Here is a 135,129-nt window from a genome sequence, read left to right as displayed (position 1 = left end):
TAGACCCATTATGCTCTCGCGGCCTTAAGCACTGGGCGGCCCTGTGTCCCGGGAGGAAGTGTAAAACAAGTTTGCATTCCTTTCGATTCACGCATTGCTAGTGCCTCTTCACTTCTCGTAACAGACTTGCGGAAGCCCAAGCCCAACATAAATTGTTTTACTGCGCACTTTCATCTCCCGCCCTGGCCAGTCAAATGCATCTGCTCCCATTTCTGCAGAGGCCCATGTCCAAAGTTCAACAGGAATTTGTTGTAGCTTAGATTGAAGACTGTAAAATTCAGCAGGATAAGTGTAACTTACAAAACACAGCAATAAAGTGCACCCCTATTAGTTCCAACATCCTCTTATGTTCGTATTGTTTTCAATTTATAAACGATCAAACTATCTAATACGATCCATAAATTATTTATTACAGGTACATTAAATAAAATGCATTTCTTTAAAAAATGGCCTATTGAATACGTACGTAAAACTTCGATTGATCCAGCCAACTTAAAGTCGGCGGGGCGCCTATTTTTATGTTGTTCTTACGCCGATGTTTCAGGAGAAATTCGACAACATTTACTGCCGATTGCCGATTCTGTGGCCGATTTCTGGTCTCTCGCCACCACGAGGATCGATCAAATTGACCAATTTTCCTCTTGGTTCCTAGCCACAACATACCATGTCGAATACAGCTGACTGGGACTCCTTTTTCTCCAGTTCCAATTGGATCACGGGCTGCACCGGGCTGGCCATGAAATATTTAACCACCCCAAACTCAATCCCAAACGCTCGGGAGCGACTGACGACGACTGATAACCCGTCCCGTCGTAAACCCTGCGCTCGTGCCTCTGCAGCACTCAAGTTAAACGATCTCGGTCACCAATTGCCGCAGGGTTTATTTACCCTCTGCCTCTGGACCCGTCTCGCCGCCAGCCCAGCCATTTGTATTAACTTTCTCCAAGATTTCGGAGGACTTCGGGAAGACAAAAATTGGCACCCAGCGTACACTTCCTTCCTTCGGGCCTCAGCCAAGATCCGCGACCGCGGAAGCGCTTCCGGTAAATGTTTTACTACTCTATCAAACCGAACTTGACGACCGGGGCCCCGGGGCCGATTGTAGATCAGCAAAGTGGCAGCTCGTGGCTCGACGACAGCGGGAAGTACGTAACGGAAGGGTTCCTAGATGGTCCTCCGCACCCTGCGGAACCGCGCGTTTTATCGAGTCGATTGAAGGAACCCCACCCGGGACCGGTTCCCGGTGGCTATGATTTATGATTTCAAGCGCAAGACTCGCCGCCATCCTGCGTTCGTCGGTGGGCTCGCTTTGCAAAATGGCGAGGTCCTAGAAAGCGGTAATGTGGTCGACCGAACCGGACGCGGTTCCAAAGTGTGCGCGGACAATTTTATCTCTCTCCGGCGCCTTTTCGTGCCAAATCCGGCCCCGTCTCGACCCGAACCCGGATTTCCATGAATAATAAATGCTGGAAAATTGCTTCGACTCCGATCGGTCGTGCCGAGCTCTGAGGTGGCGAGGGCGTCCCGGACAGGACGTGCCGCACGTGACGAATAGTTTGATGGAAATTATTCCAAGTGCACCATTGCTGAGACTGAGCACTAGCCAGAGCGGGGCAATAAGTTAATAGAAACAAGTATCGGCTCTTCGGTTATAAAAAAATCAAAACACTGGCTCTCGGTCCTCGTTCCGGATAGTGTTTGAAATGGGCAAGCATTCCTCAGGTGGCCTCAAGCATCACAACATCTAATTAGAATTGCCAACAACCACCTCGTGTCGGGGCAATGTAAATTTCCCCCCGAAGTGGGTCACATCCTGGCGGGGATGCCACATAATTTGGCCCAGTTTACGATTCAATTCAGCAACACAAGAGATTGCTTCCTGTCGTCCACTGATTTGATAATCATTACCTTACCACAGGCATTACCTGTACGCATCCGAGGTGAGCGCATACGGTGAGAAAATTATTGCCCGAATTTGTTACTGTGACACATTCGCCCAGCTATTGGGTGGGCCTCACTAAACAAATTTAACTTACGGTCACAGGACCCCAACGGAGCCGGGCCCGTTTTCTTCCCCATAATTTATACGCTTTAAGGCAAGCGCCACATAATTCCTAAAGCCCGGGTAGCGCCTTCGTAGGCATCCTTCGGAAAACAATGCTCGGATTTAGACGGAAGCGCTCTGGGAGTTGCCCCAACCAGCCGGAAACCGGAAGAAAGGCCCCGGGCAAGAAGGCAACCCCAACATCGATTGGGCTGCCAAATTATGGCGGTACCAGCAGGGCGTTAGAAAGCTCCCCTTCGCCTTGCGGTCTGGCCAGCTTGACACGAGACGCAATCTACGGCATCCAACCAACAAGAAGCTGTCGATGAAATATGACGCGAGCTGCTACGTCCGCAATTTGCTTCCTGACCATCGATAAAGGCTGGCCTGGCCACCGGCCGGGCAGTGAATGTGTTTTCACCGACACCCGGCAGAAACATTGCTGTAACACGGGCCCGGCCCCTGCATAATGGGGCGATCGAACCAGATGGCCCGATGGGGCCCCCCGAAAGCCTGTCAGCCCAAAATGAAACATTCGAAGGCATATTTCTAGCTCCTTCGGTTTGGCTAGGCGAACCTACCCGCTGTTATCCTGCTGGGAAAATGTGTGTGTGGATGCGTTAGGAAAATTGGAAAATACAACCATCCGGGACGAGCACACACACACGGGGGGCCGGATGGGTTGCCGGTTGGCTTCCTTACTCCGTGCCGTCGGCAACAATTCGGGAACAAATCGAATGCGGTGCGGTGTGAGACGCCCATGGCACAGCTTCGGATCCGGAACGGAGGGCCAGGAAAGGATGATTGGAATATTTGATGAACCGTTTCCACTTTAGGATCCGGTATCTTTCCCCGCTCCAAACGATACCCAGGTGTGGGCCTTAAGATGAAATGCTTCTTATGGAGCGGTCTCGAATGGGAGAAAGATCTACTGCCGCCCGGGGAGGGCGCCGAAGAAGAAGGCAGGCCCGGGCCAGTGGCATATATCACGTTTCCATCACGCGTGCTTCCGGGGCCCCTTCGGCACCCTACGTCGGCTGCTGACACTCCCTGATAATCCCCCGAAGAATTTCCACTCCGAGGCGGGGGAGTTGTAAATATGCGGGAGGCCGACCGAAAATGGAGGCGCCTGGTCGTTCACACAAACACGAGGACACACACGGTGGCGCGTCAACGTATCGCAAACTATGTTACCCTCGATATACGATTATCGTGCGTGGTCTGCTCCCTGACACACTGTTGATCGGTTGTCGAAAAGTAGACAAATATGCACGGAACGCGAACAATGACGGGTCCTTCTCAAAAGAGCATGAATCGCAAAGAGAGAAACGAGGTTTTCGTTTACTCAAACTTTAAATTTAAAGAGCCCTGTGTAACGTTGCAAAAACACAATCCGAATCCGGAAGCGATGCAATGTATCTTTTGAACTTTCTTCCTTTCAGAACTTCAAAACTAACGGCCCAAGTTGGCATGTAAAATAGGGGTTTGTTCGCAAAACAACAACCGGCTTAAGATGTTGGTGCCACGTTGAAAGTGAAATCATAAACACTTCAATCGCAGACTTAGTTTTCCGGTTTAGCGGGCCAAGACAACCCACCGGAGCGTACTGCTTAAGATGTCTGGAACCTCCATTCTTACGGTCTGCCGCTATGCTTAATGTTCATTGCAGGCCCCACGAGCCCTTTCTTTGCGATCCATTTAGCAAGCTCACAAGCACTAACTACATGCGGAACTTTCGACTGCTTTTTATGCATCTGACTTTTGCCATAAAACACAGCCAGCCAGGCAGCTACGGTCACACTCGTCGACGTTACGGTCTGCTACGGTATGCGGCAGTTCATCGCAAACAACATTTCCACTTTACGACACAACTTACTGGCCCTGCCTTGGCCTGGTGGCTGCCCGGAATGAATTTTGCATGAGAAAAGCCAAATTATTTATTAGCGACTTTTACTTCGCCAGCGACTCCGTCTGGTGCCATTCGTCATCGAGCTATTTTATGGTTTGTTGTTCATTTCAGCGACCGTATAGTTTTGTATAATTAACCAGAACTTTGCAATGTTCTTTCGTCGAATGATTTCGTCTTATGACCCAGACCCATTGCCGGGCAGAAGCGGATCCCGCTCGGTCTGGAAAAAAATTGATCTACAAAATCGAATAGCCCCCCCAAAACGGATCTGCATAACTTCTGACGAGTCTGCAATAAATTATCATCCCCAATTGATTGCGATTGCGCCATTCGAACGGACCCAACGATGGCACGAGGGTTTGCATAAATTTCTGCTGCCCTTTCCTCATCGCAGATTGGCAATTACTTGAACGCATCCCAAATCCGAATGCTAAAGGCGAGTGAAGAAGGCAAGCAATTGGCAGAAATATTCAATAACATGCTTCGACCTCGAATTAATGTCTGTTTGATGTTCAAAATTCGATCCGAAGCCACTCGGCCGAAGCAGGGGGCTCGGGCTGCTTTAAGATGGGATCGAATCTCATCCACCTCTCGCCTCGAGGTGTCCGAATTTTCCACCATATTCTTCCCTAACGAACCGTGCTGAATGGGCAAATAAACAAATTTCGAATCCATCTTTCGCACGAGCGCGATGTGCAAATCACGATGAAATTCGCTTAAATCGTTTTTCGGCGTAAAGCAAACACAATCCATGGGAGCCGGCTCGAGGAGCTCCCAGCGAACGACGGTTTCTAGGTTAAAAAGGGTATCAGTTTTGTTGCAAATTATCATGAAATTGATTTCATGATTGCACGCTGGTGGCATCGATTTTTATCGAAGTGTGGAACCGATTATTCAAATACGGTATCGTACATCGCACGCCACCATGACCTTACAGGATGTAAAACTCCAGCTCCCATAGCGCTTCAAAAATCCCCTTAGCAAAATCGGGAGGCAACATTTTAATTGATAGAAAATTTATTCATTCCTCCTGTGGGGAAGTTGAACACGAAATGATCCACCGCGGGCCAAGAGAGCCCGAGTCAGAGCAGTAAAGAAAATGGAACATGACAGCAATTTGTATCGGCACCGGGAGCAGTACCTCAGCAGGTCGATCGAGACACATCTATTACATCGAATGGAATGGAAGCTAATAAAAAATAATTGTCCGAGATCCACGTGGGACAACCGCAAGTTGATATAAATTTCAAATGAATACTTCTCACATCCCGTAACGTGAGTGATGAATGCATATTGAACGAGGTGACTTTTGAAAGCGAAATGCTGCAACCACGGTGAGTGCAATTTGGAGAAATGTGATAAATTATTCATGAACAGGATGGAGTCTAGCAAGGAATCAGTTTGATACGAGGTGCAAAGATGTCACACCTTGCTACGGTGCACCCATCTCGATGACATCTCACTTTGTCGGTGGGTTTATGGGGAATTCGACTTGGTGTCAGTTACGGTCAATACGACAAGTTAGTGTTTCATGTGCCCTTGGAAGCATCCATGGGTCAACATAGAATTTTCAACAGTAACCGCACAGCAGAAAGTTTGAACAGCGACCGAATAGAGCGCTTTTGATGTTTCTTAGTTTTTTGATTAATAAATACAAACGCCCATATAAACGTATCGTAAAGGGAGGCTCCCGTAGAAAATCTGGGTAATTTTCGGCAAAACTCGGATAGTTCTCAAGCAATTTGAGCCAAATTCAGCAGCAATTATTTTATTTTAGTCATTGAACACAGGTAATGCTAAGAGTAAAAATCGTTACGCTCACCACAACCATGCAATAAACAGTAAAATAATTGAATTATTTATGAGAAAACATCATAAATATCATGCCTATGAATGGACCCGCACACAGATCGATCGTCATACATGGGCCCCTATCTACTGAGGGTCACGTAGTCATCGTCAGCTGACCTCTTGTTCCTTTAAGCCGTCCCGTGTTGTAGCACAATGATTGAACTTGATAATAAAATTTGCTGACGTGTCCGCAACAGCCACCACTTTATCAACGCAGTCACAAACCGGGGTGGTGGATGAAAAAGGATGAACGCCGGCGCCATAAGAAAGCTGCCGAAGGTACGATAACATGGAAAATGTGGAGCGTATTTTTACGTGTAGGTCATGTGAGCGATGAAGGCGAACATAAAACGAAGAAAATCGTCAGCCCGGGTCGCCGACAACGGTTGAGATCATGGTCCAACCAAAGAAAGATAACGCGCGATTCAAAGGATGTTCGAACGGAATAGGAAAATGTTAGAGAAAAGGACACCCAAGTGTCAGTCACATGCCACACAGCGGATGGACATACCGCCCCCATTGTGGCTGAATAATTTTTTTACGTTTGCACTTTATCGTGATGCCCCGGTTCGGTACGTCGAGAGTCGTGTATTTTTCTTGACCTCATGTTTTTATGTCCCCGATTTACTACGGAACGGAACAAATTTCTATTCAACTCCACCGTTGGGGACAATTTTGTTAAAAATTTTATACATGTTTGTGAAGCGTTTGAAGTGCACTTGTCTAAGGACGACCTCATGTAGACTACAAACCCGATTCTTGTTTCCGTTCCTGAACTACTCTAACGCAAATATGCATCAAAACGAAACGAGCCTCACGAGCGCCGTTGGCAAACCCAATATTTATCAAGGTGGTAGTCTCTTTATAAAGTTTAGGAACAGCGAGAGCTCCATAGAGCTGCCGGGCACGAATCAGGAGCACCGTAAACAACGTGCCGTATGTGAATTGCGGCCCGTGGTCGTATGATCAACAGCTGCAAAAAGGGCTCTTGTGGAAGCGAACGTATGCTGCCACCGTGTAGGTGGCACAGCAAACAAGTAGTCGCATTATTTTTTCAATTTTTCAACATGGTTTTCGCGAGAACTCGGCGCTCTTGTCCCGGAGACATCCAATCTAATGTTCTTTTTGAAACAATTTTCTCCCCTGTCGCGCTCACTAACGAGATGAGCGGTTGCCTGCCTCGAGGCAAAATCACACGAGAAAATGAACACTCCGAGAAAAATAGCTATTTCGGGAACGGCCCCGACGGCTTCCGTCCACACGGCGCGAACATTATGTTTGGCGCAGCTTCCGGGCAGCTTTCGCTCGAAACCTGAGCGAAAGATCCGAGACGTACGTGCCGCCGGCAGCGAGGCACGTAGCAAGGGAACGTTCTTCGTCACTGAAGCCTGATCTACAGGTTAAATTGCCTCCCACTGGAAAATCGGGCAGTGGGAAAAGTTCTCATCTAATCTTGGTTCTAGCGGTTACATCTTGCCAAGTGGAGAAACACTTTCGGAGGATTTTTTTGCCTTGGAAGCGCCCCACCATGGGGCGGCGCTGCGACGGCCAGCCGTCGGGCAAAGTATCCGACTTCGATCGAAACGGTACAGCCCAAAAGAAATACGACGTATCACTTGACATGCAAAACGATTTTAAAGAACTCTTAACTTTCTCCGCTCAGCTTTCAGCCAGGCAGAAGGACCGATTATGGCTCAAAAACAAGATGTGTGGAGCCCCAACGGTCCCAAACCGGATTTCTTTCCCCATGAAAATGGGCATATTTTACCGAAGGACACTTCAGCTGGACCCATAAAGCTGCTCTCGGTCTATCCACGTTAACAGTCCTTCATTAAAGATAGGCTTTTGCGAAAGGCGGTCCCGAGCCCAAAGCGGCAATCAATCATCCTCTCAATCAAATACAACCGCAAACCAGATTTAAAAGCTACGATTTACGTAAACCGAAAGAAAAGCAGAACACCGTTTGTTGTTTCCTGTTCAACGACCACACTCACTCGTCACTAGAGATGAAAAACGGGCAGACCGGTTCCGGTTCATTCGCATTCGACTTGCCGAACCTACGTGGAAGGTACAGCAAGGTTTAAAGCTCGGAAGGAGCCAACGGAAATTGCACCGCTTCGTTCCGATTCGGTCCCAGGCAGACGATATCGAGTGCCTGCCGGTGGTTTTCCTCTCGATAAACTTCTTCAAAAGAAACTGTACCGATACCCCGATGGGTCTGTACGGTGGAGTGGAAAATCGTGAAGTCCGAAACGGCATCGACCGTAGGGCAAGTGCAATCGCAATCGTACCGAGCCCGGAGTCTCGATTTGGTCTGCGTTTAAACTCCGAAACGATCTTGCGGCTCGATTAAGTAACTGCAGCCGGTCGGTGTGGCATCGATCAGACCCACAACTTGCAGTCCCTTTCGTACAGTGTATAGGCAACTTCCTGGCTGTTCTTCCTGTACTGCACCAATCTGGCTGCTGCTGGCTAGCAATTTCCGGTCAGCTGGCAGAGTGTATCGATTCGATTAAAATTGAAACACAGCATACCGCACGGGTGCGCTTTAGAAGTAGCTATGGGCCGGGAAGTTGCTTTTGCTTTTTACTACCAGCCACAGGGACCTCGTGCCATCGATAGGGTCGTGCCGGTCCGGACGAGAATCCCGATTTCCGATGGACGACGGAGACCGTCTTTTCCAACGTTCTATCGCTACTTTTGCAAACCAGTTCTGTAGGACGGACTACAAGGATGGATCCATATTTTAAGATAACACAATATGTACCCAGCTCTCGGAAGCGCCTCGGCGAGAGGCAGAATGATTCGTTTGGCAAACTCGAAACTTTGGCTCGATAACAGAACCGGGTGACTTTTGCGACAGCCGCAAAAGTCGTGATTTCTCGTTAGTTTAGCATGTCCTTGGGCCTTATTGAAATTCAATTCTCTGGGCCCTAAAATGAATGAAACAATGTGTGAAACGTGCGACGCACACAAATCAGGAAGTCGGAGAAGGCGAATCAAATTTTCGCTGCCTCGAATTCTGACCATCGAGGCTTTAAGTTTACCCTTACTGTAGATTTTCCACATACGCGCTACGTGCTACGACGAATGGAACTACAAAAGCGACACTGACACAAATGGTGGTTGCGATTAGGTGTTGAAAAGGGGAAGCAAAGGATGTCTGGGCCATACACTCAAGAGCCGCTCGGGGGCCAACATTAACGGCAGACATCCGTGGCACTGGACTGGACCAGCCAGCCGCCAGTATAGCGAGTAATAAAATCCCCACAAAGTACGATGCATAAATCTTTATTTGCTTTGGCGAAGATGGCGCCAGAGGCCGAGCTGCACGAGCCCCGCGCGAAACCCCCGGCCGAGAGACGAGGGCGCTCGGCCGCAGATCACTCTTTCTGGTTGACCCCTAAGTGGTCGTAAGCGTCGGACCGGGCCTCCGCGGCATAAAGGAAGGAGTCTTTCTCGGGACCGCAGGGGGCTTCTGCAAGCAACATGTCCCCGCACTCACATTGCTCACGCATTGCCCGTGCATGCTCCATGGACAGCCGACATCCAAAAACAAAACACCATGAATTTGTAATGGTCCGAGCTCCATAAATTTCCATTACATTAGCGTGTGATGCGAGCGGCAAACATATGACAAAAGCGTAATCATGCTCACCGCCCCACCGGGGGACCACCGGAGGGGGGGGAACCATCTTCGTTCGGTCCAGCCCGGCACGGGATGCCGCAGAAATCGCGTTCACAGGTTCTCGCTGGCATTTTATTGCTTCCGAAGCCCGGTTCGGAGAAGAAGCGATACATAAATAACGATATGCGCCTAACCACCAACCTGTGGGCCGAGGATCGTAAGAACTGAAAGAACAAGAAGGAGCACACTCGCACCCACGAAACGATCTGCGAACGCGTGTAGGGCATCATATCTTTGGCCGGTAAATTCTAGTTTAAAGTATTTGCCCAAAACGCTAGCACAAAATATGCAAACAACAGCCCATCATGCTCCGTTATCATCAAATTCACGTGACTCGCTCAGTCCGTCCGTCTTTCACGCACGGCCACAGGAAATTGTATCATAGAAAAAGGAAAAGAAGCGAAAACAACACGAGCATACTCACGAACACGGAGCGGAACTTAATTTGACTCACCTCCAAGAAGCACCCAAAGGGTAATCCAATTTTCAGACTCACACGTTCATCCCTTTTTACGGCTTCACGTCTGGCTCGGATCGGGCTGCTCCTTTCGGGCTGCCGGCTAGACAGAGCGGATGCTGTGTCCTTGTGTACCGTGGATTATCGTCCGTTTTTGCCCGCTTCCACAAAACCCTATCGATTTTCAACGCCAGCAACGCCGGGGCTTGAAACAATATCATCGTCGGGATGTCGGGATGTTGTGCCCTTCGAAGGTCACGGAGCCGGCAAAATGTGTGTTCGATTCCAGCTCCTGAAGAGTGCTTTCCTTTTCCAATAACTTCAAAAGCCGGAGCCGTGCTGCTCAAATATCAGCCCGGGTCGTGAATCTTGCCAGCACACACTTTCCAGGTTCTCAGTTTTGCAACGAAAATGTGGGCAACAATAAAATACACTTTCGCACCACTTGCCACTGGCCACTGTTTTCTATTTACTTTACGATAAGTGTCTAGCGTTGGGACATTTTCTGCAACTGTGCGATGTTCGATGTCGGGCAATATTCGTTCGAACGCTCGCCGCGGTCTGTTGTGATGGAGTTTTATGCTAAACTTTTTCAAACTCTTTTCGACACTTCCAAGGATAGTTTGATTATTTTGGTAGTGTTTGTTGTCTCACTCACATTCCATAAGGAATTATTCTTTTCAAGTCGCTTTATCTTACTTTTGAACTCTTCAATGGGAAATTTTCTTTTACTCATCAAATTTGTTTTGATCGTCGTATTCTATGTTCTTAAACCCCAACATAGTAGGCGAAGAGCATTACCGTCGATCTCACGACACTAAAAAGCTCTCATCAGACGACAGTTCTCTCATCGCTTTCGCTCTCACGAGTGAGTCCTTCAGTCGCTTCTAGGAACTTGTTTATTTGACGATTCTCATTTATGCTTGGCTATCGGAAGAGCCTGAGGGAATGGCGGTTCCGGTTTTCCACTGTCTGTCACGAAGCAACATAAAACAGGACGTGCAAAAATAGTGCTCCAATTTCTCCCGCACTCTCGTTCTCACTCGCGCTCGTTGCGGACGGCAATGTTTCGGGACGTTGTTTCTCTTCGTTCTCGTTGATGAGCACAGTGTCGGTTCCAGGACAGTGCTGTTTTTCCCTTTTCAGGCACGCACCGCAAGCAAGGTTGAATTGTCCCTTTCAAGTTCACACCTTCACAAACTTTTGCGCGTTCAATGTGCGTAAACGGAGCGCACTGTGGTGTCTCAAGTTCACTTTAATGTTCAACATGCGACCCCGTCAGTCGGTCGGCCATTTCCGCATTACGAAAGGATCGGTGGGCCGCCGGTGAAAAGCACACGGAAAAGCCTTCGATGCCGCAACGTTTCGATGCAACGTTCCGAACGCAACTGACAGCAACCCCGAACCCGGAAAATCCCGGAGCTCGATCGAATCGTTAAACGTGTCGCACCACGAATGCTGTCAGTTGCGCATGGCACGCGACGAGGCGGTTTTCGCACGTTGCATGTCGCTTCGAAAAACAGCCGCCGTGAGAAATCGTGAGGTTCGCTAGCCCCAATCTGTAGGTGAGTCGCTTCTCACGGAAGAGAAAAAGAATCCTTTTCGGGCACGGTTCTCGCGAAGGAGCGTTCCGTTTGCATTGCCTTCTATCGGTCACTAGGTCAGTAGAATGTTTATTGTGGAAGCCTTCGCGTGCGAACAGACGCTGACGTGAGACTTGTTTCTCAGCAAACAAACTTCGGAAACGGTGAGGAAAATTCTCATCTCATCGCTTTCCACGGAACGCTGTTTGGTAAGCCTTTCTCGCACAAAACGCTTGACCTAACCTATTAAGTTTAAGGTAAACCGTTCTGCCACAGGAGCCGAAGGTCAAAAGGGCGTGAAGCTCAAGTGGTGCGTTTATGTTGACCAAGCAAACGAAACCTATATGCTTGTCCCCCGAAAAAAAAACACACACCTGCCGGGTAGCGATTCCGCGCCCATGCTCGGGTTGCCACATCTTCGCCGGAAAATGCCCCATGCCTATGAAGAATTCGTTCCACTTAGGGAAATCACATGTTTCCCTTATCGCTTCTTTCATGCGCTGCGTGGGTCGCTGAAGATGTTTGATGTCCGAAGATGTTTGGGGCCGGCCGGTGAGCTACCCGAAATTCCGAAACTCGCCGAAGGCACCGACCGTAAATGCCGGCCCAACAATGGCGGGTCTCGTCCGCCGAAGGTCAACAAGGTACGCGTGCAGCCTTATACCCTTATGTCGATATTTATGTTGCCGGTTACACCACGGCAACCCGCCCTGCGGTCGGACTAGACTAGAGAATAACAAGAAAATTGAATCACCAGAAATGAACCAACGGTCCAGAAAGGAAGCGCTTGGTGGCGGCAGGGAGAAAAAGGGCAACATGGGCAAACATAGAGAGAGAGAAAAACTCCACCACCATCGCCGGCCATGGTGGCGCACTTTATGGTTGAGGAGCGAAATTTATTGGATTGCTTCGGGTATTGAACATTAGCCACCAAATTGATTACGTTTTCGGGAAGGAGATTCCCCGCTTCATGTTGCCGATTAATCTGATCGCTTTCCGGTTGGCCAGCCTTTTTGGTTGATCCGAACCAATGTTCGTCCCAACAATTTAATTGGTTTTCGAAAGGACACTTGCCCCTGTTTATGTAACACGTTATTTTGAGGCTTCTGAAAACATTGGATGAAATAAAGCGACTGTCAGTCGTCAAGTTCTTCGAACGGAGCTTACATGTACCTGAATATTTATATTCAAATCAACCACAAACCATCATTATCCATCATACGTACGGTCCGCGTCATCATGATCATCATCGCGCCGCAGCACCGTTTGCCGCTTTATGGCGAAAAAGTTTTATGACCAGAACCTGCAATTGGCGGCTAACAGGCACCTGCTGAGTGCCTGTTAGCTCCTACGAAGAAGACGAAGAGAAACGGACGGGTGGAGGCGGGTACGCGGACAAGTACCTGGACAAGGGTCTTGACATGAGCGGCCCATCAAAACGGGAATTGATGGTTTTCCATCAATCAAATTAGAATTAATGTGAGCAATGGATGAAAGCGACCGCCCCCCTGGCGGATGTCTTTCGATCGGCTGGATTGCAACATAAATCGTGAATGCTTTCGGTCGAATTAGAGCCGATTAGAGAGCCCGGCCGGCGGTCTCCCGCTGATCGATTTAAATTGACAGGACTTACCGCTTACGGACTGCGAAATAATTTAATGGTTGATTTCATCGGCACAGAAGGCGAAGAAGTGCGCCACGAACGAAGGGAACTGTGTTCGCCCGCCCAACGAATGCAAATCGAGTTCTGGGCGGCCAGACGGCCAAGAATGGCGCGCGGCGAGTGCAGTCTGGTATTTCGGGGTAATTGAATTAGGCCCGTAATTGACAGCGATACGTAAACAGGATGTTTAGCCGCACGTTCAACCAGTCCCACTCGACTATTACCGACCAACGGCACCGGCGTACCGTGATGGTACAAAATGGTGGCCCCTCGGAAGCAACTAGTTTTAAAAAGGACCCACTTTTTCGGGCCCAGATCCCACTACTCTAATTGGGGTATCCCGGTGGGACCGCTTTCCGTGTGTGTCTCTCTGAAGTGGGCACGCCAATGGACTCGCCAAAGGAGCACGTACTTCTTATCGTTGCCCCGGCGGCAGCGGCGGCGGCGACGGCGTATCCTTTTTCTCGACTTACACAACGACGACTTACCTCACGAATCGCACCACAATTCCGCCGACCGACCGACCGACCGACCGACCGACCGAGCGAAAGGCCTGGGAACGGGGACACTCTCCGGTATGCGGACGACGTGTGAAACACCAGGGGTAGCCGGGGCGAACTTAATGGAATTAAAAACTTAATTTCCCTGGCCCCGACAATAATTTCCATAATCTTTCCATAAATTTAACAGCAGGCAGTCCCGAAGTCCACCGAGCACCGCCACCGCTCTGATTCTGCTGTGCTGTGGAATCTGTTACTTTGGCCACCTCCAGCCCGAGGCTAGACTTCTTGGTGTGTAGTTCTTCCGAGGTGCCGAGCAAATCCTCCCGGCCAGGTGTGTTCCAATTGCGGAAACCTGCAACTGTCACACCGTGGCACCGGTCTCTTCGGGGGAGTTTATGCTAAGAGTTTTGCCTTTTCTTTTGTGTGCCACCCGGAGGCATCAGAGTTGCAGCCATTCTTCTGCCGGCTCGGTTTCTGCCCGAGCCGAACAATGGTTCTGCTGAACGCTTTTAGCATATGAAAGGATATTTTTAATCTACTCTCGCACCCCCGGGATGCACCGGAGGCTACGCTTTAACGGGCCTCTGGATGGGACAATGTCTAGGTGCATCCTTGAGAAGCGCATCGCCCTGAGTAAGGAAGTGGCTAAGGCGTAGACTTTTTGCAGCATTGATTGAGCCACTTTGAGGCTTAAGCTGTGTGCCGTAGGGGCCTGGAACTGGAGGACCCTGGGAAATTGTGTCAATTTCTCCGGCTATGGGAGTGTCGAAGACGTGCACCTAATGTTTCCTCTTGACAGGAACAGGGGACACATAAAGTCCCAAGTGTCAACGGATTTGTTCTTGTCTGCTCCGGAAGGTGCAAGCATTGCGACATGGAAAACAAGATTTAATTTGCCTTTCTAAAGTGAAACTCTTTCAGGTTTCGTGGTTCTCTTCATATCCGCTCGTTGCAACAATTTTAAAACCACAAGAAGGTCGACCAAATTTAAAGCAAGAACGCACTCATAATTTATAAAAAAAGGTGCGTGCAAAGCGTTTATTATGCCAACCGAGAAATAAATTTAAAAATATTAAATTAATTTTTTACCCTTTCAATGTTGCAACGGTTCATCCCATCAGAATGTCAGCATGTTCCGATCGGAGTATTGTCATAACTCTTGATAATCTTAATTAAATCGGTAAATCGTGCAAAAAGTTCGCGATAAATATTCCTCTCTAAAGGCATCGTTAATGGCCATGTTGCATGCCCGCGAGCTTCAGGTGTTACACTCGCCCTTCAGATCAATGCATCACACACGTCCGTTGAAGGCTTCGTGTGTGTTTGTGTGTGTTTGCGGACTTCCGGTCGACCACAAGACGTGGCCAGTGGCCTTCTCGGTGTGTGTGTTTGGGTATTAAACTCAAATTAGAAATTTGCCAGGCTAACGAACAGTCGGGGAACGCGAGCCAAAATCATAAATTAATTTAAAGTGAAGGAGCATTAACATGAATGATGGCATAACAACCGGTACGCCACAGTGCGCCCGCTCTCGATTGGTCACTTGACGATGCGCGACACGCGAACGGGCGACCAACCAACGGGAACCGGTTCGTTGGCCGGAAGTGAGGTTCCTTCTCAGTAATTACATGACCGCACATCGTCGGCGGCGCGCGAGAACATTACACGACTGCAATGAATTCTAATGATACCTTCCTCGACCGTTTGCTGTCACTTTTTTCGATCAACTCGCAGAACGTGACATCCCCGACCGAAAGACTTGCCCCGTTGAAGGTGAGAATAATGTGCGTTTGTGCTAATTACCTCTAAGAGGTCACCGCTAATCGACTTCTGTACTCATAAATCAACCATCGAATAAAGATCGATTTTTCGTTACATTAAAAAGTATGCAAAAAGGTTCTTAATGCTTCGTCGCTGCTGACATTATGTGCCCATAAATAATGCGCGCTTCCTGCCCGGCATTAGACGCTCCACCAATGTGTTGCCACGCTCGGTTTGCCACCATTTGCTCGCCATGTTTGCGGCACGCGAATCGTGACTCACGCACGAAACAACCCGAGCCACCGAAATGTGTTTGCGGAAATGCCAGACATTATGGGTTTCAAATCGCCACACTTTGTAACACTCGCGGTGGGCCGGAGCTCTACCGGGGGGGGTCTGGCCCCGAATTCGGGCAAAAGCAGACACCCGGGGCCGCGGCAAAAGATGCAACCATCTGCTCGGTTGAATGTTAATTCGAAAAAATCATCATGTTCTGTGGGGAGTCCGCCGGCAAACAACGACCACTCGGCGTCTTCACCAGCATATTGCACGATAACGAATCCCAAAGGCACGGACCCCCGGACAGTCGCTAGTTCGGTACAAACACTAATGAACGTTGTATGCTCTCTGCGTCCTCCCCTTTTCACACACGTGCACGTTATGCGCCGATGAGCATTCGCTTTTTAACGCTCGACAGACTCGAATTCCGCCGTTCGGTTCTGGGTCCGATTCGATTTCCCTACGAGCTCACCGGGTGATAGTTGTCGCCGGGGCACAATGATCGCCAGCGCCGAACGGATGATAGAAATGGAGACAAAAACCAACATCATAAAGCCAGAAAGTAGACGAAATGATTAAAATGCACAGCCCGTGGCAAGAACCGTGGATGCAGGCGGTGCGTAAAATTGACCGCGCCTTCCTGTTTCCTGCTTCCGGTTTTGCGGCGCACCCTCAATAGCCGGGTTCGAAAATAGTCAAATCTCACTAGTAACACAACAATCACGAGCATTTTTGTTTATTCCAAGTAAACTATAAATATTCAACCAAACGAGGTGAAAACCATGCTCTTGGCCGTTTCCGGGATGCGCGTGCTCCCTCTTGTCTTCGCGTCGAATTACTTAAGCAACTCAGCGAGGTAAGGCAAACAATTAGCCCTTAAAAGTTCGACAGAAAGGTGACACCTTCTTTGATTTTCTACGACCTACCACCAGGCGGGTCGCCCACTGCCCAGCTCGAACCTTCGACAGCTTCCCGGGGCGTCGTCTGTGCCGGCGCCGGCAAAACCCTGACCTCGGGGACTCGCGCGTTCTCGCGTTCGCTTCCCGCGCTTGGTTGATGTTTTATGAAAAGTTTTAACACTTCATGTATAATTTATAACTCGTTAATGCTCTTCTCGCTGCCCCGGGACCCGGGTCGTGTGGTTGCGGTGCTTCTCAGCGGTGGGTTCCCCTTTCTGGAATATTCTATACTTTTGGGGAAACTCCAGCCTGGACCACCGCCGGAAAACGGATCGCAGCCGCGTCGCAGCGTACCACCCAGAGGATGCTTCTGCCGTGCCGCGTGGCAGAAGAAAACTTCTTCCACCACCTTCCAGCTCACGAGCTTGCTTACGATGGTTCTGTTTTTCCACCTACAACGCGGAGTGTGTTTTGCCGTTCGCGCCCCGGAACCGGCTTTAATTTTCAGCACCACTATTGACGCTGTGTAGAGAGTTTTTCAATTGACGGCTTCGTGTTGCTTTAAAATGTTCTTAAAGTTTATGAGTGAAAGTAAAATACCAGTCAGTCTTCTGCAAAGCGGGTCTTTTTTCACGAATTTTCTCCCTCAGCTGGTCTAAAAGGTTATAATAATAATTGGAATTTACTGTTTTACAAGTATGCAAATAATCCACAAACGAATTTCCTTTCGCATCCCAAAAAGCTGATAGTAATACCTTCTTGGCCGATTTTCTGGACAATACTTGCCGTCAAAATATTACTTATACTACCCATTGCGATGCCTAGGGCTTCTACTAAATCTGTTCCAGTCACTCGGCGATTTTCCAATACGATATCCTGTATTTTTTCTACGATTTCAGATGTTGTTGCTGTTTTTAGACGTCCTTCAAATAGATCGTCTTCCACGCTTGTACGACCATTTTTTAATTCAGCAATCCATCTTTTTACCGTATTAATTAAAAGCGAAGAGTCCTTGTTCATAATTCTCATTCAAGTCCTCTCTAATTGAAGCGCAAAACTTATTGAACAACCAAGCAATGGAGTAAAAATAATGTTCTATCATGAAGACTACGATAGGTTAGGTTTTGCTTTTTTTTTCCGGTACACGAAACACCAAATAGAGCCCACTATTCCGATGCTTACAACCCGTCCACCACTGTGCTACATTCCACTTTAACCCACGTTCCGCAACTGTCTCGTCGGCCCGGCGCATAAACGGCTCGCGACGCGTGTATGGTTTTGACGTTACAGGTGAAGCATAAAACACCCATCAAAAAGCGCATCGCACCGGAACACACAGCCCCAGCCCAGAAACCTGTTCCGGCGTGAAAAAAGGCGCGCTGCCACGCGCAACCCATCACGGAATCCGGAATCGAGTGAATCCGAGCGGAGAGAAAAAACGTAGGCACGAGCACCGGCACGGACCGACCTGTTTAATGAGAAAAGTTTAACCCTCAACATGACGAACCCTCCCTCCGATGGACCGCAGGAATGGTTCCACCCGGATGTCCGGATGATCTGCTTATGAATCGTTTGCTTGCGGCCATGCATCCCGCGGGACTCCAATCCATTCTTTTTTCTCGAGCAATTCCAGACACACCAGAATGTCGTCCGGTCCCAGGCCCGGTCAGCATTAGCTTGGCCAACATCAATCAGTCATACTTAGGGGCTTCCTCGCACGGACGCGCGCGGTTACACTTTCGTGTCGGTCGCCCTGTGGTCCGCCAAACTTTTTTCGCGCCGATTTTGGCGCGGGCTTTTTTACGGGCTACGGAACGCGCCACGCTGGGGAATACTTTTGATGAAAAACAAACATCGGTCGGTTCGCTCCATGGTGAACGATCGGTCCTATGGTGAAGAATGTTCTGCCGACCCCGAAAATGGTTGGGCTGGGCCGTGAGCCACTGTGGCACGGATTGCGTGCAGCGCGTTGGGAGTTAAAAATTTGTCACCGACCACGACCCGTTTACATGGCCCGATTTTATACGCTAATTTTTCAACCGCTCAAAACAGATGTAGCAAAAGTAGATTGATCTCCGTCATTCGCGAGAGATCCTACGAGGAAAGGAACATTCCTCCAGCATCGGCGGGGACTTAAAGTGCTTCCTATTGTTCCAAGCGTCACATCTCTCTTAATTCCGCCAACGCCAATTGAATTATTTTCCTTTCAATTTAGGCGTCGGGACCGATTCGAACGTGGAAAGAAAAATTACTACCTTAAACGCAACCTAATCAAATAAACCCACGAGAAATGTATCAGAAGGACCTTCACGCACCGTCGGTCCGCGGACGAAAAATGAGCCAACGAAACCGGATGGGCGATCCTTTCTTTGTGTTGTTTTGGTTTGTAAGTTGAGCAGCCATCAAGTGCCGCACCCGACTCGCAGTAAGCCGCAAATAAATCTTACTCCCGTAGTGTGGCACTGCGCCAGGGTTCTCGAGCCGGTGATGTCCTCGTGGCTTAGTTCAGCGATTTTTCATTAGCTAAAACCGAGCGCCGGAAGATTACCCTTAAATGAAGCGCTCGTCGTCGTCCTCGGAGTGGATTACTGCGCGGCTCGCGGCTCGCGGCGCCCTTCGACGTTCGTCGAAGCATCCGCTAAACTAGTGAAAGACGACAAAATAACAAAAAAAGCTGCCACGAACTTTACAGGCCACCGTGAGTAAAAAAGAAAACCGAACAGAAGGTAATGGATGGGTGGCCATTTTTCACAACACATCGCGTCGAACGCGTTCCCGGAACTTTCCCCGGAACGGCCACTCTTTTCCGCCTTTGCGCGATGCAATCGGCGACAGCTTGCGCAGAGAGAGACAGAGCGGGCGAGCGAGTTGCTAGGCAACGGGGAATCCTTCCAACGCATGACAAAATAAACACGGCCGTCGCCTGCGAGACGCATTTTGACCGAGTTGCTGTGATGGCCGACCGTAGCGGCGAGTATCATAAATTTTCGTCAATCAAAAATTAAACAACGGAAAATGACAGTGAAAAGTTGCACTTTTCCATCAACCTGACGTCGGGCGGCCGTCGATGTCACTCGAATGCCGCTCACACACACACACACGGCAAACCGGGAAACATTTTGTTTTATTCGATTGCTTGCCAATGTTGGCATTTTTGAGTGGGTTAGAAATGGGGCTATTCATAAAGCGACACGATGTAATTATTCATTCGCTAATGGGACAGAACGAGGTTTCGAGTAACATTTTCCACGGGAAATTAAAAACATTTTTAAGTAAATTATTTTCTTACAAAACCTAGCTGCTTTAAACCTTATTAAACAAGGCCAATAACATTGTTCGTCCTTTATTAATGCACTTAGGTTTGCAGTACTGTCATGCGACAACCATATGAGCAAGAACAAACTGCTCGGCATCCTCGACAAATTCCTGAAGGCAAAGTTCGGGTGCCTTTATCTTCCTTTGCTATTTGCTCCGATAGACCAACTCGGACCACACGCTGGACACACGGCGTGTGCCCCCATGGAAAAGTCAAGCGACAAGCAATTTCGTATCCACAAGCAATGGAAACCGCAAAAAGAACCGCTTCTTCGTGGGCTCCCCCTCAGAACGGTCAGACGAAGTTGTCAGGGCCCGTTGGCGTGTTAAGATTTTAACTCCGACACAAAAGTTGTCTAACTACCGGGCTTGGTTTCTTCCGCCCATGACGGTCCGTTCCTGTTGCGTAATGGCCAAGTCGGATCCGGAGCGCCGATTGCGAGCAAACTTCTTGGCCAAACGCTTCGAAGCAGCTATGCAAACAGTGTGCCCACGGTGTGGGCCGTTAAAGATTACAAGATTTATTCCACACGACACACCGGGAACGGCCAGGCGTCGGCCCCCGCCTAATGCAGGGGGCCAGCTGTTTAGAGAAGTTGGTGAATGAAGTTCTCCGGTAAAGGTTAAATACAGCTCCCGCCACGAGTGATCTTATCGTGGGGAGAAGTTTTGCCCACGATCCTGATAGAATGCCACTTGAACTTTAATGTGTGGAACTTGCGACTCAGAAGCAGAAGTTACTTCACCAACGGTAATTACTACCATTACTTACGCCTCGAGCTAATCGCCCTTTCCACGTACACACAGCACAGCAGATGTGTCTACGGTATCTGGAAAAATGGCGTTCGAATTTCCAGCGTTTCGAAATCCTTTTTCTAACCGTAAACACTCTCGATAAGCTAACAAGCCCTCTCCGCCGCCAGCTAAGCTTCACCTCCTGATGGTTAATTCCGAACATCAACACATCATTTAACACCAAGAAATGGAAGGCCAAATGCACGGCAGTCGGGAGAAGAAAAATCCCTCGTTTATATCCCACTCCGGTCCCGGTGCTCTCTCCTCTGCCCGATGGTTCCGATGAAAGTTTAACGAGGTGTTAAGCAAATAAAATGATACCGATGATAAGGCGTGCCAGAACCCGCGAGAAAAGCACTGCAAACCGCCAGACCACCGTGGCACCGTGGCCTGGCGGTGGATCGTGGCCAAAAATCAAGACGGTGGTCGGAAATGAAATAAAGCATTATTCCATTCCACGAAACACTGAATTATGGCGCTGTATCCAACCCGCGGTACCGCACAATCCCCTCCCGGGAGAACGGCAGCGCTGACAAAAAGGAACGAAGCTGCGATTCGTGGGAGTTGCGTTCGCCTTTTTATGCGAAGGATTTTCGCGTTGGTCATCCACGGTCATGCCAGCGCTTGGTTGAGCATTGCGGGCAAACGGTGAACTGGCGAACGGTGACCCAATCGGCCTCGCTAGGACCTTTAAAACAATATTTATTGCTTTTATTTGCGCCGGCCAAAAATAAACGGTCGAGCGTTCTGAGCTCAGCAGGAATAGGACAATTTGAATTTGACCCATTTCCCGGGTCCCGGGAATAGGAGGAGACACTCGAATCTCGATCAACATAAATTATTGGTACAAACAGTAGAAGCAATTTTTAAGGGATACACATTGCGACACGAGGTTTTGGAGCATCGGCCAAACATTCTTATTAAATAGGTCAACCACTGATGAGACCTGAGCTGTTTCTTCTGCGGCGCTTATTTGGTATCAGTTTATTTATGATAAAAACATCAACGAAATTTTAAAAAATAGTCAAATAACAATGTTGGGTTCCTCGAAGACCCCAACCGATATTAAAGGCACCTCTTATCAAAACCTTAAAACACCAATTCTTGCTACGAAGTGCTTACGTTGGCCAACTGGCTCAGGCTCGTCACCGCCGCGGACGAAAACAAAACTCTTTCTCCTAATGCACTCGCGCTTAAAAGCATTCCCCGGTCCGGGCGGTCAAGAGGTCGGTGTTGACGGGTTTAAACTGTACCGTCAGAAGCATTCCCATCCGTTGACATCCGTTCGCCCGAACCCTGGCACACATCTGGCAGCATGTATGTGAGCATAGCATAGCCCCGAATGAAACATTATCTCAAAATGGATCTCGTGCTGGCGGCAGCTTCCATTACGGCGCCAGCACGGAGGGCTCAATCCAATCGTTAGTGTCCATCGTTCGCCCGACGCTAAAACCGGCTAAACAATCCGATTTGTGCAAAGATGGCAAAACAACTCCCGTTTGCCCGGCCCGCCCAGCGCCCGCCCCACTTCCATTACAGAGCCCTGAAAGCTTTCGCTATAGCGCAGCGAATATGCTTTAGAAAATTGCATACGCCCTTCCGATGATGAAACCCCCGGCCATCCGGCATCGAAGACACCCTTCGGAACATAAAAATTCTACAATTTCTTTCTCCGTGCACTGTGCGCTCCGATGGCATTGCTGGATCAGCATTTGAATTTGTGACACTTTCCCTTCGCGTACACTTTCCCTAGCGATCGATTGAAGTGGAAAAAAATGCGCATTTGTTGCGAAACATGTGTCAAAACTCGAAACCATACGCCCTTCGCCGGCGCCAGGACCCGGGGGCACTTACGCCGGCATCGGATGAAAAGCGAAACATCACTTCCCGTGCCACTCAGCGCTGGACGAAATAAAAAAAAAGGAAACGACCGCTTCGCTGCTGCTGCTGCTGCTACGGGGAAAATAGTTTTCCACCATTGCGTAGAGTACCATTGGAGCAAAAAGTGGCTTACGGCATTGGAGGGTTTTCAAATTCAAATCGTGTAAGGACGGCGCCCAGATGTGTCCCGGCCATCCGTCAGACCGTGCGTAGGACTGTGACGAGCGAAGGGGCGACGTGCCAGCAAAGTGCCCGAAAGCGATCGTAAAACATACAGCCGCTAAGTGGCCGACGACGAGCCGAGCGGTGCTTTCTGTGCGGCCCCCGAGGACACTTGCGCTGTGTAGCGGAAATCATTAGCGTGCGAAAGTTTCTCCGAAGCCGGTCTCGAAGATGTTAAGCTTTTCTTCCGGCCTCGTAACCTATGGTGACGGCCAAAACTTTCATCCTCAGCACCTTCGTTACGCTCAACGCTCAACTTTCCTAATTAACGACGGCGGTGTGTGTGTGTGTGCATGGTCTACTTCGGGATTGTGCCCAGCTGTCGCTTGCTTCGCCGTTGGATCACTGCGAAACAAATCTGGTTATTAATTCGTAATTATAAAATATGTTGCCTTCGTTTTAAACACTTTGGGGCAAACAGACAAAGAAGGATAAGGAATGGCCGAAGGAATGTATTATAGAACTAACCTGATACTGATTAAGCTGTGCAGTGCACAAGAACTATGAATTGGGTTACAATGAACAAGTCATAGTAGTCAAGCTATGGTTTTTCCTTTGTGTGGACCAAAGCAGCATTAATTTGTGCCTTCAAAAGCTCTGGGTTTTCCTTCTGTAGAAATTGAGCCCAATGGTATTCGGACTTTGCGGGTTTACAATAAGTCTCATTGAATGTCACAATTTTATTTTGGTTCTTGTACCGAATGGAAAAGTGGATTTATTACGAGAATTCTAAACGCAAAAAGGCCTGGCTACAGTCTGATAAACCAGGTCCGTCGCAACCAAAGCGAAACATTCACTGTGCACAGATTCTACGATATGAAAGGTGTGTTGTACTATGAGCTTTTATAACCTAATTATATTATTGATGGACAACGCTATCGACGACCGTTAATGCGTTTGAAGCAAGCTTTGGTCAAGGCCTTCATTTAGTGTAACTAAAGCAATATTAAACACAAAGCGCTGCATGGCTCAATATTTCTAATCTTTGCAAGACTTACTGTAACCGTTCTATAAAACCATGGTAGCGTATACAAAATAGCAATCATGAAAGCAATACTGTCCCTCTAACGTATGAAACAGTAATTAACTTTCATCACACACACACACACGGTTGTGTGCCTTGCATTTGATATCGCTCACTGTCCACCTCACCGTTCGGGGCTTGGGAATAGCCCGCCTTCAGTGACTGAAATGCAACTTTTCCACACAAAGTGAACGTGATAAATGTCAATTTCCACTTTTGCTGACCCGGCCGCCCAGTGACCCCACATACACACACACAAATGCGTCCCTCGACAAACTTCCGGCCGGCCCGGGCTCTGTTCTGCTCTGCGAGTGCAACGATGGTTAGACTTCAATTTAAATTTTAACGCTATCAGCATTTTAATTATATTTCATCACACCGCACCCGCGGCACACCGCGACCCGGGGTTGCCAGGACCCCTCGATCCCCGGTAGGCCCGCATCGGAATCGAGCACTTTTATGCAAAATACTGGTACATATTTAAATTTCCTCTGGGAAAAGAAACTGCACGGTACACGCCCTGGGCGGCTTCCAAGGAGGATGGTTCAAAGGACTGCTCCCGGAGGCTCCCGGAACCGTGGTCAACTGCCCGTCGGGAGTCGTTGCGGCCATGAATAAAAAAGATTACATCAGATTGAGTGCATTTATTGCTGGCTGCAGACTGCTGAAGCTTTGCTTTGCTGTGTACTCTCCGGGTTGGAGTTGCAACGAGGCCGACCCATGCCTGCGGGGCTCCTGAGAAGATTTGATTCGGAGTTAAGCACTCATCTGTGAGGGAGATTTGATCAATATCAGTGTAGGGACAAGTGCTTCTCGGCTGTGCGGGTTGGACCCTTTTAAAGGTGATGGTTCTTAACAGATTTCTTCATGTTGCGTAGATCTTAAAGCGTGGATCGATTCAAAGAAAACGAATTCCTTCAAAAATACCGTTCCATTCAAACCATAATAGGATTACCGTACCCCGGCGCCTAGTGCCGGGTGTTAGAAACACCCGAGGCTTTTCCTGTTCACCTGTGTCTGTGAGGGCTGTAGTTTAAAAAGGGTTCCATTATGCCGACGCCCAGCCAACGCCTTCCATCTGATTGCCTCTCATTAGCCAAATGGCATAAAAATGGGGAACCATAAGTCAAGGTGGGTGGCGGTCTGCCTAAGCCGTCGGCCCAAATCGAGGGTGAAAGAATGAACGTGGCGTCGGTAAATTAAATAAAACTCACTGCAGTAACAAAACCCGGGACCCGCTGGGGCCGCGTTACTGGGGAAGTGTTTTCCAAATATTGTTTACAACTAAATCAACAAAGTTTATTCCGACCCACCCTACTCCGGGCTGCGGTCGACTTTGCGCCGGAAGTCGGTCTCTTCGTTGTTCCCGCCAGGGGCCAGGGTGTTTTTGGGGGAACTGAAACTTTTTTGAGCCCGCGTCGTACGGGCGAGTGTACGGGCCGAAGCGGGGCCCGATACGGATGACTTCCGAACTTGACTGCTTTTTTCCCGGCCCCAGAACACATCTGCAAAGGAAATTACGTTTCGCAAACACAATTTGTTATTTAATGTATTTACACACACACACACAGACAGCGGCCGGAAACCACATTTCTCGCGCTTTGGTTTCGGGCGCGGTAGCCGAATGATCTTGAGCGTGACAGGCAGCCAGCCACCCCGGATGTTGACTCCAGAGCAGAGCGGTGTTTCCGGTAAGTATACTGTCAATTGGTTCAAGGACAGTTCGTTCGTTCTTTGCGGAGCGCACATTTTAACACTAGGATCTTTTACTAAGACTTCACATTCAGACCCCCTGGCCTTAACACTTTCTTATAAGAGCTCCCAAAACTTCCCGATTCAGGCGACAGGAAAAAACTGTGTAATGTGTACTGCCCACCCCAAGCCCGAGTGCGAGTTCCACGAAGTTTTATCAGATCTTACGAATGTGAATGTTTCGCCATACGCAGCACATTTTTCGTAGCAACAGCGCCACCCTTTCTTCCGACACGATTGATATGCATGGTTCGTCACGGTGACAATTTCCAATTTGCATAACTTTCGATGTTCGCGATGGGCTACACATCCATCTTCATCTGGGCGAGATCGGCGACGAGGTTCACAAAGTATCTGTTTCCCGGGTTGGCCTTATACTTCTATTTCAGTTCTATGATTGGAACAGCTTGGTTTCAAGTAATATTCCTTCGAAGACTTGAAGCCTAAACCTTGAAGACTATTTTGCAACTATTTATTTTTCTTTTGCAATTTGGGTCATGAAGTTACCAACCCGTAAGTCGACGAACGGCGAATTGAAGGCGATTGAAGAAACTAGAATGGGAAGCGATTTCTAAAGCGACTCTCGGCTATGTTTTGATGAAATACATTCCTGGACCGGCAGCGAAACCTACGAAAAATCGGTGGGTAAAAGGGTTGATTGAAAGTATATGAAGCACGATCATTTCGCGATTACAATCAGTCAATTTTCTTCAGCCAATTGGTTCTCGAGACTCGGCTAGAAAGTCAACACCGTTCAGACAAGGCTTCGTCGGAAACGGCCAAAAACGCCGAAAGCATTCGAACTGAACGTTGAACGATTCGTCGAATTGGTTAGCATTTATGTCTAGACCGGTTTTTTAAGGTTCTAACACTGTTGCCCTACTGTTGCCACTTCTTTGGAATTTTTCAACAAACGGGCACAGAAAGCCCGAACAGAATGCAGAATTTTCTTTCGTGGCAAAAACATTCCCTAATAATATTTACTGTATACTTTGTATCGACGAAAAATTGCTATTGACGTAATCTCCTCTGAGCGCATTAATGCTGACACAACTTTGTGTCTGTTCAATCGATCACAATAAACTGAGGGCCATGCTCCGTAGCTGCATGATCCTTCCGGCACAATGGTACGATAATTGTGTGCGTCACATGTGGCCCCATACAAGCTTACACGATGTCTAATTGAATGGAAAAAAGGGACAACCCAGAATTTGCATCCCACGACGAACGTGACACAGTATTGAAATGATGTCCAGCATCCGGGGACAATCGACCATGCGTGCACTGGGATTGTGGCCAGGACGCTTCGCAGATGGTGACCACGTTTTCAAATTCCACCGACAGCACCGGCATGGGCATGATTGGCGCAAGACTCAGAGCGCAACCGTCCCGCCACGGAATTGAATTGTCAAATGCATCCTTCCGAAGTGGTCGGAAAGAAAAAGGAACTGGGCCGGGCGGCGGCGGCACAGCGGCGTGCCCAGTTCGTTAGCGGCAAGTGCATTTATGAATAAATAACAGCCGCGTAGGACACGAAGAGGCAACAAATTCAGCTCCCGCTGAATATTCAGCGCAATCTGTTTGGTCTGGCAACAGATGAAGTGCACTCACCCAGCGCAAGGGCGATGAGCGCAACAAATAGTGATAAACCGAGCACCACCGCGTAGCCTATCTCTAAGTGATGCATAATTCTATCGGGAAACCAACCACCGACGGACAAACCAACGGTCTGACGAACCATCGCCGTTCGACTGTGAACCGGAAATGATTGGCATCCCGTCCGGGGCCGGAGTGCATTACCGTGGCGACCGTGATTAAGGATGGAAAAGGCATGAACAATGAACTGCTTTTTGAATTAATTCAGCATTAGCATAGCATTATGGACTGCAGGCACACCAGTATTAATAAGTGACACGCGAAATTGACAAGTGTATTTTTGGATTAAATTGGACAATTGCTACTTCCACTTGCTGCTGCTGATAAGTGTCAGTATACTTCAATTAAGTAGCGCATAAAGAGTGACGTCTCGTCGGCTGCAAACTGCTGCCTGTGGGAAATAGTTGTACCGGAATTCGTCAGACATTGTCCTATCAGAGACTCCGAGCAAAACTGGGTTACGAAAACTACTGACCGTTGACTTCATTATCTGAGCTGAGTTCCACTCATAAACTCCTAGTCCTGTCACTCGTGTGGGTCGTCCCAAAAACCAAACCGTAGATCCATTCTCATCCGGCCCAAACATCAAAACCATGGCCAGAATCGTGCCATTGTTTTCTCGTACCACACACGTACTGGGTCCCACAGGACCCTAGTTCCGGTTGTAAATCTGGTCACGTTCGATTGCAGGATAATATTTTCATTCCAACTTCCAACTTATTTTTTTGCCACTCCTAGAGAAGAAGTTTTGGCTCATTGCGCCCGGAAAAACCACCCAAAGCTACAGATCATCAACTTCGGCGAGCAAACAAACTGGCTGCTGCCCTCCGGAAGGTTTTTGCGTCAGGGTCCCTTGCCCTGACGAAACTCGTCCATCTTACGGGTCGCAGTTTCAGCTTCAGCAGTGCCTTTCGCCAGAGGGCGGAGCGGACCTACGCTGCCAATACGCGGCGGAGCGTCGCTCCAAAACATATAAATTACTCACATCTTCTTCTGCACCGACGGGCACACACATGCTTTCAACCGGTCCGGAAAAGCGGCGAATCGTTCCCGCGTTGCCCGCCGAACCCGGCCCGGTCCCGGTTACATAAATTTTCATCAATTTACCAATCAGGTTGGCGCCTCAATTATTTATACCGCACCCGGTGCTACCCGGTTGTGGTGGACCCGGGCCCGGGCAAAAGCTTAAGATCTGGCGTACTGGCGCCGGCCAAAGTTTCCCATCAACGCCCCTAGAGCCGGCTTCGTCATTCAAATCATTCAATGCCCTTGGGAGGGTCGCACCGATGCTCTTCATCAACCGCAGCTGCTTCCCAACGGGACCAAACTTCCGGTGGCCTCCGGAGAGCTCGAAAACCCCTTTTGGGAGCAGCTAGAAAACCCCAGCCAAGCGGCGGCCGTATCGAAAGCGCCTAAAGTTATGCTATGATCCCGAAAAAAGCACAAGCAGCGGGCGCAGGAAATTGGAAGCCGTCAACAGACGGCTCGCTGACGCTCGTGCCTCTGTTGGGCAGGATATTGATTCTTCTTTCCTCGAAACCACTGACAAAAAAGCCGGAACCCAACAACGAACACTGTCCACGTTGGAGGACAAAAAATAGAAACACTTCCGCGAAGAAGCGTCGACCACCATCTTTGGCCCGGCCCGTATCGTATCGGTCTAGGTCACGGGGCTTCCCGGAAGCCCCCGGAAGTCGATTGGAAAATAAGGAAAATATAGTGCCCTTCGGTCATCATTTCTCTTTCTCGAATGCCGCGCCTTCGTGGAGAGTTTAGTAACGCCCCGGGATCTTTGGATGCTTTCCGGCAGCCAGATACAAGCCAGCCGCTATCCGAAATGCAGGAAAACAAGCATAAATTCTTTCGGCGGTCTCGCTGAGTGCCGCGTTACGGTCGGTTTGGTGTTGACCCGTGCGGCTAGGGGCAAAGAATTTTTGAGCCTGCCTCAAGAAGACACTAAACCGCATCGGGGAAGACACCGGGATCAGGATTTCGGTCCGCTGCAGTGCACTTTTACGATCCGGGAAAGGCGGGGTTTTCGCCAGCCATCAACCAACTAACTGACCGTGTCGAAAGTGATTTCGTTTCCTCGAACAGCTCGCCAAAGTCTAAGACTGCTTCATGGCCCGGTCTGTGGTGGTCTTTGGTCAGTTTCGCTCCCGGCTCGGGGCTGACGTGCACCAGCGACTACGTAATAGGGGAAAATAAATTTCATTGCCATGATTTTATTGCACACCGAAAAGCTGGCCCGGTGTAATCCATTTGTGGCCCCGATGGGTGGTGCCAAACTAGCCACGATTTCGGCACATCGAATCGTATCACTCCACAGAGGTCATTTATTTTATCACCTTTTGGTTCGAATATTCAGCATGGGATATCATTACAAACTAGTGATTGAAGTTTACCTCTGTTTGATAATAGTTTGTGGATTGGCACCGATTGCACAGCCACATAACTAAATTGCCACCGGAGCACGCATCCTGTTCCCATGGCATCTCTAATGGAGACCCGAAACCGCATCCTAGTTGCAGAAAAATCAAAACCAACCGCAGCCCAATATTTAATCGCCATGGACACATTTTAATTATCACTTCCAACACTAACCGCGGTCTGGTGTCGAACGCAGTGGGCATCAAACCGGAAGCCAACATAAAAACTGCGGAACCAACTCCGGCGTAACCACAAAGCTGCGTTACGGAAACTACACAACCTTTCTGCCGGGCATTGGACAGAGGTTAGAGATGCATTTTATTGGCGCATAACACAGTCATCATCAACGTGCGATAATTACATTTATGATCGCACCCGGCTGCTAGGCTGCTCCAGCTAATTTTGCGATACCGATGATTAACTGTAAAGCCTAGTAACGAAATATCGTATCAATTGAAGCGATAAAAACCAATACCTACCAATGAACGGTACAAAGGTGGTGCCCGCTGTATGAAACAACAATTTCAAAGCATATCCGTTTGAATGTGGGGCTTAAAAATTGATAATTATTTTGAAACAACTTAATTAACATAACCCCAAACTCACTTTTGCTTTGATATAACGCTGAATAGATGGCCAACAGTGTCTACCAGTGATTTCAGATCATTTTGTGGAAAGCCAAATTCAAACAGTCCGACCTTTGGCCCCTTTAGAACGAAGACCTTTTTTCATTCATCTCCACAATTTCGTATCATATTGAGAGCTTCCGTCCGAAATGAAACCATTAGATTAGATACACAATCAGTACAGCTGATTGTTTTCGTATGAAGAACCAGTTTGATCTTCGTGTCTATAACGATCTCCTGTCCGGTGTCATGGTCGAAAGCATGCTCAATCACGCTTCTGACCAAAAAAGAGGATGCGGTTCATGTGGCTAACCAACTGCAGCAACAATCGGATGCTTCCGGAAATGAAACATCGGCACGTTCGGCATTTCCAAACTCCGGGCAGCCCACAAATCATCGACTTTGTTCTGTTTTGCTTCAACCCACATCCGATGTCGAAAATTGAAACGTGCCCTTATCAAGTCTAGGTCGTACCAAATTCAGTTGCTGTGTTTTCAATGAATATGGGCCACGTCCATCGTCTAACTCCATGTTGTTTCGAAATATATTTTGCACCGCCCGGAAAATGGCAGAACCGCCCCGTAGTATTCGCATCACGATGCTTACAATCCTCATTTGGAGTTGCTTAAATAAATATTTCCAATGCAATTTCCATCACAAAAAAGCCAACGCTAGAGGCACAATATGGCAAAGGAAAAATGTCCCCAAAACGTCACCCGTTTGCGAAACGCCCGCTCCGAATCGACGGATGTGTTTCCACATCGAAACCTTGGTGGGCTTGGTCCCTTCGGGGCATCATTTCCAAAACAAACGCCTCCGATATGCTGGCTTGCCAGCCTGGGATACGTTCATCAATATGTTTGCCTGTAACTCGAGTTTGAGTGTCTCCGACACGTAGCCGTCGCCGGATTAATCTAAAACCGGATTTTAATTTTGTTTTTTAATCATTTCCGTGCAACAAGGACGTGGCACGAATTTCCGAGCAGCAGCCGGATTCCCCGGGAGTGGCGCATTTTTGCTGCCTCCGGCAACCCAGCCGGAGCCTTTAAACACGCCCAAATGGACGAATCCGTCTTTGGTGCAGGCCCGATGAATTTTTATTCCAACCGGTTCTCTGGAAATATGTTTTGGAGTTTTGAATATAAAGGCTTCTCCAGCAAACTCCGATTTATTTTTATAAAATTTACTTGTTTGCGGCAATCCCGAAAATGTAAGACGCACTCCTACAAGAACTACCTCCTCAGCAAGAACTCAAAACAATAGACAAACAACGACACGCGGCATTGCGACAAACTTATTATCAACAACTCAATCTACTTTTGGCCCCTGTACGAGAACTCCGAAGACGTGCAAACACCAGGCACGCGGAAGTCTCTTCCTACGTTCCGGAAGCATTAGCGTCAAGCGCCATTTTCGTTTCCTTCGACTTTGCGACGCGATATATTCAAGGGGTCCTCTGACTGAATTGCAAGACGCCCGGGTATTAAAACTTTCCACTAGTTTCCACCCCAAAAACCCTTCCGAGGTCGTGTGCGGTTTGGGTCCTCGGTTAGTGCGTGTGTGTGTGTGTGTTCGACATCACCAATCTTGAGCACTCTTCACGCGAAGCGAAAGGCACAAGTTTCGCGGAAAATTGGCACAATGTTGGGAAACTGTTAAACCCGTCACAATGAGAGCTGCCGAGAGTAAGGGTCGAAGAGCCTCCAGCGACCGAGCGCATGTGTATGTGTGTGTGGCGAAGGAAATTATTTTAAATTAAACATAAACAAACATAAATCAATGCCGGGAGCCGGGGGTCCGGATGCGTGGGATACGCGGAACGGCACGCCCGAAACTACTTTGCAAAACTCATTCCCACCCGAACCCGAATGTCGCGGGTTGTAATTTGAATTGTTTTAATTCAAATAACGGAAACTTTCGGAAGCCACTTCGGGGCACGCCAGAGGGCACGGTGGCTAAATGATGGAACATCTTCATGCAACTTTTGCGACAATTCAAATCCTGCTTTATGGAGGTTTACACCCAACCAAACCAAAGCAGTCATCAGAGCTGTCCCGTCTCGTTTAAGGCGCAAAGTAATGTTATCGGCACGAAAAACCGGCCGCTGGTTCTCTTGTCTCAATCAACTCCTGTCAAACCGAAATCACCCTGCAGAACTTATTATCACCCACAGGAAGGCCCATGAGCCATAATGGTCAGCGGTAATCATCAGAAGAGCTCTGCTCTCGATTGATTTCTGATTAATTCACCGAAAGAAGATAAGGGCACGTCCTTAATTTTGATAGGAAAACCTATAGTCCCAAGATGTCCAATTCTCCACACCATAAATGGGTCAACAAATCCAGTTTTTCTTCTCTGATCGAGACGGATAAGTCTCTGATTGAGCGCGATCGTAAGTAGACGTGTCTCTTCTGGTGCAGATTGGTCTGTTGCCAGCTTGGCATCTTATCGTTCTCTCGCGACACATTGAATTGAACGGACGCGCTTTCTCATTCGGTCTCTGCAGCTGTTTTGCATCTCGGTGTTACTGCCTCACTCACTCAGTGCCTCAACGCTGCAATCGCGTATAGCGGTGATTCACACGTCGAAGACGGCAGCTAGACTTTTCACGTCAATTCACACGAACGTGGCATTTTCGCCGTGAGCCTGTTCCGCGATCCTGTTTGAACTTATTCTTGATGGCGTCTTGCACCGCTTGCCTGGCGCCAACTGGTGATGATGTAGTGGTGTGCAGTGGTTTCTGCGACGCGGCATATCACTCCCGCTGTGCCGGTTTGTCGCGGGAAGTGTCGCGTGAAATGCGCCGGAACACTAGTGTCGTGTGGATGTGCAAGGAGTGCATCGAGTTCCGGAAGGCTTCCCGTCACGGCCTCGTTGGGGAGTTATCGGTGCTGCTGTCGAGGCATCACGATGACCTGCTGGCGCGTTCGGAGAAGGTCATTGCCCAGGTGCGAGATGAGCTTCTCACCGCCTGGTCATCAGCTGTTCGGGAGATGACTTGGCAGCGATCCCCGCGCACTAGCACCACCGTCACGCCTGCACCCAACACTCCGCAAACTCACACCACCATCTCTCCGCTGGATGAACCTGCTCCCGCTACGGCGCTCTCGGCCCGCCCGAACCGTGATCTCTCTCAGGATCGCTCGGGCGCCCCGCCGTTACGCAGCTCCCGCAAGCGTCGGCCCGCCGTTCAGCTGGCCCCGGTCCCTGAACACACTCCTCGGAGCGAGTGCACATCAGCATCAGCTACGGCTGGTGCCTCGTAAATTATAAATGTAAATTATATTTTAAACCGAAAAGCGAATGAGTTAAAGGTTGCGAAAGTGGCCGGAAATGGCGCACTTGCTTTACGTATTTATCAAATCAACTTCCTCGCTGTAATTGGTAATAGGTTTTCGGCGATGTTTGGGGAACCTTCGAGAAATGTGAAACTTCACCTGACAGGCCAATGGTATCAAGAAATAAAAGGAATGTCAAGCGACTTCCGGCCACCGTTTGGATGGAAAACCCGTAACCTACCGTAAGCAGGCATTTCAATCGGTGTTGGAACTGCGTGGGCGAAATTACGGAAGATGAAATTAAACGTGCAAAATACCGTGGTACTTGAGCCAAGAATCGCCGACACTGGACTGGACGCAGATTTTCCAATTACTGACTGTCGCGCCCCGTCCACCTTCCCGGCCGAAGAACTCGGCACTCCGACCTGGCGCTGCGACTGCGAAACTTTCAACACCAATTCCCCGGCTACGAAAAGTGTCTGCAACGAACAGCTTCGGCGATGACGAAAGTTACTTCGGACTGTAGAAATTGCTTCAAAATAGTACGCCTTCTATCGGCGCGTTCTTTTCTGTGGCGTCCGGTATGCCGAGGTTGTGCCACAGAAAAGGCAAAACGGATGCCGACGGAAGTTGTGACGTTCGGGCCACCCTACTTGCTGCGGTTCCCGCGTAAAGCTCCTGTCGGGTGCGGACCGGACCGTGGAAAGTGGATACACTCCCGGGATGATTTACGGAGCACTTTATTAAAATTGTTTTCCAATTTCTGCACTTACGGAAAACCACTGTCATCCGCGTCGTTCCCTCGCGGAGAGCCAGTGAGCGAGCAAGAGAGACAGATCATCCAGGGGTCCGGGCGAAGAAATCGTCCATTTTCTGTCCCCCGCCACCGCTAGTTGATAACCGTTTCCGGTTTATTTCCGTCCCCAAACTCGCAATACGCACGACCGGGAATGTCGGGACGAATGCCTCGGGACGAATCCAGACGGCTTGCCCTGCCCGTCCCAGCCTGCCCAAACGAAATAACTTCCGGTCGCTGCCGTCGTCGTCGTCGCCGCCTGCGTTCTTCACGGTCTGCTGCCACGGAGACGGCGACTAGGACGACGATTCGCCATTTTGTCAACTTTTATATTCCAGTTCCTTATTGCTTTCGGATTTCTTGACTTTTGCGCCCGGCTCCCGGCATCGGCGCCGGCCATCATGGCGGCCGGGCCAGCCTATAATGATATGAATCCGGAGAATGTGGTGTGGTTTGGTCGCCCCGATAGTGTGCATATCCCTGCCCCGGGGGGGAACGCACCATTTGTCCGACGGACATTTTTCCGGCTCAAACTTTTCTGCCGATCCGTGTTTTTCGTCTTTCCACATCTGCTTCGTCCACCATGTTGCATCGCGATGGTATTTTTCTGGCCAAAGTAATACTCTCTCTAATTGAAATGTAATGAGTGTTCATATTGTCCTTGGGGCCGGCTGGCTGCCTGGCTGGCTGGTCTCGGTCCTCTCGAAAAGCTCGCCTTTTTCTCCAGCTTTTACCCAGCTGCCATTAAATTATAATTTATCTACATTCCGGTTCCGGTGTAATGAAATTTTGGTGCCAGATGCAACGGAAATAAAGGCCAGGCCACGAAAAGAATGACGAGAACTCGATCCGTGTCCCGTGGCGGCCAGCGTAGATAGGAAAACAATGCAGCCCCAAGCAAAACAACACTGGGGCTGGTTCTAGGAAGCGAACCAGGTACCAGGATGTTCAATAAATTTTGCGGTTCGATAGGAAAAAACACATTTTTATGGTTTGAAATACACTTTATGATGAGGGAGCCTTTCGGGACTAAATCTGGTGAGTACGGTGGACGCCCCAACAATTTGTACTTCATTTCATGGTTTTTGCCTCTTGTGACTTGTGGCTCCGGCTGCTACTAAATCTCTTTCAGTCACTCGACAATTTTCCTTTACGATATCCTGTATTTTGCCTACTATTTCTTGTGTGGTTGCTGTTTTTGGACGTCCTTGACGTCAATACTGTGACACGTCGATACTAAATGACTTGTAGACATCGTCACAACATTTTGAAATGAAACTTCACATACGTTCATATGAAGAGTGTATCAATATAACAAAATAAAGTTTGGCTAGTAGCAGCGCCCTCTATTCGTGAATCGCTAAACTTATTAAACAACCCAGTAAAACTACCTTTTTTACAACAGCAAGAAGTTGGCCAAGATCCCTGTCCCTTTGCTGGAAGGAAAAACTCTCGACAAGAAATATAACTTGATTTACTCGTACCTGATTCCTTGCCCCGGTCCATAAAGGCCCCTTCTTCAAACTGTATGCCGCTCATTGCTTTCAACCCATCGTCTCTATTAACCTGCCTGTCATCCGCACAGTACTTCAAGGTACTACCCTCTGGTTCCCCACCCCCTCACGTACTTACCACCGCACCCGATCATTGTTGTTGTTCATTACCGTGGCTCATCGTTATCCTGTGGTGCTTGTGTGTGTGTGTGTGTGCGTTTGTGGCCGCTGATATCGGTTATGAGAGGTTAGTGCTGGGCGCCAGAGCTCCGCGCCGCGGGGCGTATTGTTTTAATGGACCAAAACGGCTCCACATCGCCTTTCTCCACCACCGGGAAGGGCGCCCCGTCGATCTAATGGAAAAAGCATAACCACATAAAATAGCACCGGCGGCCATCGCCACGGTGATCCTGCGGTCCGTAGCCACGGAGCCGGCAACGCCGGCGTACGATGACGAGGCCGACGCTAAACGATGACAGAGGCTTGACGACGATGGCTCCGGGCTCTGGGCTGGGCCCACTCAAGCGTTGGCAATGAAATTAAGCGAAACGAGAAACAATAGAACGAATGTGACACATTTCGGTTTTATGATCATTCCAAAGACGCCAACGACAAGGAAACCGAGCCACCAACAAGAGTCTTGGGCTTGGGCCGGGCCTGGCAACTGACAGCCTTCGGGGTGTAGTGTTCTTTCCCGCAGCTCCCCACACTAATTAACGTCGAGAGTTTGGCGTGAGGAGATTGATGAACAAAAGAAACACCGCAGCGGAGCTTTCGGGAACTTCGTCGTTATCCTCTTCTCCCAGGGTGGGCGCCGTTATGGAGACGGCACCCGAAAAGAGCACGCACGTCCGCGCGCGCGTTCATCAGTCACCCGAGAGATTCGGGAGAAGCTTTTCATAAAATATTCGCAAGGATATAAAACAGTTATAAGCTTTATAAATTGAATATCCTCGCCGCGCCTTTGTCATAATGTCGTGAAGACAGAGCGAGAGAGCGAACGTGGGCATGCTTCCTTCTCCCTTGCTGAAGGCCAATATTGACAACGATAATTGTCTTCGTAAACTATCGTCGTCAGCGCCACTGTCCGGACCTGGGTCGTCATAGTTGGGCGAGAGCGGCTCCTTCCTGTAAAGTGCACCGGCATGAGAGGCATAACCATGGTTGCCTAAGCGCCCCCGTTCCGTTATTTAAAGTAAAGCTTAAGCATAGCCTTACCCATCTATCTGCGAGCCAGCTCAAATAGCCGGCCATAGGGAACGGAACAACCGGCGTTCCTGGTTGGTTGGCCCGCACAATAAACTATAATTACGAAGATACCGGGCGACTTTAATTGGATTTTAGTTTTATTCCTGGCACCCAGCCTGACGACGGGCACCCAGTCTGCTAGTCGGAGACCCATTCGGATCGTCAGGCCCCGTCGGTGCTCCCACCCTCCGGTTGGTCGTTTGACTTAATATCCTTGACACGAACCGGCTATGGCAACCGTCGCCATCATCGTCGTCGTCTACTGTCCCTGGGCTATATCCTTGCTGCCCGGCAACGCCCCGGGGGCCACCCCGGAGTTATGTGTTGCTCGCCCGCTCAACAACAGATACAAGCGATGCATGTGATTTTATTTAATTTTAAATATGCTGGTCAACACAACGGCCGGGCGCAACCCGATCCGACAATGTCCGATCCGGTTCCGGTTTAAGCTTTGATGGCGGGCTGTGCGAATGGCGCTCAAGGGCGACTGCTTCATAATTGCACGGTCGTCGGAAGTTATGATTATTTCCGTGACGATTGCATACGAGTGTACGGGCGGTCTGTCCGTGTGCGGCGATGTTGCGGATCTGGCATCCTGTGGGTTAACCTTTTAAGCGTGACCAAAACAGGTGGCCTAACACGGATTGTGTAGTTTTGCGTGCGTTTGATTAAGACATTTCGGGATGTGGGAATCAACAATAAACATAAATTTAAAAACGGAGTGAAAAAAAAGAGGCAACCATACAGCACCACAAACCTGATGCCGAATCCCGTCCTGGTTGCCGGTGATGAACCCTACGTTAATTATCCTGCCGGTTGGGTGCCAGCATTTCGCAGGCGGACTGTGCAATTAAACTGATTTCCTGCGGCCGGTTAGTGGACGAAATAAATTCCTTTTCCGCAGAGATGCACCCATAAAAACTGTCGCCCCAATATGAGGGTCCCTTTCGCAGGCCTCGAACTCAGCGATAAATTTTACCGTTTGAAGTCAATTAACATACTTTGTCAACAATGCGGATCCTGCTTTATCAATATTACGGAGATAATTATGGAGAGAAAAGGAAAATTAAATAATGAGCATAATTTTGATGACAAAAAGTGATCAACAAATGAGAGGTCCAGGGCCTGGCGCACAGAACAGTATCATCATGCTGTGCTGTTCCGCAAACCAATTCCGAGAAAACGGAACGGATATTGGATGGGAAATGGTTTAAAACTCCATATTTGCTCAGGGCACTTCCTGCAATCGAGAGATTTATGTGGTGGCGCCCCCACCGTTCAACGCAAACGAGGGCCATCCGTCACCGACGCCGGTGCACTAATTAGCCCTATAACGTCATTCCGCCGCCATCGAAACCAATATTCTCTGGCGTAGCGTAGCACCGAGAGCTGACACATTAATTTATTCCCCGGGGAGCTGGCAGTTGCGCAGCCAAATTGCTTTCGAAAAGATAGCCGAGGATCGGTCAATCAGCGGTCATCAACTGTTTTCCGACAGGAATTCGATTTACTTTGGGCCTCTTACTTGGCCCAACGGCCACCGACCGTGCAGGAAATTAAAAATGGCAACAATTCTGGCGGATATTTATGAAAAGTAAATGGATGGCGTGAAGGCCAACACAAAAAGGGTATTCAATCAGGATCAATCACGGGGTGCGTGATCCATTACGATGCTGCAACGAACCTAAATATTTACCTGTCTGATCGAAATGAATTACTTTATCCAAAGGACCAAGTGGATGGTGCACCAAAACAACGCTTACACAGTACGCACACTGGGCATCTTCTATTGTTGGAACTCAAAGAATCCATTAAAAAGGGCACATTTGACGGCTGTCGCTGCAGAGGGACCCTCAAGGATTTCCGCCCAACTTCAGACGAATCAGCAAACCTAATCACACAGCCCGATATTTGCCATTACTCAGACTTTACCCCGTCGTCGCCCATACCTGCATCTACCGTGCGTTCTGTCGTTTGTCTGTCGCGGTCGATTTTTCTCTCCCCCCGCAGCCCACGCGGATGCTTTACAAGTCAATTGCCACCGTCGGGCATTGGATCACAGACAAATCCATCAAACCGTTCAGGACGTTCGTTCCGTTCGCTGGGCCACGCACGGTGCATCCTACGGTGACTCGGCTCAAAATCCGTCCCGGAAAAGGGAGCTCACCGGTCGGGTTCGTCCTCGCGTTTGATCCGACTCCCCGACCAGACTCGAGTGCTGCCGCGCGACCCGAAACGAGCCGGGCCTCCAGAAGAGGTCAAAGACAAATACCTAAAGGCTGAAATATTTCCTTTTATGCAAATATTTGTGTACACTCTTTCGGCTGCCTCCCGGCGAGGGCCCGAATTTTCCCCGGAAACCGAACCCGGAGTGGGTGCCGAATTCGCAAATGTATCCGCCGTCGAGCGCCGTTACCGTCAGGTCGGGTTTGGGTTTGATTTTGATTGCGGCGGAGCAACCGTTCCCTTGGCAACCTCTCGCGGTGCGGCTGCAGAAACAATGCACCAGCGGTGCTCTAATCGGAAGGTCCTGCTTCGGTAGCGGTAACGTAACGGGGCCGGGGCAGCAAGTGCACCTCCGACTGTTCCGTCTGAAGTTAGTGCAAAGAACGTGGCCTCTGTTTGATGCTCGCGCTCACGCTTCCGCTTGGTTTGATTGTAATTTTCCAGATGGTGAGAAGCGAGTTCCTTCGCCAAAAAAGGTTGGCCGCATCGGATTTGAACTCCAAAAAATGCAGGGGGCGTTAATAGATGGCGACCACAGCCAAGGATGCATCCGGATGGCCGCACAGAAACCGTTGGGTATTCCTTTTGATGAAACCATCAAACGGCCGCTCAGAATGCCCGTCTTCCTTGTCGCTCATCTTCCCTGTTGCCATCACTGTTTCACTTGTCCAAAAGGACTCCGAAGGACCACGAGCTTTCAGGGCAACGGACTAAACGGAATATGAATATGCCAGCCTGGCGTGCCTCTCCAAAAGGACCTTCCTTCAGCGGCCACACCACAAAACCCTCCCATTCGGGTCGGCTGCTTAATTCGGTTTTGATTGCCGTTACTGTTATTGTTATTGTTGTGCCTGCCGCCGCAAAAGGCCGCTTCCACTATATCTCATTTATATGCTAATTTCGTCAATCATAAAATAATCATCAAATTATCATATTCACGATTAAAGTGCACACACGCCAATGCCCGCCGCATGCATGGATTGTGCCAAAGACTCCAGACTCCGTTACTTTGTCGTTACGTTGGCAAGAACTACGTTTTAAGCGACACTTCAAGAAAAACTCTCGATTCTCGACCATTTTGCTAAACTAGTGCACGGAACCGTTTTCGCAGCGCAAGCCCCACTGCTAGTAGTTTGCGCTAACGCATAAAGATAAAATTTAATTTCTAGCCTTGCGCCCGAGCGCAAGCCTGAAAACAATAGCATCCATAATCATTAGCGAACAATCGTCCAGCCATAGACAGAGAGAGAGAGAGAGAGAGTGGCTAGCTAAACGGACCCCAGGACGAACGCAAAGACCCGGTTCTATTTCCGCCTGATGACAAACCATCAGCAGCCAGCAACCGACGCGCCGACCAAGCGTACGAACGATGGGGCCTTCCTTGTTTCCCAGTGCCAGGGTCTGGACCGGCTCCGGTAAGCTCCGTGAGTCCGCCCACGGCACTTGGGCCATAATTTACGGAACGCCTAGCACGGTGATAAATATTTATTTTTATTGCCACTCACCGGGTCTGATGCGAAGCGGACTGGCCGCCCGGTGGCCGCCTGGTTCGAAGGAAGGCTTACCAAGTAGCCAACTGTGTGCTGCAGCAGCAGCAGCAGCAGTGCAGTCCCGGTTGTTTGACCAAATTAGCGGAAATGTCAGGGTCATAGAGTGGGTCCATTGGATGATCCATTCGAAGCAACGTCGGCGACGGGTCGGGCTGAGTGCTAAATGTTTATGAGTTGTTGCGCAAAACGTTCGAGTCAGAAGCCCATCAGCCCCGGGATGGGCCTTAAGTTTAAAACGATATGAAACATTAGATTTTGCTTGCCCGTGATTGTTTGCCACTTTGTTGAAATTGATGGCAAAAAGTATAGAAACAAGTTATGTCTCCGATTGCTTTTCCGTAGAGAGCTAGAGAATGGCTATAAATTGAATTGCAAACTAAAATTGGTTTGTTCAGGGAAAAAGATGGTTCGTCCGTCTGTACGTGGCCATTTCAACCTGTTGTGTAGGTTTGTATTCCTATATAAACACTTAATAATATTTAAGTAAAGGAAAGAAATGGAAACACTTTACTCCTGACAACACCCAGCTTCTTAACTATTTAAAAATAGAGCTATCTCCATGTAACCAAACTCAAACATCCATTTTGACGTGCTACCGAACGTCATAAAGGTTCAAGAGATCATTAAACCGGTTGGAATGCAGGACGGTGTGGATGGAACCCGGGATCGCCAAAAAGTTTATCTACGTTCAACATGTACACTTACGGAAGGATCCAGCCACAACATTCCAAAGTTCATCATCAAATTAAACCGGAATGATCGATGAAAAAAGTTGCTCCTTGCTGGCTTTAATGGATGCCGCTGGCGAGCTCAGCCGACTGCCGCATCCCAAAGGACAAGTTTACACTACTGTTCAAGTTTCTGGAACAAATAAAAAATGATAATAAAACGAAATGGGCAAACTAACTACTAAAACACAGCACACAAATTCATTACACACCAGCCATTAACATACCCCGTGTCATTGACGCGGGACAATCTTGACCAATCAGACGTGGCTTACTCCAAAGAGGCTGCCTGCTGTCACCACATCTGTGGTAATCAAATCACGCCTTCAACGCCCGCGGATGGTACCGGAAATCGACGGCGCAAATCCGCCGTCAAACCCACAGCTTGCCATTCCACTTCCGGCACGGCACGACATGGAAACACCTCGCCCGGTGCACGGTGGTGCACGTACCGGATGTCGGCGACAGCGATGATCAGATCAGTTTGCTGGTTGGATGATTCCTATCGGCAGGATGCATGCACGGCAGGTGGTTCGCAATCGTCTGCGCGACACCATCTGCTGCTCTGGCAAACCGGAACGTGCGCCGTTTACCAATTTCTTCGCGCCCCTTCGCGAAGGACTCGCGTTTCCGGCGTTTCCTAGCGCGGGCGCAGTTCCTACTGCAGTTTCCTGCAGGTAATTGCATTAGGCTGAATTTTCCATCGACGCTCCAGGCGTATCGAGGAGCGTAATGGTTAAACAAAAATCCCGGGGAAATGAGCTGGAAAACAACATCCAAATCAATTTTCTGCTTCCAGCACTCCATTCTCCTCCGGCGCTTCCGACGCAAGAATTTCCCGAGTATCCTGTCCTGAGTATTCTCGTCGGCGAAATACGACAAACTTTTCAATTTCCCGTAATGCCACCCAGCCGTGATGCAGCCTTATGTCAACCGGTGATGGCGTTTGTCGATAAGATTATCAACCGCCGATAGCACCAACTCGCAGTCTCGTGGCACTTTTTTTTTTTTTTTTCATTCCACTCGGAGTTGAAGAACTCAAACTCAACTCAAACAAAACGACGAGAAGGAAAATTACTCCACCAAGCAGGCCAGGCAGTGACGAAAAACGTGGCAGCACCCCCGGGCACCGCTATAAATCGTCTGCCGCCGCAATGAGAAATGGATGCATCCTTTTTTGTCGTCCGGAAAGCTGCACTCGAAAGTGGATGGCGGAAAAGCATAAACTCGAAATCAATTTATTTGCAATCCGCGCGCAAACCCGGGAAGCCGACCCGGCCCGGTTGCCCTTTTTTCCCACTCGTCACTTGTTGACTTTTCTGAAGAGAGTAACATTAGCGGAGACGACAAAAAAGCGCATCCGTCTTCGGAAGTGTAAGTAGCAGTTGGCTCTGACTAGCGGACCGGGAGTGCAGCGAGCGGTAATGTTACTTGAAATGTTGATGAGTTGTTCTTTCTCGTTTCTGGCACGTTTGCTAACTTTTCCTTGTCGGATACGGTTCACACCAATTTCGGTCGCTCAACGGAGGAGCAAGCCGTGGAAAAAATAGCAATTCAGTTGGTGTACTTAGTTTGATATGGAGAACCAGATTTCCGATTTGTTTGAGGAACAGTTTTTGTCGGATATCCACCAATTTGAATAAGTTTCTATCGACTACGATGAAACCTGTGTTTACCGTGTCTTAAAGAAGCATGAGTTGATTGACTTTTCAAGTACTGCAACGGCTAACTTGTTTTTGACGGTTGACTAACGGTTGACGCAGCCTGCTCCGTTTGGCTCGAAAATTAAACATGTTCAACGGAAGCATTAACATGGGGTTGTTGCAATGGCAATTTTGAACAAAATAAACGTCGTTAATTAACGTTCTCGAATAACGCCCCTGGTACGGAATGCAACGTAATTTAAAATTGCGGTGATAAATGGCACAGAATCACACACAAAACCTGAAGAAAGACCGAGACAAACACTGCTGGCCGAACAGCCGCAATGCAATGAGAGATTTTTCTTTCCTGACCTCCGGGGCTTATCCAGTTTTGCTTTATTTTTATCCATTTATATCAGCATCCGTGTACGTCCTGGTACGGCCCTGAAGGTACTACTCCCCAGGCAACCCTTCTACTCCGACACAAGCGTAGCAGTTTGAAAAATAGTAAATTAAATATTAAATCAGAAAAGTTTAATTTAGGTTCTGTTGATATTTATGACCGGCGGCAACTTTCCGCACCGCGCCTGCAGCCACTCCCGAGTACGGCAAACAGGAAATCCCACAAATGTCGGGGCAAATGTCAGCCAGCCGAGTGAAGTGTCCGTTCCGACGTCAACTGGAGACGGACAGTGGAAATTAATGATAAAAATCGTGCCACAATCCACCACCGTGCGCCGTAAGAGCTGACTGGACTGACCAAACCGAACGTATGAGCCAACTTTTGCGGTCTCTACGGAACGAGGTGCCAGATAAATAAAAACTCATTCACACGTCGTCAACCGTCCAGCGCCGTCCAGCCGGCCGGCAACGGCCATGCTGACGAGAATTAGTTTTAATTCTACGTTTTTCCATAATTGAAAAGGCCCGGCCTGGACGATAGATTGCGCTGGAATGCCGGATAAACAACCGGCGTTTGCACTTGGGATTGGACTTTGGACTTTGTTTGCTTGGAGTTTTCAAAGACCGGCGAGCGACATCGAATGTTGGATTTTGACATGTGACCATCGGGGAGTGCCTGTGTTATTAGGAAAGTTTTAATTGAAACGAGTTTTAATTGATAAAGTAACCACAATATGCAGAATGCATATTGCAGGATCAGGATGCAAGATTTGATGTTGCATATAACAAGCCTCTCCACTATTTGGATTATTATTTGACCTTAACATGCAACGTACAACGCTGCAGACGTTGCATGTTATCAATCAGACCATTATGAGATTGATTTCCAGCTATAATGTCTATCAACTATCAATAATATGTCAATATTGATAGTAGGAAATGTAAGTAATGTTCTAGCTTTTGGCCCCCCATTTCATGTGCTTAAAATAAAAACGCTGCAACGGAATTTGGGGACTGTCGTAGCAAATGTTGGAATGGTCGTTAAACAAAAGATGTGTTTTAATGCCCCGATATTAATCAGGACCGGAGCTGCAACCCATCCCAATGGGTCCAACCTTTTACCCATGGCAGCCCCCATCGTTAGCCCACAGATCAATCGTTAATTTATCGTGTTTTGCTAGCGACGGTAGCGAATGCCGTGCCCTGTTCTCTTCCCACTCTGGCCATCCAGCAACAATAAAAAACATTTATTTTATTACTGGCACATCACACGCAATACCCCTTATTTATTAACAAATCGCTCCGAGTTTCCCTATTATCCTCCTAATCGTGACAGCCCGCGCGCCCAGGGGCCAGCCCAGGGCAAAATATATTGACACGAGAGCGGTGCTCCGAGATGGTGCGCCCAATCGACCGAGAACGCAAGGAAATCCCCGGAAGAAGGTTCCTCCCTGAAATGGCTTCCGGGGCTAATTTTTCACCCCACATCTACATCCCATCAACCCGGGGCACCCGTTACAAGGGAAATCACTTTCCCCTCCCACACACACACACACACAACTCCCACGGGGGTGGTGTAGAAAGGCTTGGAAAAACGCCCGCCATCATTTATTCGCTCTTTCGGCCCCCTTTTTACTGGGCCAGACGACAACGCTGGGCGCCCGGACCGGCGGCATATGTCAACTCCCGGTTTCGGTTCGACTGGGGCCGCACTCAATTCGTCACTATTAGTCGGCGTTTCCTGGCCGGCTCCTCCGAGCTTCCGAAATTAATGGCACCATAAATTGCTTCATTTATCTGATCATTTCGAGCACCGCCGCCGAAAAGAAAAACTGTCCACCTTTTCCGTTACGATTCCGGGTGAAACAAAAACGCGCAGATTTGCCTCGCGGGGCGCGGTCGACACTTTAAAGCCCGTTTTTCAGTTATTCCCGAACGCCCGGAACGGCAAAAAATCGCATCATCGATCAGTCCGCCGACGGTCGGCCCAAAATGGGTGATCAAAATGAACGATAAATGCTAATTGAATGGGATGCAATATTTAAGGATTAAACACACAGCTCGCTCGCGGACTGGAGAGGCTTAGCGATGATTTTCCGCGCCGACCGACGGTTTTTCTGGCTTCGAACCGCTGTGTGCCGCTCATTTATCGAGGGCCGAGCCGCCGGGCCGTCGAGTCGAAGGCACGATTTGCATTTGGCCCGCCGTGGCCGTTAATGTGGCGTTCGTTTTCCGGTTCGGTTGACTGCAATAAACTAATGGACGTGATTAGTTTTCTCGCTAACGATGGACTGCGTACTGCCCGAGGCTACGGAACGGAACGCTGGCTCGCGATGATTCATTCGCGCTCCGCAACAATATAAAATTGGAATAAATTGAAAACGGAGCCAAACCATACCGAACCCACCACCACCAGCTTTTGGCTTCCTTCCGGTCCATTTTGCGCTACGAATAGATAAACAACATTATGTTGTTATCCGGGAAAGGCCAAAAGGGCCTGAATCAGCCATGAAAGACTTGTATAGGTTGGCTGGGTTTTGTACTAAAATACTTAAATAAATACCAAAATTATGAAAAAACATTAACAACGGAACATAACAAATGGTAACTTTAAATGAACAACACCCTAGATAAAGAAATCGAGACAGCTTTACACCGTTGTGATGATAAAAAGCTTCGCATAGTTTCTGGTAATTAGACCAGCACCACGGTTGATAAAGTTCAGGACGAGCAGCGCCGGAGCGGCCCCGGACGCAGCAGGAACATAATAAATTATGTTCATCGTCCACCAGGCGCCTCCATCGGTTTGCGGGTCGTTTATCAGTGTACCGCCCGCGTACCGTACTCTGGCCACGCACCGGTCCGGCCCGGCCCATCATAACCAGGAGGGACCAGGAACAGCAGGCGGGTGGAAATGCACAAACAACCATCGTACCAATCGTCTGCGCAGCGTTCGCAGAAGATCGTTCCGCATTTTCTCAGCTCGCAGCGAACCATCGGTCAGCGCACGGATGCATCGGGAGACGGGTTGCCGGACCGTGCCATGAAGAAAAAACATAAACATGCTTATCTGCAAACGCTGAACGGGCGCACGGCGAAGGAAAACAATAATATTTACATTCTTCCACCCAATAAATCATTGCGGGCCACACAGCATCGCCTGCGCGCGCCCGTCTGGGGCAGTAAACATTTCAATAAATATTACGCTCCATTATTGCGACAAGCGGTACTAAACTACATCAAATACCACCGATAACTTATGCAGAAATGAAAATTTCAGATAAAGGTAATATTGATCACCAATTGCGCCGAGGATCTGTTTACAGATGAATACATCACACAATCCTCGTACAATTATGTCACTGAAATTGAAGGAAGAAAGCTTGGGCCGAGTTGCATCTCCTTTAACCGACACTGTGAAGCTGGTGGGCAGCATGGACAGCTTCCCGGCACATCACTCGTGTTAGGAGCCTTAATTTATCACCCCCATCGTAACTCTCCGATGGCACGGCACCGCGGTGGATGCCCGGGCCCTATCTCCAGCGACACTGGGCCCTGATATTTGACGATGATAAATAACTGCCCTCTCAAACGGCCAACGGCCCGCGTGCCGGCCGGCCGTCCTTTGGTGGTAAAACGAAGCGAATACTTAATTAGAGCTGTTCGCGATGCGACATCAAATCACGAAGAACGCACACCTCATTATCAGCTGGCGAACAGCAAACGCTGGGGCTGGAACCTAATTTGGCAGGCCACCCCATAATTGACCAAATTATCCGAGGCATAGTTTTTGGGCTCGAGCTCGCAAATTATGCGCCCTCCAAATAGTGTTGCGCACGTAACAGGACACCATTCGGCCGGTCGGATTTTGCTGCTCGCATCGTCCAATTCCAAGTAATCATTATCGAAACAGTAACCCCCACCCCCGCAAATGGAAGGGCACCCGCTCCGCTCACTTGTTGCAGTGCACGACGGTTAAGGGTCTCCGATGGCAACGAGGCCAATCAGGCCGAGACGGCCACGTGGTGCTCGTAAACTGCGTAACGTGATGGGAAGCGTCCACACATTGGACGATTCGCAATACGATCCCGATAGGGGGAAGAGAAACTCTTGGCCAACTCTTTAACAACTTTTCCAGACATTCCAGGCCGGACCAGCGAACGAACTTTCACTAACGAGAAAATGAGAACGATCGAACAGAGTGTGACAAGTTTTCGATTCCGCTCGAGAATTAGCTCGGCGTTGGGTGCGTCCCGACAGGAATGAGTTAGAAACTAAACGTACAGCAATAAAGACTATTACGAGCGGTAATCGTCAACTGTGGCGCATTCATCAACCGCATCCAGTTCCAACGAGACCACATTTTCCACAGCTCCAACGGTAATGTTGCACATTAAAACGCTACTGCAAATATTGACATTCATCTAATTACACTTCGCGCGCGCGATAACCGACCGGAAAGCACCGGACCTTAACCTGCGCTCCCGTTGACAGGGCTCGGACCGACAAAAATGGAACCGAAACCACAAAATAAACCACGCCAGTGCCAGATCAGCATCGAGGCGTTTTCCCACGGTCATCGTTATTTTCCGGTTCGATGAAACCGATCAATTTAGGCGCCAGCGTTCGCTGAGCCACATCAGCACATCCACGACGGGTGGTGCAAATGGTGAAGTAATTAAATCCGGACACTTGCACTAATTATTTCCGGCGGTTGCAGCGAGCTAACGGTGCGGCAACAACAGCGAGAAAAAACCTAGAGCTCCGTTTCTGGTTCTGTGGTCTCCGCGGCTAAATCGGTGGAAAATTGGATCGACCGTTCTGACAGAATCATCTATAACATTCAGAGCGAGAGAGAGAGGTCCCTAGGTTATGTATAGACCTCACAGGATTCATATTTTTAAATTCCAATTATCCGTCACACACACCGAGGCTGCCACGATCCGCAGCAATTTACTGATGGCGAAGGCCAATTAAGTAATAGCCAAGGAATGGGGCCCGTTAATGGGCGTCACCGTGTTTTACGGCTCGTCATTAGCTTCATTCAATTGATTCAAAGTGACGCGCAAATAGAGTGCTAAAAATTATATGGAAATCGCACCGTTTACTTACCCACCTGGCCGTGGCCATGTTCCGCCACCCGCCTGTTGTTTGAATAACAATAAACCCGTACCCGGTCAGGGTCAGGGCAACATTACGTGCGTAATTTGGTTGCTCATAAAACGGACACACGGCGAGCGCTGGGCGCGGAAAGAATATTCAAACCCCACGAATAGGGTGTAATAAAAATATGAACAGGGCGCCCGCCGATGATCGACAGGGACGCCGAGACTACCGAGCCTAGAGGTCGTCGCACACACCCGTAAAGCTTTCACGAGCCCATAAATAAGGTTGTTAAGGAAATGATTTACTGCCGATGCCATTCTTACCAAAAATCGAGCAAACATTCCACAGGCCGCGGTTTTTTCCCGGGAGGGTGGGAAAACTTTCCCTCTCGGAACTATTTGAAAGGCCGCCCATAATGGGCCCATCGGGCGAAGGCGCAGGCGATTCACAATTGCCACGTCATCGGTGGCAGCTATTAATTAACGATCATAAAAGGTGTCAATTGGATTAATTGGCCAACGAGGACGATGTAAATGCCGTGGATGCCGTGGTCCTCGTGAACTCACCACGAACAAAAGCATTCCTCACCACCACCACCGCAAATAAAGGTGCTCCGAAAGACAACATTAAACATAAGTGCGCGACACGTTGCAGCAATCAATTACGGGCTCCCCAACCGCGTGCCCATAGAAATGATTTACCGGATGTGATCCGGACGACTCTTGAACGCCATTGTGTGTCCCTGATTTTAAAATAGACGCACACACACACACACAGACAGTGACAGAGCCAGTGACGGAAAGCCCTTTGCGGCCTCACTGATGGCGGAGCGTGGCAGCTAATCAACTTCAGCTGCAATTTTCAGGCAAAACATTCTCGAGTTGGAAAAACTCCGGTGAAAAATGTGTCAATTGTTGGAGAGGGAAAACAGTCATCCTCGCAAGTCAAAAGACACCGCCACCGTCAGCAACTAAAACGCTAGTCGCGCAATCAGTGCCAGCTTTGTCGTGCAGAAAAGATAAACGTCAAACGGTCGCGTAGCTAACCGAGCGATGAGTGACTTAAACTAATTGCAGTGCCCCGTTGTGAAGGAGGCCAGCACGGCCATCCACTCGGGATCACCACTATGGGACCGTGCAGATACTATTTTAATCTTGAACGCTTACTTCTTTACAACTATCAATAGTTTCAGGGTACAAAAATTTACCAAAACACAGCGCCAACCGGTCCTTTAAATTAAACAAAAAAAAAGGAATTATTTCAAATCTTGCGAGATCACCATCGGCCCAGTGTCTTGAACGAACAAAGCCCAGCTGACGAACCTCAAGAACGACAATCGAAACCCGAAAATTCGTCAACGTCGGCACCGAGACGCCATTAGCGCAGAGCAAACCGTCAAAACAATGCTTCATCATCACACCAACGTCACCATGGTGATTGCAGCTGTTACTTGTGGCATTGCGCTCGAGAAGAAATGTTGCTCACCGAGCTCGCGCGGAGCTTAAAATGCGCTTCGGAAATGGCCTTGTGCCCAAAAGTTGATTAAACTATTTCGACTGACGACGCGCCCCCTGGCCAGCAATCAGTGTGCCTTTTACAAGTGTCCTGATGAAACGGGGATTGTTTCAAAGTTAGGTTGGTTTATTAACAAACATTCAGAAAAGTAGGCATCCGATCCAATCCGAGCACCGCGCATGTTTCGTTTGTCCAGCTTCAAGTGAAACATTTTAGCACCTCCATCTGGGAGGGTTTCGTGCGAATCACTCAAGCGTAGTCCGCCACCGTCCTTAAAAACCAACATCGTGATTTGCTTGCCAAAAAACTGCTGCCAGCCAACTTTTCACATCTGGCATCTCGCATTACCGCGGTTTTGCCGTTTGCTACCGTCGTCGTCGTTCATCGTCGTGGCTCGTGAAAACAGGATGGTCCCGCCAAACGCGTGGCGTTCCGTGGCATTGCTGCGGTACCCATTCCTTGTTTGCTCATTTGCGTTTGCCGCATGCACATTTCTCAGCATTAGCACGGCCGGCCCGGCGGGCTGGTGCAAATTATGCGCCGCTGCCGGAACCGAGCACCAGCACCGTCGTTTGAATTATTTATTTAAATCTTTTTACACCTCTCTCGGTTGCAGCGCGCGCGCGGTGCAACCGAGACGCAGGATGGCGCTCACCTGCGTATCCGGCACAGGGTTTTCCCGGAGCCAAGCTTCCGTCGAGCGTCAAGGGAGCGTGTGTGTTCAATGTAATAATTGCTTGATTTGCATTTTCTCAAAAAGACCACACACACACACACACACCCGGAGGGCCGAAGTCCACACGTGTGTGCTACAAATTAATTTCCATTCACGTTCGCAAATACACATTCCGGGGGAAAAGTGTTCCCACGGAGCGGGCGGCGCGTTCGCCATGTTCGCCAGTTCGCCTGATGGAAACTTTAAATGTTGAGTGAAATAACTTTCCACTAGCGGTTGGAATTTACGGCTGCAAGGATGTAATGTATACGCCGGGCCCGTGTGGTGCTGCTGCGAACACACTTGCTGCTCGTGGATGGAAAAGAAGGAACAAGAAAAGTTTACCCCAAATTGCATTTGCTGCTGGCCAAAGCGCATTGTTCACTTTGAAGCGATTTGTTCTCATTCACCGCACGCGTCTCAAAAGTGTAGCGTTTTGTTTACACCTCTAGCATAAGGGGCCTCCAAACACATAAATGAATAGTGTTAATCATAGAAAAACTCATTAAAAACACTAAAGTGTGGAGCTAAAATCTAAAAAAAAAATGGTAAATGTGACGAAGGTTGATGAAACGATTTGCATGCGATTTTTAACAGCATCGGCACCACATTGAAGCCGGTGGCTTCTGGTGATGAAAAGGATGCATCCGTCCCGTCAGGGATAATGCAAGAAAAGAAAAAGGGGCCAACAAGACGGCAAACGTTCTCCGTTAACGACCAGAGACTGAAGTGCCGAGCACAGGAAAGTCCTCGAGAGCGGCTGACGTGGCGACAGTCTTCGCAAACGGACTGCCAATCTTTGGAGCTTTTTTTTCTCGACCGACTCACTCTCGTGTTTCAATAGGGGTTTTGCAGTTGAAAGACGCTTTATTTTCTTCACACCACGCATTCTTCTTCCCGCCCTCTCGAAAGCAAACTTTATTTATTTTTCTCCCCTCGAAGATGCACCGAAGTGGAACTCGGAACTCGTGGTGAACTCGTGTTAGCACAAAAAAGAAGCCAAATAACTCGACTAAAAATCGATCTTTGAAGTGCGATACAATCACGAAGTTAGATGGGGCGCCCGGTGAAAGACACCGAGCGCCGGAGACATGACACTCTGCCGCACTTCAATGGCGCAGCTCCTGACACGGGCGGGGGGGCCTGTCTCGGGCCGCCGCATTGGCGTTGATTGAGGTTTCATGTCGTTGGTCTGTTGGCGCGGCGGGAAAGGGTGCCAGGCGCACCCTTAGTGTTAACCAAACACACTCCTACCGTTCTGCCAGAGACTTAATTCACGAACAACCGTCCGTCTCAGACTGGTCGCTCGGTGATTGAAAAGAAAAGCGCCCTTCACCTGCAGAGCAATCTATGCGATGGCCAGTGTCCTGAAGTCCTGTCTCTTCTACCGGGTATCGATATCCCGTCGCTATTTCCAATATTTAGTTGATTTTTTGCTCACATTCTTGGGGATGACGGAATTTTCATTTCTATTTACCGACTTCGACTTCCTTTAATCGACGAAACTTAAAGTCGTCAAACTGTCTTCGAACACTTAAAGTGTGGTGATCCGAAAATGGGCTGATGAAAACTAGCAAACGGCCGTTTTCTGTAGTCAGGTGTAGAGTCCCTTCCAGTTTCTTTGCCGTGACTTCCGGTGCCGACAGTAAACTCTATCGTTTCTTCGGGGAAGGCAACATTATGCAAATGATAGATGAGCCTGTTGATGGCGATGAAGAGGCTGATGATGAGCACGATCCGTACGAAACCGAACCGAAGCGGTGGACCACGCAAACGTCGACCGATCGAGACCCGGGCTTAATGGCATCATTATCCTTCCTCCGTTCCCAGCGGAACAGCCAAAGTTTGTTGAACGCCTCCCCCGGGGCATTGAAGAAGTTGCTACATCGGAATGAACACCGAATGGATCGAAGGCAATGGCGCGGCCGAACTACGCCAGAAAAAGAAGCCAATTTGGCGAACGTTTCCATTCAACTAAGAATCAAAGAAATCAATCCTTAAAACAGAGCAGAGAGGTGGGTTAAGATAAAAAGCGTTTTATCAGCGCAGTGACATGGCAATAGTGAATGATTTCAAAAGTGCCAATGCGGACTCAGGCTGACTTAAATAAAATGTAGATCCCTTTTTTGATAATGAAGAAATATCCCCAATATTTGGATCACTAAATCATGAAAGGAAAACGCGGCTCACCTAAAAAGCCATCACTCAGCCGGCCATCGGATACTCCAATTAATGTTATTCATTAGCCTAGAAATCAAGCGAGTGCAGCAAAAAAGGACTTTTGACAAAGAGCTTCATTTACCAAAAAAAATACCGACCCCCTGCGGGACAGTGTTTTACGCGGCAACTCTTTGTTCTCGTACGGTTTTTTATCAACGCTACGCTTTTAAAACACGGCATCGTAAAAAACTACAACGACATTTGAAAAAATGGAATCTGGAAAAAATGGAATTGGCCAGTGGCGGCTGCAGTGTCCAGGAGCAACCTTCACCGGTTGATTGATTGATGGTGATTGGGTGCGCGCACTCGCACCGCGGCAATGGCATGAAATTATTGCGAAACTGTGTTTGCTGTGCACTCCATAAAACTTCAAATCGGTCCAACAATCTGTACAAAATAAACCTGGAAAACCCCCGGTCGAACGAATATGCTCCCGGAAAGCTGCATTCTTTTCACCGTGCTGTGATTCCTGCGGCACATGATGTTCGAAAACTTTTACTAAGCCCCTTCAGCCTTTTAAACTGCTTTTTAACACTTCTGTCCAATGGCACAACCACATCAAAAACCTCCGGGATCGGGGTCAAAAATGGAACCACTTCTTCCGAAACCCTTCCGACGACGTTCGGCTCCTATCGATTGACACGCATAAGCGGCGCGCACCGCTGGGGGGTGGGGACAAAAACCATCATTGGATTACATGCAAAAACGGGGGTGTCACCACTCGGGGACACACGGGGACCACACCACAAAGAAGCAGCCCACCGCCCACATGCCATAAGCTTCCAATAAGCTCGGGTCCCAAAATGGCGCGGGCTGGCAAGAACTTTTGACAAACTAAATATTGTTCAGCTAGCAGCCTTGCGAGCGACGATCGTTAGCCGCAAAAGTTTCCTAGCGGCACCGCCGCCGCCGAAACGAGAATATCATTCGGGAAGTTCATCAGTGGCATCAGTGGCATTCCCGGTACCGGCCCGGTCCGGGGTTGGAAAAAATCTTATTATAAATTCTCCGTACCCAACGTTACACGGCGACCGAGGCGCGCAGTCGAACTAGTTTGACGCAGAGCTTCGGGCAGCTCCGGGCAGGTCGGCAGATATGAAGTCACGAAAACTAATAACACACATAAATCATCTTCGCTTGTCGAGAGTCGAGTGGCGCCCGGCATTCTTCGGGAAAGCCAGTCCCGAGATGCACCATGTCACCACTAACGATGAAGACGGTCGGGCGCCCTGATTTGAAGGGCGCGCATCGCAGAAAGTAACCTTTCACACGAGCTCACACGAGAGGGTGTCGTGGGGACCGATTCTTTTTTTCTGTGTGCTCTAAAATTTATGGCCATACCTATGCAGACCCATGGGGTTGGCCGAATGAAGTTGTTTGCGTATGCAATGATCATGCCAGCGGCACGTGTGTAATGTGCTCTACCAAAGGACATTTGGCCGTCGGAACAGCGATCCTTCTTCTGTGCGAACACAAAGTTGCCCCCGGGCCCCGGGCCGACGGCAAGATGAAATTAACGAGAGCTGCATCATATGCTTGAAGAATGTCCCCGGGGAAAGTTATGAAAGAAATATGTTTTGAAAAGTTTGCCAGATTAAATCAAGCAGCGCCTGGTTTGTTCCGCGCACAGTGCATCTTCACTTAGTCTTTGGCAAGAATAAAATCGCGATAAAACGCAGCTTTGACTCGTGTTTTGAAGCCATCGGTGTAATCAAATACAACTCTCTAATCTAACTACTACTCGCCGTACAGAGTCGAGTTCGAGCGCCATTAGTGTGGCCGGAAAAGCGGACTTTTTGATCGCGCGCGCGAATTGCGCGAAGATTGGCGCGCAAATAAATTGGAATCAAAGTTCGTCCATAAATCTCGACACAAGCTCTCGACCGTAACGATAGGATTTGAGCGGACTTCAGGGAGTTACTTTTTTTTTTGCAGTCTGGTCCGCCACCTGAACCCGTGTCGGTTTCCATTTCGCTAGATTGCGCCGCTGCATAGGAAAGCACCCGCAGCCATTGCAAATCCATTAACTCTGACTTGAACGGTCAGAACCCGGGTGGCGAAGAAGCGGGGTGGCGGGCGCAGCATGCCACCAGCCCATACTTACCTTCTTTTCGCGGGTTTAGTGCTGTTAGGGCTTAAGGCAGTTTTATGAACCGTGTGTCTTGCATATAACATCTCGATTACGAATCGTGGTCGAAATCGTTCCGCCGGTGAACCGTGTTATTGAAGCGGAAGTCCTTTCACGGTTTGTCCGGAATAATCTGTGTGTCTGTCAACTGACTTTATTGTAATGAACCTTTTTTCCTGATTTAAAATAAGCTGTAATAATAGAGTTCTCATCTGGTAGTTTCTGGCCACCGCTTAGCCTTGTCCTTCCACAATCAATACAAAAACTAACGCCCAAAACGAGGAGAGCAAAAGTCCGAATTTATTATTCCAACATCGATTGCACTAAACCATCAGCTGTGCTGTGCTGCCATCCACCATTTTGTCTCTAGAATTTTGGCATAAAAACCCAAACCGAATGTCGCACACACGATGCTGAACTTCCGTCTCCACACGTAACGAACTCAACGGAAACCTTCCCCGATCCGTCGCAGTCGTCGTCGCCCAGGGAAGGATCCTATCCTCTTTGCAATCATCCTACCATTAATCAAGCCACGCCACTTCATTACTTACGTTTGACTGTATCATCGACAATCGGCATATGAGGGCGACACCGCAGAAGCCAGCCCTCTCGGCTCTCTTGGGACCGGTTCAGGTTCCGGGACTTTTTTCCTTTTCCATGTTTACATTACCCTGTTGTGACTTCGTGACTTGACTTGTGACTTCTGGCTCTCGGAGCAGGTGTGGCCGGAGTCCTTTTTTTCCGGCCGAGAGATGATGCAAAAGCTGATTGTTGATTTTCCATCGCCGTGCACTTCCTCAAGCGGCGTCATTTCTTAACAGACGATGCGGGCGGGTTCAAGAAATCGCACTCGAACTCGTACAGACAGCGAAACACACGGTCCCAGAGCCGATAGAAAGGGCTCTCCGCATCGGCTACCGGCAGAAGCTGCATCCGGCGATCGATGCGAAGGTAGTGCCCGCCCGAAGACGGATCGTTGTAGGGATGCCACCGGAGCGTTCGGGCGTTCCGGGCCACCGCCGGCGTTGGGTTACTGAAACGGGAGTCCGCGTAAGCGTGGCGTAAAAAATGGTTCCTGCTGACATATGCCAGATCCCGGCGAGAGCGAGAGGATGTAACACAACACAGACCGAGGACGAAGAAATGGACAATAAAATCGAGTAACGAATGTCAAACGAAAGTGGCACCACCTAACTAACGAACGAGCGGAGCAAATAACAAGTAGTGTAATTTTTCCCGTAACAGCCTGCAAAAAGAAGAAAAGGATCAGGACTTCAGAAAGCCAACAGAGCCCAAACGAGGCACCCCAGATAAGGAATACGGATCGAACGGAGCGCAGCCGGGACAACACAAAAAATGGATGACAAATTCGTGTATCGGTTCGTGAGCGGAAGCGGACTCCGAGGGTCCCCTGTCGGGGGCCTCCTTTTTCGGGCGGCTCGTACGATCCGCTTTCGCTTTCTCGGTTTTCCACCACCAATTCGGATAGCGCTCCGCGAACGGCAATCGGCGAAAGAAATCGATTCCCGAGAATGTTCAGCTTCGATTTGAATATTCATGAAATTTATCAATTGTGGAAATTTGCTGCCTTTGGTTGCCGCACTCTGCCGACCTCGAGACGTTCGGCCTCGTTCGTGTGTGTGTGTGTGTGTGTGTGGGGCCAAGAAACCGGACTCGGACCGGGCGAATCGTGTGTTGGGCGGAAGGAACAGATAAATTGGGCAATTTTCAGTGATTTTCGAAACCGAAGGGCCCCAAATCGGTGACCCATTAGGCCGTATGCTTCGAATCGCCCTACGGTTGGTATGGTTTTTGTTACATTTTTACACATTCCACAATGTCAGTTAAAGCATAAAATTATGATGCAACAATTATGGAATGATTGGCCAGTTTTAATATTCTTGCCATTTCCCGTTTGCTCATAATCAGTTATGAAAGGCCGCCGACTCCCCGATTCAATGTAATCCTTCCGTTCCGGGCAGCTCAAGTGACCTCGGCCAAATGGCAGTCCTTCAATGTGAAACCTAATTCCCGTCATATTTGATTAAATCGCGTACGCCGCGGCTCACATTTCATCTGCTCGAAAAGCCCACCGCGGCCACCCCCAGGAGGCGTGAGAGCCGCAATGATTGATTACCCTTGCTTCGAGATGGCCCGCAGCGCAGCCCCGAAAACGTACGCATCTACGGTGCGTCCAACGCCGAGAGAAGGTCGTTAGATCGCCCCACTGGCAGCCCGGCCTGGTATTTGCATTTGAAATGCGCAAATAAATGACGGTATGAATAACGCAAATATGATACCACCGCAGAGTGACTCCCATGGGACCGGCTTAGAAGCCTCCCGAATGCCGAGTCCTGGTACCACGACCGCCCGAAGTTGTGCCTACCACCTACGATAATGACACCAGCGAGTGAAGTCACCGATCACCGATGCGCTCTATTCGGCAAACACGGCCCGAAAGTGTCCTGGTCGGTGGAGTGTCTATTAAATTAAATATCTGTTGCCCGGAGTCCCGGAATAGATCCCGAGGCCTGTTCGCCTCCGCCGTTCCGGGATGATTGATGAATTTTGCATCCACCGGCCACTGAACCTACCCGTGCTTGATAAAGTTGGACCACAGCCGCACCATCCGGCGCTGGACTCGACGTTCCGCCCGATAACGTGTTGCTCGCGGGGCGTCCGCCGGGTCGCCCGGTGCCTGGACCGCCTGCCAGTACTTCCGCCGGTAGAGATACGGCGTGAAGAGGTACCCCAGGTCATCGCCGTGCATCGGGCCCGGCCGGCGCACTATCTGGTTCCGGTAGTACCAGTTCTTGGCGTACCCGAACGCACCATCGTACGCAAACAGATACCGGAACACGGGCGAGCGCATCCTTGGCCCTGCCTGCCGAATGAAGTACTGGATGCCGTAGATAATGTCCGCCACTGAGGCGAGCTGCCGATAAAAGTCCGGACCAAACGACGACCTGTTGCGAGCCTGCGGTGGCGTGCGATCCACGGCGCACCGCTGCAGATACGCGTCCAGCAGCGGCACCAAAGTCCGGTTGAAGTTGGGGAAATTGTTGGATGTTTGACCAAAGTCGCGCTCCAGGAAGAGGTTGCCGTGCTCGAGCGTGGTGTACCCGGCGAGCAGCGGAACATCGCTGACGGGTGGCCCGGTGCGTACCGTTTCGAACGGATCACGTCCGACGAAGCGCAGCGCCTGGTCTGGCCGGGAGGTGTCGTCGGTCGGCAGGAAGCAGTAGTAGAAGAGCGAGAAGAAATCGATGTGAAACTCGCGCCCAAACGTCATCAGCCGGTCGAGGGGTCGGTCCTGGAGCTGCTCCCTGGTCGTCGCATCGTTCGCCTTCAGGAACTCGCGCCCACACCGGTCGGGGTCGTAGTCATAGGCCCACGATTGCGTCATGCTGCCACTCATGGCGATGGCGCGCTGAAACAGGCCTTTGGCCGCCGGCGAGTACAGGTGGTAGGTTACTGCGGCCGCTCCCGCACTCCAGCCGCACAGCGTGACCCGGTGTGGATCACCGCCAAACTGCCGGATGTTGCGGGCAACCCAGCGAAGGGCTTCCAGTTGATCCAGCAGACCCAGGTTCGCGTTGATGCCGAGATCGGGCACCGATAGGAAGCCGAGTGCGGCGAGCCGATAGTTGAACGTCACCACGATGATGCCCTGTGGGTTGCAGCGTGTAGACGTTAATGTCAAAGTTTTTACAAAATGTTTACTACTTCCAGAATGACGTTTGACGTTGACGAAGACAAGTAATCGGTAGTTTGTAATCCACAAGATAGACCACCTCACTAATTGCTTGTAGAATCTTGTACAGCCAGCACGGCTACTTACCTGGTCCACCAGAAACTCCGGTCCAAAGATGTCCGTTTCGGAGGACCCCACAACGAACGATCCACCGTGAATCCAGAGCAGCACCGGCCACAACGAGCCACCGTCAGCAACTTTCTCCGCCACGGTTCCTGTGTAGACGTTCAAATACAGACAGTCCTCACTCGTGGCCAGCGGGTCCAAGTGGGCCGCATAGGCTTGTGGGCAGGCCAGCGAAACGTTCCCCAAAACCCGAGACCCCCGGAAGCGGACCGGCTGCGGATCCTGTAGTTCAAGAGAAGCAGAACGACGATCACGGCACGGCACGGCGCTCAGTTCGTTACCGTGACGTGCTTACCTCAAATCGCAACCTGCCAATCGGTGGCTCCACGTACGGAATGCCCTCGTAGGCGCAGTAGGCCCGCGCTGTAAAAGTTTGCCTTCGGCTTCCGATCACCAGCCCATCATCAAAAGCGACGATGCACTCGGGCGATGCAATTTCAACCGGCTCGGAGTGAAGCCCGGAGTTCGCAGATGGTGACGTAAGCGTAACGACGAGCGTCACCAGCACGGCGAGCACGAGGAACGCCATCACCAGCAACGAAAGCGAGCATTTGGAAGTCAAACGATCGCTTGCCATTTGATGGACGTCATGCAGACCACCAGACACACCTTCGATCGCAACTATCTCTGGACGATGCTACTTCTTGCCAATCTATTGCTTCACTTTCCTACGACGCTTCAATGAGTTAGAAATGTTTGGACACCGATCGAACGCACCTTTGGGACTCGAAACTACACACAACACACGCCGATGCACCACGCTGAGTGTGGTTGAACTTCTTGGTGGAGCGAAGAAGCCCCTTGCGACCGAGAACTGGTTGCACTTTGCACCGTTTGCACCATCGCCAGCACTCATACACCGGCGCTTCGGAATGCGCTTCCAATGCTGCTCGGAACTACTACCTCTCCAGGTCCCCAAAAGAAGGCAGGTCTCGAGTAGAACACAAACGGCGCCGAAGGTGTTCGTCGCACCGACTTTGCGTTTATTCAATTACCCCCGCAGTTTGTTGGGCGCTTGGTACGGCCTTTATGTGCATTTGCATTTCCATGTCCGCCGGGGATCGATCTCAGACACCTAGCAGCGACAGGATTCTTCGACACGCCGATAGTGGCAACTTCGTAACCACACCTTCCGGGCATCAATTAGACGGAGGGCGGATCACTTCCACCGGCGGACAACACCGGAAAACCACAGCCACCAGTAACCCCGACCGAACTCGACTGACGACGCTGGGCGGATCGGAAAAATCGTCCTCACAGCCGAGCAGGGAAGCGACCCTTTATAGATGGTCGACAGCGGAAGGATTGACTCTTCTGACTCGGTGCGGATCGGTTTGCAGTGTTTTATGCATCCCCCGGGAGGGTCGAGGTTTCTCATTACCATCCCGCCTCGGCCGCTCGGTCGCGGTTTGTGGCAGTTCCCGATCCGATTCCCGGGACCGGTTTGTGCCGGTTGCCGATGTGCCCGGGCGGAGTTTCACCGAATTGACCTTCATGAATTGAAACCGAGCTCCAGAGATTTATGACGGCTCGGCTCGGATTGGAAGTTGGAAGTCATATTTTCTGCTGGCCACGCCACGAAATTGGCAGTAATGAGAAAACTTGTTAACTCTTTCACCGCGACCATTGCTCGGTCACTACACTTCATCATCTGCACCTTCCTTGGTAGCAAGTTTGTTACAAGTTAATCAAATAAAAATAATGCGTTAAACTATGTCCAATTTCTAATCATCTTTGGCCATTCGCTAAACTAAAGAGGCCGCTCCGTGGCCAACGTTTAGACCCGATGGTGTAGATAATAGGCGAAACGAAGAATTTGGTGAAGGCTGTACCATTAAAGGACCTTTCGGACCATATCGAACACATAGATGTATTGCATAGAATTATGATCACCATACATTCAGGATAATAAAGAAAAACTTTACGATTTAGAAATAAATTCCCAATAGTTGCCTACAAAACCAAACCGGTCCGTACGAAACCCACAATACACAATAGTAATAAAGCCACATACATACGAGGCCGCCACCAGTGATTGATAGATTCACCACACGAAGTGAGTCATCATGGCGAATTATTGAAATATCTCTAAATAACTCTTCACACCCATCCCTACACGTAGGGTGGGGGCTCGTTATGCCCTACGGACAGATGCGTTGAATCACACCCTTTTCGAACGAATCCCCCGGACCCGGAGTGGCTCCCTGCTCCGCTGTGTGTCCCGGTCCCGGTCATGAGCATGATGTGAAATTTAAATTCAGCTTCAGACCCCGGGCGTTTGCATTGTTGCATTATTTTTAGTACGCCCCGTGCATATCTATTACTCATATTTCGCTTCAGTTTCCCGGACCGGAATGTCGGCTATGCAAAGTGTCCCCGGGGAGCATCGCGCGCCAGCAGCCAATTAATGCAGCACCGGGTGGAATCAATAATGAATCAATTTGCCAATTGGACTGCAAACTGATCACACTGATTGCTGCCGGAATGCAACACACGGGGTTTCCGTATCCCGGGGAAACATTGCAAAATAACTACGCAACACGTTTTGGGGCAACCATTAGGTAATTGATGCTCTAAGGACGGCCCCCAGCTAGCTTTAATCTGGATCAGCATAATAAAAACAAGGAATCATCAAACATGTTTGGATTCTCAATCATTCATAAATAAATTTACCGAATGAAGAAAATCGCCCAAAAGCAATGACCAAAGAGGATCGGAATATTCTATAAATACAATTATCCGAAGCACGGGCAAAGTCGCTAAGCCGCGGCTGATTTCTAATGATTATTTATGAAGTACGCATCCGTACTCTCGGTCTACAGGGCTGCTTGCGATTCTGGGGCATCCTGGCAAACAGGTATCGTTTGCTCTCCTACTCAAACGGTGATTCGTAACGCCAATCATCAAGGCACTTGAGGGGCCTTTTTTCTCGCCCTCTACGCTTCGTTCGCAAATATTTGCCCGCAAATAGAGCTCCTGAAGATTACCTCTGTTAGTAGTACGCAACCGCGAGGTGTGCTGTCAATTGTTTTGATGGAACAGCATCGATAATTCCTAGAGTGTGTGCCATCGAAGTAGGCATTTCTAATAAATATGCAAACGAAAGTATCCAATTTCTTGCCACGTTCTTTTAAGAAGATAAGGAATGTTGAGCAGTTTAACCTATTTTTAAAATTCAATACTTACCGGCCATGTTTTACAAATAATTAAGGTGTTATTTTATTTCTTTACTAACTTAAACAAAAGAAAGCCAATCATTGATTTTAAGTCTGGTGAGGTGTAACAAGAAAATGGAGCACCAAAACAGGAAAGAAAACAAACGACAAAATGATAAAGAAATGGAAACGGAAAAATTGTGAAATCCACAAGGCAAGTAATATTTAAACCATTAGATAGAACCTGATGCGATGCGCACTGGACGCGAATTACTTTTCCTTGTTTATTCAATGACATCCCCGCGGGCTGAGAGATGTCTTAGCCGGGCAACCATGTCCGATACAAACCGGATGCTGGATACTTGGCGCAGCAGCAGATACGTCGGCTGGATACTCGTAATTGGAGCGGAGCAATGTCATCGGATTCACTGAAAAGAAGTACACCTTGTGCACCTGGTTGGGGAGGGAAGAAAACTTTTCCCAGACCCGTCCACCGTGGTATAATTTTCTCGAATTTCATTTTCTCTAATTGTCCGTCACTCTTCCGGGCGCTCTCTGCTGGCTTGTCCGTGGCCACTCGAGAGAAACCCGGAGGAATCTTCCAGGCCAAACGAGATCCTTTTGGATGCATTCTCCAGTCTCCAGTGGCGTCGGCATCGTCCCGGCACCAGCCCGGTCACGGACGGAACCGGAAAGAGACATGTAATTTGCTAATGGTAGACGACGGCAAAACCCTTCCCTCGTACTGCTGCAAATGCCTGCAGAGCTGAAATTAGATAACGCCAGCCAGCCGGTGGAATGTGTTAAAAAATAATCGCACACTCGTCCTCCCCGAAGGAGCGACCATATAAAAAGCCGACACGCAACGGTGCGGTGCGGACCGGAGGGGTGTGAAAGAATGATTCTCCGTGCCAACCGGGTGAAGTTCCTGCGAATGGCTTAAGTCTACAATTACCCATCCCGATTGACGGGGCTAGGACGGGCTAGGAAATGTTGTAGAATCCTGCTCCGACTCCGACGCGTGTTCTGCTGATACGACCCGAATCCTGCCACCTTCGAACCGACCCGAGAACCAGCCGGAACCCGTATCCTGCCCGTGCGCGGTATCTAATTACTTGGAAAAGCTTGGTAAAATTACAAATTGACCTTTCGAGTGTTCCGAGAGGAATGTGGTGCAATTTAGGTTCCGGGCTATAAGGTGTGCACCAGCCAGTGGCCGGACCGGTGACATCCGAAGGATACCCACGGCAATTAATGAGTTCTGCTTCCCGATCCCGGTCGCACCATCGACAAATGGTGTCGAATTCCAGGACACGGCAGGAAGAGAATCGGAATTAAAACATATTGGAACCTATCGGTTCGTTTGATACGGGTCACAAAGCACGCGGATTGTATTTGATGTTGCCAACGGCGGCTTTACACTACTTTTTATATGTTTTACAATTGAGCATCTCATTAGTCACCATGCACCGTTGCATTTTACACTAACGACCTCAACCCTCAATCCTACGTCTGTTACATCACTCTGTGGGATCAAGGATTTCAGGAGAGTCACCTTTACTTCGTCACCGCCAGAACCTTGATCGCATCCGGAATGACCAAACGGAGCGAGTTATGTCATCAACTTGCACCTTCGTTCATTGCTTTCATTCCATCGTGTCGATTCACTGGTTTGATAAAAGCTTCTTTATTCAACTTTTCATTTATATCCATTTTATGGGACGATCAGAAACAGCATACTTCACTATTAACAAACAGCACGGGGGTCGATGTTCGTTAACGCGTCCTGATTAATTTGACTGTTTGGTTTGGCTTTATTGATAACTTTGGTAGCACTCTCTTGAGAGATTGAAGAGCTGAGTGTGTGTTTCTACGTGTACATTTTACATTTCACTCGCACTAAATGGCGAGTAACAGTTCATGCGACAAACTTATTCACTACCTTACACTATCCTAAAACAAGTTGAGCATCACAGCGCAGAGAAGATTGTTTCGTAAAAAAGCTAAAACAACAAACTGCCATCTTCAAAACGTGGGGTTAATGAGCTGCACCATCCGGATACCGGTTTCCTTCAGCGCTGGCATCGGCTCCTTTCGCTCGATGAACCGGATGTAGGCGAAGAACACCAGGAATATCACCAACACGCACATCATCAGCTTGGCCACCATGCGTGCCATGCAACCGTAACAACTGTGTGGAACGAAACAAACGAACAAAATTACTCCAACGGTTTCACTTTAACTTTCAGATTGAGAAACGAGAACACAAGAGGACACTATCACATCCCGCCAAGTCGACGAGTCGAAAAATCACAACACTTCAGCAACACCGACTACTGACCTACAGAGGATCGTCTCCATGCACCGGCCACAGCATCCCATTCCGCTGTTCTTTTCATCGTGATCCGACTTGGCCATTCTGGAACTGTGTGCTCGAATCTTAGCTTCCTTCACCGCTGTACGGAACCGCCGAGCTGATGATCTGTCAGGTCTTGGAGTTGATCGCGAACTGCACACTTCGGTGGCGGGTAACGCTGCTGTATATCGCAGCTGATGTCTTCATCGCACCAGGGACGCGGCTGACGAGCTGCAGTGTGACGCGGACGGGAAGGGAATACCCGCGCAGCATAACCCCCGGCCGTCGCCCGAGCCCGATGATGGTGGTGTGACGAACGCTGTCGATCGGTTCAGAGCGTGCGGACAATTATCAAACAATTCACGCATCGGAGGCCTACGATAAAACCCTGTCCGTCCGTTGAGATGATGCCAACGAACTGCGATGCTCTCTGCGGTGCGGATACTCGGAAATCAGAGGGCTTAGTACCGCGCACAAAGCAGTGAGCAGTGCCACAAATTTATCGGTGAAGGGTGAACCTCCTCCGTTTTGGGGTGACTCAAACGATGCTGCGGCTCGGCCGTGAGTCACTCTAATGAGCGAAGCCCGAGGAAGCCGAGCCTTCACGGTCTATCTGACCCACATAGCGGGCCTGCGAACCGGTCGGCTGCCGGCTGATAACCTGTTGTTTTAAATTCAAAACTTGATTGGCAGGATTTGCGTCTCTTTATTTTTTCCCAACAACGTCACATGCGGCGTGATAACGCGGCATTCGCAGACCGACCGACTCGATGTTTATGACCAAAAAAGGAAACAATTGGATATCTGCAACGCAAAAAGGAAATGATTGGGTTTTCCTAATTCTCATCTCGTTGAATATGAAGTCCTAAGGCGTTAGCTAGTAGGCTGTACCAGACCCTCGTCCTAAGAGGTGATCAAAGGTCCCAACGGCACTGAACGGACGATGACCTGTGGTCGTGACTTTAAAAGTCACCTTCCCGCAACACAATCAAACCTGTTTCAATCACTTCCTAACCAAGTGGCGCAGCATCCAGTCCTTAATCCGGCAGACATGGCGTTTCCAAATATTGAAAGTTTTAGTTAAATTTTATAATAACACCACAATTTTAGTTGTCACGTCCGATTTCGATTTGACTCACGGAATCTTCCATCGGGGAATGGCCTCGACATACAACGGAAGGGAACTCCGTCAAGTCAAGGTACCAGTAGTACCGACTCCGACGGTCGCGATGACTCACGGATCACGGACGCTGTACGTTGCGAACCCAGCCGTAAGCTGCATGTTAATGCTTAGAGGGAATTAAAATGCAGCGCAAACCGGGTTGCATTGGCTACGGTAGCGCTAGCTTGACACACCCCCGAAGGCAACCCCCAGCGCTGACGTCAGCGTAAAACGGGAGCCACGAAATGACTGGGCAAGTGTTACCGAGCGTTGCGAATGATCGCAGCTGCACGGAGCCCACGGAGGTTACATGAAGCAAAATAATCTCGGTCGGTACCGGTGGCCTCCGGTGTGTTTCTTCTGGAACATGTCATCACCCGTCTTGATTGACCCGTTAACTCCGCCACCGGTTCGGATGGGATACACCAACTAATTAGCCCTTCGCCGCTGTCTAATTCCAAAACAAACACGGCAGCCAAATCAAATCACACGCCGAGTGTGACATCGATTCATCGACCGATTTCCGTTTACCTTGTCTTCAGGGGGCCCTTTGGCTCGATGTGTAAAACCCACCCGAAGATCGCGCAGAAATCTCCCGCACTGTCGGTGACTCGTCAAATTATCCAACCCATCGGTTACTCATCGATGACTCAGTCATCCTAGGAGTCATGTCGTTTGGTTAGGAAGGTAAGACACGACACGAGAGACACGGCATGCACGAGGCTTTTCTAATTTTTCGTTTCCTCCGTCAAGAAATCATGAGCACGGCATTCAGCGAACAATTTGGTAGACACAACACGCCACCTCATTAACCCAGGCCAGAGTTATCTTGGAAAATGACCAAAAGTGGGTGACCCTTACGACCAACGCAACCCTGTGAACATCAAGAAGAAATCCCACTTCCAATTATCCTTTAATTTGACCCTAACGATGCTCCTTTATTATTCTGATGCACGAATTCCACACAAACAGCGGTTAAGCACCGAACGTGCTATCGCATTCTGGGGCCACAAGATGCAAAAAACTGCATCGTTACATTAGCAGAAAAAGTCATTACAAGCAACGATCTTCCGAACAATCCGAGTTGTGACCTAAAACTGTTGGACCCCCTTTCATCCTTTAGCAAAGCGTGGGTCCCTCGACACTAGAAGGTGGTGCTAGTGTTGGCCAGCCAGCCAGCCATCACCATTAATCCGCCGTTTGGCCATCTTTACGGGTCCTTTAACCAGCGGCCGGTGTTACCAGGCGGAAGCCATTTTGCTACGACCAACAGCGCGGATTACGCGGTGCTTTATGTTTAGCTTTACGACCGAGGCGGTCATATTTTTGCTGTGTTTTCCCGATCCTTTGTTGCACTCTGCGGACCATACCCAGGAAGATGAGCTCCCGGTCCGCGTAACGGGTGTTCGGATACAGATAACACGAAGAAACTAGGAAGCGAACGGTCTTCCATCATGGTTGGAAGGTGGTCCGGATTCCGGAAGGATGCTAGGTTTTTTCCAGTACTAAAAAAAATGCTATCACCATAAAGCCAACAGTACTGCGAAAGGATGTTTTAATAACGGAATCATTTGTTTCCATATAGAAGCCATTGTGTGCGTATTGCATACTTATAGGCGTTTAAAAATGGATCACAGAGCGACGAACGATCGTCGAACAATAACAATTCAAACCAGTTTTTGATATGAGATTGTGTATGATCGATCTATGAAGCATTATCTCAAGTTAAGGAGGAGACAAGCCCAACAACGCCTTAACACCTGCGAGGGTAGCTCCACATTCACCCAATGCACTCAATCGCAATTTAAATCTAATCCACGGATTCGATCTACGAACTGATTAGATAAACGGTGAGAATCTCAACTCCCGCGCGCCAGTGCGGGCCCTATAAAAAGCGGAATGGCTTTCGCGCGCTGTTAGCAGTTCGGAAACAACTGACGATTGCGCGCGATGGATCGGTCAGACTTTTATCCCACTTCGGTCGAAGAAACGGTGGGCCAAATCATTGCCCAAGGACCGACCGAGTGCTCCGTCAACGTGGTAGACCTGGACCAAATAGTGCAAAACTACCAGCGATGGGTCGAGAGACACGCCGGGTTCGAGGCGTACTACGCACCGAGCGTCAACAATCAGCCGATGGTGCTGGCCCTGATGGCCAAACTGGGCGCCGGGTTCAGCTGTGCCTCGGAGGAGGAAATGTGTACCGCCCTTTCGCTCGGTGTCCGCCCCGATCGCATCCGGCTCGTGCACCCGGTGAAAACCGTCGAGTCGATAGTGTTCGCCCAGCGAAACAGTATCCGCCGAATCGTGTGTGATAGTGCGGTCGAGATTAGCAAAGTGTACGGACTGTACCCGGAGGCTCAGATCGTGCTTCGCGTGAGGATGTGCCGGGAGCAGAAGTACGGTTGCTGCCCGCGGGACGCGGTGACGGACATATTTAACCACGCGAAGCTGATGGGCGTGCAAATGGCTGGCATTTACGTGGCCATACCACCAGCGAATCAGTTACAAGTGGACGCACTCCAGCGCGGGCTCCAAGAGGCCAAGGCCGTGTACGAGCAGGCGTACGCGATGGGCCTGCGGCACATCGACGAGCTGGCACTGTTCGGCGTGGAAAGCCTGGCCCCGTCGGTGCTGCGGAACGCTACGGCGGCCCTAAACTTTCCGCCGGGCTTCACGTTCATCATCGAAACCGAGCGGCAGTTCGTGGGAAACGCGGTCTCGCTTGTTGCCAACGTGCAGTCAAAGCGGGTGGTGCGCGATACCGAGGCTCCCGAGCTGATTCGCGAGATAATGTACTTCATCAACGACGGACGATACGGATCGTTCGAGTGGTGGCGACCGGTTACCAAGGAGCCCACCGTCTACCGTGGCACGCACGCGGCCACCCTGCCCGCCCAAACCTGGCCCTCGTCCGTGTGGGGACCGACCTGCGACTCCGCCGACATTGTGTTCGAGCGTATCCACCTGCCCGAGCTCGACATCGGTGACTTTATGGTCTTTTCGGACGTGGGAGCGTACGGTGGCACTTTGGCGTCACAGTTTAACGGGTTTCCGCTGCCAAAGACCGTCGTTTGCGCCCAACATGCGGCCACCAGGGCGTTCCTGGGGTTACAGCCACAGTGTAGCTGAAGAATCGAAGGATGTGTGTGGATTGAAATAAATGTACTTTTTTACTACTGGTCGTCGCACTGTTAAGTCTAACGTCAAACAGACAACGTGGTTTCCGCCGACGGGGTGTAGGATTGGTGAGACACAAGCAGTTTACCATCCGGGTCGGCGATCTGGGTCTGGGTGGTTGGCGACGATCGGATCAGTTCTTGTAAAATTTTCCTACAAAATGGACAAAAAAAATGGTCTATCAGTAAACATCGACTCGCGACCATCAGCTGGCTCAGCTTACCACGTTCCTTCGCGGAGATAAGCGACCACCTTGGGCAGGGAGAACCCGTTGAAGCGGCACGCAAGCACTTGGCCGTAAGCTCCGACGTTCTCAAACACCACACTATCGCCGATCTCCAGTTCGGGAAGCCGCACATCGGACAAGATCAGATCCATCGAATCGCAGGTCGGACCCCAAACCATCGATCGGTACTGGACAGGAGCGGCCTTGCGCGTTACGATCGGAATAGTGACCTGCCCTTCGTGGGCCGTGCAGAAAAACGACCCAAACACGCCGTCATTGAGATAGTAATGCATCACGGTGGCTTCCGTGCCGTCTGCCAAGCCTTCCCTCTCAACGCGCTTCGAGTCCACGAAGGTCACCAGTGTCACTGCCGACGCCACATAGTAGCGTCCCGGTTCCGCCATGATCCGTACGTTCGTCTCCGGCGGGAAGTAGTGATTGATGGCCGCGTTGATCGCCGTCGCGTACGGATCGAGCGGTTTATTGTTATCTCCCGGAAAGCCTCCTCCGACGTCCAGCAGACTCAGGCAGTAGCCGATGCTGCGGGCGTACTCAAACAGACCACTGGCAACCTTCACCGCCTCGTGGTACACCTCCGCCTCGCTGCAATCCGAACCCACGTGGAAGCTGATACCGACGACACACATCCGCAGGGCCCGCGCCCGCCGGAGCAGTTCCGGTGCGTCCTTCACCGGATCACAGCCAAACTTTTTCCCCAGCGTCACCCGTACCTTCGCCGAGTCGTGCCGTATCCGCAGGACAAGCCGTGCGTCCGGATAGTGTCGGTGAATCTTGTCCAGCTCCAGGGCGCCATCGAACGTCATCGTCTGTACCTGCTTCGAGCGCGCGTACAGTAACGACGACAGCGATTTGGCCGGTTGCGCAAAGATGATGTTTTCCGGCCGAACGCCCAGCGAAAGGACGCGGTCCAGTTCACCCTTCGATGCGCAGTCGAACCCTGCGCCGAGCGCGTGCAGCGTTTGCAGGATGCGCGAGTCGTCGTTGCACTTGACCGCGTAGAATGGTTTGACGCGGGGCAGCTTGGCGCACCAGCCGTAGTGTTTCTGCACCAGATCGTCCAAGTCGAGCACATGGAGCGGGTCCTCGTACGGTCCGGTGCGGACAACTTCACGAATCACCTCACCGATCGAAACGGAATCATCGATCAGCTTTAAATCGGTCAAAGCGTTTGTGGCACTCATATTAACGAACTTTCGCTGGATTTATCTCAACACTCTGCACCGTGCACCGAATGAAGCTCCTGCGCACCGCCGGTTCCTACGCTGAACTGATAATGAAGGCACTCGAGAAAACGGACTCTTATACTCGGCGCACGACCGCACTTCACATCATCGATCATGATAGTGTCACGCCCAAGGCGCCCAAGCCCCGAACGAGTGGGGATCGTTGCCCGGGACACTCCAGATACTACCGGGAGCATCCTGTGGCCGTGAAGAATCGGGATGTACACCCACGGTCACGGCCAGCGAAACAATGGCACCGGACGGCCGTCTTTATGATACACTTTCTCAACCTGTCCACATTCGCAATCACTAACGATGCTCCCGTATCTGCACTTTCACGCATTTTGTCTCCCAGGGGCGTGTGGCGGCGATAATGTGTGATGTAACATTCGCTAATGATTGTCTCCTTTGACACATTCCCCGGTGACGATCCGGTCGAACATATGCGACCTCTAATGCGGCGCAGTGATCTGTGGCGCGCTGATAACGCTATCAATGGCAGTAGTGCATATGCAAATCAATCATATGTTTGCTCTACACAACAACAGACACATAAAATGGAGGTTCAAATCTTTTTGTGGTCGCTTTTGGCTGGTTTTGTGGGAGGTGTTTCCGACGTTTTGAAAATATCGGACACTTGCTTTTATGGACAAAGTTTTCGTCAATAAAGATGCTAGGTGTGTATTTATATTCCATTCCATTCAATAGAAAACGTAGCGCTAACTAAAATTGCCTCGACTGTGGAATTTAAAGGAATTTAAAAGTTCGTTTTAACCCTTGCATCGTACAGCGGACGAAGTTGAATGCGCCTGCGTGTATGCTATCCGTCGAGCACACTTCACGCGCCTAATTTTCCTCACATGCCAAGCACAGCAAATGACTCATAACCTCACAACCGGACTTACGATGGCCGCGCTGAATGCCAGAGCGCATTGTCGGGGTCGATTGAGAAACCAAATGATTGCATGAAGTACGTCCGGTCCGGGAACCACCTTCTCCGACTGAGGCTATCTTCTTCGTCCTTCGATTGTACGTGCCGCGCCGGTTCCGTTTCCAGTTCTGGTGGCTCGAAGATGCGTCGGATGCCTTTACGTCGTAAAACGTTTAGAGGGAACCACCGTGGCAACGGTGAAGTGGCCAAATCCTTTAGCAGCGGAAGTGTGGAGACCAGCCTGAAGTATCACAGACGGTCTAGCGAGGAATGTCCACTGTGTAATTGACTATTTCCTGTACAGTAATCCTTGGACGATGCGAAGGGGAAATCACACACCAAGTCATGTCCTCGTTTCTGCACAGCAAATGGGCCCACTTAAGATTAGGTGAAAGTGGCTTGCATCAGACCAGACCGTCAAACGTCCTGTTTAGCAATCCACGCGCATAACTAGTTGTGTTATCTATTAGTGGCCGCATCAAACAATATGCTGACTAATGTTGCCGTGACACAGAATCAGAATGTACATGACACGAATCGGTTCTTCGGTGCTGTACCATTCGCCGGAACTAATACCGGATAGATTGATAATTCTTAACCGAAGTAAATGGCTAGCACAGTGCCACAACCGGGAAGAAAACGCCTAGCAACGCGCGCGAGCCTCATTTGAATCTAGAATCTATGAGATCGGGCTGTGTCGGAGTGGCAGTTGGGCTCGTTGAGCATCCAAAGCTCGGAGCCAACGGGCTGTGTATCATATGGTCGCCGGCAAGCATACCATGCGCATAATGTAAACAAACGGCCAAACTGCTTCAATCCGCTTGTTGCTCGCCGCGGAGAGAGCGGAGATGATAATACAAGCGAGAGCAAGAGAGTGGGAGCTTAGTTGTGTGCGTTTCTCAGCATCGCAGCCAACATAACGGCGATGATAACTGCGCGCGGACTTGAAAACAGGACAGATTCATAGAAAAAAAAAGAACAAGCTTCTCTAATGATCATGGGGTCATGTGAAAAAATTAGAGCCTCTTTGATACTTTGCACCTAACTGATAGAAATTTCCAGGAAAATTACGCTCCACGGCCGCTTTCTTCCGGTCAACGTGGGCAGCGCATTGTTATGGGCACAACAACGTGCGCGATCACGCGGCACCAACCTGCTGACGTTACCATCGATAATACCGAAAAGCGAGTCCAATGTCCGCATTTGTTTGCAATTAGTTGTCGCACAGATTATTCTATATAGCTGGGGATATTTTGCGATAACGAGGCCACTTTAATGTTAACAAGGCTAAACAAAATGCTACAAAAATTTAAATAATTTCCGAAAACGTCAAACACATGTACAAGCTAAAGAGAAAACGAGAGAAGGCCGTTTTACGTGTTTGTGCTTCGTTGGCGTTCTCTCACCGTTCTCATCTCATCGGAGAGCCGAAACGTGTACTGCTCTCGCTCACCCCCTCGCAGTCCTACTTACCGAGCGAACAGCGTGTTTGCTCATTCGCACTCACGCCTAGAGTCCCGGGACTACGTACCATCAGCGAAGAGAGTATATAAATCCGTTCCCGCCGTTCGCAGCCAGCCAGAGCGTGCTTCGATCGCGAAGACTGTGATTTTTGACTACAAAACGTTGCTTGGGAACATACAAAGTGTGCGTGTGTGCCTTTTTCCAGTGTCCTCTGAAGCCGCTCGGTTCCGATCCTTCGCAGGATTCGTTACCCGCTAGATTTCACCGAAAAGTGCCCAGGCCTTGTTCGGTGGAAAAAGCAGAAAAACTATCGTCACTTGCCCTGGTGTGTGTCATCACGCGGTTTTGCCTCGGTAGTGTCGCGCGTCACAAGTGTGTATGCACGGGATTTTCCTTCGAGAACATCCCGCCCGCCCGCTGTCGTCGTTCACGAGCGGACACAAACTCACGCGCCGCCACACATGGTTGCCAAATAGCCCCGCACGCAGCACATAACCTCCCGTGGTGCCTTATTCTTACCTTTGCTTGAAAATTTCGAGAATTTCACACCAGGTAAGTTGTATGGCGACGTATGAACGCAGCAGTCCGCGCCGCGGGGCATGGTGGCTGAGAAGGATAAAGGACGAAAAGAATGGTCCTTCGGTTTCACCATTTTGAGGTTTCTTTTCGAGTGGGAGGCCATTGCAGCAAATAGCACTCTGTATCCTGCCGATCCCAAACGGTGGCTATAAGGGAAACAATGATGGTGACGTGTAAAAATAGACTGAAAATTTAAATGTCTGCAGCCGAAAATCGACTCACTCCGAAAGCAGCTCCTACGGTCGCCTACTATGGTGATGTTGCTGGCGACGCACGGTCTTGATAACCCTCGGCCCGAGCGGTGGCGAGGGGGCACAGTAAACCGCGTAAACAACTCCAAAGGCACCCGTTGAAGGCCTTTTCCTTCGAACAAAATACCTATCCATCATCATCCGTTGGTAGGTTTCCGCTTGGTGTTAGGGGTGCGATACCAACAAATCCGCCCAACAACGTCACTCGTGTTGTGCGCGTCCAGTCCAGTCTGGTAGATCGCCGCCCACACCGATGCAATCCGGTTCCTAATCATTTTCTAAGTCACTCGGCAACAGTCATCCGTCCGTTTCTATGATGCAACACAAACGGATCCTAGTGATCGCGCTGAGTCTGCTACGAAGCGGGAAAACATCGATGACGGAGTATCAATGAAAATCCACGAAGCTTATCGCCACAAACTGATAACGGTGTATTAGCCATTGATATTGCCAAACTCTCAAGCTCAAGCCATGTTCAAATTTTTTTCACCTTGCTTCCGGGACTGCGATAGCCTAGGCTGCTCTAGGCGCCCACGGGTCGACAACCTTATTTCAGGGACAATCTTTAGATTGACATAGGTTAGGATCGATGATAGAAAACCGGTTTTGTGTGTTTCGACGTTTATTCCGCCATCCGGGTATCTCTTTGATGGCGCAGAATTTTGACATGATCGATCACAATTCAAACGAAGCCGGCGCTCTAGCTGTGTCCGCACTTTACAGTGATTTTATTTTACTGACGATTCCGGTTTTTTTTCTCCAAAATCCAGGACTTAAGAAACGGTCAGTTGGCCCAGGCGTCGGGCACTGACCACAACAATCTGCACCTCCTGGGACTGACAAACGCCAACGCCAAGCCGCCTTGGTGACCAGTGGCCGTTTTCACGACGGCCGCCAACTTTAACCACCATAAAGGCTGTCTCGTAAGTAATCAAAGCCTACTTCGCGCGGCGAACGGAAACTCTAAAATGTCTCACTTTTGTTTTTTGCGTCTTTGCAGTTTGTTTGAAGTTATTGTTGAATATTTCGATTGATCGTGGACATACCTCGATCAGCCGTACCCACATTCCCCTCTCGGACGACTCTGGTCGCGTATACATCAAGAAAAAAAAACACAGAGGACAAAACCACCACCCTCCCTACAAGATGAAGTTCCTCGAGAATGACTCGGACAAAATCCAAATCGTCGACGGTACGGTGGACGTACCAAGGATCATCGATGCCATGGTCGACCAGATGTCGACCGAGCACCCGTTTTACGTGATGGACATCGGAGACATTGTGCGGAAGCACCAGCAGTGGATTGAGAAAATGCCACGGGTCGTGCCGCACTATGCGGTAAAATGCAACGATAGCGAACTCGTGTGTGCCACGCTGGCAGCGCTCGGAGCGTCGTTCGACTGTGCGTCGAAGGGCGAGATTTCTAAAATTCTTTCGCTCGGTGTCGCACCGGAGCGCATCATCTTCGCGAACCCAATGAAACCGGCGTCGCACCTGAGGTACGCCAACGGTAACGGAGTCAAGACGATGACGTACGACAGCGACACAGAACTGCGCAAGATTAAGCAGTTCTGTCCGGATGCAAAGTAAGGGTCCGCCTTATCGACCTACGATGTGAAAGGTTACGAGTTCTATCAGGAGTCGCATGTCTTATCTTTGTCTCTTTCTCTCTCTCGCGCGCGCACAGGCTGGTGATCCGTATTCGGTGCGAAGCGGAAAAAGCGCAATGCCCGCTCGGCAAGAAGTTCGGATGCGATCCGGTCGAAGAAGCGCCACGGCTCATCAAGATCGCCCGCAGCCTGGGGCTGGAGGTGATTGGCGTAAGCTTCCACGTCGGTTCGGGGTGCGCCGATTTTCCAATCTATTACAAGGCCATCTCGTACGCTCGCGATCTGTTCGACTATGCGGCGAAGCTCGGTTGCAACTTCAGCTTGCTCGACATTGGCGGCGGTTTCCCGGGTGACACCGGTACCTCGATCGACGAAGTGTCCATGATTGTGAACTCAGCGCTCGAAAAGTTTTTCCCCGACAAAGCGGCAGTCCGCGTGATCTCCGAACCCGGTCGCTACTACGTATCGTCGGCATTTACGTTGGTCACAAACGTACAGTCGAAGCGCGTCTGCCTAAACGCGCGCACTGGGGCGATTGACCGAATGATGTATTACCTCAACGATGGGGTGTACGCTTCGTTCAACTGCATTCTGTACGATCATCAGATCCCGCATCCGAAGCTGATTGGCCGCCAGGGTGGCAAACTGTACAATAGTACCATCTGGGGACCGACGTGCGATGCACTCGATCAGCTGATCGAGACGATCGCCTTACCCGAGCTAGAGATCGACGATTGGGTCGTGTTTGAGAATATGGGCGCGTACACCATTCCCGTTGCTAGCCCGTTTAATGGGTTCGAACTGCCGAAAATCTATTGCTACATCAGCAAGGACACTTGGTAAGCGAAAAAGCGCGCCCGCCATTTACATGCGCTTTCATAATGGTTTTGTTTTCTTTCGCTCCCCCAGGAAAATGCTGGAGACGCTATTCCCGCTCCAGAACGAGTGTTCAGCGGGCAAAAACGGAACCGAGCGGTTGATGAACAACTTCGAAACCATGGTTTGTGCCTGAAGCCGAGCGATGCCTCTAGGAGAAGCACGACAACGGGAGCTCTTCCAAGCCGTAGCCCTCGTTCCAGCGTCCGACGAATCCGACGATTTGTGCTCTCTTTTAGCGCTTTCGAAAGCTACAAACTGTCCTCCCCTTTTAACGCTTTTACAACGTTTCACACTTCCTACGGGAAGACAAACTTCAATAAACGAAGAGGCAGCCTTTACACCAATGCCTGTTAGAAAAGAATGTCCACCTTTGGTTTGTTTTATTCCGCTGTTTACTACTGCACCCCAACCGTTTTCTTCACCTTCTCAAACAACATTTCCATACGGCCCTGCATGACGGGTTGTCCTTTGCGCGTTTTCTTCATCATCAGCTTGTGCAGTCGGGTGCGCTCCTCTTTCCGATGCTGAAACGCCTGGTCCCGTTCCTGGCGCTCAAAGTGTTTCACTGCGCGAGCTTGAGCTTCGAGGCGATCCGGTGCCAGGCAGTAGTTGAGTTTCTCCGGTTTACAGGTAAACAGCTGATCAGCATCTCTGGGCTTTGAAGTGGCAAATCTGTCGGTGCTGGATCCTGGTCGCGGGTTTGGTCCATTTTTAGATTGATTCCTTTTGCCAGTATTAAACGTTTTATCTATGCCTTGCCCCTTGCTTCGATTGGGATTATTGGACGACCTATTGCCACTGCCGCTATCATTTACTCTCCTGCTCCGGTCGACCGGCATCCGCTTAAAATTTGTTGTCTTTTGCACTCCCGGCGTTCCACGTTGTTTCGAAGGGAAACCTGTTGCATTGCTGCCCTGAGCTGGGAACTTCTTTCGATCTTTTTCTGGCACGTCTCGAAAGAAACTCTTGGCTTTGTTGTTTCCTCCACGTCTGCCCCCCTTTGGCGAGTTTGATCCTCGCGAATGTCCTACGGAATTGGGCCTCGGCAACGACTGACCACCTCTACTTGTTTTCATTTTAAATCACGACTTCAAACGCGCACCTTAAATTGGGTATCAAAACAAAACTGACAACAATCCAAAGGGACCGCGTTTTATGCGGGGATTCGTTCACTCACAAGAAGAGGGGCTTACTTCGCGCTCATGACCGTCTTTTAAACACACGCGTGATGTGTGAAATCATACCGGCTCATGATTAGGATTGGGCTTTTCATATAACTTTTGTTCGTAAGTTGTAAAGTTGTAAAAACGTTCGCTAGTACAAGTATGTCATACAAATAAATCTAATTTTGGAAATCATTGAACTCAAGCGTTGTTTATAGACATCACATAAATTCGTAATCGATTTCGTTACTCTACCTTGGATACCCATTCTAATAATATTCTCCAGTTTGACAAACGTGCGCACATTAAAGCAAGGTCTATTTGAAGATGTTATTCTTCCTAAATCCAATACATCGGCTTCTGCGATCTATGTACGTTAACGTATCGATTCGACACATAGGCAGCAATTGACGCAACATTTCGAGGTCGATTTGAGACTCCATCACGCAACCGGCGATACTCAATCTCTGCAGCAATGGGAATCCTCTCGAAACTTTGAGGATAAACTCCTTCGAGAGCTTTGCCGTGCCGAACGAAATAAATAAAGGAGAAAGTAAAATAAATAGCTCGATTCCCCCATCAAAAGTACTAATCTCACCTGCTTCATGTAAATAAGCGTCAAACAGCGAACGGTACTGCGAGGAATCTGCTTTATGTAGTCCTGTAGCAGCAATGCCGTCGTCCACTCTTCCAATTTAAGATCATGTAGCAGTGGCAATTGATCGATTCTCGACAGGACGCCACATGCTTTCTGCAATGAAACATAAAAGAAGATCACCACCAACATTCTGCAAAACCCGGCCTTTGGTTGATGTTGGGTAAACTTACGCCCGAACCGAGAGCAAGATGTAAGAACGTAAGATTCTTAAAATTTACGATGTTATCATCACTCAAGCAATGGTCAACGTGAAGGCGACGTAATTGTGGAGCTGCTCGGTGAAGGTATTTGAGGTTCTTCGTGCTCCATTTGCAAGCCAAATAGACGGATTCCAGTGAAGGCAGTATACCCATTTCAGCTTCGGGAAAAAATGTGCCATGATACACAAACTCGCCTCGCAGTTGAAGAGTCTACAAAAAGGCAAGAAATTCTTACTGACCGTCTTCGCACCCATTGTTACTTATCCATTCTCAATTGGTTACCTTTAATGTAGTTAGTTTAGCCAGATCGTTTAAAATAAAATTAATATCAAAAAATTGAACATCAATCTCTAGAAACTCCAACTTTCTGCAGTGGTGCGTGATGTATTCGAATGGGAAAGCGAATCTGTCGCCTCGCACAGTCAAATTTCGAAGAGCATGAATCTCCCCAAAAAAGTCTCCTCTTATTTCCCCACGCACTTTCAGGCCTTTGATTACGAGCTCCTCCAAGCGACTGAAGGTTAATGCAAAGAAGCGACCGCAATACTGGCTGCCTGCGAGAGTCACAAAAACGGCCTTTAACTGGCCACAAAAATGTGTGTATACATCCAGCTCTTGTTCGGATCGACAGTGCATTTTAAGGCATTGTAAATGAGTGGCCATCGCACGTACGTTGAATGAAGCGCAGTTTAATCGTTTACTGAGAATCAGACTTGTTTGTCTCATAAGAACGAGATCTGAGGGGAGCAACGCCTCCGATGCATGAATATGATTGCCAAAGTACAGGTGCTGCAGACTCGGAACGATCTGCAGCATCGACTCTAATGCCACCAAAGTTATTGGAATATCGCAGCCCGTGCATATTTGTAGGGAAATTAATGAAAAGCTGAACTTGCTCAACAGCACCAAGATTGTAGGGAAGGATTCGGTTAGTATGCTGCTGATACGGACGTGACGATACTTTCGGGTACTAGGAAAAAATATTTCACATCCATCCAAACCAACTATCATCTGCACACGATCCATTCTGGGGCCACTAAATGCTATTTCTGCCCAACGCTTGCAAACAAGTGACGCCATACGAAATTCATCGAAGCTTAAGTGATCAAAAATTATGGACAACACCTGCAAAGGTATCTTTTTGTGAAAAACAAACCAAGAACACCTTTTCAAAAATACAACTTTCTTTAACGGTGCTCAAATTTATACCGTTTGATTGGGGAATATTTAACTGAAAAGCCATATTAGATCGTATAAGATTTGTGTGATACTAACGAAAGACATATACTTAAAATAAGTTTTACTTAATTTATTCTATGCTACACCACTGCACCTTTCCACAGCACATGAACTGAGCACGGCACTAATTCCGCTGTCGTACCTCCGGTGGAACGTAATCTACATCGACTGTGCGTGGCTTCTTCTTTTTGCCAAACCAGCGTTTCGGATAAAAGACACGTTTGCTATCGATCTCCAGATCAAGCTTATCCTCGTTCTCGAAGAACCACAACTTCTGTTCCTCCTTCTCCAACTCAACCGACATCTGTTCGATATCTTTCAAGCGCTTTGCACGCTGTAACCGTTCCAGCTCTTCATCCAAACGTTGCTGCCTTAATGCACACCAATCGCTGTAAACCTGAAAAAACGGACGATTTAGTGCAATAGCAAACGAGATATGGCAGTATGAAATAATACCTTCTTTTGTGTTTCAATTTGTGACGGTTCGTTTTCAGTCACGCTCTTGTGAACCAGCTCCAAGATGAGTTTTTCGAAGCTTTCTTTGTTCAACTTGCATCCACTTGCTTCAATTTTGTCAATCGCATCGGAGAAAGCGGCTCGTTTTTCGTCGTCCTTATTTGTTTCTTTCTCAAGCACCCCTCGCACAATCTGCAGAACTTCGCTGTTGATCTGTTGATCTTGAAGGTTTGCCACAAACTCTAATCCGACATCGTATTTACGGTACAAAGCCAACCCAAGCAATTCACAGCTTGCTCCGATCAAGTTACTAACTCCACCGTAGCTACGGCTGAGTTCGATAAACGTTTTTCCAAGGAGCTGCTGACTATTCTTAAGATCGAAGTGATCGTCGAAAAATTCGTTGCGCAAGAACTTTACCCTGATTTTAATTTCGTCTTTTTTCTTCTTTTTCTGTCCCCCCGTTTGATCGCCGACCGGTGCCTCGGCCGGTGCCAGATCGTCGAAGTGCTCCGCATCCGGGGTTTTGGTGTAACGATAGCAACCGTACAACGACAGTGACCGGGTGATGGGATTGGAAAAATCTTCCTGCAGAGCGACCAACGTTGCGATGCGGGCTGCGTGCCGAAATTCTTGCCCTTTGATCAACTGATCCAATGTAAGGTTGGCAGAATAGTTGTCGAGAAAAATGCCGTAGCCTAGCCGGTTGTTGAGGACCTCGATCAGTTGTCCGTAGCAACGGTGCTCGAGATAGTTGCGCACCAGTGCGTGGTGTGTCGAGTCGAGGGTGTTCGATGTTTCTTCCGTGAGACGGAACTTGTACAGCAGATCGGCAATTTCGTCGACGTGTGTCTCATCGACCAGCTTGTTCGCGTAGATGTCGATATCGATGGCTGATATTTTGTTGCGCTGTTGAAATCTCTGTTCCAGATCGTAGTATAGCGTGTCCAGGTCAACTTTCGCGAGGATGGGTGTCGCCAAGCGTGCGTTCCACGCTTCCCGACACTGGTACGCCTCCGAAAGGAACGTTCGCCTGGCCAGTGAAAGCCCACCAACCAGGCAACGCCGGTGTTGTACGAATAACTTCAGCATCACACCCAATGGACAAACAATTGCCGTAGGACAATTATCCAACCAGATCGTAAAAAGTGCACCCGGCCTGTTTTTGTTTTGATATCGATGACAGCTCGAAGATTGGGTGCGTTTCGTGTATTCCGCAGAAACGCACAGTTGCCGGCTGTCAAAATTCGTTTATATTACCGGATCAATGCTGCGTTTGGCTACTTCCGGCAAGCTGTCGTTCTCTTTTCCGTCATTGGTCTCAAAGCAGACACACTTGGATCGAAATGGTTAGTGAGAAATTGAACATTTTTATGAAAAATTATCATCATTTTCTGTTTATCCTGCCGATGTAAGGAGTTGTTAAATGCTTTTACTGCTTTTCGTTCACAGTCGGCCCACAAAACGTTCCGTATTAAGCAGAAGCTTGCTAAGAAGCTGAAGCAAAACAGACCCATTCCGCAATGGATCCGTATGCGCACCAACAACACCATCCGGTAAGTTCTTCCGCCAGTGTGCGCAAAATGTCCATAAAACGGACCCTTGCCTAAATTGTGATGATCTATTTCCTATTTTCTGTTTGACACCCACAGATACAACGCTAAGCGCCGCCACTGGAGACGCACCAAGCTGAAGCTGTAAGCGGGAATCGTCGGTTTGTTTACCTCCGTGGCACCCGTTCGGAAGCAAATGGCGGTCTCGATCTCCATGCTCAAGCGGTCCATCTGTTCGTTACGGATTTGTTACGGTGTTTCAACAATAGCCTCCCGATTCGTTCCATTTTATGGAAAAAAGATTGAATAAATTGAGTTCAATGAAACCTTCAACCATCTAAAATGTGCCCGTGTGTGTGTGTGTGGAATGCTTTGCCATGTCGAGTCCCGGAACAGTGTCACGACACACGGGAAACTGGGAGTATATCACATTTATTTTCTTTCGCCTCGCGCTAGCCCCAGTTTAGCTTCCATTCCGGCCCATAGCTTCGTACTGTCGAAGTGCCTCTTCCAGCCGTCGGCTTTCCCGTTGCATCTCACCGAGATCCTGCTCGATCTGCGCCAGATTGGCAACCACGTTGCGGTCCTTTTCGCTCTCGATTTGATCCTCCAGCTCGCGCACCTCGCGCTTGATGGCACCGGTTTCCTGCACCAGCGCAACCAGTTCGCTGCACTCGGTGTGCAGAGCCACCAACAAAATGTAGGCCCGCTTCGTAAACTCGTCCCGTTTGGCGTTCCGATAGATCAAATCATCTGTCACCGTGAACTGGCGATCGAGCTGCCCGGTGGTGGCGTTAATCTCCTTCTGCAAACTGCGCGTGTCGTGCAGAATCTTATCAATGTCCGTCTTCTGCTTGCGAATGTTGCCGATTATCTCGAGAATACGCCCCGTGTACGCCGTGCGACTGACCGTTTTGCCGATCTTTTCGTACTGCTGGACCAGGCGCGCATGGAGCGCACTTTTTGTTTGCAGATCGACGATCACCTCCTCGGACTTGCGCCGTGCCGATTCTATTTGTTCCTGCACCTTCTGTGATTTACTCTGCCGTGGATGAAAGGAAAGAATAAGTTTCAATATACAATTTGTCGTTTCGTCACACCGTCAAACACCAGCACACGCACCACACTGTCGGAGTTCTTCATTCGGTGCTCCTCCAACGTTGCCACCAACGGGGCCCGGTGTGCTTCCCATTGGCTTTGCAGTTTTTTCATCTTCTCGCCCGCTGCCGCTATTATCGACTCGAGTTTGGCCACATTCACCTCCGGATTTTCGAGCAATATGTGCGTCCGTTCTTTGACCTTCTTTTCCTCCTTCAACCGTTCGACGGTCTGCTCGATAGCTTTCGCTTCGTCGCGAACCACGTCACCGGTTGCGCGTACCGTTTGTGCTTCGCTTTGCATTTCCGCGAGTGAAGCGCGAAGCTGCTGCATTTCTCCGTCGAGGTGCGTCAGTTGACTTGCCGTGGATGTTTCGCATGCGCCGAGGGCGACTTCCTCGTCTTCTGTAACCGGAGTTTTCGCTTTGTTTTGAGCGTAATAAGCTTGCAGCTTCGAGATGGGATCTAACGACGGTGCAGTACTGGTATCCGGTGGCAGTGCACGGTCCACTTCGTCCACTGTCCCCCCCCAAAGGCCACTGTGGCGCAACCAGTACTCTTTGACCTCTGTGCCCAGCGCGGCGCGTACGAAAGATTGAAACATACGAAGAATTAAATTTGATTTGTATCCAACGCACTTGGTGAATTCTTACCAGCTGTAACATCACTCTGCGTCACGAAAGGAATGGTCGATCTAGCACGGGTGGGGCCCCAAACTGCTCCCGTTTTGCGCAGATCGAGCGGTGAGTAGTACCGTCCCGACCACGAGCTACGCATTTGCTCACGCATCGATTCCAGGATGCGATGTTCCAGATCGGTCACCCGATCAAATGGCGCCTCCGGTGTGGTCGAGTCACCCGACTCCTTCGGAAGCTGCTCGATGAGAAACATAAAAACTCGCCTCACTTCGGCCACGTTCGAGTAGAGAAACGTTTGGTAGCCAATGTCTCGCCGGTAGCCGATGGCCTGCGAAATGACCGAAAGGCAAATGAATCACACTTGCAGCCAAATGACGCGAGTAACTACTTACCGTGCAGGCCTCGGCAAGCCGGGCCGTCACGGTGAACCGTTGTGCCATCCCCGGTGGTAAGGAGGTTGGCAACTCTAACGTCGGATCGATAAGCAGCAAACATTTCGAAACGGTTCTTACTAAAATGGAAGGCGTGAACTGGTCTAATCCCTGTATATCCTCATCCAGATCGCTGATCGAAGAATAGAGTTAAAGAAATAGTACACGCCGTTTCGGAATAAATTCCGCACTTACCACTCAATCTGGCGTAGCGAGTGTAGAATTATATTATCAATATCGTCCATCCTACGCTCGGGTGCTGCGGGCTCCTTCCTCCAAAGCTCACAATGAGATTAATCTTCAATTCGGTTCTTATCGCAGTCCGGACAATTGGCTCTAAGTGGGCCGTAAACAAGGGCGGCGGTGACGGTGTGTGTGGCGGTGCGCAAGAAACCTGCTCTACGCGAAAGGCACCCAAAACCGAAACTGCCTCTCGCACTCCATACACATCGCTAAATGATTGCAGCGCAGGGGAATGGTACTACTTTACGTACGAAAACCTGTTCGCCGGTGAAGGGAAAGATGCTGCATTATGCACCGAATAGGCCAGGACGAGATGATTGTAACTTTTGCGGCCGCGAAGACCTACAAGTCTGGCGTCACGACTTTTTTGACAGCTCTGCCGATTGTAAACATTGGCGCCCCACCAACGCACACACAGAACTTGCGAAAGTCAGTGACCCGCGGCTGCCGATTAATTGGTTCGATGCAAAATTATCCCGGTGTCCTGTTAGAATTATTTTCCAAAGCATTCGAAGCAGACATTGGATGAAGGGGAACTGTTAATGATCACATCCAACCAAGACCATTTTATTTGAATGGTAAAAGTTGATTGTTGAACCAGTGGTTAACGTATTGTTGGCGTGTTTCTCCAGTGTTACCATTAATAATGCACCATTTAGTTCAATATTTGATAATTTACGCGATTTTTGATTAGAAAAATTCAAATTTCTCTCGAAGCTCCTGACAGATGGCGCTGTAATGGCGCAAAAATCACTGGGCTGGAAGACGAAACGCACACCGCGAAAATGTAATTGCATGGATTTGCGGCGGCTAGTCATCGCGACGATCGCCGAAAGGAACGGCACAGAGATAATTGAGGTTCGCGCCCCTCCATCACGCACTCGTTTTGTTTCGTCCTTGCCTCTGCCCAACTCGGCTCCATCATCCGGTTTGCACGTTCCGCTTAACAATTCCGTCAGTCGACAATGAGCAGTGCTGAACCGCAGACGAAGAAAACGAAGATGGCATCGAGTTTGGAACAATTGAAGCAGGTCACCACCATCGTGGCCGATACCGGTGACTTCGAGGGTATGTAGTAACTTTCCAAAGTTCAGATTTGTGTGTTTTCTGAAAAGTTCTGTTTGGCTACGAGACTCCTGACTAATCGATAACCATAGTGTCCTCATGGAGAATAGAAGAGTTGTTAACGTGAACGCCACCGTCGATTAAAGCTGGGCGCTTGAAGGTGACCGCTTAAAGGTGAAACAAGTACATTACGACCACATTCGAACCGGATTGTAGGAAATGCCAAGCCACACAGCATGGAGCTACTCGGTGTGTTGTTCTTTCTACTTGATTTTTATTTGCCTTCTTATACCCCATCGTAACACCATGTTTGTTGAAGCGACACAATCGGCCGAAGGCGCCAACACGCGGTGCTACGTGCGCGATGTCATCCGATTATCAAGCGGCGGCAGTGTTCGATAGAAAAAGTGATGGAAAAAGAAAACAGTTTCCTGCGATAGCGCACGAGGCATCTATTAGGTGGCCGGCTGGTTTTTTAAGGAGAAATTCCACTTGAAACGGTTCGGTTGCTTTTATGCTCCGTTTGATCGTTGATCACATGGCCTGTTCGTACCGATCGGCGCGTAGAGGTCAAACGGTGGTTCCCTTTCACCTGCACGATGTACGCAATGAACGAGACCCCAACGAAGGTTGTTGACGTCGAACCGCCAAACGACCACGCAGTACTTACGTTACTGAAGTGTGTCCCTCTTTCTTGCCTAATGTGTTTCTCTTTCCGTCCCGTTCGCAGCCATGAAAACGTACAAACCGACCGATGCCACGACTAACCCTTCGCTGATTTTGTCCGCTGCTGGCATGGACCAGTACCAGCACCTCATCGATAAGGCCATCAAACACGGCCAAAAGGCGGGAGCGTAAGTATTAGCTGCCAACCCTGGGGCGCCATAAGTCATCAATAGTATCTCTCCTTAACCACTGTAGCACGGCGGACGAAAAGGTTTCGGAAGCTGCCGACATGCTGTTCGTGCTGTTCGGATGCGAAATCCTGAAGCTCGTGCCGGGCCGTGTGTCGACTGAAATCGATGCGCGCCTATCCTTCAACAAGGAAGCCTCGATCGCGAAGGCCCTCAAGCTGATCGCACTGTACGAAGAGCAGGGTATCAAGCGAGACCGGGTGCTGATTAAGCTGGCCTCGACCTGGGAGGGCATCCAGGCGGCCAGCGTCCTGGAGAAAGACCACAACATTCACTGCAACCTGACGCTGCTGTTCTCGTTCGCCCAGGCCGTGGCTTGTGCCGAGGCGGGCGTGACGCTGATTTCACCCTTCGTGGGCCGCATTCTCGATTGGTATGTGGCCAACACCGATCAGAAATCGTTCGCTCCCGAAGCGGACCCGGGCGTCGTGTCGGTGACCAAGATCTACAATTACTACAAAAAGTTTGGCTACAAAACCGTCGTGATGGGCGCGTCGTTCCGCAACGTGGGCGAAATTATGGCCCTGGCCGGGTGCGATTTGCTCACGATCAGCCCGAAACTGCTCGGAGATCTGGAGAAGAGCACGGAACCGGTCAAGCGGTACCTGGATGTGGATGTTGCAAAAGCATCGAAGCTGGCCAAGATTCAGATGGACGAGGCTACGTTCCGCTGGATGCTGAACGAGGATCAGATGTCGAGTGATAAGCTTGCGGACGGTATTCGCAAGTTTGCTGCCGACGGTCGAAAGTTGGAAACGATGCTGCGTGGCTTGCTGGAAGCGGCAGAGTAAAGCCTGCGGAAACCGTGGCAGGCCGGCCGCACACTGTTTAACAGGCAAGCAGCGGCACCGTGCTTAAGAGAACCCACTAATCTCTTCCACCGGCAAGCACCGGCCGAATAACATGTGTGCTATTTTGGAGCTCTTGACTGTATGTTTTGTATTTGTGAAATAAATTCGATTTCTTCTCCGTTTGTACAAATGTCGATAACGACGATGTTTCCGACTGCTGCCCACCCTATCGTATCGTACGAAACTGTTGAAATTCAATCGTACTGAACGGCCCATACTGTTCCAACGGGTAGTGGGTGCCTTCGGTCGGTGAATGAATCCGGATCTGTCGCATGTGCGTGTCGCGACCATTCTGATGATTGCTTATCACGGCGATCTGTATCATGAACGTACATATCGGAATGTCTTGCATCTCCTTGATCGGAATGCACACCCAGCCGGACGGTTCACACAGATCGACCACTTCGATTTCCTGTAGATCGTTAAAGTGTGTGCCACACCGGATCGATATCCGACTCGGTGTGTAGCTTTCGTCCAGTTTGTAGTCGGAGTAGAGGTAGATCTGGCTTACGGTCGTTTTGCGGTGAAACTGAATGTTCACTAGGTGCGGCAGCTGCCCATCCGACTGCCAGTACGTTTCCATCGAATTGTCGCGCAGCTGATCTACTCCAAAGCCTGCCGGAGAATCAAAAGAATCGAACGGAATCGTCATGCACTTCTTGGCAAGCCATCGGAGCAAACGGTAACGTACCAGGTTTACAGGACGACAAGCTCCACACGGCCTGGCCACCGACTTCGCGCACATTGCCCGACCTTTCTTCGGTCACCGGACACACGTTTGCACCCATTTTAACACTCATTTCGAAGGAGCTGAGTAGTAATCAACGAAATCGGCCAACAGCAAAACACTGTTTTCGCCATTCGAAGCTGTTTTGTTTACACCAATTGTCAATTGGCGCCACCGAGGAACTGTCAGTCGGTCGCGTCAGTCTTGCTAGGCAAACGGTTGAAAACAAACCGTTAATAGAGTATACACCAGATAAAGTCGTGAAAACGTGGCCAACTTATCCTCTTGCAGCTGCAGCCTCCGTCCGTCTTCTCTCAGGCAAGAGAGAGTGTGTATATTCTTCCCATTTGAACATTATCTCTTTGATCACAACATTATTCGAGCAGCAATGTCCTGACAGCAGAACGCCGAAGGTTCCATCTCTTCCGCCGTTAGCCGCGACGCGTTCGGACGTTGTCCGGCACGGTTCCGGTCGACGCACGCTTAACACGCTACACGGCAACCTTCTACAATTAGTGATCCTTGGACGTGATCGGGTCTAATCGGGACGACCACGCACACCACCAGTGCAACGATCACGCCACCATCTTGGAACCCTATGGACACGCCGTACTCGTCGGTCGCGAAGGACCCGCCAACCTAACCACGGAAGAACCGCTGTCGGAGCACTGCTCCTTAACCAGCGCCGCCAAGTTCGGCCACGACCCCGTCGCCCCAACCTTCTACATTCTCATCGTGGCTGCTACTGTTCATAACACGGTGCATAACAGCAGATATAACAGCCTTATATAACAATTTTGACAGTACAGCGACCAGGCGTCAAAAGCGTTGTGGCCTCAGCAGACCCTATAACACGACGTTATACAGGGCGCAGAACAGATTTGACACTAAGTTACGTGTTACGTGTTACAGTTATGCACCGTGTGGCATCGCAGTTATCGTAGTTTGGATTCCTTCATTCCGTTCTGGAACGCTGGGGCTGGGGCCACACGAAGCGTAAAACCGAGCAGAAAAGCAATTTGTAATGTCAAATCGTTTACGCTTCGTGTGGCAGGCTTAAAATATAAAAAAGTTTATACCGAAACGTTTTTACATTCCTGTTTTGGGTAAGTTGATTTCTGTATAATTTTTTCTATTGTTTTTAGATTTTGTTGCTGTACCAGCAAATAAGAACTTATATTATCCTCTGTTTGTAAACAAACCGTTTGCATACAGTGTTTACGCTTGTTTTTACGTCTTCGTGTGGCCCCAACTATAGATTAGCATTTTTGTTTTGGGTGCGTTTCGTTTCTTGCGCAGATAGTTAAGTGTTGTTAATGTGTTGTTAGTCCGGTTTTTGTTTAGTTTCCTATTGAATCTGAGAAAGGATTTTCGCTTTAATTACAACTGCTAGTTCGTTCCTTTTTAAAAATGTAACTAAAAAAAATTAATCTAAAATTGCATTTATATCCCATCCCGGAGGGTGGGGGATTCGCACGAAAAAAAAATGGAACGAATGGACAAAGTCCTCCCGGTGACCCCTCCTCAGCGTAGGGCAGATAAGCGGCTAAACATCGTCGTTGCAAAGGCTTTCGCACGCACGCCACCAAACAGTTCGCAGCGACCGGTTGCGACGAACGAATCGTTTCTTGTTTGCGGAAGTTCTTCCGCCGTTCGTTCACTTTCGTATGCTAAACCGCGATCGTCGGTACGGTTACGCAAGTTGTTTGTTGGTTGAGTGCATTGCCCGAGTTTCCGTAAACACATAAGTGTAGCGCGCCTTCAAGATGCCAGGATCCACCGTGAACAAGGATCTGCAGGCAGAGCGTGATAAGTGTAGCTTCGATAAGAATGAGTTTACCCTCTGGTGGGTCGGTGGCAAGGAGAAGCTGAAGGAGAAATTAGATCTAGGTGAACACCGGTCAAATTGTAATTTATTTCATTAACCCGTAATTGGTTCCAGCGCCACAATCTGCAATTCAAATTCTTTTTTGGAGATTTCTAACGCTGCGGGCTTATCGTGCTGCAAAAATTACCGCACCAGATAGTGGCCAATCAAACAATGTTATCACTTTATTTCGGTCCTGCCAAGGGGGTCCAACACGTAGGCCCCGAATTACGCCAACTCACGCTGGCAGATAAATGCAACGAAGAAATGAAAACGAACGTAAATCATTAGATTACGTTTACACCATACACCTAATCTTTCGTCTGTAGTCTAGGGACATTTATCATCCAAAGTGATGTAGGAACTATATCAAGGTTCTTCTTTATGATCTAGAAAAATTCCTCGAAAGCGATCCCGAATTCCAAAACAGCACTCCATCCCACTTCCTCTCGCACAAGGAACTGTATGAAGAAACCATTCGCCAGGCGACAGTCATATTCCGGAAGGTGCGGCGATTCCATGAGGACCGAGGCAATGGAGACCCATCCAACTATATGTAAGTTTCAATGCTTCAAATGTGATTCTGTGACGAAAAAACTCTTACTTCCAGGGCAACCCTCGGCGGACTGCTGGGCAATGGCCTCATTCGCCAGGGCAATCCGATGGGCGTCCACTTTGCGATGTTTGTGCCGGCACTACTTGGCCATGGTACGCCCGAACAGCAAGCGGAATGGCTTCCGCGTTCGCTCAAATGCCAGATCATTGGTACGTACGCGCAGACCGAGCTTGGGCACGGTACATTTTTGCGGGGCCTGGAAACGACGGCCACGTACGACGAACGCACACAAGAGTTCGTACTCGAGAGCCCCACGTTGAGCTCATACAAATGGTGGCCAGGCGGCTGTAAGTATCGCGAGGGGGGGCGCAAAGGGATTAATAGAAACGAGTGACGGGTTATAAATTGGTCTCCTTTTTTCCAGTGGCCCATACGGCAAATTACTGTGTGGTGATGGCACAACTCTTTTCGAAGGGCAACTGCCACGGAATTCAGCCCTTCATTGTACAGTTGCGCGACGAGGAAACGCATATGCCACTGAAAGGCATTACGATCGGAGAGATCGGCAACAAGCTTGGCATGAACAGTGTCAACAACGGTTTCCTAGGATTCGATCATGTTCGCATTCCACGCAAGAACATGCTGATGAAGAACGCCAAACTGTTGGCGGACGGCACTTTCGTTAAGCCACCGTCTCAGGCTCTCACCTACGGAACGATGATGTTCGTGCGGGTTGTCATCTGTCGCGATATGGCGTTCCATCTGGCCAAAATGGCAACCATTGCTGTGCGATACTCGTGCGTCCGTCGCCAGAGTCAAATCAACCCAGAGTAAGCGTTCGGAGGAATTGTGATGGGTCTAAAGTATACACTAAGCATTACGTTGCTTTGCAGTCAACCGGAGGTGCAGGTGATCGATCACTTGACGCAGCAATACAAGCTGTTCCCAGCGATCGCCAAGAGCATCGTTTTCAAGCTAACTTCCGACAACCTGTGGCAAATGTACACTCAGGTGACGGCTGAATTGGATGAGGGTAAACTGGAGCGACTCCCTGAATTGCATGCCATTGCATGCTGCCTGAAGGTGGTTACCACGGCCGATACAGCGACGGCTGTTGAAACATGCCGCATGGCGTGCGGTGGCCACGGCTACATGACCTGCGCTAACTTCTACAACACGTACGGGTTCGTCACTGCCGCCTGCACCTACGAAGGCGAGAATACGGTTTTGCTCCTGCAAACGGCCAGGTACGGTGGTGCGCCGCCGTCTCTTGTTTCTGTAGTTATAATTTCGCTTGATTCTTCCCTCCAGATATCTGGTGAAAGTTTGGAATCAGGCTATCAAAGGCCAGCCCCTTGTCCCGACCGTCCAATACTTGGCGAACTTTATTCAAAGTAAAAACAACCGCCACCCGTGGACCGATACCATTCCGGGGATCATCAAGGCACTGCAAACCGTAGCCGCAGCGTACGTTATAATTCTCCATTAATTTATTTACAAATGCCCGATTGATAATTTCGCTCAATTTTCTGATCTGCAGCAAACTGCGACTGGCGTACGAGCACATCGAGCAACGCAAAAAGGCTGGCTACACGCACGAGGAAGCGGTCAATTTGACCGGCCTTGAGTTGACTCAAACTGCCGAAGCTCACTGCCGTGCCTTCTTGGTGCAGTCCGGGTACGAGATGATCGAGAAAATGTGCCAAACCGTATCGGCCCCGCTGGCGAAGGTGATGCGTACGATCGGAGAACTGTACGCCTATAACGAGGCACTCGATATGCTCGCTAGCTTAGTGCGGGTAAGGAATCCTACCGAAATCGGGACCAGCCTTTTTGGGTGTTCCTAAAAACATACACCTTTTCTCCTCGCAGTTCACATCGATCAGCGAAAGCGACATCAATCGTCTGCAGGCAAAGCTGGAGCAAACGCTGCTGTCGATTCGCCCGAACGCGGCCAGCATCGTCGATTCGTTTGCCATTCCGGATATGTTGCTGGGCTCTCCGCTCGGCGTGTACGATGGTAACGTCTATGAAAAGCTGTACGAAGAGGCCAAGAAAAGTCCTCTGAACCAGGTGCGTAATCGGTGCCCACCCCGTGGCAGACGATGCTGTTTGTTGTTGTTTTAATTTTTTTCGTCTTCCATCCAGGAACCGGTTAACAAATCATTCCACCTGTACTTGAAGCCATTCATGCGTTCGAGCTTGTAATTAAGATCTATCATCCTTTATCCTGTGCGGGGTTCCTTTATACTGGTGCTAATCGTATGTTATCTGGTTTCGTTGGTTATGGAAAATATTATGCAATGTTTATAACTGAAATACAATATGGTTCTACAATTTTACTCCCAATTAATATTCGGCCCTTTCATTGCTCTATCGCAGAAGAAACGATCATATTTTCATATTTAAAGTTTCAGTCCGCGCATTGCTTCTACCGTTCAGCGACAGATGTCGCCATCGCTGACGCTGTCGATGGAATTGTAAACAAAAACAAACACGCAACACAAAGTATGTTGTTATGTGGCCACCCCAATGGGGGTAGTTGGGTGGGGGATGCGATTTTCCTCGTATTGGTTGCGCCGAGCATCTGTGGCGCGCGTCGTTGGGGAGCAGCGTAGTTAAATCAGTTGCGTCAACGCGAAGACGTGGTCGCGCTGCTGGAGATAAGTATTAATCGGAACGTTTGCTTATCGGCCCAATCGACGCACTGGACACACAGATAATCGTTCACTGTCGTGTACTGTACATTTTTCGGGGACAAACTTTAAAGTTCCCTCCCCGCCGAGTGCGACGCCGTGAGAAAAACCGGACCCGTATTGCAAATCTTACCCCCCCACGAGGCAGGGCGGATGTGGTAAACTTCGCGTACGCCCGTAACTCGAGAGAGAGCGTAATTACAACGCTCCAAAGGTTAGCCTCGCGACGCTATCTCGCAACGTTATCGTTCGCGTTAATCAACCAGTTTCGGACCCCGGGTACCTGATTGATACGATCGGTGGTAGGTTCCATGTCCCAGTGCATCCGAAATAGGCCACAGTTCGCAACTAGTGCCCTCCCGAGTCGGTCCTAAACATTCATTAAGAAGTCCAAAGACTAGCTTTCTTCAGCAATGCCGTCCAGCAGTGAAACCGTGAACAAAGACCTGCAGGCCGAGCGGGACAAGTGCACCTTCAACAACGAGGAGTTCACCCTCTGGTGGGTGGGGGGTGAAACGAAGCTGAAGGAGAAACGGTTCCGCGGTAAGTGATGCTCCAAGCGCGCGCCTGTCGATGGCGAAGGCCACCCGGGGGAAAAGTGGGACAAGCGTAATGCGTAAAGTGCGCAACTCACCGAGGCTACTTGTCTGGAAAACGAAACCGGTCGTTGGCACGTGGCGATCGTCCCTCATTCTGTGGTTACTGGATCTGTTTTGAGTTTGGTTGGGAATCTTAATCACAGCGGCGCTGCTCGTTTTAAAATTTTGAACGTTACCAGTCCGTTTCAGGTTCGCTCTTTGGTCGCGATTCTCTTCCTAAATCCAAAGGTCGAACGGCTAAGGCCCTATCTCTGGCCCTGCCTAGTAGATATCACTAACAGTCCCGGCTAATCGCCGGCCGCTGGGTGGGAAACGCAAGTCATCGTTATTTTGCAACTCTCCGGCCCTTTAGCAGTGCAACACGTTATCACTAAACCTAAATAGCGACAGAGGCTATGCGTAACGTAACATGCGTAATCTCGAACACTGCGAACCCTTGGTGACCCTTTGCTGTAACGAAGATTGAATAATACGGTCAAGGACCTTAACGAAAGGGGTTTCAATCGATTTAAATAAAACGACTTTCGTATCCTTTCGTACTCCAACAGAGGACTTCTTTCTAAGTGACCCGGAGTTGCAGGAGAAGGTGCCGCTGCACTTTCTTTCACACAAGGAGCTGTATGAGGAATCGGTCCGCAAGGCCACGGTAGCCTTCAAGAAGGTGCGAAGGCTACAGGAGATGGGCCAGGATGGTGTCGACAACTATTCGTAAGTAGTCGGCTATTCGCGCGATCCTTCTCGAGTTAATTTGTTTCCTCTCAATTGCTTTCAATGACAGTGCGCTGCTCGGTGGATTGCTCGGAACGGGAATTTTGAAGCAAGGTAACCCACTTACCGTGCACTACGTAATGTTTCTACCTGCCATTCTTGGTCACGGAACGCCGGAGCAGCAGGCGGAATGGTTCGGGCGTGCCTGGAACTGTGAGGTGATCGGCACGTACGCCCAGACCGAGCTTGGCCACGGAACGTTCCTGCGAGGCCTGGAAACGACGGCCACGTACGACGAGCAGACGAAGGAGTTTGTGCTTCACTCGCCGACACTGACGGCCTACAAGTGGTGGCCGGGAGGATGTAAGTCTGCCGGAGAATGGATGCATGCGGTGGGATTCTCGATTAAACGAATCCCTTTCCTTTCAGTGGCCCACACGGCAAACTACTGTGTGGTGATGGCACAACTCTTTTCGAAGGGCAACTGTCACGGAATTCAGCCATTTATTGTGCAGTTGCGCGACGAGGATACGCACATGCCACTGAAGGGCATCACGATCGGAGAGATCGGCAATAAGCTCGGCATGAACGGTGTTAACAATGGTTTCCTGGGATTCGATCATGTTCGCATTCCACGCAAGAACATGCTGATGAAGAACGCCAAACTGATGGAAGACGGCACGTTCGTGAAGCCACCGTCCCAGGCCCTCACCTACGGAACGATGATGTTCGTGCGGGTTGTCATCTGTCGCGATATGGCGGCCTATCTTTCGAAGGCGGTAACCATTGCCGTCCGCTACTCGGCCGTTCGTCGTCAGAGCCACATCAACCCAGAGTGAGTATGAGTGAGTTGGTGCGCCTGCAGTGTTGCTAATGTCCTCCGTAACCACGCAGCCAGCCGGAAGTGCAAGTGATCGACCATCTGACGCAGCAGTACAAACTGTTCCCGGCCATTGCCAAAGCGATCGTCTTCAAGCTGACGTCGGACAACCTGTGGGAGATGTACAATGCGGTCACGTCCGAGCTGGACAAGGGTGATCTGGAGCGCCTGCCGGAGCTCCACGCGATCGCTTGCTGCCTGAAAGCGATCACCACGGCGGATGCCGCTGCCGGTGTGGAGGTGTGCCGTTTGGCGTGCGGTGGTCACGGGTACATGACCTGCTCAAACTTCTACGGCACCTACGGAATGGTGACCGCCGCCTGTACGTACGAGGGTGAAAACACGGTTCTGTTGCTGCAAACGGCAAGATATCTGCTGAAGGCGTGGCAGCAAGCCCAACGCAAACAGGAACTGGTTCCGACCGTGCAGTATTTGGGTCGCTTTTTGGCCAACAACAATCGGCGCGTCGACTGGGACGATTCCATCGGGGGCATCATTCGCGCACTCCAAACAGTTGCCGCCGGGTAAGGGTTCGATGTTGAATCGTTAAGTATGATGCATACTGATTGGTAATCCTTTTTAGCAAACTGCGCCTGGCCGCAGAGCACATTGAGAAACGCCAGAAAGGGGGCGCCACACAGGAGGAAGCAACCAACCAGACGTCGATCGAGCTGGCGCGGACGGCAGACGCGCACTGCCGGGCGTTCCTGGTGCAATCTGGCTACGAGATGATCGAAAAGGGTTGCGAAACGGTTTCAGCGGAAGTGGGCCGCGTTTTGCGCACCATCTACCATCTGTACGCGTACGATGAAGCCTTGAAGGCACTTGGCGATTTGTTGCGCGTAAGTTTGCGAAGGGGGCCGTGCGCCTGCAGCTCGTGGGACCATTTTTTGTGATCCACGTTTTCGCCCGCGTATAGTTTACGACGATTTCGGAAAGTGACATCAATCGGCTGCAGGCGAAGCTGGAAGCTGGCCTGGCGGAGTTGCGCCCGAATGCGGTCGGTATTGTGGATTCGTTCGACATTCCGGACGACGTGCTGGGATCGCCACTTGGAGCGCACGATGGCAACGTGTACGAGCGGCTGTACGAGGAAGCCAAGAAGAGCCCCCTCAATCAGGTGCGTGGTGCACGCTACAATCCGCGCCAGTTGTCCGTAATCTACTTTCCTTTCGTTCTTAGGAACCAGTAAACCAATCATTCCACATGTACTTGAAACCGTTCATGAAGTCCAGCCTCTAAGAGTGACGACAAGGACTTTAACAAGCTTGATGCCTTCCTTGACGATTCTACAATTCCTGGTGATAGTTGAATTTTCTTTACGATTATACAAGAAGAGATGTTTTATACACAAATAACGTATATACCTACATTTTGCTTTATTAAAAAAAACGGATGTTAAAGGTCCAATAACAGAATTGCATCACAATCTATGGCACGAACAGCTCCGGTTGTGTTAAAATAGGTTTGTTTTCTTTCTGTAGTCGAATGATCGAAAGCCCTACGCCTCGCAACGGATAGAGTGGTAGTTTTGTGTTATATTTTATTCGATTGAATTTTACAGTGTTGATTAAACATTGAGGCGTTGCACTTGCGTTTCGGAATGCATCCGTGTATAATACCATGCCACCCCTAGGCTACCCAGCTCCCTCACCCCAACACGGAACGCGATCGCGATCGCCATCCCCTGTCGGCCGGTGCAAGGGCGTCTCTCGTGCACGACTAACAAATAGCAGAATAAGTATAACAAACAACGAATGAGGCAAAAAGCACGATTGCGGCGGCGGCAAGGAACCGGCGAACAAACGCACCAATAACGCACTCTAAACAGATACAAGAAACAAATCGTACGTGCCGCGACGCCGCAGACGCAGACGCTATCCAGGTTGCCAGGTTACTGTTCCTTTTTGTTCAGCGAACTGTAGCTTGGTGGCGGTTCCTGTGAAAAGCAACGGTGGGTTACGGTTAATCGGCACACAAGACAAGTCCACAAACTTACGTAATATGCTGGAGGCGGCACGTAAGCCGTCTGCGGCCTGTTGGGATCGTAGTAAGCACTCTGGGCCGCTTCCGCTTCCTTGGAGTCTGAAAGTTTCGGAGCAAGCAAGATCGGAAGCGATTACTTCGGGATTACCGTTTCATTGCGAAGTCGGTCTTCGTCCGGAGGAACTCACTTGCTGGCGGTGCTTGTGGTGGTACCGAGAAGCCCATGGCGCCGTTCGATGGGCCAGGCTGCGGCACGTGTCCGTTCGGGTAGCCGACACCCGGTCCGGCGGTGAAACCGGCCGCACCCATCGCCGGATAGCCCCCGGGTGGCGCCGGTTGCATCGGGTACTGTGCTGGATACTGCGGCGGATACTGGTACCCGGTGGCCGGCTGCGGGTAACCACCGCCTGCTCCCGTGTTCATCACAATCCCCGGATAGGGCGGCGGACTGTCGTGCATGTAGATGGTGTTGGGTTGCGGTTGCTCCGGGAAAACGCTCGCCCCCGGCACCCACCCGTAGTTGTACGGATTGGGAGTGTAAGCGGGCGGCGGGGCCGCGTACCAGGCACCGCCCGGCGGCGTGTAGGGCGGAGGCGGTGCATTGCCGGCATTGCGCTGTGCCATCGACGCCGCCCGGAGCATCGCTTGGCCGAAGTCGATCGCACCGCCATGCTTGAAAACCAGCTTAAACTTGGCCTCTCCCGTCCAGTTGCCGTTCTGCTGGGCCGTCACCTTGCCCTTGATGTAGTTGGCCCCGAACACGGGCTGTTCAACCTCCACCTCGCGCATCGACACGAACGGCATGCTGAACGAACGGAGCGCATCGCTGTCGTGCTTCCCGTTGTAGATGACCCGGTGCGTCGTTAGGTAGACGCGGCCCTGCTTGTTGCCCTTCATCGACGGATTGTCGTGGCCCGTAAACTCGATCGTCACATGATCGCTGAAGATCAGGATGCTACAAGTCGGATGCGGGATGGGGCAAAACACAGACAAAAAAATTAATGTCAATTCCGAAATGTCCACCCGGAGACGTCACTGCGCAAATGCACCAGGCGGCCGATAACATCCGGAACATTCGCCGACGAGTGTCACGGGCTGGTGAGAATGGGTTTTGCGGGGATTACCCATTAACCCTCCCCGCCCCAAGCCACTTACCCTTCGCCCGCGTGTATCAGAACGCCATTGTTGGCGTGTGCGGTGTTGAGGGACATCTTCTCGGCACCGACACCGTGTACCGTGGATCGACGAAACTGCGCGATAATACAACGTTTACCCCTGTTATCTTGCCGACGGCTCTGCCGATGTGTGCGAACGGGATGATGAGTCACTTGTGGCGCTGATGAAACGTAGCGTTTGTGTGGTCCGTTGTTATTGTCACTTTCTCTCGCTCGCTCGCATGTGGAGCCTCTCGGCCCTAGGCTCTAACGTTCACTCTTTCTTCGGCCCTTTTCTCGTGCGTGTTTGTAGCACTTTTCAGCAAGTTCCGTAATGGAAAAACACACGAAATTAATATGCAAATTGTGCGCACTGTGCAATGGAAGTCTTGCACCGATCAGTTGTCTCAAGGAGTGATGGTAACGAGCAAAACCCAAATAAACCACACACAAAAACACGTCAGAGGAGTACTAGATTGGGCGGTTGTTTGGCAGCCGCTGTCAGTCGGGCGGCTATTTTGTGCGCCGCCGGCACCGGCGGCTGTTTCATTTTGACCGTTTCAATTCCGCTTGGGCTAATTATGCTTTTGTTTTCCTGGGTTCGTAGACTGTTCCGCTGATGATGTTCTTTTTTCAACGAACGTAGAAACATTCAAAGACGCGCACGGTATTATTACAACCTCATAAAAAGTGCGTTTCACGCATTAAGCAGCGTTTAGAAAATATTTTGGCCCAAGAATCTTCGATTCGAGTGATAAGTTAGAGATGTAAAATAAAAAAGACACAAAAAAAGGATAAGGAAGGAGGTAGAGGTTGTAAGTTTGTCATTTAAACCAATAACAGTTACGACGATGGAGGTGCATGGTCGCTTGTATTTCAAATTCAAAATTTATATCCTCTCTCCTGATGGCGGTACCAGCAGAATAGTTCAGTAATTACACGAATGAGGGCTCCATTTGCTTTTCCGAATCGGGTCTTAAATTTGATTCAACCCGGCAGACTATCGACTGAAAACATGCGGTTCCCAAAGGGAGGAAAATTTCCCTTGAGAGATTAATGCGCGCTCATACACGCACACACACCATCTCTCTCTCGTTCTCGTACTCTCTCTCTCTCTCTCTATCTCTCTCAGCCGAGTTCACGCACACTCGCCGGTCTAATGCGCAGGACGTGTTTCGCGACGTGTGTGGACCAACCTGGGAAAAACAGAAACATAAATATATAGTATCTTGTCATCGCTTTTCCGATGCCACCACGTTCGCCAGCGGGCCAGTCTCGTTCGCCAGAAGCAGCTGCTCGGTTGCGGGCGGGATAGGGCACTGCAGCATTCCGTTATCAAGATGCACTCTGCCCACCCCGGCGGCGGGGGCAATCTCACCGTGCAGTAGTGTGGTTTTGCGGAACGTGTTGCCAGTGAGGCCCAGGTCCACGGGGCTGCTGTTTGTTCGGTGTGGCACAAGGATACTGCGGTGTCAACCGGGAGCCGGGAGTGGGATCGTTGTGAAAAACTGAAAAACGGCAACACGCGGTCGCACGGGAATGAAATCGATTCCAAATTAACCTTGCCCGATTGGCGGGGCTACCCAGCAGCAACAAACAACAAGGGTGGTGTTGGCAAAAAACAAAACGTTCAAACTTAAAGTGCCGACAGAGTAGGCGATGACGCAGAAGCAGCATGCCACGACTCGCAGCCCAGCCCAGGGATGATGGTGGAAAATCGAAATTGGCAAACTTTTCCAGTTCAATTCACCACCCGCGTCGAAGTAGGCTGAGCCGACTCAGCTCTCCAGTTGGGCTCGTCGGGCTACTGTGTGTAACAATGGCGACCGTTTTTACAAACCCACCATCTGCAGGGGTTCCGTCAGTGGTTCATGTGAAGTGATTTACTAGGCAAAAAAACAGCGATACAGACATCACATCGCGCAGTGGTGCAAGTGCAAGTAGGCAAGCAAAAGGTCATCCAAATCTTGCTCCATCAGCCTAGCTTCGTGTGTGTGCGTGTGTGCGAAGGACGAAAGTGGAGAACAAGCGGACAGGATGATGGAAGCGTCGGAAAATGGCAGCACCGGTCGGGGAGTGGGTGGCAGTGGTAGCAACAGCGGTGGCCACAGCTCATCCTACGAGCCGCTGGAAGGCCGCCGCACCTTCGACAATGCCGACAGTCCCGATCTGGACGGGGGAGGACCGCCTAAAGATCGGCGACGCCTCGTGTTCTTCGCCCTCATGACGGCCGGCGTCGGCTTCGTGCTTCCCTATAACAGGTGTGTATCGGCGTGTGTGCGTGTGAGAAGCCACTCGGTACAGCTGCACTTGCTGCGGTGCCATTACGACATCGTTCAGGACGAGTGCATACGTACCGGTAGATGGGTAGTCGATTGTTTGATTTTCCCCTATCGAGGAGAGCCGGAATGGGCTGGAATGGGACCTCCACCGTTTGACCAATGACCAAATAGGTCAATTGGATCTAATCATGGGTATTTTAAGGATGGTTTATAGCAAACGCTCGACGAAAGCCAGTAGTAGGCTGCGCTGGTGGCTGTCTCCAGCAGTCCAGGCTGTCATCCGGTGTGGTAGGCCATGACACCACCCCAGGCCTACTATTATGTGGTTGGGTTTGTAAGCAACAGGAAATAAAATGAACAACGAGTTGTTTGCCCGGCGAAATCAATGTTATCATCATATCCCCTGGGAGGGTTGTCGTATGGGAGTAACGGTTCTCTTCTTCTCGACCTTCCTTCTCACCGGACCACCCCTCCAGCTTTATTATAGCCGCCGACTACTGGCAGTCCCGGTTTCCCGGTCAATCGGTGGCACTGGACATGTCGATGACTTACATCATCGTCGCGCTGGCCACGGTACTGTTGAACAATGTGTTTCTTACGTTGGCACCGTTCCGGGTTCGCGTAGCGTTCGGTAAGTGCCACCGGTCACCACGTTCTCGGCGCGTCTCTAACTCTTCTTTCCGCCGTTTGCAGGCTACGCCGTGTCCTTCACGACGCTGGTGTTTGTGGCGCTGTGCGAAGTGGCCTGGCACATGTTTACGGCAAAAACGGCGTACTCGGTGAACCTGGCCGCCGTTTCACTCGTTGCCATGGGCTGCACCATCCAGCAGTCGAGCTTCTACGGGTTCGCCAGCATGCTACCGAAGCAGTACACCCAGGCGGTGATGGCGGGCGAAAGTAGGTGTCCCGAAAATGTGTGTGTCCCCCGCGAAGCCTCCGCTAACCCGCTTGTTGTCGTTGCAGGTTTGGCCGGCTTCCTGGTCTCTTCCAACCGGGTCGTGACGAAGCTGCTGATCAAGAGTGACCGCGCCTCGACCGCCATCTTTTTCCTCACCTCGACCGTGTACATTGCGTTCAGCTACGTGCTCCACTCGATCACGACCCACTCACCCTTTGTGCGGTACTACATGAAGGCTTGTGCCAAAATTGTCCTGCGACCGGACGACGATCAGACGCTGGTGAGGCACGACGGCGGACACCGAAGGAGTCCAAGGACGCGCTGCTTACGATTTTGTTCGACTTCCTTTTGCCGTTACAGAGTGAAACGCTCGAAGGAGGAGACCGGTACGGGGTGCTGACCCTGGATTCCAGCCCCCCGGTTCACATGCCACCGGGTTCTACGGCGTTAAGTTTCAGGTATGGCCACAGCGACAAGTTGCAGGTCCGCAGTATTAAACACTCCGTTCGATCCTTCCGCTTCCAGCAATCCCGTGTACGATCTCTCGAATCCGACGGCCAGCATTGAGACGGTGCTGGAGACGAACCTGACGTCCACGTCGAACGGGACACGCTCGGTAACGACCACCGCGACCGTCCCGGCCGGGTCCAGCGACGTTCCGAACGTGGCGTTCAAGGTGGAGCACGTGATGACGCCGGACATTTGCAGCTCTGGCCGTTTCGGTAGCTTCCGCAGTGGGCTCGAATCGCGGTGGAAGGTGGCCCACGCCATCTACCCGTACATGGCGTGCATCGCAATGGCGTACTGCGTCACCCTGTCGCTCTACCCGGGCATCGAGTCGGAGATCATTTCCTGCAACCTCGGCACCTGGATGCCGGTGCTGCTAATGTTCACGTTCAACGCGTCGGACGTGGCCGGGAAGCTCCTGGCGGCGGTCCCGTACTGCTGGTCCCGCCGGCAGCTCATACTAATGTCCGGCCTGCGGGCCCTTCTCGTGCCGCTCATTCTGCTGTGCTGCTCGCCCCGCGAACAGCCCGTGATTGCGGGCGAAGCGGCGGCGTTCATCTTTACCGCGGCGCTCGGCATCAGCAACGGGCTGGCCGGGAGCCTTCCGATGATGCTCGCCCCGGACAAGGTGTCGGCCACGTTGCGCGAGGTGACCGGCAACATGATGACACTGTCGTACAACATCGGCCTAACGGCCGGATCGCTCGTGGGCTACGTGTTCGAGTCGATGCTAGGACCGCAGCTACCGAATCCTTGCCCGCAGTACCCGTTCGTACCGCCGAAGCCCAACCAACCGGCGGGCACGATCGGTCTGAACGCAAGCCACCCGTTTGCGACCGGAGGCACCAGCACTGGGGGTCAACCGAGCACCACCACGTCCGCGGCCACACTGGCCTCCTCCACCACCACCACCATGGCCACCTTGCTGACGACGCTAACGGCGGCGGTGCTGCGCAGTACAGCAGTGGCGAGTAGTAACTCCCCGGACACGACCACCTCCATATCATCGCTTTCCGCCGGCTCCAGCTCCACGAGCGCTTCCACGCTGCACGATCTGCTGACCAGCACCACCACCACCGGCTCGCCGACCGCGTTCGATGGCAACCAGCTGGCGACGATGGCCGCCACGCTGCTCTACAACGCCACCAGCTCGCTTCTCGATCCCTCCATGAACCCCGAGTAAGGGTGACCCCGGCGCACGAGGACAGATCCAAAGTATTAGAACAAGACATCTGAAAACTGTGAATGTATATTGTACTCCTGTTACAGTAAATCCCTGACTCTTACTCAGTAACGGCCGCTAGCGAACGCTCAGGCTCAGGCGGATGCGGAAGTGAACACATAATCGCTGTGCGAACGGGAGACGCTCCAACAGGAACACAGAACGCAGCACGATTGACGTAGCAAAATGTCCGCTCGTTTCCGCGTGGACTGAACTCCCCTGGGACTAGATGGACATGGTAGATACTAAAAGCTCAGATTGGTGCCGGAAGGTGAAGAAGAAGCAAGGCAAGGGATAAGATTGATATTAGGAACGGAACACAGGGCACAGGGCTACAAACCGAAACAGATGCGCAACGCGTCAAAATACCAAAGAAACAGACAATGGGTGTGTGTGGGTAAAGTGCAACGGACGGAGATTTGGTTTGGCATAAAACGCGGCAACAACTACCGGCGAGACTACCATCCGAGGGCGCGACAACTTGTGATCGCGCTCGTAAAACCGTAGAAAATGTAAAAAAATAAACGCTATAATAATTAACTGTAATCTGTTGCTGCCAGGGCCGTGGGGTGGGTTGTGCAGAGCGCTCCCCGCTCAGAGCGACTCATCGTGGCGGCGGATGCAGAACAGGCTGGCCAGCTTGTGGCGTCGCGTTTTTCGCTTTCTCTTGTTCCGCTTGCGCCGACATTCGCGGCACCCAAGGCTGCTGGTGGACCGGTCGAGGGTGCAGCCCGCATCGGAGTGATCCTCTTCCGGACGAACCCGCCTGAAGTCGCGCCGGTAGCTGGTGGAGCTGACGTCGCTCCGCTCGATGGTCGGTATGAGTGCTTCATAGTCGGGCGAAAACTCGCCCAGGAACGGTGAGTCGGAGGGCCCATGGGTGACCCCGAGTGCCGCAATTCTCCGGAGTCCAGCCGACGAAAGATCGGCGGGACTGCTGGCGGCACGCCGATGGTCCGGCGGCTCGGCGAGGACCTCGGGGGCCGGCTCGTGATCGTGATCCGCCAAGCCGGTCGGACTCGTCTGGGAGGCCACGGTGCTCGTGGTGTGCACCTTGTGGAGCGATGACTGGCTCCCGTAGCAGCAGACCGTTTCAGTTTGGCGCAACAGTTGCCGCTGTTGGTCCCGGAACCGCTCCTGCTCGACCAGCTTATCGTTCTCCAGCCGGAGCGCACTGTTCTTGTACTTGAGGGCGGCCATCTCGCTGAACAGATTGCTCTGGTACAGGTCGCGCAGAGCGAGCTGCTGCTCCAAACTGCTCACCTGGAGCTTCGTCTCGCGCAGCAGCGCTCGAAGGGTCTCGACGTTCGTCTCCTTTTCCACCAGAGGTTCGGTCTGTCGGCGGGGAGAACACAGAATAGAGTTGTAGAAAATCAGGGATCAATCAGGGATCCATCCCCCCCGCGCACTCACCTGCGCTTGCGCCTCATCATCGTAGGTCTCAGGCATCGATTTGTGCCGCACGAACGGCTTCCGGTCCTGGTTCGCGGGCTTCAGCTGATCGATCTGCTGCTTTACCTTGCTCTGCACATGCCCATACTTGTGCCGGTGACGGTGATACTGGGTGCTGCTCCAGTTGCTTCCGCCACTCCGGCCATTGTCGCTCGGTACCGGATCACCTCCGTTCTTGCGGTTTTGCGTTAGCGGTGTCTTCAACCGTTCGGAGCCGCCCGTGGGTTTCCGGTGGTCTAGCAGATTGTCCAACGAACGCATCTGGCGGAACTTGGTCTTATCGTTCAGTGGCACTCGGCCACCGATCGCCGATCGAACGAACGAATCCTCTTCCTTCGGGGCTTTCGTGCGATCGCGGCTTGTGTCGCGCTCGCTCGACGCACTCCGGGTGTCGCCCTCGGTCGAAAGCGACGAAAGACCGCTGGAAGTGTTGGACGAGCCGGACACCACCATGCCATTTCCATCGTCTGCTGCAAACGGAACGCACCAATCAGAACCACCGGACCCCACCTGATCGTTGATCGGACTCACCGGTCGCCTTGTCGGAAAGGGGCTCCTTCTTCGCGTGGGGCCGCTGCTGGTAATCGGCCTGCTGCTGGTGACGCTTCGGTAGCTCCGGGCTGACCGAGATTTCGTCACTTAACTCGTCGAACTCGATCAGCAGACTGCCGCCCGGGAAGGTTTCGTCACTCAAATCACGGCTCATGGTTCTTCCACGCCGGCAAGCCACACGGGTCAAACAAGAGCGTCCTGCATAAACAAATGATCGGACCTCTGATTGACCTCGTTCATCGAGTTCGATTACCAAAAACTGCACGAAAACGCCTGACACTGAGCGAAATTGTATGGCCGATCGTCGATATCAAACTGTCAGTTAACGCATTTTGCGGTTGCTATGATTATTCATTGCTGAAATTAGTGGTGCTAGCAAAAGTGTGCTTGGCGCGGTTATGTTCCGCATTTTTTGGCACTAAAATCAGTGTTCAATCCGTGCACGTACAAAATGACAAGACCGAATTACAGTATAAGAAATTATTACCAACCGAAATTGAAGAGAAGAGAATTGTATTTCTAAAATAAATTAATTTCTTTTGCAGAGGACCCGGAATACTCTACGCCAACAAAGACGCGTTCGAATCAAACAACCTTGATCGGGTTTTCATGCTTTGGTACGCGAGTGGGACTTCCCCATTGGCCGGGCCGATAACCGTTGTAGGCTGGTTTTTTTCCAACTAACGGTGTATTATAGCTTGTTGAAAGTCCCAGTCCCAGCATGCGTTCGGTTTGCAGACAAATTAGGACACTCATCTGTATTCCCACTCTATCTGGCCAGCGAGCGAAGATGTGGTTTACGTGAGCTTTCCCAGTGTCTGCTGTTTACTGTTTCAAATTGAACGATCACGAGTGAAAGCAATACTAAAAAACAATAGGCCATACAGCCGGTACCAAAACCGTCCATCCGCGAGGTTAGAGATTTGGCAAAAAGGTTATCGCACTAGAGTAGAAAGCAAACACACACACACTTTTGGCGTGCTGTGGTCGGTTTCGAGGATTTTCTTCGAGTTACTAGGATTTCTACGAGCTAACTGTGCCCTCTATATTTTTTTTAGAAAATCGGTCTCCCAGCCAGACACGGTAGCGAGGATATTGTCCGCAGAAAACCCAAAACAAAACTCGTTTCTGTAGCCAGATATTGAGGCTAGGTAGTTTACAAAACTACGTGTAGAAAAGTTGTCATCAGCGTGTGCGTGTTTCGAAGTATCCGGCGATCCTGTTCGGCCGCACCTCGAGATGAACCACGGTGAACGAGGTTTTTGCTCCAAGTGTGCGCGTGCGATCAGCTGGATCAGCGCTGTGTCTCGAGTCGAAATTTCCGACACATTTGATTGGAGAAGTAAACATGATCGCGTCGAAAAATGGAAATTAAACAATTCCGCCAACGGCCGTGCACGACACCTTCGGGCAATCCGCGTAACCCGCGCTGTATGCGTGCGATCCTCAGCGCGGTCGGCACTGTCGCTACTAGTGATCGTCTTGGTGATTGTCCGAGCCCGGCGCGATCGACGATCGCTCGCTTACTCGCCACCGATCCGACGCACTGAAGAATCAGTTCGTTGCGAAACGTTCGACGCATCGGTCTGCTCCAGCAAACCGGGGGATCAACCGGAGTGCAGTAGGGCTGTTCTGGTTATCAGGCACTATCAAACCCGCACCGGTTTGCGTTGAGTTCCAACGGGGCCAGAGTGTGGTAGATTAGCATCAGTTCTGACACGCGAACGTGAGAACCTCAGGGAGCCAGTTTTACGCGATTACTCCGAAACCTGTGTGTGTAAGTGCTAGTTCCGGTGTTGGAGGCCAAGGTGCTGGTGGACCTGGTTCTCAACCTGGAGTTGGAGGAAGTGGCACGCAACCTGTTGGAGGTGGCTCTCTACCCTCCGTAGGTGGGCCTGGCTCCAGTGGTGGAGGAGCAGGTTCTCAGCCTGTGAAAGGCGGAGCTGAAAAACCAGGAGATCAGAAACCTTCTGGTCATGGACCAAATCAAGGAGCTGGGGGATCGTCTCCTAGTGGACAAGGGGGACATTACGGTGGTGGTGGTGTGACTAAACCAGGTAGCTTCAAGAACTAATCTTCCCGCACTAACTAACCTATTACCATTGCATGTATCGTCCGCATCGTATTTCCCTTCGAACTCCCTTTGCTAACTATGTTTCCGTGGCGTTTACACAGATCGACATGGCCAGGGTACAACGCACAACCCGCTGGATCCGAATCTTGTGCCGCAAAAATGTGGCCTGCGCAATGCCGACGGCGTTGGCTTCCGCATTACGGGCGACAAAGATGGCGAATCGGAGTACGGTGAGTTTCCGTGGATGGTCGCCATTCTAAAGCAAGAGAAGGCCCTGGATCAGGTGATCAACGTGTATCAGTGCGGCGGTTCTTTGATTCATCCTTCCGTCGTCCTGACGGCAGCGCACTGTCTGCAGGGCAAGAAGCCGGAGGACGTTAGGATACGGCTCGGCGAGTGGGACACGCAGACCAAGAACGAGATGTTCGACTACCAGGTACGCTGAATTTGGAGTGCGGCTTGGAGTGGCAATGGCACTGAGCTCGATTTTCTCCCTCTTGCTCCGTTATAGGATCGCAATGTAGTCGAGATCGTATCGCATCCTGAATTCTACAAGGGTGGTCTGTTCAACGACGTAGCACTGGTGTTCCTTGATCAGCCGGCCCAGCTGATGGAAACGGTTAACACCATCTGTCTGCCTCCGGCAGACTTCAACTTCGATGCGTCTCGCTGCTTCGCGTCCGGCTGGGGCAAGGATGTATTTGGCAAGCAGGGCACGTACCAGGTGATCCTGAAGAAGATCGAGCTACCGGTCATGCCCCGTCCAAAGTGCCAGGAAGCGCTGCGCACCACCCGCCTGGGCCATCGGTTTAAGCTGCACGGAAGCTTCATGTGTGCCGGTGGCGAAAAGGGGCGCGACACGTGCAAAGGTGACGGTGGGTCGCCCCTGGTCTGCCCGATCCCGGGCTCGGTTAATCACTACTACCAAGCCGGCATGGTTGCCTGGGGCATCGGCTGCGGCGAGGATGGCGTCCCCGGGGTATACGTGAACGTACCGCTGTTCCGCGGGTGGATCGATCAGCATCTGACGCAGAGGAACATTTCACACAGCTCTTTCCTGTACGCCTGATAGAGTATCTCTGCAGATGCAACGACTCCTCTAAGATCGCTAAAATGATCTTATGAGGCTTATCGAGCAAAATAAAACGAAGCAGATGGTTTCTTTATAGATGTTTAGTATTTTTTTTGTATTTAGTCCGTAAGTCCGTTCAACTATCACTTTAGTGTCTTACCACCGGATCCGGATGGTAGAAGGAAGGTTGAACCGAATGTTCTTTCATGTGCTTGTCGATCCACTGTTTGTAGGGCTTGATGCTCACAAACACGTTTACTTCGGTTACGTTTTGACAGATGCGTAGGGCGTACGAAGCGATCCCTACCAAGAAAAACTGGCCGCGCCGATCGGGCGACTCACATATCAGCCCCGATCCTTCCGCCCGCGCACACGGGTGGTTCTTCAGTTCGTCCAAATAAGCGGTACAGGTGTTCTCCGCCGGAAACTTAAAGTTAGGGAGCGATGCGTGCCGCCTGATGGCCGACTCGCAGTCCCGGGGGTTCTGGAGCTCCACTCGGAGCTTGAAGAGCGGATTGGACGATTTGGGAATAGTATTCCAGCCGACAATGTAGCACAGCTCGGTGCTGCCCACGTTTTGCTGTGGCTCGGGCAAGCAAACCCGATTCACCCACCGACCCAGCCGCGCGTTGTCGTCTAAGAAAAGCAGAGCGATATTGTGCTGCCGGCTGGAAGGAACGAACTTCGGGTGAATGACTATTTCTTCCACGCTTAGTTCCTGAGAAGGGAGAGAGACAATTTTTCACAGTACTATAAAATGCTGACTGTAGTGGCCACCCTCCATGACACGAACCGTACCTGGACGCACTGTTCTGTCCTATCGGTCAAATCCCACTTTCCGAACTGTACCCGTAACGTGGAGTTTTTCTCATTGCGGACACACTTGGCAGCTGTCACGACGATACCATCTTCAATCACTGAGCCTCCGCACAGAAACTGATTCATGCGCCTGTTACCGATCTCGATGATACTGAATACGGCCACACTCCACGGGAACTCCCAACGGTTGGTCTGCACCAGGTCCATACTTTCCTCCACGTCAGCCTTTTCACCGCACTGTTGGCTCCAATCTTCGTCCTCGCAATCCGGCGTCTCTGTGACGGAGTCGGTTGGAATGGGACAGCACACCCTTCCGTATTGGTTGCACTCATCGAAGTCACCGTCGCCTAGTCGCGGCGCCAGAATATCTTCTCCATCGACGTTTGCCTGGCCGTTTGGACACTGTTCGAGTGTCATACAAATCCCAGCGTTGCTGTTACACCTCGTGAACCCGGCTAGGATATCCTCGTTCGCTAGCACAACTCCAGCGCAGGCGATGGACAGGAGCAGCACCGCTATACAGCTCCTGGGGCGACCTTCCTTCCACTGGTTCATTGAGGTTCGTTACTTGTAGGGACAATGTTTTGCGTGATGTGAAGCAACGCTGACCTGCGTGGTGTCACTGGTTCGGTGCCTGCTGTGTAGCCGTTAACGTTTTCGTGGAGCGTAATAAGCGATAATCGTGGCCTCCTTCGCCGCTGCTTTGCATCCAAGCTCACGGACACGAAACCGTAAAATGAGCATCGATTAAATGCCAATATGGCGAACTAACGCTTATCAAGGAAGCCGTACCTCATAAGAGCGTTAGTGACGGCCAATTTACGCGAACCGATTTACGGGCAAACTTTCAACATGCCTGAATCTATTTTAAATTTGCTTTATTTTAATAATGTTAAATATCCCCCGAAACAGGGCATGACACTTTGGAACTTCGGTACGCGTTATTGGTCACCATATAGCACTGTAATCAATACTTTGGCAAAAACACTGTGGTATGTGCCAACAATAATCCTCGCTCCGGGAATCATCGCTTATCGCTGGGGATTTCCGCGGGTCGAAAGATTAGCACGCTTATCAAGGATTCGCCAGGCGTTCGGTGAAAGCCATGGGACGAAACGATCTTTTCCGTACAAATTCCCAACCGATGGTTATTCATGTAATTTTCAACACTTCATAATCCAGCTTACCTACAAGTACTCAGGTGGGTAGTAAAACCGTTGTCCAGTACTGCCGTTCGCCATACAATATTCTCCATCCATTCTCCGTTATTCGCTCCATCAGATTCTGCTGGCCAAGAAGGCAGAATGAGTGTCTGAAACACTTATCACTGCGTTGGCTTCTAGATTCATCGAGCGTGCAGTCAGTGGCTAAACCATTCGTTGCAGGCACGTCTTGTGAGAAGGAAGTTGGTTGTGCTGAAGTTCGGCGACAATGGTGACAGGGCGGCAGAAGCGGCAGCAGAGGTTGGGCATTTTCTGCGGTGTCTTTATGCTGTGTACATTTGCAGTAGCTGCAAAGGAGTACCAGGTGAGCTCAAAACTAGCCCAAGCGCCCTTGCCATTGGATTAATCAAACTGTTTTGACAGAACTGCACTACCAGTGACTCTAAGCCAGGCATCTGCGTCTATCAGTATCAGTGCATTAACGGAGTCCTCGGTGTTTCCGGTGAAAACATCATCGATGTGCGATTCTTCGATGACTGCAATGATTATCTCATGAAGTGCTGCATTGAACCGGTTGATGACGATGAACCGGAAACGGCAACGGACCCGCCGCCGTCCGCGGATACTGTCGCTGAGTCCACGACGGTTGGACCCGCAGGACCTACGCAGGAGCCACCGCCCTCCACGGGTGGAAGTGATCGTGGAAAAGGGAACCGTCCTGGTGTGATAGTGCCACCGTACGCCCCGCAGGAGTGTGGGCAGCGTAATCCACGGGGCGTTATGTTCAGAATTCAAAACGAGGAATTTAGTGAGACCGAGTACGGCGAGTATCCGTGGGTGGTGGCCATCTTTCGACGAGTGAACGGCTCCTCGCTGAAGTATCTATGCGGTGGAGCATTGCTCGATGGAGCGGCGGTCCTCACGACGAGCACCTGTCTTTACAAGTACCGCAACAACCCTAGCCAACTGGTGGTCCGGCTGGGTGAGTGGGACATGAGCACGACCCGCGAACCGATACCGCACGTGGACAGCGATGTACAGACGCTGCACGTCCACCCTCAGTACGGGTTGACGAGCAAGATCAACGACATTGCCATCGTGATTCTCACCGATACGGTGGAGTTCAATCACACGGTCGGCGTGGTGTGTCTACCGCCGCAAAGTAGCGAGCACTGGCCGAACTTTAAAGATGTCATCGGTGTTGGCTGGGGTGAGGTACCCAAATTTGTCCAAAAGCAGCCGCAGACCATTCTAAAGAAGGCTCACCTGACGTCCGTAGACCACGAGTCCTGCCAGCGGAAGCTTCGCAAGCTGGTGGGGCCAAAGTACACGCTGCACCGAAGCTTTCTGTGTGCCGAGGGAACACCACCGGAAATGTTACCGTGCAACGGGGACAACGGATCACCGTACATGGCGGAGATCGAGCGGGGCAGTGAGCGGTACTATCTCGTGGGGCTCATCTCGTGGGGCTTCGACTGCAATCACTCGAACGCACCGGCTGTGATGACCAATGTGGCGTACAATCGAGAGTGGATCGATGAGGTGATCCGAAGTGAGCATCTTAGTCCGTGGAGCTACACCTACCAACGGACGGAGGAATTCGGAGAATAATAAAGCCACAAAGCACCAGCGAACACCGTTTGTATTGAACGGACTTCTTTGCTTTTATTCGTTGCGAATACATTGAGACTAGAAAGTCAAGCTCATCTAGGTGGTTATTTAATTTTTTTCAAAGTTTTATCAATCCAATTCCGGAAGTGAGCAACATTGGTGAGGACGGTGTGTACGGTATTGTTCTGGTAGCACCCGTAGCCCCACGATACCAAACCGTGAATATAGTAGCGATCGTCGGAACGGGGAACTTCAATCACCGCCGGTGCTCCTGCATCACCGCTACAGGGTCGCTCGTCAAGCTGGGTACTGGCACACACGAAGCTTTCGTCGAGCCGGTAGTTTACAGGCTGGTGCCGGTTTCGTAGATCCTTCTGACAAGTGGCCCGATTGATGGAATGCAATAGGACCGTCTTGAGGATGTTCGATCCCGCCGATTGAGCCTCCACCGGTTGCACCGTAGCGCCCCACCCGGTGACCAGGATGTTTTCCGTATTACGCACAGAATATTCGGCCAATGGCAAGCACACGGGTTGAATGGTTGGACCGTAGGTAACGTGGGCGGTGAGCTCCAGTATCGCTATGTTGTTGATCATCGAGTTAAATCGAAAGTCGGCGTGTTTGTGCACCCGTTGCACTCCGTAGTCCACCGGAGCCAGCGGTTCGATGCTTGCGTTCAGATCCCACTCGCCAAGTCGCACTCGCAGTTGATCCTTCGCACGATCGCAGAGGACAATGCAGTAAGCTGTCGTCAGAACGGCCCGTTCGCTGATGAGGGCACCGTTGCAGCAGTAGCGTTTTTGAGGCATAGCAAAAATGGCCACCATCCACGGTATCTCTCCGTACTCGGTGCGGTCTAGTACGTTCAGCGGTCGCTCAGCGATACCATTGGCGGTCCGTTGTCCACACTCGGTGTAGCTGAACAACGCGCTAGATATGCTCGGTTTAAGCACTAGCATATTGTTACTCCCAGCATCCGGCGAAGGTGTTGTGTCCATTGTTGTTGGCGATACAGGCGACGATGGTGACAAGATTCCACCATCAGGCGTTTGGAATGATTGAGTATCGTATTCTTGACCTTCCGTTCGGTTTCCGTTTTGATCTATGATATCATCCAGATCGCTGATAACCGTGGTTGGAAGTTCGGGCTCAGAAGTCGAAGGGATTTCTTCCAACGGTTTCCCTGTGGTGGCGAATGGTGTTGGTGTTGCTGCTGGCAATATGTCATTCGTCATTCCGATCTGCTCAACAGTGGTGGACTCCTTCGGGCAGCACACCTCTTTATACGTTGCGCAGGCGTTGATACGTAATCGGAAAACGCGAACCTGACAGTCGCTCTTGAGAACACAGTATCCTCTTCCTTCATCGCACTCCAACATCCGGGCAGGAGGTTTTGTTGGTGCCTCTGGAATGGTGTTCGTTGCACAACAGTGATAACCCTTGGAACAGGAACCTGAGGTGCGAAGATCTATCTGCGCTTCTTCATCGCATTCCGACTGTGGAAGGCACTGGCCAGCATACCCGTTGACTGTCGTGCAGGTCTAATGGAGGTACAAAATAACATATACCACCCAGCTGTTTGTGTCCTTGTTCCTTCTATATTCAACATACCTGAACGCTAGTACCACCGATAGTTGTTTGCTGTGCTGAAGTCCCGGCCCAGATCACGAACAGCACCGCGCACAGGACGCTTCCGACGCATCTGCCGTGCATTATGGTACAAGATTAACTGACATTACTACTTTCGCACGTCTGCTCGGTGATGCTCAGGTTCCGGGCACGTTGTTGATAACCGCACACTGATAGCGTGCCCGTTGCTCCGGAGAATGTTTTAAGTATCTTGAGGATCCCCGCAAAAACGGGAATCCCAGTGACGGTGAATATGAATCGCAATATTAAGCGCTCAATCAAAGCAATCAAAACCACCATAATGGTGATCTGTTGCTTATGATCCGACAACGATCCTCGGAACCATTGCTTGAGAACAGATTCGTGATAGAAAGAGAGATAAGTGTAATGTCCTCTCCAAATTAAGAATATTCGTTTGGGAACCTACTTATTTTTGATTGACTTTAGAACTACATGAGTCCCCGGCAAGATCACTTTTGGTGTTTGGGTCCAGCCAACCAATCTGACCTATGATGACTCTTGTGCGTCTCGCCTGATAGCGTTTTTCGCCCTAGTTCATCCCTCGTCGTGGTGATTTCGGACTCTCAACGTGCCTCTCTTCACTCGGTACTTCTCTGTTTGGGGTTTTTGTTTCATGTTCCTGCTTCGAGCTACTTTCCTTCGCTCTGTTAGCTATTTAGGACCGTATCTCGTCCGTCATTGCACACCACTTGTCCTATAGGCGGAACAATTCTAGATGTAAGTGTAGACCCCAGTGTGTCACTGTTTTAGTGATCGGTTCCGGCCGAACCGATCATTCGGACACCGGTGCATAGCCAATTGCAGAGGACCGCCGACAATATGCCGGATATCAAGTGACGGCGCGCGGCCCTGCCAACCAGTGGTCAAACCGGTTGATCACGGGGGTTTCGTTGTTGTGGCTTTTCCACAATCCTCATTAAAACCTGTTTGTCGTGCCGCGGTGTGGTTCGATCGATCAACTGGATGAGCAAACGAGGGCCAAGGCCTTTACTCTGTCTTAATCGTTCGTTCGTAGAATATGCAGAGGCCAGATTGTGATTGTCACACGTTTGTTTTTTTTATTACGAATTATTTATGGACCTCACATCATTGACGATCGTTGTTTGATCGCACATCGCCAACTGCAGACAGAACCGTGCGAATCATAAAACGTTTGGCGTAGAGGTCAATGGTAAACAGCAGGTTTTCGGAGCCCGGTGCGTCGGAACCGGTTTTCAGGCGGCGGCAGGCGGCAGTGCGATTTGCGCGTTCCGGCCATCAAATTCGTTACGGCCGGTGGCCGCTGTCACCGCTCCATCTGGCCGTCGCTTTTTGTTTGTTTATTGTTAGCACTTGCGCGGAGGTGTGCGTGTCTATCAAGCTTATCAGTCTGCTACTCGGCTGTGGTGGTACCGGCCTCCCTCTCTCTCCTTCTCTTTCCCTGACTTTCTGTTTCTCTGTCCTTCTCAGACAGCACGAATACTAGTTTGGCGAAAAAAAATCCGGAACCCATTCGCCGCGAGTCGCGAGATTCGGCCCCGAAGCGGCCTGCAGTTAAAACATACCAACACGCTCCGACCGGACCTCATTCTCGCTTCAACCGCTTGACCAGTTCGTGCTCGGAATGCGTACTCCGCGGACGCTGACATTGGCAGTAACGGTGCTGGGGGTTGCTGCACTGCTCGGCTTCACACCGATCGCGGCGGACGAGCTCAGTTTGGACGATCTGATCAATAATGTGTTTACGACGGCGCCACCGGGAAAGGGAGCACCTCCGGCAACTCCGGCGCCTCCACCACCACCACCGGTACCGCCGGTAGGCCAGAAGGTAAGCTGTGCGGGTGTGTGACTGGAAGATGGCCGCCCACGACACTGACGTGCGTTCTAACTTCAGGGTGGACCATGTGGTGGGGAGGCGGTGTGCATTCAGAAGTTCCTCTGCTCGAACGCCAGCACTTCGGGCGAAGGCCTCATCGATATTCGCTTCTCGGACGACAACCCGTGTGTGGACTATCTGCTGCAGTGCTGCTACGAGGATGACATTGTAAGTAGCAAAAAAACCGAAGTGATCGCGCCCCGTGTGCTAACGCCGCTTGAACTACTTGAATCCCGCTGACAGATCCAACCACCGGGTGGTGATGGTATCGGCGGTGGTGGTATCGGAGGAGGCGGCGGTGGCATCGGCGGCGGCGGCGGCGGTGGTGGTATCGGCGGTGGTGGCGGTAGCGGCAGTGATGGTGGCAAACATCCAGTGGGCCCTCCGTCCGATGGCTCCGGTGGACCCGCGCCGCGAGAACTACACTGTGGCAGGCGTAACGTGGACGGTATCGGGTTCCGCATCACCGGCTCGAAGGACAACGAAGCGGAATACGGAGAGTTCCCGTGGATGATGGCGATCCTGAAGTCGGAGGAAGTGTTGGGACAGCTGCGCGAGAACGTGTACGCGTGCGGCGGCTCCCTGATTCACGAGCAGGTCGTCCTGACGGGGGCACACTGCGTCCAGAACAAGCAACCGTCGGAGCTGAAGGTTCGCGCCGGCGAGTGGGACACACAGACGAAGAACGAGATCTACCCGCACCAGGACCGCTCGGTGGTGGAGGTGATCGTACACCCGGAGTTCTACAAGGGCGGACTGTACAATGACGTGGCGCTGCTGTTCCTCGACTCGCCGTTCAAGTCGAACGAGGCCATCCAGCCGGTCTGTCTGCCACCGCAGGACATGGTGTTCGATCATCAGACGTGCTTTGCGTCCGGCTGGGGCAAGGATGTATTCGGGAAGGCCGGCTCCTACCAGGTCATTCTGAAGAAGATCGATCTTCCGGTCGTACCGAACGATCAGTGCCAGTCGGCCCTTCGCACGACCCGGCTCGGAGCCAAGTTTAACCTGCACAAGAGCTTCATGTGCGCAGGCGGCATCCCCGGTAAGGACACGTGCAAGGGTGACGGTGGCTCCCCGCTAGTGTGCCCGATCCCGAACCAACATCAGCACTACTACCAAAGCGGACTGGTGGCGTGGGGCATCGGGTGCGGCGAGAACGGTAAGCCGGGCGTGTACGCCAATGTGGCCAAGTTCCGCGGATGGATCGACCAGCACATGAACCAGCGTAACTTTGGCACCGCCAGCTACACTTTTTAGTCAGTGCTTGTGGCGCTTTCCAATTCGACCGGCTATCGAGGTGTTAATAATTCTCATAGAACTGTAGGCAATAAAATGAGACACGAAACAGACAAACATCCTGAGTTCTCGTTCTGATCTTGAGAAACATCTCATTTGCATGTTATTCGACGATTTATTTACTTTTTCATGCTTACTGATACAAAAATGTCAAAGGCTGTGTCGGACCGGAACTGTTTCTGTCGTTATTTTGATTGCATTGAAAGTAAGGACGATAGCCGGGAAGGGTAGCGGAGCAGACCCCGACAGCCCGGAACCGCAAACTTCTAGGCGGACGAAGGTACCATTTTTTTATTCCAATCTCGGCTGCGTCAGAAACAAGTTTTTCGGTGAATCCGTCAAACCGGCAAAGTGCGGGATCTGGATTTGCATCGATCGCCCATCGAGGTGTCAATAGTTCTCATAGAACTGTAGGCAAAAAATGAAACGCGAAACAGACAAACATTCTAATGTCTTCGATCTTGGGTAAGTTTTCAATTCCTCATTTGCAAGTTGCAAGTGAAGAGGGTTGAGTGAAGCAAATAACGAACCGGTTTTCGGTTTGCCGGACCGGTTAGGCACCGCTCGTCGCAGGACTCTTCAGGCTCGCCGGATGATTGTACAGTGGCCCATCTTCAGTCCGGTCAGTCTGCAACGTACATGCCAACCAAATTGTTCCACCTCACGATGGTGACCATAAATCATGCGCCTAGTGGTTCAAACCCCCCGGGAGGTTAGTGACGCGGAAATTCCAGCGATCGTCACTTGTTGTGTGCATTTTTCCGTTTTCGCATATTAATGGCTTGTATAATCGATAGCTCGTTGATTGTTCGGACGTCGTGGACCAATTAAAAACAGAATAGTTCAGACCACGGGGGAATCACAGCTTAAGCGACCAGCCTTCTGCGGGTTTTATTGCATGCAGATCGTGCGATCGTGTATAGCCAACACAAGCCAAGGATCACAAGCCAAGGAGGAGGATCAGGCTTTCCCATCAAGGGGTCGGGTTTTCTGCTGTCCATTAGGCCGATCTCCTTGACGTGGAGCAGCCGGGAAAAAGTTAGCACAATGTTTTGCTAAACAATCGATCTTATCAGTGACCACCGGGGAAAAGTGAGCCACCTCTTAAACACAGCTTCACCTTAGACTGGCGACGGCACCCTGGCGCGCCACATTAGTGATTGTAAAAGGGGATGCCGAAAAAACTGTGGCCGATTTCGTGTATTAAGGTCAGCGCAAGGTTATCGAGGGTTAAGCTTCTGCAGAGTTTCTAAACCGTCGCGACGCGCTCACCAGTTCTTCGCTCTACCGGGTCGTCTCCGACAGCTTATCGGTATTCCGGTTTCGGGGACCTGGGCAGAGTGCCACGGACACCAGTAGAGTTGTGAGTAATAGTAATAGTGGCCGAGCTGGCAGTAGTAGTAGTAGTAGATCCGCGGCGGCCCCGCGATCGGACCGCTCTCGATCTCTGGCAGTCCCCGCGGGAGATCGAGAGAATGAATGCCTTAAATCGTTACGATCGTCGCAGCGCTCGGTTCAATTGCGTTTCGACTGCGAACGGTGTCGCACGCGCTTTTGGGTGATCACGTCCCGCGACTCACCTCAGCTTGAAAGCCCCGTGGTCAAACCGGCTTCCCGGGAGCAGCTTCCTCCTGTTGTTGTTGTTGTGGTCGCTTTGAAGGTAAGACCGATAACCAGGAAGGGTAGCGAAGGTGGTTCCCCCGTCGTTTGTTATTGCCGTTCGCCATTGCGTGCTGTGAGTGTGAGTGGTGTCCGTTTTCTTATTCCGATCTCCGGGGCTGCAAACAAGTTTTCCGGTGAACCCGACAAACCGGCAAAGACCTTGCCGTGCCGTGCGCGCTGCCTACGGAGAGGATGGCTTTGCATCGATAAGCATCCGATGACGCTAATTAACAGGAATTCCCGGCTCGGATCGGAAATCGGTGCTGTGTTGGCGACAGCGACTATAATCCTTGCCGTTGTTTGGCTGATTACTTAGCAGTGCCTCTTTCGCTTGGCTTAATGTTTGGATTTTTTGTGTGTTTGTTTGTTGGAAAGCTGTGCTGCCGCCAGTGTCGAGGTCATCTGCTGCCCAACGTTGATTAGCATAACTTCTCTATTTCGCCCACAGTTTTCGAAGCTAGCGAGTCACAAAAATGTGGACAAAAAAGGCGATGCCACTGCTGGCCGTCGTGCTGGTCTCCCTGGTGGGTGTGGGCTTGGCCCAGGACAATCTGGACGATCTCTTCAACTCGGTATTCAACTTGACGGAGAATAAGAATACTCTTCCCGAGACGACCCCGAGCGGACCGGTGGCACCGGCACCGGTTGCACCGATTGCCCCGGTTGCACCGGCTGCACCGGCTGCATCCGCCGCACAGCCAGCACCAGCCGCCGTCGCTGATCAAAATGTAAGGGATTTACGGGAAAGTAGCTCCCATTCCGACGGCAACTAACGACGGGACTGGTTTTATTTGCAGACCTGCGCGGGCGAGTGTGTCCTGTACTATCTGTGCAGTGACAACGAGATCGTCACGGATGGTGCCGGCATCATCGACATTCGCGTCGGCGAAGATCAGACGCAGGTGAGCGAGTGCCCGCACTACATGCAAACTTGCTGTGAGAAGCGCTCGGTGGTGGAGGAACCACCACCGTCTCCGCAGCCGACCCCGGAGCAGCAACGGCGCGCTTCCTGCGGCTTCCGGAACGCGAACGGGCTCGGTTTCCGTATCACTGGCAACAAGGGCGGCGAATCGGAGTACGGCGAGTTCCCGTGGATGGTGGCGGTGCTGCGCGAGGAGCAGGTGGTCGACAAGAATCTGAACGTGTACGAGTGCGGAGCGTCGCTGATCGCACCGAACGTCGTCCTGACCGCGGCCCACTGCGTGTTCAACAAGCAGCGCGAACAGCTGCTGATCCGGGCCGGTGAGTGGGACACGCAGACGCGCAGCGAACTGCACTCCCACCAGGATCGCCGGGTGGCCCAGATGATCACGCACGAAGCGTTCAACAAGGCTTCGCTGGCGAACGACGTGGCCCTGCTGATCCTGACCGAACCGTTCCTGCTGGCGGAGAACGTCCAACCGATCTGTCTGCCGCCGCCGAACGCCAAGTTCGACGCGACCGAGTGCTTCGCGTCCGGCTGGGGCAAGAACATCTTCGGCAAGGAAGGTAAATATCAGGTGATCCTGAAGAAGGTCCAGCTGCCGGTCGTACCGCACGCCAAGTGCCAGGAATCGCTGCGCACGACGCGCCTTGGCCGACGGTTCGTACTGCACAACAGCTTCCTCTGTGCCGGTGGACGCGCCGGAGAGGATACGTGCCGCGGTGATGGTGGTTCGCCGCTGGTGTGCCCGATCCCGGGCTCACCGACCTACTACTACCAGGCGGGCATCGTAGCGTGGGGCATCGGCTGTGGCGAGAACAATATTCCCGGCGTGTACGGCAATGTGGCCTACTTCCGGGACTGGATCGACAAACAGCTCCAGAGCCACAACGTGGCAGCCCGTGACTACGTGTTCGCCGCCCCCTAAGACGTTCGATCGATGAAATAAAATTGCACCCGTCCGGTCCGAGATGTGTCGCGGCCAACAGATGACAAACCAATGGTGTCAGAGTGTGGTAGCGAGATAAGCGTAAGCGTTTTCCATTTATTTGCCCTTCTCTTACACCGGAAGATATTGACGCGAGGGCACCGGTCGTTGAGGCATCTGCATGAAGGTGGGGTTTTCCTGGTGCCGAAGCCAAGCCGAAAGGTGGTCCACCGCCAAACCGGTGCAATTGTTAACGAGTAGCGCGTGTAGCTTTGTAGCTCTCTGGCGGCGATCACCACAAACGACGGCTGAACCCTGCATCGAACGATCCTCACAATTGGCGCCGGGTTCGAAGCAAACCGTACCAGGATTGCAACCATTTACGTTGAACTTCGTTGGGTAGCTCCTCAGAAGGCTTTCGGAGCCTTGCACGTAAGCATCCTTGTTCCAACCGAAGACGTAACATTCGCCCAGCGGCTCACCTTCTGTGGTGAACCTTGCAAAACACTCTTCACCACCCTGTGGCGACGCCGCTTCTGACAGTCGAAGCAGGGCGGCGTTATTAGGAGCTGTTTCCGTCGCTGGGTCGTAATCCTCGTGGAGGATCAACTTATCGATCGTGTAGGTCTGTTGAAAAGAATGGATTGAAACGGTTCAAATCTCTCAGCCGAACTCTCTCCGCGAAGCTACGTACATCATCGTCCCGAATCGAAAACCGGTTCACAAGGTCATAGTTGCTGCCGAGGATCACGTAAAGGTTACTGGAAGTCGTACGCTCCACACAGCTGGCTAACGTGAGCACGATCTTTGGCGAAACCAGCACGCCACCGCAGAGAAACCGGTGACTGAGGAAGCCTTGCAAAACTTCCACCCGTGCCCAAACCGATACGAACCAGGCTGGGGAACCGTCGGCGCCGCCGGCCCCCTCGCAGTGGGTCTCCGGCTGCTTCACGGCGCTTTCCGCGTGATCGATCGCGTTGATCTCGTTAATGAGTCCTGTCCACATGTTTCGGTTCATCCGACAGCACACTTGACCCCCTGTGCATCCGACGGTTCCAGATGATTCAAACATGGTGCACATGCCGCCCGGCACGCAGGTTCCATTGCAAACTGCTTGGATCGACGGTTCCACGGACTTACAGCAGATGTAATCGCCGGGACATTTCTCATCGGACATCAGCCGCACATCGAGCAGACCCTCACCGTACTCGTTGTCCAGATAGTCTCCCGAACACTGGTCTTCGCTCAAAACGCACGCGGTCGCGCAGAATGGCTGGCTCTTGGGTACGTTCCCCATGGTTAACGTTCCCATGGATACGTCGCAGCACACTGCTCCCGGTTGGCACTCCTCGTCGGTGTCAACCAACCGCAGATCCACTTCAGGCGCTGGACAAAGCTCTTCCGGGACGCAGACGCATGCTCCCGAAATCGACACGATCAAGTGCAAAAGAACTATCGCCAGTACCGCGAATAGAAGCGATCGAGTGAGAGCGGGCTTCCAGCGGGCCATCTTTCTACGGTGGCTTTGGCTTCGGTGGACACTGTCGTGGGGAACGTTCAAACGTTACTGAATGTTGAGCCAACACTCAGCTTAGTTGGAGGGGTCGATCTTCTCCAGTCCTCTATCGGTCCGTCCGGTGGAGGTCTCGGAAATGTTACATAATTGTTTTCATCGCGATGTTTTTAAGTAAACATTTACTCGTCACGGCGCAATTGAAAGCAAACCGACCTTGACGAGACCCTACAAGGTAGGTGGGAAGATTTTACTCTCAACTCCCAAGAGCTCGGACAGTAGGTTATAATTATTCACTATCCACTATCGAACATCTGTAGTCGATGCTGGCTGGACAGAAAGTCGGGTAGTAATGAAAGGTACTGGAACTGGTGTGATTCACCAAGAGTCTCCATACCCCTTTCGGATTTTTGGGCACATTTTGGACTTTCCATTTTCTGTAGGTCACCATAACCCTATAAGGTTTCGTGGTTAGTCCGCAGATCAGCGCATTGGCATCATCTTTAAGTGATCTGGTGGTTTTTAAGGCGATGAAGCCATCAAGTGATTGCCAATTCTCTGCTCGGAAGATAGGGCCATAGACATTGGCTTTTATTCGCTCCAACCGGTCCACAGGGATTACTGTCGACCGGTCAGTGTCAAGATGCCTTCGACGTTGCAGACCGGTTCGAGTGGGAGACACCCGATCGTAGCCCGAGCCGTGATCTTCGTTGTCGTTGTCGTCGTCGTCATCGTTTGCGTACTGGTCATCGTTATAGTAATCGGACTCTGCTTCAGCCGATCGGATCGTTATTTGTTTACCCCCTCTCGGTGGAGCTACGCGACGCCAGTAGCTTACATCGCGTTCGCGAAACACCATCGCAACGGGGTTCGCGATCCGGCTGCACCATGAACCTACTCGTCGCGGGATTTATTCCCCTGGTGCTTCTCGTAACGCTGGCGGGAGGCGTCCATGGTCAGGTATGCAGCGGGGCTCGATGGGAGGTGCTTGAACGCGAAAAGTCACCGAACGTCTTATCTTTGCCCGTAGAGCACCTGCAGTGGTAAGTGTGTGCCGCTCAAGAACTGTCTTCAGGATGAAGACGATGCGCCACCGGAAGTGGATCTGCGGATCGGGCAGGAGGAATCGACCGTGGTTGGCCAGTGTGCGCACTACCTGGATGTGTGCTGCTCGGACGATCACATCAGCGAGGAACAATCATCAGCGACGAATGGTCCAAGAACGACGACGGAGGAACAGTTCCAACCGTGTGGTCAGCGTAACACGGACGGTGTTGGCTTCCGGATCGGTGGCGTTGTTGATGAAGCGGAATATGGTATGACACACGTCTAGCCCAGCTGATGGGGAGTCTCCTTACTGTTACTGCTTGCACACTTTCAGGCGAGTTCCCGTGGACTCTACTCGTGATGGAGACGACGGATATCGGCGATTTCGGTAGGAAGGAGATATACGTGTGCGTTGCGTCCCTGCTGGCCCCCAATGTGGCCCTTACGGTGGCTCACAACGTCGTTAACAAGACGGCCAGAAACCTTTTGGTGCGCGCCGGAGAATGGGACACCCGAACGGACTCGGAGGTACTACCGACACAGGAAAGTGGCGTGCAAAATGTTCTGGTACACGAACGCTACAACCATCACCACCATTTCGACGTGGCGCTACTCGTGCTGGCGAAGCCATTCTATCCGGCCGAAAACGTGCAGACCATCTGTCTGCCTCCGCCGGGAGTTCGGCCCGCGGCGACCACCGAGTGCATCACCGGGGGCTGGGGCAAGGACAAGTTTGGCAAGGGCGGCGTTTACCAGCAGATCCTGAAGCGCGTTACACTGCCCATCGTGCAGTCGGGCAAGTGTCAGGAGGCGCTTCGAACCACCCGGCTCGGGGTCAAGTATAACCTTCACAGTTCGTTCCTGTGTGCCGGCGGGAAGGAGGGTGCCGATGTGTGCTCCGGTGACGGTGGAGCCGCCCTCGTGTGTCCAATGCACGGTTCGTCGACGCGCTACTATCAGGCGGGTATCGTCGCTTGGGGAATCGGGTGCGGTGATAAGGTTCCCGGTGTTTACGTGGACGTTCCGTCCGTTCGGGACTGGATCGTGAACAACCTGCAGTCGCTGTCCGTAAATCGCATGTTCTACGAAGGGTCTTGACAGTGCCGACAGTGGCGACTTATTTAAATTAGTATAAAACGTATCCTGATGAAAATACACAATGAATGCTACCAATAATTATTTCTTTCCTTGATTTTAATGTCATAATTCGGAGCCTTCCTAATCTTTCGGTAAAGCAGCACCATGGTCCTTGGGCAAACAACAAGTTCTACTTTTCCAAAGTCAAAACAAAACCTGCTCCTTGACCTGCTCACGAGGTTATCGACATAACCCACCACCGAAAACTTTGGTGCCTTTCGGCTTATCTGTTGAAAAAAAATTTGTGTGTCACGGACATTTTTGACAGCCATCGAAAAAGCCCACAGAACCGGCCTCATTCGGTGCTGGTGGTTTAGAAAACAAATGCGCTTAGAAGAGGTCAACTCAGGGGACAGACTGCGATCGAGACATTGCAAGATCAACCCAAAGTTGAGACTGTCTGACTTCGTGAGAGATTTTAAATTAAATCATTAATTAATGAGAATCGCTGAAGATTTTGTTCATACTTACACTGTATTGTACCAACCCTATCTGAACACTTTTATTTGTAGAAATATGGGTAAATCCTACACAATCCGCTGCGGTTGTGCTCGGACAACAACGGTAAAACCTGTGCCGGGGCTACCTCTCACGTTAAGCAACGACGAACGGACGAATTGTAAACAAACAGAATTTCCAAGCTCCTAATCTCGCACGATCGAGCTCACAATGCCCGGTTAGTGTTAGTGTGCTTCTACTGCAGTATGGCTGTGTGTGCAGTGCAGAGCCTTGTGGGACAGGTTTGCCATCAATTTCGTGGGTAATCCCCGCCATTTGATGAACGTGTCCGGTCGCAGATCAAGTTTGTAGCTCGGGGTGCTCAACCATAGCAAATCCAGTTATCGACGAGCTTCACGGTGCGTAATCCTTTTCCTACTTGAGCTGTGTGCGTGTGCCAGAATTCGCCTGTTTATCTCGTGTTTCGCGAAAGAGAGCCACCCAAACACCATCGCCGAACGCCACCCCCCCTCCAACGCGATCGCCTAAACGAAACACCTTCGCGGCGATCGTCGATCGCGATCGCGGAGTTAGTTGCGTACCGGCGCTTCAGCCAGTCGGATTCGTTTCCTGCGCTTGCGTGCGTGCGTGTGTGTGTGCATAGCAGTCGCGGTCGCCCCAGCACAGTGTTGCCCTAGTGTTTCACCTCGTACCGTCTCGACTTCACAGTTGATCGAGCAACTGGCGTGTGCGTTCTGTTCGTTTGCTATTTTCCTCTTTCGGGTAAGTAGTGGCCCAATTTTCATTTGCCATTTGTTGGGTCACCAGCATTCGACAGCCTTTTTAGTGGCGGCCGTTTGGGCGTTTTTGCAACGAATTACGGATTGACTAACGTGCCGACAATTGGCCGGTGCGTGATGCAAACAAAATCGAAACCAAGGCTGGTGGAGGCCAAACCGAGTGTCCGGCAAGAATGGTAACGGCGAACGGCGCTTCAAACTGCATCGAGCCACGGGAAGTTTTTCATCCGTCAAAAATTGCAGCATCCTTGAGTTTTGTTGATGTCGGTGACCTTCTGATAAACCAGAACGAAATAAGATCGCCGATCGGTCGATTTCGTGGCTCCCTTCAGGGAAACCGGATTGGGGATCTGTTCAGACACAACCGAGTGGAAAGATGGAGTGGAGCGTTGCAAATGGAACAGGTTTCGGTGGCGGCGTCTTATCGCAAGGTCAAGTTGGCTGAACGTAAAGTATAGACCTTCGAAGTTGGAATGAATATTGGCGGAAAATAAGAATTAAATCTATGTTGGAGAAGCGCTTTGTTGTTATTAATAAAATACAAGTAAATCAGGGGGATTTCAGTTTCTCAGGTAGCAAACTAATCGCATCGCTCGAAGACAATGAAATGGAGACGCAAGCAGCGGGTTTCCCCTGCGTTGCGTAATCGAACGCCCGAACGCGCCCATATTGCCTCACTGATTCTATTTATTTTTCTCCTTTGTTTGCCTTCCCCAAAAGACGGTCCGTTTGCACAGCACTCGCGTCTCAAAAATGATCTACACTTGGAAGGTGCTGGTGACTCTCGGTGCGTTGGGGATCGCCTCTTTCGCCAAGGCGCAGGTTCCCATAGATAGGATCTTCTTCGCCGACAACGATACGATCTTGAACTTTGCCAACCGTGTCGGAGAGGAGGAGAACGTAGGTTCGCAGGCCACGAGCGACCCGCTGGATGCGATTATACCAACGCAACGCCCGACGACGCTGCTGACGGCCCAGGGTGAACGGTGTACCTGCGTACCGTACTTTGCCTGCCGGCCCCAACCCGAGTTTGCCGAACAGAACAAATTCAACGAGATCGATGTCCAGTAGGTGCCGGAGGATGGAAATAACACCGGGCAGGATCGTTTAACCGGCTTTGTGCTCTTAACCTCTTCCGCAGATACAATCCGGAAAGCTGCCAGGATGTGCTGGATGTTTGCTGCCGCGAAGTCGATTCGCTGGTGGTGCCCATGAACAATACTCCGGGGGTTCTGCCGGTCGGGCGGCCGAAAGGTTGTGGGTTGCGCAACATCGGTGGCATCGATTTCGCGTTGACGGGTAACTTCGTGAGTACCTAAACCTTACTCCTTTTCGGTTAAGCGACAGCATTGTGACTGTGTACGTGTATTGTTTTGCTTCAGAACAACGAAGCCGGCTTCGGTGAATTTCCGTGGACGGTGGCGATCGTCAAAACGCAAGACGGCAGCAGCAGCTGCGGCGGATCGCTGATCCACCCGAACCTCGTTCTGACCGGGGCCCACTGCGTGCAGGGCTTCCGACAGGGTCAGCTGAAGGTCCGTGCAGGCGAATGGGACACGCAGACGACGAAGGAACGACTCCCGTTCCAGGAGCGGGCAATTACGCGAGTTAACACCCACCCGGAGTATAACCCGCGCAGCTTGGCGTACGACGTAGCCATCGTGGAACTGGACAGTCCGATCCAGTTGACCGAGCACATTAACGTAGTGTGCCTTCCGCCGGCCAACTTTGACACGCGGCGTACGGATTGCTTCGCCACGGGCTGGGGCAAGCAGCAGTTCGGGAAGGCGGGCAAGTACAGCGTGATCATGAAAAAGGTCCCGCTTCCGCTGGTGACATCGTCCACGTGCGAGCGGCAACTGCAAGCCACGCGACTCACCGCCCGGTTCCGGCTGCATCAGACGTTCATCTGTGCCGGTGGCGAGCGCGGCGTCGACACGTGCGAAGGCGATGGAGGGGCTCCGCTGGTGTGCCCGATTGGTGCGGCCTCCGAAAGCCGCTATGCACAGGTGGGCGCCGTGGCTTGGGGAATCGGTTGCCATGATGCCGTCCCGGCGGTGTACTCGAACGTGATCCTGTTCCGCTCGTGGATCGACAACATCGTACGAACGCTGGGCTTTGACACGAACGTGTACGATGCAACGCTATCCGCTTTGGCGGGACTGTTCTAGACAGAGGCGTTTGGCCACCCTTCCTACTCAGCTTGAGAGACCAATAAACGGAGTAATGTTGGATCAAATAAAAAAGTTGTTATTTGGAATCTCCCAACACGTGCGCCTAACAGTATGCAATCGCAATACATCTTCGCTGGGTGAACTTTCGACAGAGCTTTTTGGTGTCAGACGAACGGAGAGAAAACTCAAATCTAAATTCTCTCTCCAATTTTGTTGTCTTTAATCTTCATCATTTCGATTTAATCATTTATCTTTTCTTAAATCTTTTAAAATGGACAATATTGTTGAAATTTCTGTTAAGAAAAAAAACACATAAAATACTCTGACAAATTTTGGTTTTGTTGCTTTAGTTAATTGTTCGTTTGCTTAATGGAAATTATAAATCCAATCACATTGATCGTAACGTCTGCAAAACAAATCGACTAACAGTCCAAGGTATGTTACTTATATTCGGAAGTCTTGTAATTGAAAGAGTTTTTGTCTCCAATCAAAAAATGCACATATTTAATTGCTAGCCAAGGGTGGGGGACTAGCTGGCCTCTTCTTCAACATCGCGCTGGATCAGGGACTCTGGCGTGGAGAGCTCAGGGACCATCTTCTTCAAGGCCAGTCAGATCCTGGCCTATACCGATGATAGAGACATTATAGGTCGAAGGATCTCCGATGTAGCTCATGCTTACATGGGAATTAAGCAAGCTGCAGACAATATCAGTCTGCAGATAAACGAGACCAAGACATAATTGCTAATGATGCCACCGTCAGCAGCACTGCCACTGTAACTAATAGGTAACCGAACAATGACATAATGGAGGAGATACGAGTCATGTTGCTAGGAGCCAACAGGTCATTCTACAGTCTGAGAAAATTATTTCGCTCATATCTCGTAGGGTTACCCATAATCTTTACAATGCCTGTCGCTACTCATACACGCATCTAAAACATGGAAGCTGTCCAAAACTGACAAAGCCATCTTTGCCGCTTCCAAAAGGGCAGATGCTCAGATCGATTGCATGTTAATGGACTAACGAAGTCCAACCAGCCCGCAAAGTCTTCTTAGGCCGTCCAGCGGGGTTTTTATTGAAACGAATTATTTTGTGTTGCTTTTTATTTGAATCAAAACACAAAATTTTATCTCCTTCCGAAGCTGCAACTTCTTTCCGCCCCGAACGTATTTCATTCCGCAGTCGCATCGTCAACGGGATAGAAGCGTTTGTTGTTATACAGGTAGTCAATTCTACACGAGGGCATCAATTCATGCAGCCGTTCGGCAAAACAATCAGACGCCCAGTTCTTGAGGAACAATCTCTTCAGCAAAGGGAACTTTGCCGGTATCTGGTAAAGGTCATCGTCCGGCATCAGCGTAAAAGGTAGAGGTATAGTCTTTGCCGATGAAAGAAAAGGGTAAGAATTTATTTGATTAGACATCCCTTAGCTGGTCTCTCTCTCTCTCTCTGATATACGTGGGGTGATCAAAAAATTTTGCGAAATTATAATTTCCGCGGGCTACGTGTATCCGATTATTCGATTTTGTGGCATTAGGTAGCTACACATGTCAGTGACTTATTGTGTAAAGTTCGGCCATTTTGAGTAATCAGTTTATTTTTGACAGCTTTTTTGCTTGGACAAGTTTTGGCTCACCGGCGAGGCCGTATTTATCTCCTAAATCGTCCTAAAGATATTTTGCCACCAACTTTTTTGAAAAGAGACAAAAATCGCCCAAATACTACTTACGATACGATACTTAGCTCGCGAAATTCCAGTTTTGCAAAACTTTTTGATCACCCCTCGTACATATGTATGTACATTGTACATATGTACACGTACATAACCGTACAATGTCAAGCACCGAACGTTGTTGGGATGAATGATACGAATTTCAAAAAGGCCTGGTAATTTTAGGTCCTGCAAATGTACCAATCTATCAAATCTGATAAAATCGTCTGGTACTGTCGGGAGCTGGAAAAGGAAATCAAAAAGTTCGAATAAGTGCATCGAGGGTCTAGAATCCACATTTCAAATTACCCTAGAAAAGAAGACTAGTTCTAAGCGTCGAAGACAAGAAAACGTGTCGCATATGAATTGTAATTCATCGCGAGATATGCGATCCGTGATTTGCAGACAGCTCAATCGTGGAACAACTTCGAAAAGGTTCTCGAGAAAAACTCGAGAAGGATGCATTCTCAATTCAACTGATTCGAGCGACGTCATAACTCCACGAAGAATTTTTCTATCCACTTCTCCTTCTAATGAAAAGTGCTGCAAAAAATAGCATATGAGTAAAATATACCTTTCTGCTTTTCATTTGCTTACCTTCAGCTTTTTTAGCTGCACCAGTGACTCCTAAAGTCCTTCGTACGGCCAACATAGAAAAAGGGCTAGATGTGTTAGCTCAGAACAGTGGTTAGTAATAGATTTAACCCATTCTACCGGTAAACTCATGCAGATTGAAATTCGTTGAAGGAAGCGGTGCCTTCGAAAAAAACTATCAGCTAAGCTTGAAATAATCGCCTCTTGGACCGTGCAATACGATGGATATTCAGCAAAGACCAAGTCTTCTAGCAGTGGGAACGTTAGCTCGAGAAAGGGTTGCAACAGTTGTATTTCCAATTTTCTCACATGAGCGAGCTTCAACTGTCCACTGAAGTATCTCCATGCTTCCATTTCTAGATCTGTCGAGCAACTCATGTTTAGACACTGTAAATATGGGGTATTCAGTTTGCTAGGAAAGAAGTCAAATTTAGCGACTGTTGACCCGAAGAACACCAGCGATTTTAGCTTCGGTAAAATCGGGAACGGTCCATTCGTTTTGCAGTAGGGACCCAATAAATTCATCGACAAATGCCTTAGTTCAGGAGCTTCCAGTAAAATCAATCGGAATTCCTCGCTAGTTACAGCACATTGAAGGTCCAACCTTCGGACGTGTGGCTGTATCGTGTGCAGTAACCGTACTAAGCTTTCAAGATGATCATCGGACGACAAATAATCCTTTAGACGAACGTTTCGATAACACCTTTTGCTGTTGATCATAACTGTTTTCCAATATTCGGGATCAAGAAGAACCAACAACACACGGTCCATCCTTCGGTCCGAAAACGTAAGCTCTGACCACCGACGACACACGAAGCACGCTTTCTTCAGCTCGTACACATCGAGGTGGTCGAAAATCGCGCATAACATCTACCGAAAAAAAACACTTGTTACTCAGCTACATTTGCTTGAAAATGTGAATCTCTTACTTCATCGGGCAAATCGTTTAGGTTCATATTGTACCACGAATGTTTACTGCGTAAAATTGTTTTAAACTGAAACGACCGATGGCAACGGGTGCTAGTTCCGAACTGCATTGAAAACCGAGCTATCAGAGTCAATATCAAAAGACAGGACTACTTCAATGATAAACGCTTCAACCCTATTGACGATGGAACTGCGAATTGAAAGATGCACCGAAAGAAGGTGCAGCTGGGGGGAGAAGGTGCTACAGCGGAAGGAGATAAAGTTAAGTGTTATGATTCAAATAAAAAGCCACTCAAGTAGTCTGTTGCAATACAAGTACCAGAATTACTCCAGTGTCGTCTGTGAACATGACTGTAAACTGACTACGCCAACGGGATGGCCTATTGGCTCACATCACGCATCTGAGACATGGACTCTGTCCAAAACTGACGAAACCCTCTCAGCCGGAAAAGTAAGTAAGTGTGCAAGTTATTTCCAATCCAAATAATGCACATATTTAAGACAAACCTCGGGAAACTCGTCAAGTGATACCCTGTTCGGTCGATGCTAACTCTGCTTTTATTCCAAAAGCACATCGAGTATCATTCCGGAACACGTAAATAAACACGTAAAGTCATCATCACGCACTTCACGCCCACGTTTCGCGTGCTCGCGAGAGAGAGAGAGCAAGAGTGAGCAACGAATCTATCACCTCGATGAAGGCGATGAGCATTCGATGGTGTGCCAAACGTGCGAGAACGTGCATTTGGGGCAGCGTTTCTATGCGATTAATTCTTCCTATTTTTGAACCCTTCCCGCGGGCAAGGGCTGAAAACAAGGCAAGCACCCTCGCGGGACTTTGGCGGAGCCGATGATGTCTGGTGATGCTGGAAGGCGCTGGCGATAATTAGCGGTCACCAACGGTTCCCCAGAGGCTGGCTCACTATCCGGCGCAGTTATCAAGGCGCTGAGAAGAAGAGAGGCACAAAAATATACGACAAAAAAAACGGTAGCTCACTCACTGCCGCTATCACCATCTCACTCGCGCTCACGCTCCTATCGCTCACGGTACTCGTGCATCTCTGTTTCGCACGCTCCCCGGTATCGCCGGTTCGCTCACACTTCGTTTCCATTTCGCTCACGCACGGTGCGCTACGTACGAATAAAGAAACAACGAATAGAAAAACAACCGGCTGAGCGAAGGGCGAGCGGAGGAGCGCGGCGCTGCACTCCCCGCACCGTACACATTTCGACGTCACTTATGAGTTGCCTCTTGCCGTAATTACATTTTTTCCATCTCACACGGAAATCAGGAAACGCATAAATGAGCATTAACAGTGTCGCGAACTGGCGCAAACCTGTCGCAATAATCGACGTGTCCGGCCAGCGTAACAGAGTAGCATAACAGAAGTTAGAAATGTATCGCCGTAGGTTAATTGCAATACATTAGCAAAATCGTAAGTCACTCTTGTGGGCCCAAAAATACGGACTGCAAATCAGGTAACGGCAAGTTTGCCAAGCGCATCGATTACATTCGATCCCCTTTACGCACGGATGTGGCGAAGGACATTTTCTCATTTTCTCAGGAAATATGGCGCATAATCCGGGGCAAACGTTTCGGGGCGTCTCCGAGCTACTTCTTGCGGTTTCCTCGGTTGCCAAGGTGTGGCACCTAGTCGGCTACGAAATACTTCGAATTCACCGTCCTCAATAATGCTTGGGGTGGATCGAATTAAAATTAAACTCAATCTACAAAACCCAGCCCCAATGTGGCGGATAATCTAAAGTAATCGAACACAGTTCATTTATTATTTCGACGCAATTTCCACGGCACACCGTGTGGCGTTGTTAGTAAAATTGACACGAGCAGATTTACGCAGGAACACGCTGGGACTCTTCTTGCGCTGCGTTAAATGTATTGCAACTGATTCGCCATTGGCTGTAATTTGATAAGATAACGAGCGAAACTATCTCATAAGCATCCGGCCTATTTTAGTAAGCAAATGTTTAATTAGCCAAAATTGGAACATCCAACAAAACCTCTCTAGCTGATTAGCCTGATTCTTAAAATTGTACATCGGGGATAACTATTGTCAAGAAAGTGAACGCGATTTCATATGACCTAATGTTTGTTTTTTTTCACTGACCCCGTAATCGATTGCATCTTTTAATGGAGTATTATAATTGCATTCGGTTTTACCGATACCGAAATGTTCGTTAAAATGTCCTTTTCCGCACGCTTTTTACGAGCAGCTTTTATTACACAGTTATCGTTTGTTTTTTTTCTTGCTATTTTCTGACGAGCGACGAAATCAAAATCAAGTATCGAGTACACTTTCTTGTACGGCAAGGAGAACGGTGCGGCAAGGGGAAGTGGTGCTGTGGAATTGAAACGAATGCGAGAAGTGAGAAGGAAGTTCAAGAAGATGAAGATGTGCGGTGCGGGGCGCGCGAGAGCGAGAGGGCACGAGCGTTGCGCGAAGCCGACGATGCGAGCGAGCGAGGCGGCACGCTGCACTATGGGGAAAAGATGGTAACAAACTATGTTTAAAAAACGATGGTTTTAGTTATATGAGCCTAAAATAGATAAGTTGTCTATGACAAATCCACATTTTTAGCCTTCCATGTTGCGTAGATTCCGAGAATTCACCTGTTAAAGTCGGAAGAGTGAAAAAATTGATCCCTTAAAAACCAACTTCTATCAGCGGCTTTAACGCGATCGTTAGCACAGTTCTGCAACGGTAATGCAACCTACATCATACATCATTCGAAAGGGATGCATCCCACAAACGCAATGGGTAAAGCTCCTCGATCATTTCATATCCTTTTTTACGTAAGGCATTCGATTTGTAGCAGAAATTCGATATTTGCTTTTACGATTGTGTATTAAAATATATTAGTGTATTTTGCATAGCTCAGGCGTTTAAAAACCTTAAAATAACGAATAAAGCTTGTTTATACTTGAACGCGTGTATGACACCTAAAAAGATGAATTCAAACAAAACACATGCAAAGAAAACAAAAACGTTGAAAAAACTCCATAGATTCTTCCTTAAAACAAATATGTCCGCCTTTCCGGTCCCTATTCCCCACTGTGCGTTGTGCGCATAGCGGTGGGCAGCTTATGCTCTCAACTTGCGCTCTCTCCCTCGCGGAAATCAGTTTACTCAGAAACGTCGTGGCGAGCACACACGGCCGTTGTGTGCGTTTTCCGATGCGCGGTGCTAAGAACGTCCCGCGAAACCGTAGGTGTTTTGTTTGCCGTCGAAGAAATCGCAGCTCCACTGCACTGTGTGTGTGTGGGTAGGGTTAAGCGGGCGCATTAGAGAAGAAGAACGGGTGAAACAATAGTTGCCCTTCTCCGGCCTCTACTCTCCGGTGGTGCGTAAAATCGTTTAGATCCAACCAGTGACAGAAGGGGATAAAGCACAATCAGCGTAACCCGCTGATCGAGAGAGAGCGAGCGAGAGAGAGAGAGAGAGAGGGAACGAGTGAGAAAGTTAAGCAGCAAAAGAAAAAACTTATCGAGTTGAACACAAGATGTCATTGCCGGGCGAGAGTGAGAATGAGCGAGAGTGAGCGAGCAGGAATTGCAGGATGCGCAAAAAAGAAGGAATGAATTGTGTTGTTCGGCTGTGTGGCTGCGTGTGTGTGTGTTCGCGTGTGTGGTGGCCAAGGAATAAAGCATAGTATATGCTGCTGCTGTGTGGCGGCCGTGCGTGCATAATATGGTGTAAATGGTGGATAGCTGTTAAAAGGGTACCACATGGTCTTCTGGTGTTCCGTTGCATTTTTCGTTCCGTCGGCCCCGATAATGACCACAATATGTGCAACCTCCCCACACCCACCTAGAACGGTCACCTCTTTGTTGTTCTCGCGTGCCCCATCGTTGGAAATGAGCATAAACGTCACTTGCGAGTGAGCCAAGAGTGAGCTCGTTTCATTTTTTTTTTTTGGTTGATTTGTTTTCAGCGGCTCAGCAGTTGACGGGTGAGAAGAAGAAACAAAAGACGCACTGTGAGAACGGCGGAACGGCGGAACTGCGGGGTGTGCGCCGCGCGCCTGTCTGCTGTACGTCTCTTTGCTTGTTGTGTTTTATGTCCGGTCTTCAAATATTCATTTAACAAGTCCGTGCGCGCACACACAGACACACGCACATACCTGTGTGGTTCTGTGCGTGTGTTTTGTTGCCTCGACAACGCAACCGAAAACAACGTAAATAGCGTGTGTGTGGATGGATGGTGGAAGGACACGCGCGGGACGGTATGCTTCGCGGCCAGCCCCACGTGTGTGCATCGATGTGCATAATAACGGATTCGATAAGTCGGAGGTCGGTCGGAGCAAAAAATACTAGAGCACGGGGAATGTGGCCCAAATAAAAAACTATTGTCCCTCTTCGAATGAAGAAAACGACGAGACCGAAGCAGAGCAGTTAGAAAAGAAATGCTAAACATCCGTCTCCTCTCGATTTATTCATAATGCGATCGTCTTTCCGTCGGAAATGGCAATATTTCTTTTTAACGCCCCGTTTTGTTTTCCTTCACTTGCGACAATGAGCAGTATTGGGAATCGTGGTCTACTTCCGATGGGTCAAAGATTACTGAGCAAACGGAGCCAAAGAGTCCGCGGTGAGGTGTGCGTTGTGTTGGGTGACATTGAAGGAATTTTCATGCGAATTTAACGCAAAGGGCGGCCGCACGCCGATCCGATCAGCTTTTGAGGTGCATTATGGCAAATTGCATTATTGGCATCCGCGGTGTGGTCCAATCATCGCCGGCTGTCAAAGTTTTGGCCGGTGTCATGTCGTGGGGGGGGAGTCCTACGAGAACAAAGCGGTTCTCGCAGTGAAGTCGTC

General features: G+C 50.4%; 22 protein-coding genes and 1 pseudogene across 26 annotated transcripts; 12 read left to right on the top strand and 11 right to left on the bottom strand.

The window, feature by feature from the left end:
* Positions 1–56,193: 56,193 nt before the first annotated feature.
* Positions 56,194–59,843, bottom strand: LOC128277458 (juvenile hormone esterase-like). Its single transcript, XM_053015913.1, has 4 exons — positions 59,562–59,843; positions 59,228–59,488; positions 57,981–59,056; positions 56,194–56,419 (listed from the first exon to the last, which is right to left on the bottom strand). The coding sequence occupies exons 1-4, from the start codon at positions 59,841–59,843 to the stop codon at positions 56,194–56,196; spliced, it is 1,845 nt and encodes a 614-aa protein (XP_052871873.1).
* Positions 59,844–67,889: 8,046 nt separating this feature from the next.
* LOC128277454 (antizyme inhibitor 2-like) lies at positions 67,890–69,071 on the top strand. The gene has a single exon (XM_053015908.1). The coding sequence runs from the start codon at positions 67,890–67,892 to the stop codon at positions 69,069–69,071; it is 1,182 nt and encodes a 393-aa protein (XP_052871868.1).
* Positions 69,072–69,125: 54 nt separating this feature from the next.
* LOC128268233 (ornithine decarboxylase 1-like) lies at positions 69,126–70,751 on the bottom strand. Its single transcript, XM_053005272.1, has 2 exons — positions 69,343–70,751; positions 69,126–69,272 (listed from the first exon to the last, which is right to left on the bottom strand). Exons 1-2 carry the CDS (start codon positions 70,545–70,547, stop codon positions 69,146–69,148), a joined length of 1,332 nt encoding a protein of 443 aa, XP_052861232.1. The 5' UTR covers positions 70,548–70,751; the 3' UTR covers positions 69,126–69,145.
* A 2,359-nt stretch (positions 70,752–73,110) lies between these two features.
* Positions 73,111–76,651, top strand: LOC128268234 (ornithine decarboxylase-like). Its single transcript, XM_053005273.1, has 5 exons — positions 73,111–73,536; positions 74,585–74,737; positions 74,815–75,400; positions 75,502–76,263; positions 76,334–76,651. The coding sequence occupies exons 3-5, from the start codon at positions 74,961–74,963 to the stop codon at positions 76,434–76,436; spliced, it is 1,305 nt and encodes a 434-aa protein (XP_052861233.1). The 5' UTR covers positions 73,111–73,536; positions 74,585–74,737; positions 74,815–74,960; the 3' UTR covers positions 76,437–76,651.
* A 3-nt stretch (positions 76,652–76,654) lies between these two features.
* LOC128277450 (uncharacterized) lies at positions 76,655–77,379 on the bottom strand. Its single transcript, XM_053015905.1, has one exon. The coding sequence runs from the start codon at positions 77,377–77,379 to the stop codon at positions 76,699–76,701; it is 681 nt and encodes a 226-aa protein (XP_052871865.1). The 3' UTR covers positions 76,655–76,698.
* Positions 77,380–79,659: 2,280 nt separating this feature from the next.
* LOC128268232 (28S ribosomal protein S27, mitochondrial) lies at positions 79,660–81,176 on the bottom strand. The gene is made up of 2 exons (XM_053005271.1): positions 80,020–81,176; positions 79,660–79,960 (listed from the first exon to the last, which is right to left on the bottom strand). Exons 1-2 carry the CDS (start codon positions 81,109–81,111, stop codon positions 79,688–79,690), a joined length of 1,365 nt encoding a protein of 454 aa, XP_052861231.1. The 5' UTR covers positions 81,112–81,176; the 3' UTR covers positions 79,660–79,687.
* Positions 81,177–81,329: 153 nt separating this feature from the next.
* LOC128268235 (60S ribosomal protein L39) lies at positions 81,330–81,905 on the top strand. Its single transcript, XM_053005274.1, has 3 exons — positions 81,330–81,368; positions 81,472–81,575; positions 81,672–81,905. The coding sequence occupies exons 1-3, from the start codon at positions 81,366–81,368 to the stop codon at positions 81,718–81,720; spliced, it is 156 nt and encodes a 51-aa protein (XP_052861234.1). The 5' UTR covers positions 81,330–81,365; the 3' UTR covers positions 81,721–81,905.
* A 130-nt stretch (positions 81,906–82,035) lies between these two features.
* LOC128267302 (coiled-coil domain-containing protein 22 homolog) lies at positions 82,036–84,194 on the bottom strand. The gene is made up of 5 exons (XM_053004108.1): positions 83,934–84,194; positions 83,700–83,871; positions 83,323–83,635; positions 82,695–83,236; positions 82,036–82,614 (listed from the first exon to the last, which is right to left on the bottom strand). The coding sequence occupies exons 1-5, from the start codon at positions 83,981–83,983 to the stop codon at positions 82,036–82,038; spliced, it is 1,656 nt and encodes a 551-aa protein (XP_052860068.1). The 5' UTR covers positions 83,984–84,194.
* Positions 84,195–84,807: 613 nt separating this feature from the next.
* On the top strand, positions 84,808–86,933 carry LOC128267591 (probable transaldolase). Its single transcript, XM_053004470.1, has 3 exons — positions 84,808–85,049; positions 85,777–85,900; positions 85,968–86,933. Exons 1-3 carry the CDS (start codon positions 84,947–84,949, stop codon positions 86,749–86,751), a joined length of 1,011 nt encoding a protein of 336 aa, XP_052860430.1. The 5' UTR covers positions 84,808–84,946; the 3' UTR covers positions 86,752–86,933.
* LOC128267593 (anaphase-promoting complex subunit 10) lies at positions 85,974–87,642 on the bottom strand. Its single transcript, XM_053004473.1, has 2 exons — positions 87,503–87,642; positions 85,974–87,426 (listed from the first exon to the last, which is right to left on the bottom strand). The coding sequence occupies exons 1-2, from the start codon at positions 87,609–87,611 to the stop codon at positions 86,978–86,980; spliced, it is 558 nt and encodes a 185-aa protein (XP_052860433.1). The 5' UTR covers positions 87,612–87,642; the 3' UTR covers positions 85,974–86,977.
* Positions 87,643–89,147: 1,505 nt separating this feature from the next.
* LOC128267590 (probable peroxisomal acyl-coenzyme A oxidase 1) lies at positions 89,148–96,401 on the top strand. Of its 2 annotated transcripts, none has more exons than XM_053004469.1 (8): positions 89,148–89,428; positions 89,799–89,961; positions 90,016–90,308; positions 94,394–94,799; positions 94,859–95,368; positions 95,428–95,686; positions 95,764–95,964; positions 96,027–96,401. In XM_053004469.1, exons 1-8 carry the CDS (start codon positions 89,305–89,307, stop codon positions 96,084–96,086), a joined length of 2,016 nt encoding a protein of 671 aa, XP_052860429.1. In that variant the 5' UTR covers positions 89,148–89,304; the 3' UTR covers positions 96,087–96,401. The 2 variants fall into 2 exon arrangements, with proteins under 2 accessions (XP_052860429.1, XP_052860428.1); XM_053004468.1 differs by lacking the exons at positions 89,148–89,428; positions 89,799–89,961; positions 90,016–90,308 and adding exons at positions 92,610–93,200; positions 93,805–93,964; positions 94,035–94,327 and having other exon boundaries at positions 96,027–96,400.
* LOC128267592 (WW domain-binding protein 2) lies at positions 96,375–98,391 on the bottom strand. 2 transcript variants are annotated; one of them, XM_053004471.1, is made up of 4 exons: positions 97,986–98,391; positions 97,019–97,785; positions 96,844–96,929; positions 96,375–96,783 (listed from the first exon to the last, which is right to left on the bottom strand). In XM_053004471.1, exons 1-4 carry the CDS (start codon positions 98,039–98,041, stop codon positions 96,739–96,741), a joined length of 954 nt encoding a protein of 317 aa, XP_052860431.1. In that variant the 5' UTR covers positions 98,042–98,391; the 3' UTR covers positions 96,375–96,738. The 2 variants fall into 2 exon arrangements, with proteins under 2 accessions (XP_052860431.1, XP_052860432.1); XM_053004472.1 differs by having other exon boundaries at positions 96,844–96,935; positions 97,190–97,785.
* A 1,630-nt stretch (positions 98,392–100,021) lies between these two features.
* LOC128267469 (equilibrative nucleoside transporter 4) lies at positions 100,022–103,415 on the top strand. Its single transcript, XM_053004306.1, has 6 exons — positions 100,022–100,245; positions 100,743–100,897; positions 100,960–101,163; positions 101,230–101,444; positions 101,525–101,622; positions 101,690–103,415. Exons 1-6 carry the CDS (start codon positions 100,022–100,024, stop codon positions 102,852–102,854), a joined length of 2,061 nt encoding a protein of 686 aa, XP_052860266.1. The 3' UTR covers positions 102,855–103,415.
* Positions 103,416–103,487: 72 nt separating this feature from the next.
* Positions 103,488–105,051, bottom strand: LOC128277449 (uncharacterized; annotated as a pseudogene).
* A 636-nt stretch (positions 105,052–105,687) lies between these two features.
* Positions 105,688–108,131, top strand: LOC128277448 (phenoloxidase-activating factor 2-like). The gene is made up of 4 exons (XM_053015904.1): positions 105,688–105,698; positions 106,680–106,954; positions 107,073–107,407; positions 107,483–108,131. The coding sequence occupies exons 1-4, from the start codon at positions 105,688–105,690 to the stop codon at positions 108,038–108,040; spliced, it is 1,179 nt and encodes a 392-aa protein (XP_052871864.1). The 3' UTR covers positions 108,041–108,131.
* Positions 108,132–108,191: 60 nt separating this feature from the next.
* LOC128277445 (inactive CLIP domain-containing serine protease A30-like) lies at positions 108,192–109,778 on the bottom strand. The gene is made up of 2 exons (XM_053015900.1): positions 108,842–109,778; positions 108,192–108,761 (listed from the first exon to the last, which is right to left on the bottom strand). Exons 1-2 carry the CDS (start codon positions 109,415–109,417, stop codon positions 108,192–108,194), a joined length of 1,146 nt encoding a protein of 381 aa, XP_052871860.1. The 5' UTR covers positions 109,418–109,778.
* Positions 109,779–109,958: 180 nt separating this feature from the next.
* LOC128268762 (phenoloxidase-activating factor 2-like) lies at positions 109,959–111,712 on the top strand. Of its 2 annotated transcripts, none has more exons than XM_053005966.1 (3): positions 109,959–110,063; positions 110,248–110,389; positions 110,449–111,712. In XM_053005966.1, exons 2-3 carry the CDS (start codon positions 110,294–110,296, stop codon positions 111,634–111,636), a joined length of 1,284 nt encoding a protein of 427 aa, XP_052861926.1. In that variant the 5' UTR covers positions 109,959–110,063; positions 110,248–110,293; the 3' UTR covers positions 111,637–111,712. The 2 variants fall into 2 exon arrangements, with proteins under 2 accessions (XP_052861926.1, XP_052861927.1); XM_053005967.1 differs by having other exon boundaries at positions 109,976–110,063; positions 110,206–110,389.
* On the bottom strand, positions 111,681–113,346 carry LOC128268763 (phenoloxidase-activating factor 2-like). The gene is made up of 2 exons (XM_053005968.1): positions 113,248–113,346; positions 111,681–113,177 (listed from the first exon to the last, which is right to left on the bottom strand). The coding sequence occupies exon 2, from the start codon at positions 113,013–113,015 to the stop codon at positions 111,741–111,743; it is 1,275 nt and encodes a 424-aa protein (XP_052861928.1). The 5' UTR covers positions 113,016–113,177; positions 113,248–113,346; the 3' UTR covers positions 111,681–111,740.
* A 1,494-nt stretch (positions 113,347–114,840) lies between these two features.
* LOC128278373 (phenoloxidase-activating factor 2-like) lies at positions 114,841–116,486 on the top strand. Its single transcript, XM_053017095.1, has 3 exons — positions 114,841–115,093; positions 115,160–115,309; positions 115,385–116,486. The coding sequence occupies exons 1-3, from the start codon at positions 114,890–114,892 to the stop codon at positions 116,399–116,401; spliced, it is 1,371 nt and encodes a 456-aa protein (XP_052873055.1). The 5' UTR covers positions 114,841–114,889; the 3' UTR covers positions 116,402–116,486.
* A 2,068-nt stretch (positions 116,487–118,554) lies between these two features.
* Positions 118,555–120,012, top strand: LOC128278374 (phenoloxidase-activating factor 2-like). 2 transcript variants are annotated; one of them, XM_053017098.1, is made up of 2 exons: positions 118,555–118,809; positions 118,900–120,012. In XM_053017098.1, the coding sequence occupies exons 1-2, from the start codon at positions 118,576–118,578 to the stop codon at positions 119,950–119,952; spliced, it is 1,287 nt and encodes a 428-aa protein (XP_052873058.1). In that variant the 5' UTR covers positions 118,555–118,575; the 3' UTR covers positions 119,953–120,012. The 2 variants fall into 2 exon arrangements, with proteins under 2 accessions (XP_052873058.1, XP_052873056.1); XM_053017096.1 differs by having other exon boundaries at positions 118,555–118,830.
* Positions 120,013–120,036: 24 nt separating this feature from the next.
* Positions 120,037–121,505, bottom strand: LOC128278372 (uncharacterized). Its single transcript, XM_053017094.1, has 2 exons — positions 120,647–121,505; positions 120,037–120,579 (listed from the first exon to the last, which is right to left on the bottom strand). Exons 1-2 carry the CDS (start codon positions 121,460–121,462, stop codon positions 120,085–120,087), a joined length of 1,311 nt encoding a protein of 436 aa, XP_052873054.1. The 5' UTR covers positions 121,463–121,505; the 3' UTR covers positions 120,037–120,084.
* Positions 121,506–122,314: 809 nt separating this feature from the next.
* LOC128267280 (phenoloxidase-activating factor 2-like) lies at positions 122,315–123,679 on the top strand. Its single transcript, XM_053004086.1, has 3 exons — positions 122,315–122,425; positions 122,496–122,781; positions 122,847–123,679. The coding sequence occupies exons 1-3, from the start codon at positions 122,354–122,356 to the stop codon at positions 123,608–123,610; spliced, it is 1,122 nt and encodes a 373-aa protein (XP_052860046.1). The 5' UTR covers positions 122,315–122,353; the 3' UTR covers positions 123,611–123,679.
* Positions 123,680–125,613: 1,934 nt separating this feature from the next.
* LOC128277612 (phenoloxidase-activating factor 2-like) lies at positions 125,614–127,114 on the top strand. Its single transcript, XM_053016092.1, has 3 exons — positions 125,614–125,954; positions 126,029–126,194; positions 126,270–127,114. The coding sequence occupies exons 1-3, from the start codon at positions 125,641–125,643 to the stop codon at positions 127,056–127,058; spliced, it is 1,269 nt and encodes a 422-aa protein (XP_052872052.1). The 5' UTR covers positions 125,614–125,640; the 3' UTR covers positions 127,059–127,114.
* Positions 127,115–135,129: the final 8,015 nt, after the last annotated feature.

This window comes from Anopheles cruzii, chromosome 2, assembly GCF_943734635.1.
Source record: "Anopheles cruzii chromosome 2, idAnoCruzAS_RS32_06, whole genome shotgun sequence".
NCBI lineage: Eukaryota > Metazoa > Arthropoda > Insecta > Diptera > Culicidae > Anopheles > Anopheles cruzii.
This window is presented reverse-complemented; position numbering and strand designations above follow the sequence as displayed.

Bases quoted from the DNA above. Each gene is read 5' to 3' on its own strand.
- LOC128277458 (XM_053015913.1), bottom strand. From the start codon at position 59,843: ATGGCAAGCGATCGTTTGACTTCCAAATGCTCGCTTTCGTTGCTGGTG. The intron at 59,057-59,227 runs GTAAGTAGCCGT...TGCAACCCACAG, and splicing joins CGGAGTTTCTGGTGGACCAG to GGCATCATCGTGGTGACGTT. The intron at 56,420-57,980 runs GTAGGTTCAGTG...CTCCCGTTTCAG, and splicing joins TCCAACTTTATCAAGCACGG to TAACCCAACGCCGGCGGTGG.
- LOC128277454 (XM_053015908.1), top strand. From the start codon at position 67,890: ATGGATCGGTCAGACTTTTATCCCACTTCGGTCGAAGAAACGGTGGGC.
- LOC128268233 (XM_053005272.1), bottom strand. From the start codon at position 70,547: ATGAGTGCCACAAACGCTTTGACCGATTTAAAGCTGATCGATGATTCC. The intron at 69,273-69,342 runs GTAAGCTGAGCC...TCCATTTTGTAG, and splicing joins TATCTCCGCGAAGGAACGTG to GAAAATTTTACAAGAACTGA.
- LOC128268234 (XM_053005273.1), top strand. From the start codon at position 74,961: ATGAAGTTCCTCGAGAATGACTCGGACAAAATCCAAATCGTCGACGGT. The intron at 75,401-75,501 runs GTAAGGGTCCGC...GCGCGCGCACAG, and splicing joins CAGTTCTGTCCGGATGCAAA to GCTGGTGATCCGTATTCGGT. The intron at 76,264-76,333 runs GTAAGCGAAAAA...TCGCTCCCCCAG, and splicing joins TACATCAGCAAGGACACTTG to GAAAATGCTGGAGACGCTAT.
- LOC128277450 (XM_053015905.1), bottom strand. From the start codon at position 77,379: ATGAAAACAAGTAGAGGTGGTCAGTCGTTGCCGAGGCCCAATTCCGTA.
- LOC128268232 (XM_053005271.1), bottom strand. From the start codon at position 81,111: ATGCTGAAGTTATTCGTACAACACCGGCGTTGCCTGGTTGGTGGGCTT. The intron at 79,961-80,019 runs GTATTATTTCAT...CCGTTTTTTCAG, and splicing joins AAATTGAAACACAAAAGAAG to GTTTACAGCGATTGGTGTGC.
- LOC128268235 (XM_053005274.1), top strand. The intron at 81,576-81,671 runs GTAAGTTCTTCC...TGACACCCACAG, and splicing joins CGCACCAACAACACCATCCG to ATACAACGCTAAGCGCCGCC.
- LOC128267302 (XM_053004108.1), bottom strand. From the start codon at position 83,983: ATGGACGATATTGATAATATAATTCTACACTCGCTACGCCAGATTGAG. The intron at 83,872-83,933 runs GTAAGTGCGGAA...TTCTTCGATCAG, and splicing joins TCGCTACGCCAGATTGAGTG to CGATCTGGATGAGGATATAC. The intron at 82,615-82,694 runs GTGCGTGTGCTG...CATCCACGGCAG, and splicing joins TGAAGAACTCCGACAGTGTG to AGTAAATCACAGAAGGTGCA.
- LOC128267591 (XM_053004470.1), top strand. From the start codon at position 84,947: ATGAGCAGTGCTGAACCGCAGACGAAGAAAACGAAGATGGCATCGAGT. The intron at 85,050-85,776 runs GTATGTAGTAAC...TCCCGTTCGCAG, and splicing joins CGATACCGGTGACTTCGAGG to CCATGAAAACGTACAAACCG. The intron at 85,901-85,967 runs GTAAGTATTAGC...TAACCACTGTAG, and splicing joins CACGGCCAAAAGGCGGGAGC to CACGGCGGACGAAAAGGTTT.
- LOC128267593 (XM_053004473.1), bottom strand. From the start codon at position 87,611: ATGAGTGTTAAAATGGGTGCAAACGTGTGTCCGGTGACCGAAGAAAGG. The intron at 87,427-87,502 runs GTACGTTACCGT...ATTCTCCGGCAG, and splicing joins CTTGTCGTCCTGTAAACCTG to GCTTTGGAGTAGATCAGCTG.
- LOC128267590 (XM_053004468.1), top strand. From the start codon at position 93,071: ATGCCGTCCAGCAGTGAAACCGTGAACAAAGACCTGCAGGCCGAGCGG. The intron at 93,201-93,804 runs GTAAGTGATGCT...GTACTCCAACAG, and splicing joins GAAGGAGAAACGGTTCCGCG to AGGACTTCTTTCTAAGTGAC. The intron at 95,369-95,427 runs GTAAGGGTTCGA...AATCCTTTTTAG, and splicing joins CTCCAAACAGTTGCCGCCGG to CAAACTGCGCCTGGCCGCAG.
- LOC128267592 (XM_053004471.1), bottom strand. From the start codon at position 98,041: ATGTCCCTCAACACCGCACACGCCAACAATGGCGTTCTGATACACGCG. The intron at 97,786-97,985 runs GTAAGTGGCTTG...TCCGACTTGTAG, and splicing joins CTGATACACGCGGGCGAAGG to CATCCTGATCTTCAGCGATC. The intron at 96,930-97,018 runs GTGAGTTCCTCC...CGAAACTTTCAG, and splicing joins ACCACAAGCACCGCCAGCAA to ACTCCAAGGAAGCGGAAGCG.
- LOC128267469 (XM_053004306.1), top strand. From the start codon at position 100,022: ATGATGGAAGCGTCGGAAAATGGCAGCACCGGTCGGGGAGTGGGTGGC. The intron at 101,445-101,524 runs GTGAGGCACGAC...TTGCCGTTACAG, and splicing joins CGGACGACGATCAGACGCTG to AGTGAAACGCTCGAAGGAGG. The intron at 101,623-101,689 runs GTATGGCCACAG...TTCCGCTTCCAG, and splicing joins TCTACGGCGTTAAGTTTCAG to CAATCCCGTGTACGATCTCT.
- LOC128277448 (XM_053015904.1), top strand. The intron at 106,955-107,072 runs GTAGCTTCAAGA...GCGTTTACACAG, and splicing joins TGGTGGTGTGACTAAACCAG to ATCGACATGGCCAGGGTACA. The intron at 107,408-107,482 runs GTACGCTGAATT...GCTCCGTTATAG, and splicing joins ACGAGATGTTCGACTACCAG to GATCGCAATGTAGTCGAGAT.
- LOC128277445 (XM_053015900.1), bottom strand. From the start codon at position 109,417: ATGAACCAGTGGAAGGAAGGTCGCCCCAGGAGCTGTATAGCGGTGCTG. The intron at 108,762-108,841 runs GTACGGTTCGTG...CTCCCTTCTCAG, and splicing joins GGACAGAACAGTGCGTCCAG to GAACTAAGCGTGGAAGAAAT.
- LOC128268762 (XM_053005966.1), top strand. From the start codon at position 110,294: ATGGTGACAGGGCGGCAGAAGCGGCAGCAGAGGTTGGGCATTTTCTGC. The intron at 110,390-110,448 runs GTGAGCTCAAAA...CTGTTTTGACAG, and splicing joins TAGCTGCAAAGGAGTACCAG to AACTGCACTACCAGTGACTC.
- LOC128268763 (XM_053005968.1), bottom strand. From the start codon at position 113,015: ATGTTGGAGTGCGATGAAGGAAGAGGATACTGTGTTCTCAAGAGCGAC.
- LOC128278373 (XM_053017095.1), top strand. From the start codon at position 114,890: ATGCGTACTCCGCGGACGCTGACATTGGCAGTAACGGTGCTGGGGGTT. The intron at 115,094-115,159 runs GTAAGCTGTGCG...TTCTAACTTCAG, and splicing joins TACCGCCGGTAGGCCAGAAG to GGTGGACCATGTGGTGGGGA. The intron at 115,310-115,384 runs GTAAGTAGCAAA...TCCCGCTGACAG, and splicing joins GCTGCTACGAGGATGACATT to ATCCAACCACCGGGTGGTGA.
- LOC128278374 (XM_053017096.1), top strand. From the start codon at position 118,576: ATGTGGACAAAAAAGGCGATGCCACTGCTGGCCGTCGTGCTGGTCTCC. The intron at 118,831-118,899 runs GTAAGGGATTTA...TTTTATTTGCAG, and splicing joins CCGCCGTCGCTGATCAAAAT to ACCTGCGCGGGCGAGTGTGT.
- LOC128278372 (XM_053017094.1), bottom strand. From the start codon at position 121,462: ATGGCCCGCTGGAAGCCCGCTCTCACTCGATCGCTTCTATTCGCGGTA. The intron at 120,580-120,646 runs GTACGTAGCTTC...TCTTTTCAACAG, and splicing joins TTTCGATTCGGGACGATGAT to ACCTACACGATCGATAAGTT.
- LOC128267280 (XM_053004086.1), top strand. From the start codon at position 122,354: ATGAACCTACTCGTCGCGGGATTTATTCCCCTGGTGCTTCTCGTAACG. The intron at 122,426-122,495 runs GTATGCAGCGGG...CTTTGCCCGTAG, and splicing joins CGGGAGGCGTCCATGGTCAG to AGCACCTGCAGTGGTAAGTG. The intron at 122,782-122,846 runs GTATGACACACG...GCACACTTTCAG, and splicing joins TGTTGATGAAGCGGAATATG to GCGAGTTCCCGTGGACTCTA.
- LOC128277612 (XM_053016092.1), top strand. From the start codon at position 125,641: ATGATCTACACTTGGAAGGTGCTGGTGACTCTCGGTGCGTTGGGGATC. The intron at 125,955-126,028 runs GTAGGTGCCGGA...CCTCTTCCGCAG, and splicing joins TTCAACGAGATCGATGTCCA to ATACAATCCGGAAAGCTGCC. The intron at 126,195-126,269 runs GTGAGTACCTAA...GTTTTGCTTCAG, and splicing joins TCGCGTTGACGGGTAACTTC to AACAACGAAGCCGGCTTCGG.